The sequence below is a fragment of the Hemicordylus capensis genome, chromosome 2, assembly GCF_027244095.1.
Source record: "Hemicordylus capensis ecotype Gifberg chromosome 2, rHemCap1.1.pri, whole genome shotgun sequence".
In the NCBI taxonomy this organism is placed as follows: Eukaryota; Metazoa; Chordata; class Lepidosauria; order Squamata; family Cordylidae; genus Hemicordylus; species Hemicordylus capensis.
The window spans coordinates 228,062,501-228,204,267 of NC_069658.1; the positions used below are offsets into that span (position 1 = coordinate 228,062,501).

General features: G+C 46.6%; 6 protein-coding genes, 1 long non-coding RNA gene and 1 pseudogene across 15 annotated transcripts in view; 3 read left to right on the plus strand and 5 right to left on the minus strand.

Moving 5' to 3' along the window:
- Nucleotides 1-5,802: 5,802 nt before the first annotated feature.
- LOC128346260 (zinc finger protein 135-like) lies at nt 5,803-24,068 on the plus strand. Of its 3 annotated transcripts, XM_053299350.1 has the most exons (7): nt 5,803-6,026; nt 7,145-7,666; nt 8,225-8,346; nt 9,369-9,891; nt 10,028-10,154; nt 20,905-21,055; nt 21,164-24,068. In XM_053299350.1, the coding sequence occupies exons 1-7, from the start codon at nt 6,000-6,002 to the stop codon at nt 22,932-22,934; spliced, it is 3,243 nt and encodes a 1,080-aa protein (XP_053155325.1). In that variant the 5' UTR covers nt 5,803-5,999; the 3' UTR covers nt 22,935-24,068. The 3 variants fall into 3 exon arrangements, with proteins under 3 accessions (XP_053155325.1, XP_053155322.1, XP_053155324.1); XM_053299347.1 differs by having other exon boundaries at nt 5,804-6,026; nt 20,905-24,068; XM_053299349.1 differs by having other exon boundaries at nt 5,804-6,026; nt 20,908-24,068.
- On the minus strand, nt 11,065-28,864 carry LOC128346261 (uncharacterized). The gene is made up of 3 exons (XR_008316865.1): nt 28,830-28,864; nt 13,862-13,929; nt 11,065-12,193 (listed from the first exon to the last, which is right to left on the minus strand). It is a non-coding gene; the product is annotated as an uncharacterized LOC128346261 (long non-coding RNA).
- A 250-nt stretch (nt 28,865-29,114) lies between these two features.
- On the plus strand, nt 29,115-44,823 carry LOC128347219 (zinc finger protein 135-like). Of its 3 annotated transcripts, none has more exons than XM_053301524.1 (6): nt 29,115-29,238; nt 29,720-30,241; nt 31,937-32,058; nt 34,402-34,924; nt 35,332-35,458; nt 40,603-44,823. In XM_053301524.1, exons 1-6 carry the CDS (start codon nt 29,212-29,214, stop codon nt 42,423-42,425), a joined length of 3,144 nt encoding a protein of 1,047 aa, XP_053157499.1. In that variant the 5' UTR covers nt 29,115-29,211; the 3' UTR covers nt 42,426-44,823. The 3 variants fall into 3 exon arrangements, with proteins under 3 accessions (XP_053157499.1, XP_053157500.1, XP_053157501.1); XM_053301525.1 differs by having other exon boundaries at nt 40,606-44,823; XM_053301526.1 differs by having other exon boundaries at nt 29,121-29,533.
- Nucleotides 44,824-55,589: 10,766 nt separating this feature from the next.
- LOC128341635 (zinc finger protein 883-like) lies at nt 55,590-74,243 on the minus strand. 5 transcript variants are annotated; one of them, XM_053288007.1, is made up of 7 exons: nt 74,068-74,243; nt 69,963-70,481; nt 63,869-64,340; nt 63,136-63,253; nt 62,234-62,316; nt 61,865-61,991; nt 55,590-57,751 (listed from the first exon to the last, which is right to left on the minus strand). In XM_053288007.1, exons 2-7 carry the CDS (start codon nt 70,007-70,009, stop codon nt 56,505-56,507), a joined length of 2,094 nt encoding a protein of 697 aa, XP_053143982.1. In that variant the 5' UTR covers nt 70,010-70,481; nt 74,068-74,243; the 3' UTR covers nt 55,590-56,504. The 5 variants fall into 5 exon arrangements, with proteins under 5 accessions (XP_053143982.1, XP_053143983.1, XP_053143981.1 ...); XM_053288008.1 differs by lacking the exon at nt 74,068-74,243 and having other exon boundaries at nt 55,590-57,748; nt 69,963-71,103; XM_053288006.1 differs by lacking the exon at nt 74,068-74,243 and having other exon boundaries at nt 69,963-71,101.
- Nucleotides 74,244-74,560: 317 nt separating this feature from the next.
- On the plus strand, nt 74,561-82,767 carry LOC128341675 (zinc finger protein 624-like; annotated as a pseudogene).
- A 17,203-nt stretch (nt 82,768-99,970) lies between these two features.
- Nucleotides 99,971-131,517, minus strand: LOC128341677 (zinc finger protein 420-like). Its single transcript, XM_053288084.1, has 7 exons — nt 131,380-131,517; nt 127,179-127,711; nt 126,260-126,383; nt 121,946-122,025; nt 121,653-121,779; nt 119,352-120,685; nt 99,971-101,361 (listed from the first exon to the last, which is right to left on the minus strand). The coding sequence occupies exons 2-7, from the start codon at nt 127,578-127,580 to the stop codon at nt 100,513-100,515; spliced, it is 2,916 nt and encodes a 971-aa protein (XP_053144059.1). The 5' UTR covers nt 127,581-127,711; nt 131,380-131,517; the 3' UTR covers nt 99,971-100,512.
- LOC128341658 (zinc finger protein 202-like) lies at nt 106,503-110,840 on the minus strand. The gene is made up of 4 exons (XM_053288072.1): nt 110,689-110,840; nt 110,007-110,034; nt 108,729-109,150; nt 106,503-106,955 (listed from the first exon to the last, which is right to left on the minus strand). The coding sequence occupies exons 1-4, from the start codon at nt 110,791-110,793 to the stop codon at nt 106,752-106,754; spliced, it is 759 nt and encodes a 252-aa protein (XP_053144047.1). The 5' UTR covers nt 110,794-110,840; the 3' UTR covers nt 106,503-106,751.
- A 5,173-nt stretch (nt 131,518-136,690) lies between the features above and the next one.
- The window catches only part of LOC128343805 (zinc finger and SCAN domain-containing protein 2-like), a 29,035-nt gene continuing 23,958 nt past the window's right edge, over nt 136,691-141,767 (minus strand). The window contains exons 9-10 of the mRNA XM_053293242.1: nt 141,195-141,321; nt 136,691-138,806 (exon numbers count right to left, since the gene is read on the minus strand). Coding sequence (XP_053149217.1) covers nt 137,674-138,806; nt 141,195-141,321 — 1,260 coding nt within the window. The 3' untranslated portion in view covers nt 136,691-137,673. The remainder of the gene's footprint in view (nt 138,807-141,194; nt 141,322-141,767) is intronic.

Below are 141,767 nucleotides of genomic sequence, written 5' to 3' on the forward strand. Positions count from 1 at the left end.
CTGTGGTTCCTTAGGTTTAGGTTAGACTGCCTTCTAGGGATGTGCGAACCAGTTGGAGTTTGAACCAGGGTGGTTCGAAGGTTCAAATTTGAACCGAACCAGCCATCAGGTTCGAGCTGGAGGTTTGAATTTGAACCAAACCAGGGGGTGGTTCGATTCGAACTGGTTCGGACATCCAAAAATTGGTAGGATGGTAGCTGGCACCCAGGGGTACCTGCCACCCAAACCCCAAAGCAATCGGACACTCGTATGATTTTTAATGAGTTTTTGAAAAATATTTATCTTTTTTTCCTCATAGGGTATAATGGGACTCCAACTAGCCCATTATTACTTATGAGTGCCAACAACCACCGAAACCCTGAAGCAATCGGACAGTCCTACGATTTTTTGTGAATATTTGAAATATTTTTAATTATTTTTCTCATAGAGTATAATGGGACCTGAACCAGTCCATATCCCCTATTGTGGAGCACCTAGGGGCACAAAAGCGGGGTGGGTGGTAGACAGACAGGGGTGCCTACCACCCACAAAACCCCAAGGCAATTGGACACTCCTCTGATTATTGGTGAATTGTTAAAGTATTTTTGAATTCCTCATAGAGAATAATTAGGATTGCAGCAAATGTATAGCTTCACGTCGAGGGGAAAGGGGTATGGTAGAGTGGAGTGTGGTGGGTGGTAGTTCCTAGGGTGGGCAAGGAAGCTATCAGAATTATTTGAAAGGAATTGGGCAAAGGGCTGATTTTAAGTGATTTTTGAAGTTTACGCGTCTTTAAGGTTTTTCTCCATAAAGAAGCATGGAGGTGTCAGCAAATGTATAGCTTCATGTCGGGGGCAAAGGGGTGGCCTAGAGCAGAGTGTGATTGGTGGTAGCTTCCTGGCCCCCCTTGGGCACTACCACCCGCCACACTCTGCTCTAGGCCACCCCTTTGCCCCCGACGTGAAGCTATACATTTGCTGACACCTCCATGCTTCTTTATGGAGAAAAACCTTAAAGACGCGTAAAGTGTTTGTCCTTGAGGGTGGGCCTCCGAGACAGGCTGGGGATTCTGCTGGTGTACCGAACACCCCACTGCACTTCAGTCTCCCTACCTGAGCTGGTGGGGGTGGTCTCGGAGGTGGCATTGGGTTCCCCCAGGCTTATTGTTCTGGGGTAGGGGTGAGTCCGAACCGGTCCGGCGGCCATTCTAAGGAATGGCCGAACTGCCGGACCGGTTCGGCCCTGGCTGGTTCGGGTCCGGGTGGGGGGTATGCCTTTAAGGGCGGGAGGGCTTTCTTACCCCTCCCGCCTCTTCGCCCCCTCCAGCGCCCGTATTTAACTGAATAACGGGGCACTGGAAACCAGCCGCCCCCGCCCCCGCTGCCCCCCCGAGCAGATTTACATACAAAAGTACCCATACCCCTGCCGCCGCCGTCGCCCGCCCGCCAGCCAGCCCTCCCTCCCTCCCAGCTGCCCGCCCGCCCGCCCGCCCGAGTCCTTACCCAAAGCTTCAGGAGGAAACGAGAGGAGCTACCGAACAGAGCTCCTCTCGTTAGGAAGACCTCCAGCAGACTGAAGGTGCTTTGCACGCGCGCGCATGCGCGCGCCGCAAAGGACGCCGATCGCCGGAGGCCCGGTCTACCCGCCAGGAAAAGGCCGGGTAGACCGGGCCTCTGGCGATCGGAGGCCCGGTCTACCCGGCCTTTTCCCGGCGGGTAGACCGGGCCTCCGGCGATCGGTGTCCTTTGCGGCGCGCACATGCGCACGCGCAAAGCGCCTTCAGTCTGCTGGAGGCCTTCCTAACGAGAGGAGCTCTGTTCGGTAGCTCCTCTCGTTTCCTCCTGAAGCTTTGGGTAAGGACTCGGGCGGGCGGGCGGGCAGCTGGGAGGGAAGGAGGGCTGGCTGGCGGGCGGGCGACGGCGGCGGCAGGGGTATGGGTACTTTTGTATGTAAATTAGCTCGGGGGGGGCGGCGGGTTTCCAGCGCCCCGTTATTCAGTTAAATACGGGCGCTGGAGGGGGTGAAGAGGCGGGAGGGGTAAGAAAGCCCTCGCGCCCTAAAAGAAAGGGCCCCCCTTCGGTGCCGGTCCGGACCGTGCACATCTCTATTCTGGGGGATTTCAATGTCCACACTGAGGCCCCCCTAGTGGGTGCGGCTCAGGATTTCATGGCCTCCATGACAACCATGGGCCTGTGGGCCTATCTCAATTGGTATCAGTCCCTACCAACGTGGCAGGACATACTCTGGATATGGTTTTTGCCGACGGGGAAATGAATGATCTGGAGGTGGGGGAATTTGAGATTCCCCCCTTGTCATGGACAGATCATCATCTGGTGGGGTTTATTTTGACTGCTCCGTCTGCCCTCTGCAGGGGTGGTGGGCCGATTAGGATGGTCTGCCCCTGGAGGCTTATGGATCCACTTGGATTCCAGATTCCAGACAGCCCTCGAGGAATTTCCAGTGTCCAGAGCTGGTGACCCTGTCGAGGCCCTGGTCGATCTCTGGAATGGAGAGACGGCCCGGGCTGTTGACACAGACGCTCCTAAATGCCCTCTCCGGCTTGGTGGAGCCCAATCTGCTACTTGGTTTTCCTCAGAGCTTAGGGTGATGAAGCAACTCGGGCGACAGCTGGAACAATGCTGGAGGAAGAGTCATGATGAATCCGACCGAACACAGGCTAGAGCCCATTTTAAGGACTATGCTGTGGCGGTGGGGGAGGCAAAGAAATGTTTTTTCTCCGCCTCCATTGCATCTGCTCAGTGCAGACAAACAGAGCAATTTTGTGTGGTAAAAACATTGCTCCACACATCCCCCCAGGTAATGGGGGAGGAATCATCTACAGCTCACTGTGATCAGTTTGCCTATCACTTTGCAGATAAAGTCGCTCGCATCCATGCTGACCTGGACTCCAGAGTTTTGGCAGTTCCAGCAGACGTGCCTTTGGTACCATCTGGTCCCGTTGTGTTGGATTTGTTTCGGTTGGTGCAGCCTGAGGATGTGAACAAGATACTGTGCAGTGTGCGGGCAACATCGTGCGCTCTTGACCCTTGCCCTTCATGGCTAATAAAAGCTGCCAGGGAGGGGACAGGCAGATGGTTGGAAGTGATCATTAATGCTTCATTAAGGGAGGGCAGGATGCCATCGTGCCTCAAGGAGGCGGTGGTAAGACCACTATTTAAAAAGCCCTCTCTTGATCCCTCCAACCTGGACAACTATAGACCTGTGTCTAACCTTTCCTTTTTGGGCAAGGTGATAGAGCGTGTGGTGGCGTCCCAGCTGCTGAGGGTCTTAGATGATACGGATTTTCTGGACCCTTTTCAATCTGGCTTCCGCCCCGGGTATGTGACTGAGACTGCCTTGGTCGCTCCAGTGGATGACATACGCCGGAAACTACACGGGGAGTGCGCTCCTGTTGGTTCTGCTGGACCTCTCGGCGGCGTTCGATACCATCAACCATTGTATCCTTCTGGGCCACCTCGAGTATGGGAATAGGACATACTGCATTGCAGTGGTTCCGGTCCTTTCTTGGGGAGAGGGTACAGAAGGTGGTGCTGGGGGACTACTGCTCGGCCCCGTGGCCGTTGGCCTGTGGAGTCCCCCAAGCTGTTTAACATCTACATGAAGCCGCTGGGAGAGGTCATCCGGGGATTTGGACTGAGTTGTCAGCAATATGCGGATGACACTCAGCTCTACCTCTCCTTGTCATCTGATCCTAGGGAGGCGGTGGATGTCCTGAATCGGGGGCTGGAGGCCGTGATGGGTTGGATGTGGGCTAATAAACTGAAATTGAATCCAGACAAGATGGAGGTACTGTTGGTCAGTAGGAGAGCCAATCGGGATGAGGAGATTTTACCAGTTCTGGATGGGGTTGCACTCCCTTTGAAGGAGCAAGTACACAGCTTGGGGGTACTACTGGACCCAGCTCTGCTTTTGGATGCTCAGGTGGAGGTGGTGGCCAGGGGTGCCTTTGCACGGCTTCGGCTAGTACGCCATCTGCGTCCCTTTCTCGAGAAGGCAGATCTGGCCACAGTAACCCATGCCTTAGTCACATCACGGCTTATTATTGAATATGTAACTTTACCTCTGTCAATCCTAGTCTAGGCACCATGGTAAAACTTCTTCGTGGGGTTTGTCAAGTCTTGCTTTATTATTATTATTATTATTATTAGTAGTAGTAGTAGTAGTAGTATTTATTCATACATTCATTCATTCATTCAATTTCTATACCACCCTTCCAAAAATGGCTCAGGGTGGTTTACACAGAGAAATAATAAATAAATAAGATGGATCCCTGTCCCCAAAGGGCTCACAATCTAAAAAGAAACATAAGATAGACACCAGCAACAGTCACTGGAGGTACTGTGTTGGAGGTGGATAGGGCCAATTACTCACCCCCTGCTAAATAAAGAGAATCACCACGTTAAAAGGTGCCTCTTTGCCTAGTTAGCAGGATAGTAGTAGTGGTGGTGGTGGTAGTAGTTTCCCAACTTTATGATGATGACTTAAAAAAAATTCTTCAGCTTTCACATTTATGTGCAGTTGCTGTTAACCAACAGATTATTATCTACTTGGCAGACGACGACCAATTTCCATACCAAGGAAGAGAAACTTCAAAGTTCAAAGAAACTTTATTGGACTCTGCAGCGTAACAAAATGGCCGTCTTGGGGATAACTCCCAAAGGCAAGACAGACCCGGGGGGGGGGTGTCCGCCCACAGCTTTTACACATACAAAAAGGGGGGGGAAAACATCAAACCACACATGACACAGGTGGGCATACAATAGACCACCAATCCATCATACAGCATCATTCTAAACCTTGAGCATTACAGCAGGACCATTGTAAGGGCCCAAAATGTATCAATATCAAATCTACACAGCATATGATAACCAGCACATCACCCCATAGCGGTAACTGCAAAGACAGCAATGGGGAGTGAAAGCAGTAAATAGCTACTATCAGCCAGCCTAGTGGCCTGACAGAACAAAGAACAGAGTATATACTGTTGTTAACACATCAGAGCCAGCTTGCAGAAGGCACTGACCTGATTCCCACAGCACACAGACAGTCAGGCTAACAGAGATCCAAGACAGACTCACTATGGCTCAGGCTTAACCCTGCCATACACACATAGTCCAGACTCATGGGTATTATTGCCTTGCAGTTCTGGAAAGATGGGGAAATGGAATAGGCGGCATATTTAAAACTGATTAAGTAAATGCTCGCCTTTACTTTTAACAAGCATATTTTTCACTCCTGTTAATATATTGAAAGGCGATTGTTGCCGATTGCTAGAAACACAAGGAGAGGGGAACCTGATGGGTGCCCAATTGTCACCCCCCCCCATTACAAATCACGATTACAAAAAATTGGCCATACATTGATTCACCGAGGCGTGCAACTGTGGCTAAAGTTGTCATCTGTTTCTTAATTTAAGAAAGGCACTGATAAGGATGTTGCTTTTTGAAAATAAAGAGTTGGGGTGATTCGGGGGGGGGGTCCCTCGCTTGCTCTCTCTCCCCGCCGCCCTGCTTCTTCCCATCCCTTCCCGGACGGGTCCTTTCAAGGCCCCCTCCCCACTTTCCTGCATTGCATTTCTCATTGCTGTCCTGGGAGATCCCCCACTCCAGATGCATTTTGCATTCACCAGATCCCTTGGAGGGGAAGATGCTGCAAACGTTTCAGGCGTGAGAAAATCCAAGGGGAGGAGGAAGTGAGTCCTCCAATGACTAATTAAATGCCGACAAGTAGGTGTCGACCCCGCCCCCAATGCTCCTCTAGGAATTGCCAGTCGCTCGCCTTAACCCTTCGACTGACTCTGACCCGGAAGCCCAAGCCCAGCCAAGCCACGATCCCTTCTCCTTTTGCTTCCTGGCAACATTCACTGCAAGGGTTAAATTGCAATCCGGATTCCGAGAGAGGCTCGTGGGAGGGTGGCGGAGGCGGCTAAATTGGGGCGGCCCCTCCCTGCGCAGCCCCCACACCTCCCTCCAAACCTCCCCAACACCCCTCCCCGCAGCATGAGTGGTCTCCTCCAAGATGGCTTGGTGAGTGCAAAGGCAGGGGGCGGGGGGCGGCACGCATAGCGGAGGACGGGCGGGTGGGAGGCGCAGAGGTGGGGAGGGGGCGCTGAAAGGCTCCGGCGGGGGAGTGATGCCCAGGCAGGCAGGGAGGGAGGGAGCGAGGCATCTCTGGGCTGAAGAGACAGCCCCTGTCAGACAGATCCATCCATGCAAGGCTCACCTTTTCCCTTCTCGGTTAGGACGGAACAGTACTAGAGACGTTATGAGCAAAGGATGGATCCAGAGGCTAGCAAGGCTGGAGTGGGCCCAGAGACAAGATGTTAAAATGCCCTCTCCCCCACATGAAGCTCAGCTCCTGAAGTAAAGAAATCTTAAATGAAGCTGAATAGTGGCAACAAAAAACATAGTAAAATTTATATATATATACCCACACACACATATAACATCATCCTAAATTATTTTTTTTAAGGTTTTGCAAATTGTGGACGATGCAAGTCATTTAATGGTACTAGAGAAAGACATGCTGTTCTGGTAGCTCCAGGTCTTAACACTCACATCAGTTTTGGAGTGTGGTTCGAGTGCTGGACTAGGACCGGGGAGACCCGAGTTCAAATCCCCATTCAGCCATGAAACTAGCTGGGTGACTCTGGGCCAGTCACTTCTCTCTCAGCCCAACCTACTTCACAGGGTTGTTGTGAAAGAGAAACTCAAGTATGTAGTACAGCGCTCTGGGCTCCTTGGAGGAAGAGCAGGATATAAATGTAAAGAATAATAATAATAATTAATAATAATACAACTGAAGGAAGCCCAGGCAGGTGCGTGGCTGGGGATGTCAGTCATATGACTTGCCTCTGGGTCCCCCACCCCAAGGTACTGGGCCCCCAGACAACTGTCTCCCCTTGCCCTATTATAATTACGCCCCTAGATGGATCTCTTGTCTCTTCGGTAGGAGAACTCTCTCTCTCACGCACACTCACACACATGACTCTGCTTCACCTCTAAGTTTTGGCTTTGTTCTGTTTTATATGGAGCACCACCCCTCATCACTAGCTGGATATGTAGATAGATAATTGACTTGGGAATTTTGGTCTCTCTTGCTGTGTGTAATGTTTGCATGGACTATGACATGTTCACTTTTGTAGGCTATGGCCCCCACTCCCCCCAATCCAGACATTTCTTGCCTTAAGAAAGAAGAAGAAACGGAAGAAGAGGAAACAGATCATTCGAGTTATGCTGAGGTCTGCTCTCCAAAGATGGAAGAGGAAGACTCAGATATCCCTGAAACAGGAAGATGCCCTGAAGCCTCCCAAAATGAAAGCAGAGAGGGATTCTGTGAAAGAAATGGTCAAAAAATCCTGGGTGTGGACAACACCAACTTAGAAGTATGGCACCAGCGCTTCAGAGAGTTCTGCTACCAGGAAGCCAGAGGTCCCCAAGAGGTTTGCAGCCAAATCCACAACCTTTGCAACAATTGGCTGCAGCCAGAAAGACACACAAAAGCTCAGATCGTGGACCTGGTAGTCCTGGAACAGTTCCTGACTGTCCTGCCCCCAGAGATGGCGAGATGGATCAGAAAACATGGTGCAGAGACCAGTTCTCAGGTCATGGCCCTAGCAGAAGGCTTCTTGAGTCTGGAAGAAGGCAAGAAAGAAGAAGAGCCACAGGTGTGAGAATATTTCATCCAGGGGCAGGGGTGCATATCAGTTCCCTGATTTTTAAATTTCCAGGGAGCAAGGAGAAGTAGAACTGGAAGCACTTTCCTCTCAGCAGAGAGCGGTTTTGTGTTTGCTGCCACCCGAATGGCTGTGGTATCCATAAAACCTGCAGAGAGGCCAGAAATGTCCAGGAAGAGGAGCTTCTGGCTACCCCAGCTTCTCCCCATTCCTACCTCCTTCCCTGGCTGTTTTGGTATCAGGAGGGAGTCTGAGATGCCCTCTTTGAGTCCTCTCCTCATCCCAATGCTGCTCCCAAGCCCGAAATGACTGGAGAGGCAGTGGGGCATAGCATGGGGAACAGTGTGGTGGTCTCTGCCCCCTGCACATCTCCCTTGTTCTTACAGAGTCTGCCTCTTTCCCTTGGCTTCAATCAAAGTTGCCCACCCAAAAGGTCCAAAATGCCACTAAGGAAGTTTTGGGTTGTGTAAGGGAACCCCCTGGCACCTCCTCATTATTGCTTCATTCCATCATCTGTGAAGATGAACTGTTTTCCTCTTCTTCTTTCAGGGTCTGGTGACATCTGAAGGGATGGCTGCATGTTGCACAGAGCAGGAGGGGACCTTGCTGCGTCCAGACCAACGGGCCCTGCACAGGAATGCTGGAGAATTGGGGGAATGTGGCCTCCTTGGGTAACAAAATAGTTCACAGAATTAAAAAATAATAATGGGCTGGTCCAGACAGTACATTCAGACTGACCCTGCCTGGATGTAGTGTTGGGTTGCCTAGGGACAGTTGCTCTCCCTGTGCTCAAAGTAAGGAGGCCACCACTGGCAAAGGTGCCTCTGTAACTAGTGAGCAGGGGTTCTCTTCCCAGTTAGTTTACATCCAGGAGAGCAGAGATCTTGGGAAAGGGCTTATAGCACAAGACGTTTGAAAGGAACACAGGAACAACCAACCACAAATATTTATATACCCCTTTTGAATAAAAGTTCTCAAAGCAGTTTATATATCCTTCAGGGAATTTAATGTGGGGCCTTCTTAATGCAAAGCAGATGCTCTATCACTGACCTACATCCCTCATACTTGAAGGTGGCATGCTTGGGTTTCCCATCCAGGCACTAACCACACCAAGACCAGCATGGTGGCTGTACCATATGCTCTGAGACATGCTCTGGGGCCCATGAACACAAGAACAGCCCTGCTGGATAAGGCCCAAGACCTATCCTGTTTCCAGCATCCTGTTTCCCACAGTGGCCCACCAGATGCCTCTTAAGTAGCCCACAGCCAAGACGTGCAACTGCTCCCCTGCCACTGGAATTTGGAGGCATCTTGCCTCTGAGGCTGGATCTTCTTCCCTACTAATTTTCCCCAATGAAAATTAAAAATAGAAAGATTTTTTAAGCTATTTATTTATCTGATTTATAAACCACCTGATATGCAACATTTCCAGAAAGTTTACAAAATATTCAGAAAATCTAAAGCAACCTACAGTTAAAAATAATAAAAACTGTTTAAAAACAAGGAAATCCATATAGGTAGACCTCCCTAGACAATCTTAATAGGCAGCCCCCAGATGATCGTAATAGGCAGCAGGGTTTGTGATGAAAAAGGCATTCTCTGGCAATGATTTATTTGTTTACTACTACTACTTTGGTCTGTCTTCTCTCCTGGTGCTCTATATTACATATGTGAGGTTCTTAACTTTTTGTAGGATGGGTTCCCCACTCCCTCAGATCCAGGGACTTCTTGCCTTGAAGAAGGGGAAAAGGTTGGCAGAAGAGGAAGGACATTCAAGTGGTGTTGCAGGCTGCTCTCCCAAGATGGAAGAGGAAGACCCAGCTAACCCTGAAGCAGGAAGATACCCTGATGCTGTCCATGCTAAGAGCAGTGAGGGATTCTGGGAAAGAACCATGCGGAAGATGCTGGATGAGGACACCAGCAGCTCAGATCGGAAATGCCAAATACTCAGGCAGTTCTGCTACAGGGAGGCCGAGGGACCCCAAGAGGTTTTCAGCCAACTCTACAATCTTTGCCTTCAGTGGCTGAAGCCAGAAAGCTGCACAAAAACTCAAATTGTGGACTTGGTAGTACTGGAGCAGTTCCTGACTGTCCTGCCCCCGGAGATGGAGAGCTGGGTCAGAGAATGTGGAGCGGAGTCCAGTTCCCAGGCAGTGGCCCTGGCCGAAGGTTTCCTCCTGAGCCAGGCTGGGGACATAAAGCAGGAAGAGCAGGAGGTGAGAGCATTTCATCCTGGTATTTCTATGGGGCAGGACACGTGTGGAATGGATTTGTAAAAATGCTCCCCAGTGCCTCACCTTTTGGGGGATTGTCACGTTGCCTCTGAAGGTGATAATGTTCCTCTCCTTTCAGACTCCGGTGACCTTGGATGAAGTAGCTGTGCCTTTCCCCAAGGAGAAGCAGGCTGTGCTGGACCCAGCCCCAAGAGATCTGCACGCAGAAGCCTTGCTGGCATACTCGGGGACTGAGGTCTCTTTGGGTAAGAGACCTATCTTTTTTCCATGGCAGACCGTGTGTGTGTGTGTGTGTGTAAATGGACTGGCTTGGACAATACTTATGAATGGGCCCCACCCCTTGGGGTGATTTAAAAAACACTAAAATCAAAATAACTGTTAAAATTGAAAACTGTAAAAACAGATCTTAAGCTGAATTTTGGGGGACTTTTGCACTTGTGGGGGGCATGGTTGTCTCAACCTGCCCATATAGGCCCCCTATTTAAGGACCCTGATCTGGAGATCCTGAAGCATCATCTGTGCCCGTTTGGCCTTGAAGCCTCCCTGTTGAGGCCCCGGCCTTATTTGGAGCAGCTTCTGGCTTGGACTTTGCATGCCTGCCTGTCCCCTTGTCGATGCCTTTCACCTGGCAGGCTGTTCCCCTGCTGTATTCCTTGGATGCTTTCCCCCTTCTTGTCGTTTATTTATTTGTTAGTGTTTTACCGTGTGAATGTTTTCCAGCTTTAACAGACTAGTATTCTTGTTAATATTGAAATGTAATCTTTTACTGTTTTAATGGCTTCATATATTTGTAATTGTTTTACATATACTGTAAACCCCTTTGGGTTATTTTAAGGAGAGGTGGTCTATAAATCTGACAATCAATGAATCAGTCACTATTTATCTTTACGTTTATATCCCGCTCTTCCTCCGAGGAGCCCAGAGCAGTGAACATGGTTATGTTTTTCCTCACAATAGCCCTGTGAGGTAAGTTAGACCGAGAGCAAAGTGACTGGTCCAGAGTCATCCCGTGATTTTTGATGTTTGGTTTAGTTTGGTTGTTTATCGTATTTATATACCACCCTGTATAAAATCTCTGGGTGTTTTACAATTAAAACCCAACAACACTTAAAACCTAAAATCATATAAAACTAGTTAAACAACATCAATGCAACTTTAAAATGTTATAAACTAAAATCTGATATAATAGGTATGTTTGCAAAAGTCTCTGAAAAGCAGCCAGAGATGGGGTGGTTCTGATTTCATTTGGGAGTGTGTTCCAGAGCCCTAGGGCAACCCTAGAGAAGGTTCACTTTCTGACTGAATGTAAATTTGAGCTCATCTCCCCAGGCCTAATCCATGACTAACCACTACACCATGCTGGCTCTTATCACGCCTGGTTCTCTACCACGGCTGTGTTTGAAGGAATTCCCAAGAGTCAGTGCAACTACCCAGGGATCCTGGAGTCTGTGATCATCTCTCCCAACAACTTTGTCTTTTCTAAACAGCAGGGAGTGGGGGCATGACACCTTTTAATTTGATATCTGTACTTTCCCCCTCATAAGAGGCCAGTTTATGTCAAAAAAAAATATGGCATGAGGTAGAAAGCTTCAAACACCCTGTTACTATGCCTTAGAAGGATGGTGGTCCATTTTCTCCACAGCTTTGAGAGTGGAGCAAGAACTCTGCCCTCACATGGAGCCTGAACACTAACTGTGTTGCCAGCGTACCTCACAGCACAGTGCAGGTGGAGAGGGACGTGGAAGTGGTTTTTGTTGCTCTCCACTGCCCGCAAAAGCCCTGTTCATTGCCAGAAATATGTCCCTGAGGATCACGGAGCCCTCCCTATGCACCGGGCTGCAAGGCAAGCCAGCAGCACTGCTGGTGTTCTGGCTCAGTATGAGTTCTGGCTCCAAGCTGCCACTGTGGACCAGGGTCCTCCAGTTACCCCAGTGGTCTTCCCAAAGGGGTGAAGGCATAGCCAAGGAGGCACGCTGAAACTCAAAGAGCACAGATACTATCCTGATTTCTCTTAAATTAATGATCGGAGGTTCATAAGAATACATACAAGCAATGAAATATGAAATGCATCAATAAGGCATGGTAAATTAGGCATATAAGGCATAGAGAGCCATACACAAGAGCGTTAGCATGGTATAGGTGTTAGACTGTTGGATTACGACCGGGGAGGCCCAAGTTCAAATCCCCATTCATCATTCCTGTGCAGGGCCCTTTGGTCTGGATGCAGCAGGGTCCCCTCCTGCTCTGTGCAACATGCAGCCATCCCTTCAGATGTCACCAGACCCTGAAAGAAGAAGAAGAAGAAGAAAACAGTTCATCTTCACAGATGATGGAAACTCACTAGGTGCCTCCGGGCCAGTCTCTTGGCATAACCAACCTCATAGGGTTGTTGGGATGAGCAACATAACCATGTACACTGCTCCAGGCTCCTTGGAGGAAGTGCAGGATAGAAATGTATAACTAAATCATAAGAACATAAGATCAGCCCTGCTGGATCAGGCCCAAGAAGGCTCATCTAGTCCAGCATCCTGTTTCACACAGTGGCCCACCAGATACCACTGGAAGCCTACAGCAGGAGTTGAGGGCATGCCCTCTCTCCTGCTGTTACTCCCCTGCTACTGGTACTCAGAGGCATCCTACCTTTGAGGCTGGAGGTAGCCTTTAGCCCTCCAACTAGTAGCTGTTGATACCTCTCCTCCATGAAGTTATCCAAACCCCTCTTAAAGCCATCCAGGTTGTTGGCTGTCACCACATCTCGTGGCAGAGAATTCCACAAGTTGATTATGCATCGTGTGAAAAAAGTACTTCTGTTTGCTGGTCCTAAATTTCCCGGCAATCAATTTCATGAGATGACCCCTGGTTCTAGTGTTATGTGAGAGGGAGAAGAATTTCTCTCTATCTACTTTCTCCACACCATGCATGATTTTATAGACCTCCATCATGTCTCCCTGTAGTTGTCTTTTTTCTAAACTAAAAAGCCCCAAGTGTTGTAGCCTTTCCTCGTAAGAAAGGTGCTCCAGGCCCCTGATCATCTTGGTTGCCCTCTTCTGCACCTTTTCCAGTTTTACAATGTCCTTTTTTAGATGTGGTGACTAGAATTGTATGCAGTACTCCAGGTGTAGCCACACCATAGTCTTGTGTAAAGGCATTATAATATTAGCCGTTTGATCTTCAATCCCCTTCCTAATGATCCCTAGCATGGAATTGGCCTTTTTCACATCTTCCGCACATTGAGTCGACACTTTGAATGAACTGTTCACCGTGACCCCAAGATCCCTCTCCTGGTCAGCTCGTTAGCTACACATCTGCACTTTGCTAGTTATTGCTAAAGCACCCACCTAGTCCTGGCTCCACCTCTGTAGCTGCCTGCAATTGGCAGTGGAGTCTCTCACTATCTGTGGCTCCAAGCATCACCTGCCTTGCCTAGCACCCCCCAAGTCCCAGGAACCACCAGCAGCCACTAGCCCTGTCTTGTTTTTACTAGGGAACCCCATTATTCGCAGAGGTTCCATTCCGTGGGCGGGCGGGGAGGCAGCAGATAGCAAATCCATGGATAATGGAGTATTAAGGCTATAGGAATCGGCAGGAGTAGGTCCCCAGACTGCCTCAAATCACCCTCAATTGCCCCTCCAGACCAGTAAACAGGCCAAATAAAGTGCCCTACCATGTTCCAGAGTAGTCTACAGATGTAAACAGCTCTTAAAATCATAGCGCCCGCCCCCTCCCAGGTTTTAAAGTAAATGAGTAATAAAATGGCTCCAGAACAGACAAATGCAGCCGGAAATGACTTCTGAGGTCATTTCCGGCCACCCCCAACTCACAGATACATGAGTTTAACTCTTTCCCTCCTGGGGTTGGTGCATACACCGAAGTCGGGTGTACATTAACCAACCACGGATACATGAAACCGCGGATGCTAGACTCACAATTAACAAGGTTCTCCTCTGTTTACCTTCTTGCATCCACTTCAGCATCGACTGCTTTGAAAGTTCTGAAGTTTCAAGCAAAAATCAGAGATATCTGGAAATACAGAAAAGTAGGCATGAGATATGGAGACAAGGCTCTTAGCTGCAATTGCCTGTTAGTTGTGGAGCAGAACTTAGTGAAAAGGGAAAAAATAAGAGGAACAATGAAAGGAGAAAACGCTCTAAGACACACTGCTAACAGCCAACGTTTTCAGGAATCTGCCTCCCCACCCCCACCCAACTTTATATCTTCTTCTTCTGACTGGAAACAAATGAGGCCTGGAAGAAGCCAAGTCCACAATTTCCTAGGTTCTCTTATTTCCGGGGAGGCCTACGTTGTCATTACAGTCCTGTACATCTTCTGGAAGGTCTCCCTACCACAGGTCTGCACAACTTCAGCCCTCCAGCTGTTGCTGGACTACAGCTCCCATCATCCCAGCCACCGTAGCCAATAATTGGGGATGATGGGAGCTGTAGTCCAGCAGCAGCCGGAGGGCCGAAGTTGTGCAGATCTGCTGTGTTGGGAGACCATGCTGTCTGTCCAAGACCATGCCTTGGATTAGAAACGCAAGGCCAGCATTTTGGTGATCTTCCCAGCAGATGTGAGAAGGAAGTGTGTCGGATACCTTTTCAGCAGAAAACCGTCTGTTACCGCCCAGATTCTTGGAACACCCAACATCCGGCTTGGTGCTTCTGATATTTAGCATGAGGGTTCCCAAACTTGGGTCCTCAGGTGATGATGTATTACAGCTCCCATCATTCCCAGCAGCAATGGCTTTTGGGGGTGATGGGAGTTGTAGTCCAACAACATCTGCAGAGCCGAGGTTGAGAACCCCTGGTTTAGCAGCTTTTGCCATCCCACTGATGTTCTGAGTGAAGCCTTTTTGCTTGCTTTCTTCTCAGCAGCTTCCAAGGTCCAGTCTTTGGTTTGTGGCTGTGAGATGTGTGGTTCTTTGGGCCTGCAATTCTTCCAAGGGTAACAGGGATAAAACAGTGGCTCAGCTACAACCCTGACCAAATTTAGAGCCCACCACACCTTGACTTCCTTTTTTTTTTTTAAATTTCAAATTTTTATTAACTTTTAACAATAATAGTCATAATAAACACAATTACAAATTGACTTCCCGCGCACCTCTTTTCGTGATAACAACTATAAATTTTACCCTTATTATAATATTAATAAAAAACACAAATTTAAACCTTCCACCACCATTAATCTACCCAACCTGCATTTCAGATTTCAAATCCAGCTGTAAGATCCATAGTAGGAATTCTTTAAATACAACAAAAATAATTTCCAATCTTCTTTAAAACATTCTAAGTTTTAGTCTCTTATCAGTGTTATAAATTTTGCCATCTCCACATATTCCAAAATTTTTATCAACACCACACCTTGACTTCCAGGCAACCTGGAGGTCCCAATAAAAGCCCTGCGAGACCTGATCATGGATGTCCTGCATAACTTGTGAGCACTGTAAGATATTCCCCTCAGGGGATGGAGCTGCTCTGGGAAGAGCATCTAGGTTCCAAGTTCCCTCCCTGGCATCAACGAGTTAGGGCTGAGACAGATTTCTGCCTGCAACCTTGAAGAAGCTGCTGCCAGTCTGGGTAGACAATACCGAGATAGCTATCTATCTACCTATCTATCTGACATATTTCTATACCACCCCAAAACTCACGTCTCTGGGTGGTTTACAACAAGCAAACAAACAAAAAGTTAAAACATTAGTTAAAATAAATAACTAATACTTATGGTCTGACTAAGTATATGGCAGCTTCCTATGTTCCTATAATGTGTAGGTTAGTTCGAACTACATCTCAATCTCCCCTCTGAAAAGGTGGGGGGAGTGGAGCAGAATTGCCTCTGCTGACATCAGAAAATGCAGAAGATGTTGTGAGAGGAGGTGCTGGCCCTCAGCAATGCGGGACCAGGCAGCGTAGGGCTTTAAGTGGAATAGCCAGAACCAAGAATGGAGCAGAGATAGGTGTTGCATGGCAGCCCCAGGCAGAGTGTTTTACAGTCACACCAGATGGGGATCCGTGAAGCACATGAATGAGTGGAGAGGCAAAAACAGAAACGTAGAACCAGCCACTGCCATTCCCCCCTCCCCCACCCCCTGGGGAGGGGGAGGATTGATGACACGTTGCTGCACCTCCCCTCCCAGTAACAGGGTCTTCCACCACTAGCCCCTCAGTCTCTCTCTGGATTAGCATTCAATTTATTCTCCCATGTTGAATCCAGATCTGAGTTCAGAAAGTAGCAAATGGAACTGATGCCTGCTTCACTCAGGTCTCGGGGGGGGGGGAGTTGCAGAGGGGGAATCAGTACATTGATGCTTTGATTGATTAAGTGCCGTCAAGTCAGTGTCGGCTCTTAGTGACCACATAGATGGATTCTCTCCATGATCTATCTTCAACTTGGCCTTCTAGGTCTCTCAGTGGTGCATTCATTGTTGTCGTAATCGAGTCCATCCACCTTGCTGCTGGCCTTCCTCTTCTTCTCTTTCCTTCCCCTTTTCCCAGCATTATAGACTTCGCAAGGGAGGTTGGTTTTCGCATAATGTGTCCAAAGTATGAAAGTTTGAGCCTAGTCATTTGTGCCTCCAGTGAAAATTCTGTATTGATTTGTTCTATGATCCATTTGTTTGTTTTCCTGGCTGTCCATGCCCATCCTCAAAGGTCTTCTCCAGCACCAAAGTTCAAAAGCGTCAATACTTCTTCTATCTTGCTTCTTCATAGCCCAGCTTTCGCATCCATAGAGTGTCACAGGAAAAACCATTGTCTGAATGCTTCTAATCTTTGTAGGTATAGACACGTCATGGCATCTAAATATCCTTTCCAAGGCCTTCATTGCAACCCTACCAAGTGCTAGTCTGCGATGTATTTCTTGACTGCTGGATCCTTTATTGTTGATGGTTGATCCTAAAAGGCAGAAGCTATCTACCACCTCAATTTCTTCATTATCAATTCTGAGGCTGGTTGCTGTATCCATTGTCATTAGTTTAGTCTTCTTTACATTTAGTTGTAGTCCCATTTTTTCACTGTGTTCCTGACTTTCATTACTAGAGCTTGCAGATCATCCGCATTCTCAGTTATCAGAATGCAAATTCTCAGCTAACTTGCGTAGCACAAGTTATTTATGTTTCTTCCTTCAACTTTAAAACCACCATCTTCTTCCAATCTAGCTTCTCTCAGTATATGTTGAACATATAAGTTGAATAAATAAGTAGACAGCCTTGTGTTACTCCTTTGCCTATCTGGAACCAGTCTGTTTCACCATGTTCCGTCTGGATTGTGGGTTCCTGTCCTATAGGTTTCTACTGAGAACAATGAGATGCTCTGGGACACCCATTCTTCTAAGGATATTCCACAACTTGACATGGTCAACGCAATCGAAGGCTTTTCTGTAGTCAAAGCACATATTGACTTCTTATTTATTAACATATTTTTATACTGCCCAAAACTTACGTCTCTGGGCAGTTTATGACAAAATAAAAACAGAAAAAGTAAAACATTAGTTAAAACAAAAAATAAAAAGTTCAAAAGATTACAACAATTTAACAATTTTAAAGTAATATTTTAAAACAGCATTAAAACTATTAAAACAATATTAATTAAAAGCCTGGGTGAACAGATGCATCCTTAAAGATTTTTTAAAAGCTGTCAGAGATGGGGAGGCTTATTTCAGTAGGGAGCATATTCCAAAACCTCGGGGCAGCAGCGGAGAAGGCCTGTCTCTGAGTAGCCACCAGACGAGCCGGTGGCAACTGCAGATGGACCTCTCCTGATGATCTTGATGGGCCATGGGGTTCATGAGGTGGAGTGGCTGTGGTCTATAAGGATAACATCTCCCTTACCAGGGTCCCTGTTAGGGTATCAGACCATATTGAATGTGTGTACTTAAGTTTGGGGATCAGGGATAGATTGGGACTTCTGTTGGTGTACCTATCGCCCCGCTGCCAACGGAAACCCTTACTGAGCTCACGGACTTGGTCGCGGAACTTGCGTTGGAGTCACACAGACTTCTGGTACTGGGGGACTTCAATGTTCATTTCAGGACGAACTTGCCCGGTACAGCTTAAGAGTTCATAGTGGCCATGACAACTATGGGCCTATCCCAAGCGGTCTCTGGTTCGACGCATATTGCAGGTCACACACTTGATTTGGTCTTTTATTCTGATCAGGGTGGTGTTCTGTGGGTGGGGACTCCTGCGATCTCCCCATTGTCATGGACGGACCACCATCAGGTTAAGGTTGGATTTACAACCACTTCCCACCTCCGCAGGAGCGAGGGTCCTATTAGAATGGTCCACCCGAAGAGGTTTTTGGATCCGATAGGATTCCAAGAAGCCTTGGTGGGATTCAGTGTTGGCTTTGCTGGTGATCCTGTTGATGCCCTGGTTGAGAATTGGAACAACTTGCTCGCCAGGGCAGTAGACACGATTGCTCCTAAGCATCCCCTCCGACCCCCTTCAGAATTGGCCCCTTGGTATACGGAAGATCTACGGGGGCTGAAGCAGCAAGGTAGGCGACTGTAGCGCAAGTGGAGAAGAACTCCAATCTGACAGGTTACGACATGGAGCACATCTAAAGATCTATTCTCAGGCAATATGTGCGGCAAAGAAGCAGTTCTTTTCTGCCCATATTGCCTCTGCAAGTTCCCATCCAGCGGACTTGTTCAGGGTTGTGAGGGGACTAGTATCTGACCCCCATCCCTTGAATCAGAATTTGGAATCATCAGTTACCCGCTGCAATGTGTTTCAAGAATTTTTCGCAGATTAAATCTCTCGGATTTGGGCCGACTTACATGGAGACTCCACAATTAATTTGATGTCTGAACTGGAGGTGTCTAACTATTCCTCTTATGTGACTTGACTGGATCAGTTTCAGTTTATGACTCCTGAGGATGTGGACAAGCTGCTTGGGGCGATGAGGCCTACCACTTTTTCTCTTGACCCTTGTCCAACATGGCTTGTTCAGTCTAGCAGGCTTGTTCAATTTAGCTGTTGTATGCGGCGTGGTGGAAATCATAAATGCTTCTCTGAGGGAGGGCAGGATGCCTCCTTGTCTTAAGGAGGCAATTATTAGACCTCTTCTAAAGAAGCCTGCATTAGACCCCTCAGAGTTGAGCAATTATAGGCCTGTTTCCAACCTTCCATGGTTGGGCAAGGTAATTGAGAGGGTGGTAGCCTCTTAGCTCCAGGTGGTCTTGGAGGAAACTGATTATCTAGACCCATTTCAAACTGGTTTTTGGGTGGGCTATGGGATGGACTGCCTTGGTCGGCCTGATGGATGACCTCCAATTGGCAGTTGACAGAGGAAGTGTGACTCTGTTGGTCCTTTTGGATCTATCAGCTGCTTTTGATACTATCAACCATAGTATCCTTCTGGAACGTCTGAGAGTGTTGGGGGTGGGCACTGTTTTACAGTGGTTCCGCTCCTACCTCTCGGACAGATTTCAGATGATGTCGATTGGAGATTGTTGTTCTTCAAAATCTGAGCTTAGGTATGGTGTCCCTCAATGCTCCATACTTTCTCCAATGCTTTTTAACATCTACGTGAAACCGCTGGGAGAGATCATCAGGGGATTTGGAGCTTGATGTTACCAGTATGCTGATGACACCCAGATCTACTTCTCCATGTCAATCTCTTCAGGAGTTGGCATATCCTCCCTAAATGCCTGCCTGGATGCAGTAATGGGCTGGATGAGGGAGAATAAACTGAACCCAGATAAGACGGAGGTACTTCGTGCGGGGCCAGAACTCCAGAGACTATTTTGATCTACCTGTTCCAGATAGGGGTCACACTTCCCCAAAAGAAACAGGTCCGCAGTCTGTGAGTACTCCTGGTTTCTCAGGTTGAGGCGGTGGCCAAGGGTGCTTTCTATCAGCTTCGGCTGATACGCCAGCTGTGTCCGTTTCTCGAGATCAGTGACCTCAAAACAGTGGTACATTTGTTGGTAACCTCCAGACTGGACTTCTGTAATGCGCTCTACGTGGGGCTGCCTTTGTACGTAGTCCGGAAACTTCAGTTGGTTCAGAATGTGGCAGCCAGGTTGGTCTCTGGGTCATCTTGGAGAGACCACATTACTCCTCTGTTGATGGAGCTACACTGGCTGCCAATAGGTTTCCAGGCAAAATACAAAGCCTTAAATGGCTTAGGCCCTGGGTTTTTAAGAGAACATCTTCTTCACTATGTGCCCCACCGCCCACTGAGGTCACTTGAAGAGGTCCGTCTCCAGTTGCCACCAACTCATTTGGTGGCTACACAGAGATGGGCCTTCTCTGCTGCTGCTCCAAGATTGTGAAATGCGCTCCCTACTAAGATATGAGCCTCCCCATCTCTGGCAATTTTTAAGAAACTTCTGAAAACACATCTCTTCAACCAAGCTTTCTCAGCTTTTTAAAACTTGTTTTTTTTGTTTTGGCTATTTAATTGGTGTTTTATGATGTTTTAATTGTTAATTGATTTTAATGGTGTTTTAATGTAAACTGCCCTGAGCCTTTTGGAAGGGCAGTATAAAATGTTTAATAAATGAATGAATGAATGAATGAATGAATGATGAAGAAGATACCCAGGGCCCGAGCCCCGGGTTAAGAGTAAGAGTATTTACTCTTAAATACCCAGGGCCCAAGCCGTTTAGGGCTTTATAGGTTATAACCAACATCTTGTATTTTGCCCAGAAACGTATCAGCAGCCAGTGTAGCTCCTTCAATATGGGAGTAATATGGTCTCTCCAAGATGACCCAGAGACCAACCTGGCTGCCGCATTCTGGACCAACTGTAGTTTCCAGACTACATACAAGGGCAGCCCCACATAGAGTGCATTGCTGAATCCAGTCTGGAGGTTACCAGCAGATGTACCACTGTTTTGTACACACACACCCGCCTGTGAATGCTAGCAGAACCAAAATATGCATTAATTATTAATTAACCATTTGTCCCCCAGGGAAGAAGAGCAAGGAAAGGGTGTGTTTTCCCTGACAGGAAGCTCCATGTTTCCCTCCTCAGGTTTCTCTCTTCATTCCAGCAGGTGGTGGAAGGGAGAGCCAGAAAGAAGATGAAGCACAGACCAAGAAAACGGGAGCAAAGCAGAGGCCGGGGAAGAAACCAGTTCCTTCTGGAGAGGGTGCTCTGCACAAAATTAGAGTCCAACAGGACTCCAGTACAAGTGAGATACAGTATATATGCTCAGGATGTGGAAAGAGCTTTAAGGGCAAGAAACGTCTTGCAAATCATTTGAGAATCCATCCAGAAATGCTATATAACTGCTTGGATTTCACTTTCAGCTGCAACGTTCCTAATAATCTCAGAACCCACACAAGGGAGAAACCATATAAATGCTCAGAATGTGGAAAGTGCTGCACTTCTAAAAAGTTCCTTCTTCTGCATCAAAGAATCCATACAGGGGAGAAACCATTTGATTGTTCAGAGTGTGGAAAGCGCTTCACTTACAAGACAACCTTGGTACGACATTACCAATATCACAAAATAGCATATAAATGCTCTGAGTGTGGAAAGAGCTTTGATCAGAAGAAAAAGCTTATTAAACACCAAGGAATCCACACATGGGAAATGCTGTATAACTGCTCAGAGTTCACTTTCAGCCGCAACGTTCCTAATAATCACAGAACCCACACAAGGGAGAAACCATATAAATGTTCAGAATGTGGAAAGTGCTGCACTTCTAAAAAGTTCCTTCTTCTGCATCAAAGAAGCCATACAGGGGAGAAACCATTTCATTGTTCGGAGTGTGGAAAGAGCTTCAGTTACAAGATAGCCTTGACAAACCATTACCGAAACCACAAAGTCAAAAAGCCATATGAATGCTCTGAGTGTGGAATGAGCTTTAGTCAGATGAAAAAACTTAGTATACATAAAAGAACTCACACAATGGAGAATAAATGCTCAGAGTGTGGAAAGCGCTTCCTTTTCCACCAAAGCCTTACTAATCATCAGAGAATTCACACAGGTGAGAAACCATATATATGCTCAGAGTGTGGAAAGAGCTTCTTTTTTGGCCATAGCTTCCGTTTACATCAAAGAATCCACAGCAAGGAGAAACCATATACCTGCTCAGAGTGTGGAGAGAGGTTCAGTCGGAATACATCCTTTGTGAGACATTGCAGAACCCACAAAGGGAAAATGCTATATGAAAGCTCAGAGTTCACTTCCTGCCATAATGTTATTAATCATCCCAGAAACCACACAAAGGAGAAACCATATGAATGCTTGAAATGTGGAAGGGTCATTAGTTCTAAGAAAAGGTTTCTTGTACATCAAAAACTCCATAATGGGAAGAAAACACATACGTGCTCAGAGTGTGGAAAGGGCTTCAGTCTCAGAATATCTTTGACACAACATTACAGAATCCATAAAGAGAAAATGCCACATAAATGTTCAGAGTGTGGGATGAGCTTCAAATTTTTTAAAAAACTTATTAGACATCAAAAAACTCACTCAGAAGAGAGGCCGTACATATGCACAGAGTGTGGAAAGAGTTTCCGTCTTCAGTACAACCTTACTAATCATCAGATAATCCACACAGAGGAAATGCCATATATATGCCCTGAATGTGGTAAGAGCTTCAGATTCAGGAATGGTCTTACTTCCCATCAAAAAATCCACATAGGAAAGAAACCATATGAATGCTTAGAATGTGGAAAGAGCTTCACTCGGAGTGCAACCTTCACAAGACATAATAGAATCCATATGGAGAAATGCTATATAAATGCTCCAAGTGTGGAAAGAACTTCAGTTTCAATGACAGAACAAGCCTTACTAGTCATCAAAGAACCTACACAAGAGAGAAACCATCTAAATGCTCAGAGTATGGAAATAAGTGCATTTGGAGCCCAGCCCTTAGAAGAGGTTACAGAATATACAGAAGGAAAATGCCATATACAGGGTCAGACTTCAATGATGGTAGAAGCCTTACTAGATATCAAAGAGCCCACACAGGAGAGAATCCAAAGAAATGCTGAGAATGGGGAAAGAGCATCAGTATGCCGCTTAATCCACAGGAACACATTCACACGGAGCCAGTCTTGTGAATTTTAGGAAGGCATGGAGTGTGGAAGAACTTTAGGTGTAGAACAGACTTCGCATGAAAGATACATAAAGCATGAGAGTAGGACTTTTCTTGCCAATTGGCCCCAAATGATAGTGGATGAACTTTTCTTCCAAGTGACGATATGAGTCCCCACCTCCATGGGGATAAATCCATGAGGTAGAGCTGCCATTCCCAAGCAAAAAGTCTTTGAATGCCCGAACTCATTCCATGCTATCTGTTTCTTCAAGTGTTGAGAAGCTCAAGGAGCTGCACAAAGATTTGAGAGTTTGTGTCTTTTTCAATGCCGACTGTAGTGAGCTGCCTTACAGCTCTAATAGAGTTAACAGGAGGTGAACCCCTGACCTTGATTGACAGGCTGGTGACCCTAGGTTTTGACCAATCAGTCAACCAGGTGGGTTGACTGCTGCTGGGAAGAAGAGGGGGAAGAGTGTGTCGAGGAAGAGGAATATGAAGGATGACTATGCTCTCTCGCTCTCTCTCTAGGTGAGTCCTGTAGGAAATCTCTGAGAGTCAGAGATTTGCAGGGAGCTTGGATCTCACCAGGGATTTGGGGAGTCTCCACTGGGCCAAAACCAGTATGTGACTTTCAGAAGTTAGCACAGCAGAAAATATGTTTAGTAAGACTTTGTGTTAGCAGTTATATTGTTTTCTGTGTGGTGTTTCTTGTAACTGAATAACTAAGATTAATTACGTGCCACGTACAAAAAGATCTGGCCATTTTGAATCTTTGTGTTCCCCCAAAGCCTACAGAGCCACTCAAGGCCCCAGTAAGGTTCATCCTTCCAACCATTAGCAGTATGTAGACCTTTTTCCCCAAGCCGGCTCCCTTGCATCCCCCCAAATTTCTGTAGCCTCCTCAGTCTTAGGTCATTGAAGAAACATTTTTAGCCCTTAAAAACCGCTCTAGAAAAAGCAGCTGACCTTCACTGATTCTCCACACATCCTAGTATTTTTGTTGCATGTTGAGCTTTTTAAATTGAATGTGCATTAAAGATATGGCATCTATTAGTTTTGTCAAAGTTCTTACTTTATATATTACTGTACGAATTACTGTATATAATATATAAATATATATTACTGTATGAATTACTAACTCTAATAAATGCATATTTACATTGAAATCAGTCAATCTCTCTGTGGTCACTGACCCAATCAGGTTCTGTTCTCACAAATTGCCAGTTGTGAATAGCCTCCACCCTTAATTTATGTGTTCTATTTTTAAAAAATATTTATAGCCTGCCCCTCCAGTACACTACTGCTCAGGGTAGCTTACAGCATTAATAAAATAGATGCAATATAACATCACCTCGGAGCTGCAGGAGAGAATTTGATATTTTCTGGGCACACTCTGCTGCCATTGAAGACTTGGCTGGCAACATCCATTATAAATCTGCCCTCTCCACCTCCTCGCCTGCCATCTGTCAGGCAGCTCTGTGATCCGTATCAGCTCTAGGAACCCGGGAGATCTATTTTCCACATTTGATGCTGGAACCTCCCTGGATGGAGTGGTCTCTTGCACAGGGCTGAGAGATGGGGCATATCTCCAAGTAACAGTGTCCAAGGGTATTGCAATGTTGCGGGGAAGCCAGATGGAGTGGTGGTTGAACAGCAGAAAAAGGTGGGGTGAAGAGGAAGGAACAAACAAGGGGAGTGAGTCTTGACAGCATCTGAGAGAGGGAGCTTGGAGAATCAGGCGGCCACCTCAACTACCTTATTAAGGAAGAGCATCAAGAGGCAGATTGGCTGTGAGGAGCAGGAGGACGGGCCACCTGTGATGCAGAGCCAACGATGGAGCACCAGAACTCCATCCAACATCGAACAGGACCTTGCAGAAACTGAAGGAACCAAATAAAAGGGACACAAGGGATTCTTTCTCTATTTATTTATGGTGTACTTTGTGGGTGGCTGCAGTGATGTTTATTGAAGACAAGTTTTTTGTCTTTATAAAAGTATTGCTTTGTTTCATCCAGAAGTGTTAGTGTGGGATTCTCCAGCACTTACCCAGTCTCATTAGATGTGGTGACCAGAATTGTACGTAGTACTCCAGGTGTGGCCGCACCATAGTTTTGTATAAGGGCATGATAATATGAGCAGGGGCAGGGCTTGTTGGGGCTGCCGTGGCCCACCCTCCCTCCCAGCTCCTCCATTCCCTCCTACAGTAAATGGCGGTGAGTCGAAGCTTTTCAGTTAATGTATGTGCTGATAAGAAGTCGCTTAGTAGGATACTAGGAGTTTATGACACTTAACAATGGCAGTGTTGTGATCTTCAAAGGCGATGTAATACACAGGACTACCTGTCAGGTTCGTTGTTAATTGCTGGTTGTGCTAAAACTGTTTCAATCTGTATATAACCCCCACCCACCACCCCCTAGCAGCCATTCTTGTGTGCTGCCCTGATCAGTGAAGCGATTCCCAGGGTGCGCTTTTTGCTCTGCAGAGTAAATAAAGCTTTGAAAACGGCCTCTGACTGGTGAGTTCAGTTGGGCTAGAGCACCAGGCTAATTCCCAGTTTTTACGGTATCACTCTCCGTACTGCTCCAAAAATCGGCTGGAGATTAATTACCCGAAAAATAAAATCCTATAAGACAGTAAGCTGGTCAGTTGGGGGCAATAGAATTGGATGGGTACTGTACATACATTTAGATATTTGGGGGTGGTTTTTAGTGCCATGGGCTCTTGGAAGCTGCACACCACCAGCGCCATGCAGTCAGCTCAGAGAAACGCCGCAGCCAGTACTGGCCGGTGTAGGCGCCGCGGGGGGTGGGGCTGGGTGAAAGGTGCTGTTAAGGGTAAATTAACAGGTGCTCACCTTCGCTCTGGCTGCATCTGAATGCTGCTCGGAGCAACAGTGCAGCAGAGGATCGCCTCCGCCACTCACCTGGCCGCCAGTGGGGTTCGGCTCCCTAGAGGCAAAGTGAGTGGCAGAGGTGATCCATCACCACGGGGTGCTCCGAGCAGCATTCAGTGGCAGCTGGAGTGTAGGTAGGCTCCTATTAATTTACCCTGAAAGGTGCCTCCTGCCGCCCCCCTGGCAGTGCCCACACTAGCCACTACTGGAGGAGACTTGGTCTTATGGTAGCAAGCATGACTTGCCCCCTTAACTAAGCAGGGTCAGCCCTGGTTGCATATGTATGGGATACTTGATGTGTGAGCAGATATTCCCCTCAGGGGATGGAGCCGCTCAGGAAAGAGCAGAAGGTTCCAAGTTCCCTCCCTGGCAGCATCTCCAAGATAGGGCTGAAAGAGACTCCTGCCTGCAACCTTGGAAAAGCCGCTGCCAGTTTGTGTAGACAATAGTGAGCTAGATGGACCTATAGTCTGACTCAGTATATGGCAGCTTCCTGTGTTCTTATGTACTGTCCACAGCACAGCCCACTATGCACAGTCCACAGCACAGCACCACTATCTTAATACGGAGCTAGATGGACCGATGGTCTGACTCAGTATATGGCAGCTTCCTATGTACTGTCCAGAGCAATTTTAAGATTTGATTACGGTAATGGTGGAGAACTGGTGCCAGCTATTCTGAAGCTGTTTGAAGCCAAACCTTTGGCCCAGATTTTATACAGGGCACACATGGGAATTTATGTTAAACACAAGGAGATCGGGATGGTTCAAACGAAATTTTTGAGGGCAGTCTTCAGTGCACCTAGATGCGTGCCCCACGGAAGTTTAAGATTAGAGACAGGGACTCTAAGAGTCAAGGCTAGGGCATGGAGATTGATGGATTACTATTGGCTGAAGCTCAATCTGTGCCCTGTGGGCTTGGCTCCTCTGGTCCTGGCTGATAATTATAAATTGGGATGGCAGACAGTGCAGTTTCTCAGAGAGAAACATCCATCCTAGGGACCATCCCTAGTACACCTGTTGCCCTTAGGCCTTGCCCAAGCTAAGAAGGTGCTTGCGCAAAGAATAGAGGATGTGGAACGCCAAAACAATCTCAATACGATCTCTGATTTCAACTGAGTGTACCATGTAAGAATCACTGGTCCCCAGCGAAATATCTATCGGCACTTTTTCTAAGTTACACAAGGCATATCTTAAACACAAGGAGAAACATAAACACTTTAGAGCCAGATATGATGTGCTTCCATCTGCAGTACTTTCTGGCAGGTATAATAAAACACCTCAAGCCAACAGAACCTGTCCATGTGATGGGACCCTTGAGACAGTTGAGCACATTCCCATGTATTGCTCCTTTTATAAAGATTAACGTGCTAGATTAATCACCCCATTGTGACAGAATAGGCCAGGTAGGGTTGAACTTTCTTATACTTGGTTTCTCCTCTCTGACAATTGTGTAGATACTACTTGAAAGATAGCTAATTTTTGTTTGGCAGCCATTAAAATCAGACAACAATTGATCTCTGTTGAAATTTAATTCAATTAAGGTGCTAGAGATTTCATTGTATTTATCCAGACCTATTGTATTGTGCTGCTCTTAGGGGCGTTTTGGTTTTGGTTTTTTGTGCATCTGACCATAACTTTAACTTTATCCTAGTCTAGGCACCATGGTAAAATTTCTAGGTGCTATGGCTCACTGGCACTTGGGGTTTGTCAAGCCTTGCTTTATTAGTAGTATTAGTATTATTTTCCCTACTTTATGATGATGACTTTTTAAAATGTTTAAAATCTGTAATTCTGATTGTGGTTTTAGCTTGGAATTAATTTGGATAATTCTATTAGTCTGATTTTACATTGTATCTATTTTATAAATGTTGTGAGCTGCCCCAAGCAGTAATGTGTTTGTTGGAGGGGTGGGGTATAAATGTTTTAAATAAATAAATAAATATACAGCTTTCATATTTATGTGCAGTTGCCTTGCAGTTCCAGAAGGATGCTCTCATGTGGTTTAACAACCACATATTTCACTCCTGTTAATATATTTAAAGGTGATTGTTGCTGATTGCCAGAAACACAAGGAGATAATAAAATAAAAACACGAGTGCCCGAGTGTCATTTTTCTCTGTTACAAATGACGATTACAAACGAGTTGTTCTACTAAGAACTAATCTGCTTACTTTCCTTTCTCTACAACTGGACTGAATTTGGTTCAAATCGAGGTCCGCAAGTTAGATCTCTTGTGCCTCAAATGTTCACGTCTCCACCATCTTGGACTGGGGTGGATGACATCATCACAAACTACGCCATTGAGGTGTCCCTGTGTGTCACTCACTCCAAATGTACTTAATTTGGGTCAAATCGGTTAGACAGTCCACAAATTAGCCCGCTTGCATCTGTCATCTTGGACTGGGGTAGATCACATCATCACACACCACACCATTTGGGCATCCCTATGTGTCCCTACAGTTGTAGCAAATTTGGTTCAAATTTGTTAGGCGAGTCACAAGTTAGCCCACTTGCACCTCAAAAGTTTACGCATCTGCCATCTTGGATCGGGGTGGATGACATCATCACAAACTACGCCCTTGAGAGGTGTCCCTGTGTGTCCCTACAACTGTACCTGGTTTGGTTCATATTGGTCCAGGCCTTGCGAAATTGATAGGAGGGGAGACACCACACACACACAATGCCGGATGATCTCCTAAGCCTACCGGAAAGTAGGCTTAAAAATGGTCATACATTTAGGCACCCAGGCGTGCAAGTGTGGCTGAAGTTTTGAGCTGTTTCTTAATTTAAGAAAGGCACTGATTAGGATGTTGCTTTTTGAAAATAAAGTGTTGGGCTGATTCGGGGGTCCCTCGCATGCTCTCTCTCCCCGCCGCCCTGCTTCTTCCCAGCCCTTCTCCGAAGGGTCCTTTCAAGGCCCCCTCCCCACTTCCCTGCATTGCACTTCTCTTTGCGGACCTGCGGGCTCCCCCACTCCAGATGCATTTTGCATTCACTAGATCCCTTAGAGTGGAGGATGCTGCAAACCTTACAGCGTGAAAAAAATCCAAGGCTGCTTTCCTACGGCGGGCGGGAGGGAGGGGAGGGGAGGGGAAGGAGTGAGTCCTCCAATGCAGAGTTCTGAACCCCACCCCCACCCCCACCCCTGCTTCTCTAGGAATTGCCAGTCGCATGCATTAACCCTTAGACTGACTCTGACCCGGAAGCCAAGCCAAGCCTTGGACCCCTCTCTCACTGCTTCCTGGCAACATTCACTGCAAGGGTTAAATCGAATCCGGATTCCGAGAGAGGCTTTTGGGAGGAAGGGGAGGGAGGGAGGGACAGAGAGGGAGAGGAGGCTAAACTGGGGCGGCCCCTTCCTGCACACCCCCCACACCTCCCTCAAAAAATTTCCCCAACACCCCTCCCTGCAGCATGAGTGGTCTCCTCCAAGATGGTTTGGTGAGTGCAAAGGCAGGGGGCGGGGAGCGGTACGCATAGTGGAGGACGGGCGGGTAGGAGGTGCAGAGGCAGCCAGGCAGGTGGGGAGGGGGCGCTGAAAGGCTCCGGCGAGGAGAGATGCCCAGGCAGGGAGCGAGGCATCTCTGGACTGAAGTGGGGAGAGAATGTGAGGGACCCCCAGAGACACCCCGTCAGACTGATGCATCCATGCAAGGCTCGTGTCTCCTTGCAAAGCTCATCAGCATGGAGCAGTGCCGGAGACGTCATTAGCAAAGGATGGATCTCTGTCTCTTAGGTAGGGGGAGGGACTCCCTTATATGTGATTCTTTCCCTCTCCACTCCCACCCCTCTCTTTCTCTCTCTCTCTCTCACACATACACACCAGACTCTGCTTCCTCTCTAAGTTTTGGCTTAGTAATTTTGGTCTTCTCTCTTGATGGGCTTAATATTTCCACAGATAAAGACTTGTTCACTTTTGCAGGGTATGGCCCCCACTCCCCCCAATCCAGACATTTCTTGCCTTAAGAAAGAAGAAGAAATGGAAGAAGAGGAAACAGATCATTCGAGTTATGCTGAGGTCTGCTCTCCAAAGATGGAAGAGGAAGACTCAGATATCCCTGAAACAGGAAGATGCCCTGATGCCCTCCAGGCTGGAAGCAGTGAGAGATTCTGGGAAAGAAACGTGCAGAAAATCCTGGGGGAGGACTTCACTAACTCAGATGTAGCGTGCCAGCGCTTCAAGGAATTATGCTACCAGGAGGCCGGGGGTCCCGAAGAGGTTTGCAGCCGAATCCACAACCTTTGCAACAATTGGCTGCAGCCAGAAAGACACACAAAAGCTCAGATTGTGGACCTGGTGGTCCTGGAGCAGTTCCTGACCATCTTGCCCGCAGAGATGGCGAGATGGATCAGAAAACATGGTGCAGGGACCAGTTCTCAGGCCATGGCCCTAACAGAAGGTTTCCTGAGTCAGAAAGAAGGCAAGAAAGAGGAAGAACAACAGGTGCGAGAATATTTCATCCAGGCAGTTTCATCCAGGGGCAGGGGTTCCTATCAGTTCCCTGATTTTTTTCTGGAAATCATCCAGAGAAGGGAGCTCCATAGGCCAGGTCCGGATGTGTGGGATGGAGGCCCCAGGTGAGAACCCTTAAGAACTTAAAATTTCCAAGCAGGGAGAAGAAGTAGAACCAGAATCACTTTCCTCCCAGCAGAAAGCGGTTTTGTGTTTGCTGCCACCCAAATGGCTGTGGTACATAGGAACATAGGAAGCTGCCATATACTGAGTCAGACCATTGGTCTATCTAGCTCAGTATTGTCTTCACAGACTGGTAGCAGCTTTTCCAAGGAATCTCTCTCAGCCCTACAGGTGAAACTCGGAAAATTAGAATATCGTGCAAAAGTCCATTAATTTCAGTAATGCAAATTAAAAGGTGAAACTGATATATGAGACAGACGCATTACATGCAAAGCGAGATAAGTCAAGCCTTAATTTGTTATAATTGTGATGATCATGGCGTACAGCTCATGAAAACCCCAAATCCACAATCTCAGAAAATTAGAATATTACATGGAACCAAGAAGACAAGGATTGAAGAATAGAACAATATCGGACCTCTGAAAAGTATAAGCATGCATATGTATTCAGTACTTGGTTTGGGCCCCTTTTGCAGCAATTACTGCCTCAATGCGGTGTGGCATGGATGCTATCAGCCTGTGGCACTGATGAGGTATTATGGAAGACCAGGATGCTTCATTAGCGACCTTCAGCAATTCTGCATTGTTTGGTCTCATGTCTCTCATCCTTCTCTTGGCAATGCCCCATAGATTCTCTATGGGCTCAGGTCAGGCGAGTTTGCTGGCCAATCAAGCACAGTACACTGTATACTTTTTAGAGGTCCAATATTGTTCTATTCTACAATCCTTGTCTTCTTGGTTCCATGTAATATTCTAATTTTCTGAGATTGTGGATTTGGGGTTTTCACGAGGTGTACGCCATGATCATCACAATTATAACAAATTAAGGCTTGACTTATCTCGCTTTGCATGTAATGCGTCTGTCTCATATATCAGTTTCACCTTTTAATTTGCATTACTGAAATTAATGGACTTTTGCACGATACTCTAATTTTCAGAGTTTCACCTGTATCTTGGAGAAGCCAGGATGGGAACTTGAAATCTTTGGCTCTTTCCAGAGCGGCTCCATCCCCTGAGGGGAATGTCTTACAGTGCTCACACTTCTAGTCTCCCATTTATATGCAACCAGGGCAGACCCTGCTTAGCGAAGGGGACAAGCCATGCTTGCTACCACAAGACCAGCTCTCCTCCAGCAGAGAGGCAGGAAATGTGCTGGAGGAGGAGCTTTTAGCTACCCCAGCTTCTCCCCCTTCCTACCTACCTCCTTCCCTGGCTGTTTGGTATCAGGAGGGACTCTTAGATGCCCTCTTTGAGTCCTCTCCTAATCTCCATGCTGCCCCCAAACCCGGAATCACTGGAGAGGCAGTGGGACATAGCATGGGACTCTCTGCCCCCGCACACCTCTCTAGTTCTTACAGAGTCTGCCTCTTTCCCTTGGCTTCAGTCAAAAGGCCTGAAATGCCTCTGAGGAAGTTTTGGGTTCTGCAAGAGAACTCCCTGGCACCACCTCTTTATTGCTTCATTCCATCATCTATGAAGATGAACTGTTTTCTTCTTCTTTCAGGGCCTGGTGACATCTGAAAAGATGGCTGCATGTTGCACAGAAGAGGAGGGGACTCTGCTGCATCCAGACCAAAGGGCCCTGCACAGGAATGCTGGAGAATCAAGGGAATGTGGCCTCCTTGGGTAACAAAATAGTTCACACAAAAATAATGGGCTTTTTCAGACAGTACATCCAGACTGACCCTGCCTGGATGCAGTGTTGGGTTGGCTAAGGCCAGTTGCTCTCCCTCTGCTCAAAGTAAGGGGGCCACCACTGGGAAAGGTACCTCTGTAACTAGTGAGCAGGGGTTCTCTTCCCAGTTAGTTCACATCCAGGAGAGCAGAGATCTTATACCTCAAGACGTTTGGGAGGAACATAGGAACAACCACCCGCAAATATTCATATACTGCTTTTCAACAAAAGTTCTCAAAGCAGTTTATGTAACTGCCATGGAATTTATTATATTTATTGTCATATTTCTGGTCACCGACATCAGGGAATGGCATTAGTCCCTTAAATGCCTGCCTACAGGCAGTAATGGGCTGGATGGGGGAGAATAAACTGGGGGTTGTAATCTGCAAGACAGGATAGAACCTCTTCTTCTGGATGAGGCTACACTCCCCCAGAAAGAACAGGTTCATAGCTTTGGAGTACTCTTGGACCTGGGTCTCACCCTAGTGCCTCAGGTTGAGGCTGTAGCTAGGAGCGCTTTTTACCAGCTGCAATTGGTCTGACAATTCCACCCGTTCCTTGAAGGGAATGATCTAAAAACAGTGTTGCACTAGCTGATAATCCCCAGGTTGGACTCCTGCAATGCACTCTATGTAGGGCTGCTTTTGTATGTAGTTCAAAAACTTAAGTTAGTTCAAAATGTGGTGGCCAGATTGGTCTCTGAGGTATTCCAAAGAGACCATATTATGCTTGTTCATAAACAGTTGCACTGTTTACCAATATGTTTCCGGTACAAAGTACAAAAGTACAAAGTGCTGGTTATTACTTTTAAAGCCCTGAATGGCTTAGGTCCAGGGTACATAGGAACATAGGAAGCTGCCATATACTGAGTCAGACCATTGGTCTATCTAGCTCAATATTGTCTTCTCCAAGGTTACAGGCAGGTATCTCTCTCAGCCCTATCTTGGAGAAGCCAGGGAGCGAACTTGGAACCTTCTGATGCTCTTCCCAGAGGCTCCATCCCCCGAGGGGAATATTTTACAGTGCTCACACTTCTAGTCTCCCATTCATTTGTAACCAGGGTGGATCCTGCTTAGCTAAGGGGACAAGTCATACTTGCTACCACAAGACTGCAGAAAAAATGGGATGCACACCGAATCAGGAGGAAAAATGAAAAAGAAACCATGCAAAGTATGGAGACAAAGGGGCCATGAAAAAGATGCCAATAATTGCAGAAACAAAAATTGTGCTGCATATAAAGATCCAGAGAGCTATGTGGAGGAAATAAACAAGACACATGTATCCATTTAACAATCCTAAAGATGCTATATTAATAGTCTAGAATAAATAGATAACAATACCAATTCGTAATCTAGAAAAGCTAGATGACAATAGCAATTATCTTGCAGATAGTATCTGCACATGCATATGACCAAAATATTGCATCTCAATGAATAAATCGAAAGTCATAACACAGGGCAAATGTACATGTGCAGATCTTTATATGTAGCACAATTTGTGTTTCTGCAATTATTGGCATCTTTTTCATGGCCCCTTTGTCTCCACACTTTGCACGGTTTCTTTTTCATTTTTCCTCCTGCTACCACAAGACCAGCTCTCCAAGGTAGCTGAGAGAGCACCTTTTTCTACCAGCTCTCCACTGCTCATTGAGATCCTCAGGAGGGGTCTGCCTTCAGGTGCCCCGGTTCATCTGATGGCGACCTGGGATGGGGCCAACTTTGTTGTCGCCCAGAAGTAACAGAAGGCATCCCCCGTGGATATAGGAGGATTGTCTTCCCTGGAGGCCTTCAGGAGAGCCTTAAAGACTCACCTTTTTAGCATGACTTTTAATGATATTTAGTTGGTTCCTGGTTTTAATTGTATATATTTCTGGTTTTAGTGTAAACCACCCTGGGCCACTTAGGATAGGGGAGTATATAAATCAAATAAATAAATAAAACAGTATTTTTGAAAAAATTTAAATGTTAGGGGAAAAGCCTAGTTGAATAAGTATGTCTTCAGAATTTTTCAAGAAGCTACCAGAGACGACTCGGCTCTTATTCTGGCAGGAAGTTCATTCCAAAGCCTCAGGGTGACTATAGATAAGGCCTGACCCTGAGTTGCCAGCAAACAAACCAGTGGCATTGTGGGTAGACCTCCCCAAATGATCAGCAGGGTTCATGACAAAGATTATGATCATCATCATCTTAAAAATGATTGATTGGTTGATTGATTGATTACTACTGCTACTACTTTGGTATTTCTTCTCTCCTGGTGCTCTATATTGCACATGTGAGGATGTTGACTTTTTGCAGGATATGTTCCCCACTCCCTTGGATGCAGGCACTTCTTGCCTTACAGAAGGGGAAAAAGTTGGAAGAAGAGGAAGGACATTCAAGTGGTGTTGCAGGCTGCTCTCCCAAGATGGAAGAGGAAGACCCAGCTAACCCTGAAACAGGAAGATACCCTGATGCTGTCCATGGTAGGAGCAGTGAGGGATTCTGGGAAAGAACCATGCGGAAGATGCTGGATGAGGACACCAGCAGCTCAGATCTGAAGTGCCAAATACTCAGGCAGTTCTGCTACAGGGAGGCCGAGGGACCCCAAGAGGTTTTCAGCCAACTCTACAATCTTTGCCTTCAGTGGCTGAAGCCAGAAAGCCGCACAAAAACTCAAATTGTGGATTTGGTAGTACTGGAGCAGTTCCTGACCGTCCTGCCCCCGGAGATGGAGAGCTGGGTCAGAGAATGTGGAGCAGAGTCCAGTTCCCAGGCAGTGGCCCTGGCCGAAGGTTTCCTCCTGAGCCAGGCTGGGGACATAAAGCAGGAAGAGCAGGAGGTGAGAGCATTTCATCCTGGTATCTCTGTGGGGCAGGAAACGTGTGGAATGGATTTGTAAATATGTTCCCAAATGCCTCACCTTTTAGGGGATTGTCACATTATCTCTGACTGAGACACCCCGCTAACTGAGCAAAGAAGCAGCTTTTTAAAGTGGTGATTCTCTTTATTTGGCAGGGGGAGAGCAACTGGCCCTGTCCAACCCCAGCACAGCATCCCTCCAGTGGCTATTGCTGGTGTCTTGCTTATATTTCTTTTTTAGAATTTGAGCCCTTTGGGGACAGGCAGCCATTTAATTAATTAATTAATTTATGTATGTAAACCGCTTTGGGAACTTTGGTTGAAAAGCGGTATATAAATATTCATCGTATTTGTATTCTGAAGGTGTTACCGTTCCTCTCTTTTCAGACTCCAGTGACCTTGGATGGGGCAGCTGTGCCTTTCCCCGAAGAGAAGCCGGCTGTGCTGGACCCATCCCAAAGAGCTCTGCACACAGAAGTCCTGCTGGCAAAATGGGGGGCTGTGACCTCTTTAGGTAAGACCCTCTCTTTTTTCCATGGGAGATGACCTGTTTTGTCTGTCTGTCTGTCTGTCAATGGGCTGGCTTGGACAATATATCCGGACGGGCCCCACCCCTATGCGAGGAGGGACATGAGCCTGCCCCCCACCCCCAGCATGCCTTAGTACAACTTCCCGTCCTATCTACGAAGCTGCAGAATGGCACGCCAGGAAGTGGGAAGGGGATGCAGGTTCAGAGGTCATGCCTGCCAGGTGTGCTCACTCTTGCGTCCTGACCATTTCCTGACTTGTTACCAGCTTATGGACTATCCGGTGGTCATCTCCATCTCCCCATATAGGCCCCCTATTTAAGAACCCTGCTCTGGAGATCCTGAAGCAGTATCTGTGTCAGTTTGGCCTTAAAGCCTCCATGTTGAGGCCCCGGCCTTATTTGGAGCAGCTTCTGGGTTACATTTAGCATCTTTATATCTATTAAAGAGTTATTCAGTTTGCACCTTTACAATTATATCCCACTCTTTCTCCAAGGAGCCCATCATGGTGTACATGGTCATTTCCCCCTCACAATAACCCTGTGAGGTAAATTGGTTGTAGAAAACACTTAACATTCTTTATGTACGCTACCACGGCGGCCAGAATAATATATGCGCAGAAATGGAAGAGTAATGATCTGCCCTCAAAAGAAGATTGGCTGATAAAAATTTTGGAATATGTGGAGATGGCAAAGCTTACAGTACTGATAACAGACCAAAATTTGGAATGCTTTAAAGAAGATTGGAAACCATTCTTACCGTACCTAAAGAACTATTTTCCTAATATTGATTTTTCAACAGGGTTTGAAATTTAGTAATATTAGCAGGTTGGGTAGATTAAAATCGAGTTTGTAAGGTTTAAGATATATGTTTTGAATTATTATTATAGCAAGGGTTAATTCTATAGTTCGTGATTCACGAGGAGGTGTGAGCGGGAAGTCAATATTTGTTTAATGTGATGTGAATGTTAAGATATTGTTAAAATCGCCCTGAGCCATTTTGGAAGGGCGGTATATAAATCAAATAAATAAATAAAATCAATAAAAATTTAAAATATATATTTTTAAAAACCCTGTGAGGTAAATTAGACTGAGAGCAAAGTGATTAGTCCAGAGTCATCTGGTGAGCTTGGCTTTATTTTATTTGTCCGTTTATCATATTTATATATCGTCCCCCATAAAATCTCCAGGCGGTTTACAATTAAAATGCAACAACCACCTAAAATCATATAAAACAAATTAAAACAACCATCAGTATAGCTTTAAAATGTTATAAACTAAAAGCCTGATCAAATAGGTGTGCTTTCAAATTTGGGAGTGTGTTCCATAACCCTGGGGCAACCCTAGAGAAGGTTCACTTTTTGCCTGAACGCAAAATTGCTCGAGTCTCTCCAGGCCTAATCCAAGTCTAACCACTATACCCTGCTGGCTCTTATCATGCCTGGTTCTCTACCATGGCTGTTTGCCTGTGGCTTCCCTGAGGAAGGAATTCCCAAGAGTTAGTTCAACTACCCGGAGATCCTGGAATCATCATCTCTCCCAACAACTTTGTCTTTTCTAAACAGCAGGGAGTGGGGGCATGACACCTTTTAATTTGATACTTTCATTTTCCCCCTCACAGCAGGCCGATTTCTGTCAAGAAAATGGCATGGGGTGGAAAGGTTCAAACACCCTGTTACTATGCCTTGGAAGGATGGTGGTCTATCTTCCCCACAGCTTTGAGAGTGGAGCAAGAACCCTGCCCTCACATGGAGCCTGAACACTAACTGTGTTGCCAGCTTACCTCACAGCCCAGTCCATGTGGAGTGGGATGGGGAAAAGGTTTTTGTTGCTCTCCACTGCCCAAAAAAGCCCTGTTCACTGCCAGAAATATGTCCCTGAGGATCACGGAGCCCTCCCTATGAACTGGGCTGCAAGGCAAGCCAGCAGCACTGCTGGTGTTCCGGCTCGGTATGAGTTCTGGCTCCAAGCTGCCGCCGTGGACCAGGGTCCTCCAGTTACCCCAGCCGTCTTCCCAAAGGGGTGAAGGCATTGCCAAGGAGGCATGCTTAAACTCAAAGAGCACTGATAATATCCTGGTTTCACTGAAATTAATGATCAGAGGTTCATAAGGATACATACAAGCAATGAAATATGAAATGCATCAATAAGGCATGGTAAGTCAGGCATATAAGACATAGACAGAGAGAGCCATACACAAGAGAGCCAGCAGGTTATAGGGGTAGAATGTTGGACTAGTACCGGGGAGACCAGAGTTCAAATCCCCATTCATCATGAAACTCACTGGGTGCCTCCGGGCCAGTCTCTCGGCATAACCGACCTCATAAGGTTGTTGGGAGTATAAGCATAATGATGTACACTGCTCTGGGCTCCTTAGAAGAAGAGCAGGATACAAATGTATATCCAAATAAAGAAATACACGAACAATTGGGTGTTTTCAGGAAAAACGAAAAACTGAGTTGCAGGGGAAGGATCAATATATTGATGCTGCCTGCAGTCAGTCAGTCAGTCCTTTATTGCGGTCATAGACCAGTACTTCGATAAAACATACATACTTACCAAAAAAACACACACCTCAGCATAATAAAACAGACAGATTGTAACACAATACTGACAGGTTAAAATTAAGACAGTTGTGGTGAACTCCAGATAGATCTTACTGAAAGCCAAAGGGAGCAGAGCACCCTCCATTACAATCATAAAACAGGAATCACAGAAAAAAGAAAGCAGAACATTATTGAAAACCTAAGCGGATGTTGGAAATGATATAACAATACCTTGACATTTTGCTAATTAGGTTGTCATCAAGACTGGACAGTAAATACTTCAAATAGAAGTCATCCAAATGCCCAGGAAAACGTTGCAGCAAAGGGGACACTAGTCTTAAGTGGGCGTCCCTATAGAAATTACAGTATAAAATGGCATGCGCACTTGTCTCCACTTGACCAGACCCGCAAGGGCAAAGTCGAGCAGAGAAAGGGGTACCTTTAAATCTTCCCTCCATAACAGCAGATGGAAGCGCATTAAGACGGGCGAGCGTCAAAGCACGTCTAAATTTGGGAATGGTAATTAGACTTAAATAGCTAGCTAGTTTAATGTTAAACATTTGATCCCCCAGAAAGATATTCTTAGGCAAGGAAGCAACTTCTTCCTGCACTTCCATGTCCATGATATGTTGTTTGATCTCAATCCTGGCTCGATCATATCCCAATTTTATAATCTCATCCTGAGAGAAACCATAGTGATCCAATTTGTCAACAATTTGGGTCTTCCACTTAAATCGGAAACAATCAGTCTTAATAAGGGGGCCAATCCTACACAAGAGAAGACAAATTTTAACCAGAATAATATGATATTCCTCCAATAACAAGTTTCCAATCTAATCATACCCACCTCTAGTCTTAACGCAACATTAGGCACGCATCGGGGGACTAACAATATAGATCTCAGAAATTTAGACTGCAGGGCTTCTAAAGCCATAAAGTTGCTAACAGGTCCTATTTGGGCTCCGTACAGCACTTGAGAGTGGACTTTAGATACGAATAGTTTAACTGCAGCGGGAATATAAGAAGCCCCCCTCGAGAAATGAAAAGATGTAATAAGGTTCGTAGTTAACTGTGCCGTCAACAATGTGGATTGGAGGTGGGCATTGCGTGAACCTGATGAATGAAAAACCACTCCTAGGTATTTGAAGGAGTTGACCTGTGCAATCCTATGACCATTGATGGACCAACAATATTGCCTAGGTAGTTTTGCAAAGACTAGGACTTTAGTTTTTTCATAATTTATCTCAATGTACTCTTGGGAACAAAATTCTGAAAGGAGGCCTAAAACACGTCTCAAACCAATTGGGGTTTGGGACATGATTGCCATATCATCTGCATATAAAAGAATGGATACATGCTTATTTGCTATTTTGGGAGGATGCGTGGAAGGTGTAGATACAAAAGAGACCACCGAGTTAATATATAGATTAAATAATAAGGGAGCTAAAATGCAACCCTGCCTCACGCCCCTGTATGTAGGTATCGCATTCGAAAGTCAGAATTGCCAGATGACCTCTCCTGGTAAGGAGACGCACAGAAGCACTGGAGGCAAGATTGGGCAAGCGGGTTCCTAGAGGGTAGGGGGGATTGCTCCCCACTGAGGACTACCTTCTGCCTTTGGTCTACAGTGCGCAAACATGCTAAGGCACCATGGATCCGGTTAGCCCAACAGGGTCTTCTCTGGGGGTCAGCAGCTCTCCAAGGTCTGGAGGTTGAACCCAGGGCCTTTTGCATGCCAAGCAGGTGCTTCACCCATTGAGATACGGCCCAACCCCTTATTAATCACATTGGTTTCCTGAACAGCTTCCTAGTAGTTCAGAGCAACGTGCATGCCTTAATTTCATTTAGTCAGACAACAACCCTGCCAGGTAGGTTAGGCTCAGAAACTGCAATGAGGCTGAGGTCACCCTGAGACCTTGGTGGCCATGCTGAGAGCTGAACCCAGGTCCCGATGGACCAAGTCTGGAACTCTACATTGTCAGCACCCTTCCAAAGAGGCTATCTAATATTTATTTAAATTTATTCATTCAGTTTCATTCATTCATTCAATTTATATACTGCCCTTTCTAAAGGGCTCAGGGCAGTTTACATTAAAATCATAAACACATAATAAAACAATGAAAAAACATTTAAACCAGATTAAAATTGAAATTAAGACTAGATATAATTAAAAGCTAGGCTAAAACAATGGGTCTTTAAGGCCCTCCTGAAGGACTCCAAGGAAGATAATCCTTTTATAGCCATGGGGGCAGGTTCCACAACCTGGGGGCAACAACTGAGAAGGCCTGATTCATATGATAATCCACACACACACACCTGTGAAGCAGGACCAAAATATGCATTAACTTGCTCAGCTCTTATGCCCTCATCTCTTGCCTGTGAGCTTCTTAGGGGCATCTGGTGGGCCACTGTGTGAAACAGGATGCTGTACTAGATGGGCCTCCTTGGGCCTGATCCCAAAGGCTGTTCTTATGTTCTTAACTTAATAAGTAATTTGTCCCCCAGGAAAGAAGAGCAAGGAATGGGTGTCCTTTCCCTAATTGGAAGCTCCATGTTTCCCTCATCAGGTTTCTCTCTTCATCCCAGCAGGTGGTGGAAGGGAGAGCAAGAAAGAAGATGAAGAGCAAAGCAAGAAAAGTGGAGCAAAGCAGAGACCGGGGAAGAAATCGGTTGCTTCTGAAGAGGGTGCTGTGCAACAGGAATGTAAGAAGGAGAACAAAAGGAGCGTGTTTCCTCCGTGTGCAAAAATTCGAACTGATCAATCAAGCTTTGCCACACATCAGGGAATCCACACAAGTAAAACATGTTATATATGCTCAGATTGTGGAAGGAGCTTTAAGGGCAAGAAAGGTCTTGTAATACATTTGAGAATACATCAGCATGAAATGCCACATAAATGCTCTGAGTGCGGAAAGAGCTTTGATCAGAAGAAAAAACTTATTAAACACCAACGAATCCACACATGGGAAATGCTGTATAAATGCTCAGAGTTCACTTTCAGCCACAAATTTATTAATCATCCCATAAACCACACAAAGGAGAAACCATATAAATGTTTGGAATGTGGAAAGGGCATCAGTTCGAAAAAGTTTCTTATTCTGCATCAAAGAATCCATACGGGGGAGAAACCATATCATTGCTCAGAGTGTGGAAAGAGCTTCAGTTACAGCACAGCCTTGACACAACATTACCGAAATCATAAAGGGAAAAAACCATATGAATGTTCTGAGTGTGGAATGAGCTTCAGTCAGATGACAAAACTTAGTACACATCAAAGAACACACACAAAGGAAATGCCATATAAATGCTCAGACTGTGGAAAGAGCTTCATTTTCTACCAAAGCCTTGCTAATCATCAGAGAATTCACACAGGTGAGAAACCATATACATGCTCAGAGTGTGGACAGAGCTTCAGTTTCAGCCATAGCTTCAATTTACATCAAAGAATCCACCGCGAGGAGAAACCATATACCTGCTCAGAGTGTGGAGAGAGGTTCAGTCGGAATACATCCTTTGCAAGACACTGCAGAACCCACAAAGGGAAAATGCAATATGAAAGCTCAGAGTTCACTTCCTGCCATAACTTTATTAATCACTCCAGAAACCACACAAGGGAGAAACCATATAAATGCTCAGAATGTGGAAAGGCCATTAGTTCTAAGAAATTCCTTCTTCTACATCAAAGACTCCATACTGGAGAGAAACCATATAAATGTTCAGAGTGTGGAAAGGGCTTCAGTTTCAGCACAGCTTTGACACAACATTACAGAATCCATAAAGGGAAAATGCCGCATAAATGTTCAGAGTGTGGGATGAGCTTCAATAACAAGAAAAACCTTATTAGACATCAAAAATCTCACACAGAGGATATGCCATACATATGCACAGTGTGTGGAAAGCGTTTCAGTTTACACCACAACCTTGCTAATCATCAGATAATCCACACAGGGGAAATGCCATATATATGCCCTGAATGTGGTAAGAGCTTCAGATACAGGAAAACTCTTACTTCCCATCAAAGAATCCACATAGGAGAGAAACCATATGAATGCTTAGAATGTGGAAAGAGCTTCACTCGGAGTGCAACCTTCACAAGACATAATAGAATCCATATGGAGAAATGCTATATAAATGCTCCAAGTGTGGAAAGAGCTTCAGTTTCAATGACAGAACAAGCCTTACTAGACATCAAAGAACCTACACAGGAGAGAAACCATCTAAATGCTCAGAGTATGGAAATAAGTGCAGTTGGAGCCCAACCCTTAGAAGAGGTTACAGAATACACAAAAGGAAAATGCCATATACAGGATCAGACTTCAATGATGGTAGAAGCCTTACTAGATATCAAAGAGCCCACACAGGAGAGAATCCATAGAAATGCTGAGAATGGGGAACGATCTTCAGTATGAGGCTTAATCTACAGGACTACATTCACATGGAGCCAGTCTTGTGAATTTTAGGAAGGCATGGAGTGTGGAAGAACTTCAGGTGGCGAACAGACTTCACATGAAAGACATATAAATAATGAGAGCAGGGCTTTTCTGACCAATTGGCCTCTAATGATAGTGAATGAACTTTTCTTCCAAATGACCATGTGAGTCCCCACCTCCATGGGGATAGATCGATGCGGCAGAGCTGCCATTGCCAAACAAGAAGTCTTTGAATGCCTGGACTCATTCATTTCATGTGATAGCTTCATGGTATGGTAATATTTCATGCTCTCTGTTCCTTCAAGTGTTGATAAGCTCAAGGAGCTCTACAAAAGATATGAGAGTTTTTGTCCTTTTGCAATGACAACCTATTTGCATATCTACATCAAGAGTTGCAGGTATACAAATATGACAAATATTTATATTCCACTGTGTAGGAATAGCTGCCTATTCTACCTATACTTTCACCGCTGCCATCAACTAGACTTTTTGTATGGCTGGGTCTACTACAACAGCCCTTACGCTTTTACAAAAAATACCAAAACAAATACTCAGTAGAGTGGAAAGGCTCATAGGCATGGAGACAATTAAACAAGCTTCTAATCTTTATATAACAACAACGCTTACTTGGGGGCGGGGAGTTCAATTAAAACATTAGCATTTTTTAGTTTCTTCATACAGCAAAACCTAGAACACAAAACAAGTACCAAAAGAACATACAGGAGAAGAGAAATGGTTGGGAAAACGCATTAAACTAAGCTATCTAAACTTGTCCCTGAGAGTCCTCTTTGTTACCTTCTCTTGTCAGCAATTTCGCTTGTTCCTTCTAGTCACAGTACAGGCTTTACTGTGAGCCTGGACTCACATCCTGGTCACAGTACAGGCCTGGGGCTCAATCCAGCCTGGTTTTTCTGTGGTTTCCACTCTGGTTGCAGCCACAGCATGGAGTGTCCCAGTGCTGGTTTTGTGATAGCAAGCATGACTTGTCCCCTTAGCTAAGCAGGGTCTGCCCTGGTTGCATTTGAATGGGAGACCACATGTGAGCACTGTAAGATATTCCCCTGAGGGGACAGAGCTACTCTGGGAAGAGCAGAAGGTTCCAAGTTCCCTCTCTGGCTTCTCCAAGATAAGGCTGAGAGAGACTCCTGCTTGCAACCTTGGAGAAGCAGCTGCCAGTCTGTGTAGACAGTACTGAGCTAGATAGACCAAAGGTCTGACTCAGTATATGGCAGTTTCCTATGTCCCTATGTGCTAGCAATTCTTCAGTTCTGGTTCTCCAACTGTGTCTTCAGAGAGACTCTCTTTCTCTCTCTGCCCACCAACTTTCTCCAGGACCCCTCTCCTGCACACTGCTTCCCAGGACTCTCCAGCAGACTGACTCCAAACTCTCTCAACTCTCTCTCTATATATATATGCACAGTTTTACCCAAACAGTTTTTCAAATAATCCAACTAGAACAACACACAGTTCCCTCTATTTTTCAAAAGATCTTTTCCCTGCAAAAACCAAACTGTCAACTGACATTCTAAACGTGAAACTTAAAACAAAAACAAAAACCAGGCATGCACTTGGGACCCTGCTAGCAACACAGAGTCCAGGCAGCATTCTAGCACATATTATTTTGTGCCTCATTCCTTCACAACCGCTTTTCGACAAAAGTTCCCGAAGTGGTTCACATAGATATAAATAAATAAAAATGGTTCCCTGTGTCCAAAGGAAAAGAGAGGAACGGTAACTCCTTCAGAATACAAATACGATGAGTATTTATATACCGCTTTTCAACCAAAGTTCCCAAAGCGGTTTACATACATAAATTAATTAATTAATTAAATGGCTGCCTGTCCCCAAAGGGCTCAAATTCTAAAAAAGAAACATAAGATAGACACCTGCAAAAGCACAGGAGGGAGGCTCTGCTGGGGATGGATAGGGCCAGTTGCTCTCCCCCTGCTAAATAAAGAGAATCACCACTTTTAAAAGGCTCATGTTTGCTCAGTTAGCAGGCAGATGTTCAGACAGCCAAGGCGAGTTCCCCAAAAGCCAGCAGAGTTATTCAGGGCCCCAGTAAGGATCTTCCTTGCAACCATTAGTAGAATGTAGACCTCTTTCCCCAAGCCAGCTCCCTTGTATCTCCCCAAACTGTTTTGTAGCCTCCTCAGTCTTGGGTCATGGAAGAAACATTTTTAGCCATTTAAAAACCTCTCTTGAAAGAGCCACTGACCTTCGCTGACTCTCCACACATCCTCGTATTTTTGTTGCATGCTGAGCTTTTTAAATCTAATGTGCATTAAAGATATGGCATCTGTTGGTTTTGTCAAAGTTCTTACTTTATATTTTACTGTACTAATTACTAACTCTAATAAATGCATATTTACATTGATATCAACAAAACTCTCTGGTCACTGACCCAATCAGGTTCTGGTCTCACAAACTATCAGCCTTGGGAATAGCCTCTGCCCTTCATTTATGTATTTTATTTATTTAAAATATTTAAACCCTGCCCCTCCAGTACACTACAGCTCAGGGCGGCTTACAACATTAGTAAAACAGATGCAGTATGACAATATAACATCACCTCTGAGCTTCAGGGGAGAATTTGATATTTTCTGGGCACTCTCTGCTGGCATTGAAGCACAAAAGACTTGGCTGGCATTGCAGGGGCATAACAAGGCTGGAGTGGGCCCAGAGACAAAATTTTAAAATGGGCCCCTCGCTGATACATACACACTCACTTCACATGTGACTTGCCTCGGGGGGGGGCCTCGAGGCGTGTGGGGCCCCAGGCAGCCACCTCCCCTTGCCTAATGGTAGTTACGCCCCTGGCTGGCAACATCCATTACAAACCCACCCTCCTATCCTCCTCATCTGCCATCTATCAGGCAGCTCTGTGATCCACATCAGCTCAAGGAACCCAGTACATCCATATTCCATATTTGATGATGGAATCCCCCTTGAATGGGTGCTGGTCTCTTGCACAGGGCTGGGAGATGGGGGCATAGCTCCTGGTAACAGTGTCCAAGGGTATTTCAATGTTTCAGGGAAGCCAGAGGGCGTGGTGGTTCCATAGCAAAAGGAGGGGTGTGAAGAGGAATGAACAAGCAAGGGGTTTGTGTATGGACAGCATCTGAGAGAGGGAGCTTGGAGAGTCAGAAGGCCACCTCAACCATCTTATTAAGGAAGAGCATCAAGGGGCAGATTGGCTGTGAGGAGCAGGAGGACAGGCCGCCTGTAATGCGGAGCCAGCGATGGAGCACCAGAACTCCATCCAGCATCAAACAGGACCTTGCAGAAACTGAGGGAACCAAATAAAAGGGACTCTATATATACACAATTGTGGGGTGTAAAGGGACTTTGCGGGTGGCAGGGATGTTTATTGAAGGCAAGTTTTTTGTCTTTATAAAAGTAGTGCTTTATTTCATTGTGACAAAACAGGGGTGACTCTTTGCTTTCCTGGAATCTACCCTCAGTAGAGAGATTGCTCTGATCCCAAATCTAGGAGTACGTCACTCCTTCAAGGTAGGCTGCCACCAGTAGAAGACTGATCTAAAGCCACTGACTAGCCTCAGACAGGGCTTCAACAACCTAGAACTGTCCAACTTGGACTGACAGGCACTGTACAGCCAGAGTCCACACAACCCAGCTCTAGACAACACGATATGCTGAAAACAACGCAGCAGTAGCAAATTACCTTATGAGGCACACCCATTTTTGCAGATGGAAAAGAGTGGACACTGGCCAGGCCTCTGCCCTCTAACTTTAAAGCCATGAGGTAGAGGGTGATTGGCTCCAGAGACTGTGGGTCTCACATCTGTCTGTAGTTCAAAGAGCATGCTAATTTCCTCCCCTCTGGGTGGTGAGATGCAATGTGGTCCTATCTCCTGTGTCAGATAATATTAGGAAATTGGTGAACTACTACTTCAAGATGATGGGAGGTCTGCGTTTGTCACATTCATCCAGAAGTGTTTGTGTGGGATTCTCCAACACTCACTCAGACTCATTAGACAATCAACCCTTGAGAGGAAAGCTGGCTTTATGGTAGCAAGTATGACTTGTCCTCTTAGCTAAGGAGGGTCTGCCCTGGTTGCATATGAATGAGAGACTTGATGTGTGAGCACTGTAAGATATTCCCTTCAGGGGATGGAACCGCTCTGGGAAGAGCATCTAGGTTCCAAGTTCCTTTCCTGGCATCTCCAAGACAGGACTGAGAGAGACTCCTGACTGCAACCTTGGAGAAGCCGCTGCCAGTCTGTGTAGATAGACAATACTGAGCTAGATAGACCAATGGCCTGACTCAGTATATGGCAACTTCCTATGTAACCCATAAGCTTACACCTTCAGCAAAAGACACCATCCATACTCCATATTTTTTCAACCTCCTTCAGCTTCCCAGCACTTTCTCCACAGTGCTCTTAAGAGAAGTGCCCCCAGCACTGAAAAAAGCGCTGTACTATGCAGAGGTCAACACAATGGGAAATGGCTCTTACGCTGAAGATTTATTTTTTGCCAAAGTGCCCCCTGCTTGAAAGGTACTGGAGATCAATAACAAACAAACCCTGTACACTCAGTTTATTTCAGGTGTGTTGCAATTGCAGAGCAATATTCCCTGTAACAGGGGTTTCCAAGTGTTGTTGAGTTGACTACAGTCCCCATAATCTCCGGCTGCAATGTGACGCTCCACACATCCCTTGCAACTCCCTTGCATCGCCCAAACTGAGAGCTGGTCTTGTGGTAGCAAGCATGACTTGTCTTCTTTGCTAAGCAGGGTCAATCCTGGTTGCGTATGAATGGAAGACTACAAGTTGGAGTACTGTAAGGCATTTCCCTTAGGGGATGAAGACACTCCATCCATGGAGACGCTTAGGGGATGGAAGCTTAGGGGATGGAGAGCATTTGTGTACTTCCATGCAGAGGGTTCGGAATAAGGCAGCTTCCTATGTTCTAGCCTCCTCAGTCTTGGCTCATTTAAGAAACGTTTATAGCCATTAAATATGGATGGAAAGAAATTTAAAATTTCTAAAACAGAAATATTTTGGACAGGCAAATAAACCGGGTAAATATCTGGCCTGGAAATTAAGAGTTGAACAGCAAAAGAATTATATAACGAGTCTGAGTACGTGGTATTATTAATTACGTACAGTGGTATTATTAATCAACAGTCAGTAATTAAAAGAGAATTTTATAAATATTATAAGGAGTTTTATCAAAAAAGAAAGGTTGATATAAATAAAGTAGAACAATTCTTACAATTAAGGAATTTACCAAAATTAAACCCTAAACAACGGGAAATATTGAATCTTCCAATTTCCAACGAAGAAGTTAAGGATGCTATCAAGCGAGCAAAGGGGGGGAAATCACCAGGACCAGATGGGCTCTCTATTATATATTACAAAGCTTTTAGTGAAGTACTGTCTCAGCCATTACAATGGACAATGAATGAAATTATGATGAAAGGTTGGTTCCCTGATTTATGGAAGCAGGCAACTATTACATTAATACCAAAACCTGGCCAAGATCAAACTCTGGTTAAAAATTATAGACCAATCTCCTTACTTAATAATGATTATAAATTATTTGCTTCTATACTTGCTAAAAGAATGGAGGGGGTCTTGGTAGAGTTAATTCATGAAGATCAGGCTGGATTTCTACCAAAAAGGCAAATAAAGGACAATGTGCGAACTGTTTTAAATATATTAGAACATTATGAAAAGCATAATGATAAACAACTGGCTATGTTATTTTTGGATGCAGAGAAAGCTTTCGATAACATCTCCTGGCAATTTATGTTGAAAACCCTGGAAATTGTAGTTTGGAGCTAATTATCCCCTGCTAACCGGGCAAAGAGGCACCTTTTACCGTGGTGATTCTCTTTATTTAGCAGGGGGAGAGTAACTGGCCCTATCCACTCCAGCACAGTACCTCTAGTGACTGTTGCTGGTGTCTATCTTGTGTTTTTTTTTTTAGAATGTGAGCCCTTTGGGGACAGGGAGCCATCTTATTTATTTATTATTTCTCTGTGTAAACCGCCCTGAGCCATTTTTGGAAGGGCGGTATAGAAATCGATTTAATAATAATAATTGTTTTATTATTATTATTATTATTATTAAATTATATAAGGGTGATTGGGTCTATATATTCTGAACAAAAAGCAAACATTAAGTTTAATGGAGAATTTACAGATTATTTTAGTATTCAAAAAGATACTAGACAAGGTCACCCCCTGTCTCCATTATTATTTATATTGGTCGTGGAAATTATGTGCAGGATGATAAGGGAAGAGACCAAAATACAAGGATTGTCAATAGGGACACAAAGATACAAACTAAGAGCCTTTGCAGACGATATAGTGGTTTTTTTACAAGATCCTTTAGAGTCAATTGATACATTATTGGAAATATTAGAATCATATGGGAATTTGGCAGGGTTCTATATAAATAAGGATAAGACAAAGGTATTAATTAAAAATATGAACAAAGAATATATTGAAAAAAATGAGATCTCGTTTCAATGTGGGGGGAAAGGTAAAATACCTAGGAGTACGCTTATAACAACTAATGCCTTATTGTTTCAAAATAATTATATTACAATCTGGAAGGAAATAAAGATAGACTTATGTAGATGGAATAGATTGAATCTATCGTTAAGTGGAAGAATTTCTGTTATCAAAATGAATGTTCTTCCTAAAATGCTATATTTCTTCCAGACAATACTAATAATAAATACAATGTCAATTTTTGATCAATGGCATAAAGACATAAAGAACTTTATTTGGCAGGGCAAAAAAACAAGAATAAAATTTAAAAACCTAACGGACGACAGGAAGAGAGGAGAGTTTGCGTTACCGAATTTTAAGTTATATTTTGAAGCAATATGCCTAAACTGGATGAAAGAATGGATTATATTAAAAAATCGAAGACTGTTCGATTTAGAAAGATGAGATATAAGATATGGTTGGCATGCATATCTATTTTATGATAAGGTTAAAGTAAATAAAGACTTCTTAAATCACTATGTTAGAAAAAGCTTATATTTGGTATGGATGAAAAACAAACTTGTGTTAGAAACAAAAATTCTACTTTGGGTATCTCCACTGGAAGGTATATCTAGAAAACAGAAAAATACGTAACAGACATGGGCTACATATCGACAACTGCTTGTTCCCCAAGGTGCAAAATACGAACTTTAAAAACTAGATCTTATGCAGGATTGGAATATTTCGTGCTTTCAGTATCACCAGATTAGCACCTTATTCAAGCAAGATTGCAAAAGGGGTTTTAATCAATCAAAGTCAGAATGTGAACAACAGTTGTGTGACAAGGAGGACAAACTAGTTTCTATGATCTGTTATTATTGGAAGATACAAGAACAGAAATAGTGAAAACTTCAGTGATTAAATGGGCTCAGGATTTTGGTTACAATATAAAGACTTGGAGAAATGGGAAAAACTATGGATAGAAGACATGAAATACACTGCCTATTCTAATTTAAAGGAATATAATCCTAAAATGATGTACAGATGGCATTTAACTCCTAAGAAGTTGGCTTTAATGTACAAGAACATGTCAAACAAATGTTGGAAGTGTAAACAAGAGGAGGGTTCCTATATACATTTATGGTGGACTTGTAATAAGTCTAAAAGCTATTGGGATTTAATATACAATGAGCTTAAGAAAGTGTTTAAATGCCTTTCCCTAAGAGCCCAGAAACAATACTATTAGGTATTGTTAACAGTTCATTGCCTAGAAAATACTGTATCCTCTTTATGTATCTGACAGCAGCAGCAAGATTGACATTTGCATCTCCTTTTTTTTTTTAAACTTTATTCAGTTTTTCACAACATAAGATATACACACGCACACACAAAAAGAAAAAAAAGGAAAACACACACACACACAAACAAGAGGACTTCCATCTCATCATTAGAACAAGTCATAATCACACTTGGCCACCCAGTGCAGTGTAGGCCAGTGGCAACCACACCACCCAGGATAGACAAGATGATTTGGGGGGTGGGGGGTGGAGGCCCTGGACTTGGGCCCCAAAGTCTAGGGGTAAGAGAAGATCCCCACAGTGAGAGCACTAATTACATAGAGTCTTTTTGCCCAACAGCCAGCTGGTTGGTCCACATTCAAATGCAACTTCCAGACCCTCTCATCCGTGATCCACCATGGATGTTATTCATTATTCATTTATTTTATTTAACATATTTGCATACCACCCACTATCAAAGTCTCTAGGTGGTAAGGTTTAGGGGAATTACGAGGAAAGTGGGGGTGCAAACTTACAGTAAATCAAAAGATCTCTCCTTACCGCCAACATTTGGGCTTCATTAGCCCCCTTCTCCTGGGCAAAAATAGCAAAATACAAAGTGCTGGTGTAGCTGAAATCTGGGCTACTAAGCTGATGAGAAAGTGAACCAAAGTTACCGTTTGGGATGAACTGCTGATTTTTGGAATGTGTGAAAAGGAGGGGCTTGGGGGAACAATGAACAATGGGATTACTGTACTCTGAAGAGCCTACATGTGTAGTTGGGACCATGATGTATCTTCTTTAGAAGAACCATGATTGGTCCCTCTAGGGGGGAGGATGCTCAGTTTACAAGAGCCTATGTATAACTAGATATTAACATAAAGATAAGAATGAGTATATATCACCACCATTTTGTGGGGTGCTTCACCCATCACCTACATGAGTTAGGTGAAGGCCTGGCCATGATTCTCACTATGTAATAAAGTGCTTTGAATCTGATGGAAAGGGTGTTGGCCTCTACCTAGAAAGAACCTAGAGTGTAGTATTTCCGCTATACTGGTTATTTACCTTTGAAGCCCTGCATCAGGCTTAGGTCTGCGTTACCTGAGAGAGTGCCTTTGTCTACACTACAACATCCCCACTGCTCATCAAGATCATCAGGAGAGGTCTGCTTTCAGGTGCCACCGGTTCATCTGGTGGCAACCAGGGTCGGGCCTTTGCTATTGCTACCCCTGGGTGGAGAACACGCTCCCCGTGGATATGAGAAAATTGGATTATCTTCCTTGGAGGCCTTCAGGAGAGTCTTAAAGACCCATATTTTTAGCCTGGCTTTTAATGATATCTAGTTTTTATTTTAATCTGGTTTAAATAGTTTTTTAAAAAAATTTAATTGTTCTATGATATGTTTTTGATTTTAATGTAAACTGCCCTGAGCCATTTTAGGGAGGGTGGTATATGAACTGAATGAATGAATGATGAATAAATGGGCATATGATTGCCCGCCACTGGCTCCTTATTCCTGCTGCTGGGAATCAGGGAGGCTCCACCAATCTCAAAGGACTTGCTTTCCTTGCTGGGAACTTTCCAAACACCCAATGCTCCCACCAGTCCCAGTCTGAGGATGGGGCTGTAGCTCAGTGGTAGTGCATCTGCTTTGCATGCAGAAGGTCCCAGGTTCAGTCCCTGGCAGCATCCCTGGGTAGAGCCGGGAGAGACACCTGCCTGAATCCTTGGAGAGCTGCTGCCAGTCAGTGTAGACAATACTGAGCTAGACTCAAGGTCTGACTCTCTATAAGGCAACTTCCTAATCCAAAGCCAATTTTCCGATTCCCATATCACAGGTGGCTAGCCTGGCATGCACTTTACCATACCCTTTACTGTAAGATGCAGTGGACATAGAGAAATGCACAGCTCTCCATCCACATCACACATTCGCCCGCTGGAAGATTTGTGTTTATTACCACAAAAGCAGTACAATATGAAACCAGCAAAGATGCTATCAAAACAGTTTGTTTAAACATTAAGCAATTCATGCAGTACAGAAACCAAGTAAGCACCAGGAGCAGCAACATCACCGCAGCAGAATATTAAGGAGAATATTCATATTGAAAGGAGACTGAAAGAAGATATTTGCCAGACTTCACCATGAGGGACAAAATGAACCTCTCAGTAGGGGTGTGCACAAAACCAATTTGCCTGGTTTGGTTCAAGTCCAACTCGGACTCAAGCCAGACTGGTTATGTTTGGTTTTGTGCCTCTGAACGAGAATCCTAACTCAGCTTGAATTCGAGCCCCTTCAGGTCCTAAAAGGTTTTTAATAAATAAATAAATAAACTTACCACCTGGTCCAGCAGCCTCCGGGGTGCTGCTGTGGCTGTGTGGGTGTGGTTGGCAGGCCTGGCTTTTTTTAAAGCCGAACTTTGGGTTACGGCCCATTTGACCCACGAGTATACCCCTTAGGTTCTGGCAACCTATGGCCCATTTTGGGCTGTTTTGGGGCCGTTGAGGTGGTGGCGGCCATTTTGCAGGCTGCTGCATATATGCCCCGGCCATGTACGTGGCCTGGGTCATGACCCGGTCAAGCATGAAAATGCCCAGGGCGCATGCACGCACTGGCCCATAGAAGACCGGAGAGGAGGCGGGGGGGGAGGGGAAATCTTTGGAGACACCCCTGCAGCCGTAGCAGCACTAACCCAGAGGCTGATGGACCCAGCAGTTTGTGTGTGTGCGCACACACACACACACACGTACGTTTAGAACCCTGAACTGGCCCGGAAGGTTCGGCTCGAGCCAAACTGGGCCCTTGAGCTGGCCTGGTTCGATGGCAAGCCCTTTTGCTGGCCCGATTTGCACATCCCTACCTCTTGGAAGCAGGGGGAGTTCCACAGTCTCAATGCTGCACCCCCAAAAGGCAATGCTGTCCCCACAAATTGTACCTCTGATCGTGGTTAGCCCATTTCTCCTGTGAAGCACAAATACCTTGTTTTGCAAGAACCGCAAAACATGGGAGGGAAACTGCAAGGTGTAAAGAGAATGCCCCCAATTGTCAGGTACATGTCATAAATCTGTAAGCTCAGCTCACCCAACAGGATTTACAACCCCCTTCAGCACCTCCCTCCCTCCCGTGAGTTAACAGAAATTAGCAGCAGAGCTGCACAAAGGAAAACAAAAGGCTCACAAAGAAAATAGTAAATGAATCAAGTCCCCTGAACTGAACTAGGTACCCCCCTCTAACAATAACTGAGTAATAACTGAGAGAAAACAACAGAGCAAGGAATAGAAAAGAACAAAGACACCAGAGCTAGGAATCAACGGAACAAGAACACAGAGCAGGAAGGAACAGAACAAGGGGCAAACTGGAACTTGGAAAAGTTGAGAATGCAAAAAATAGAACACGGTCCGCGGTCAGGGAAAGTTGCTAACAGCATCAGTGGAAAGCACAGACTGCTTGATATATGGCTCAAGAGAACCAGCAGCCAATCAGGCTTCCCTAAGTCAGCACTTCTGCTTCCTTTCTGGTGATCTCCTGTGCCTGCGTGTTTCCCACTGAGCTCTCCTTTTGAGACGTCTTCTCAAAATAGGTGAAATCCCACCCTCCTCCTGATCAGCCTGCTCCTGATCAGTATTCATGTCTGGCAGCTGTCCTGATTCCTCAGCTCCAGAGTCTGGTCTCCCTGCCAAGTCCTGTTGCTGTGCTTCTGAGCCCTCAGTAGCAGGCAAATACTCCCGTTCCTCCTCTGACTCTTCTGAGTCAGAAGTCTGCGCCATGACAGTACACCAAATCAACTGGCAGTATCTGGATCCATCATCCAGAAGGGACTGGGAACCATAATAACATAGGAACATAGGAAGCTGCCATATACTGAGTCAGACCATTGGTTTATCTAGCTCAGTATTATCTTCACAGACTGGCAGCGGCTTCTCCAAGGTTGCAGACAGGAATCTCTCTCAGCTCTATCTTGGGGAAGCCAGGGAGGGAACTTGAAACCTTCTGCTCTTCCCAGAGCAGCTCCATCCCCTGAGGGGAATATCTTGCAGTGTTCACACATCAAGTCTCCCATTCCGATGCAACCAGGGCAGACCCTGCTTAGCTATGGGGACAAGTCATGCTTGCTACCACAAGACCAGCTCTCCTCTCCAACTTAAGTTACTTCCAACCATAAGTTACTTCCCACCAGCATGTGGCAGCATTTCACTGGCCACCCTCCCAAATGGTGAAAGACCTGCAGCATCAGAGCAGAACTCTCAGGTGCCAAGTTCCCTCTCAAAGAGAAGGCCAAGATGATGGTGGGGCACTTTAACTCATCATTGTCTGGGGCCAAGAGAGGATAGGAACATAGGAACATAGGAAGCTGCCATATTCTGAGTCAGACCATTGGTCTATCTAGCTCAGTATTGTCTTCACAGACTGGCAGTGGCTTCTCCAAGGTTGCAGGCAGGAATCTCTTTCAGCCCTATCTTGGAGAAGCCAGGGAAGGAAACCTTCTTCTCTTCCCAGAGAAGAAACCTTCTTCTCTTCTCTTCTTCATCCCCTGAGGGGAATATCTTGCAGTGCTCACACATCAAGTCTCCCATTCATATTCAACCAGGGCAGACCCTGCTTAGCTATGGGGACAAGTCATGCTTGCTACCACAAGACCAGCTCTCCTGGGAGTATCTGGGGAGGAACCCAAGGCCAAGCCAGCAAAGAGATGAAGGATTTAGGGGGAGCAGAGGAAAAGCAAGGAAAAGCAGCCCGTTCTGTACTCGGAGCCAAACTCTTAGCAGGAGCAACTGCCCGCCCTGCCAGTCAGCCACAGCTGCCTGCATTATCTGGGCTGCGGGAAGGAGACAATTCCTTTGTCTGTGGAGACAAAGGAATTAGCTTGCCAGGCATTCCACAGGCCACCTAGAATTCATGGCACAGGGAGTGAATCCTGACCCTCCACCATAGAAAGCAGATGAAGAAGTAGCCAATGGGCTTGAGTTCATTACTGAGTTCACCATAGAAACTCAGTCGGAAGAGCTGCCCGCTATGATTCAGCAGCCATAGGCACTCTCGAAAATGGATCCTGCAGGCAGTAAGCATCTTGGCACAGGCAGCTGGCCTCCACCAACTGATGTCAACTGCCCACACCCACCAACCAACCCACGATCACTTCCCAGTCCTCCAACTGGGGCTTTCAGGGGTGTGGTACGGTTGCTGAACCTTAGCTGCCGTCTCCTCCAACTTTGTTCTGATAGTGAGAACGAGCCTGAAATAATATTGTTTAGCAGGAGTTCTCAGACATGGGGTCCCCAGATGTTGTTCAGGGATGAATCCCATCACCCCTGCCTTCAGCACTTGTGGCTGGGGGTGATGGGAGTTGTAGTCCAAATTGCAACCCAACAGATCCAATAATTCAATAAATGCAAAAAAGGCATCAAAAATAAAATATATTAGCCTGAATCATAGAATCATATAGAAAGTGATAATAATTGATCAAAAAGGTAAAATGATTATTAAATCATAGAATACACTAAATAATATCCAATCAAAAAAAGAACTCTATATAATTCATAATATAGGCCAGAATAACACAAGACAGCAACCCAGTGTTAAAACGGTTTTGAACAGCTTTGTGTCCATGTATAAGTTCATAAATTTTAGACATGTTAATCACATTATTCAGTAACATGCAGTATTCAGCATGCTGAGACTACAGAACACCCTCAATAGAGGGTTTTAAGGAACATACCAAATATAATATCAGGAATTCAGCATCCAAGACAGAGTCCCCTTCAGTGTTCCCTCTAACAGGGATTCCCAGGTGTTGTTCACTACAACTCCCAGCATCTCCAGCTGTAATGGCCTTTGGCTGGGGATTATGGGAGCTGTAGTCAATAACATCTGGGAATCCCTGTTAGGAGGCACACTGGTCCCCTTGCTTTGCAAAATGTGTCTTAGACAGGCATCTGCTCCCATGCATTTAGCAGCATGATAGTTTGGACGAACAGTCCCGCAGAAACAAAATATGTCCATCAACTGAAGCTTCCCCACTACACACACACACACACACACACACACACACACACACACACACACACTCAGCCACTCCAAGGAAAAATTTTCTATATATTGAACGCTTGCAAAATTTGTTTCTGGTGTGAATTTATATCCCACTACTTTACAAAAAGGTCCGAGCAGCTTACAAGTAATGAGGAATAAAGCAATAAACCCACCCATTTCTTCCCATGTTCCTGGAATTTCAGGGACCCACAAAGTAACTCCCTGTGTGAATTATATGGCATGACCTAAAGCATGTGCTTTGAGTTCTTTCAACACTCCAGACATTGCTATGCTTTCTCCCCTGTGTGGATTCTTTGAAGTGAAGCAAGGGGTGAGTCCTGGTTGAAGTTCTTTCCACATTCCAAACATGGATGTTGTTTCTCCCTTGCATGGATTCTTTGATGGGTAGTAAGGTGTGTGCTACGTCTAAAGCTCTTTCCACATACTGGGCATCGATATGGTTTCTCCCCCGTGTGGATTCTTTGATGGCAAGTAAGGCTAGAGCTGTGGCTGAAGCTCTTTCCACACTCTGAACATATATATGGTTTCTCTCCTGTGTGTATTCTTTGATGGCAAATAAGACTAGAATTCTTGTAGAAGCTCTTTCCACACTCTGAGCATTGATATAGCTTCTCTCCTGTGTGCATTCTTTGATGGTAAGTAAGGCTTGTACTGTGGCTGAAGGCCTTTCCACATTCTGAGCATTTATATTTCTCTTCTATGTGGTTTCTTTGATGTGAATTGAGGTCTGAACTCCAGCTAAAACTCTTTCCACATTCCAAACATTTGTATGGTTTCTCCCCTGTGTGGATTCTCTGATGGGAAGAAAGATTCGAGCTGTTGCTGAAGCTCTTTCCACATTCAGAGCAATGATATGGCTTCTCTCCTGTGTGTATTCTTTTATGACTTGCAAGACTAGCACTATCACTGAAGTTCTTTCCACATAGAGAGCACTGATATGGTTTCTCTCCTGTGTGGATTCTTTGATGGGTAGTCAGGTGTGAGCTCCGGCTGAAGCTCTTTCCACACTCTGAACACTGAAATGGTTTCTCCCCCGTGTGGATTCTTAGATGACAAGTAAGACTAAAGCTGTGGCTGAAACCCTTTCCACACTGTGAGCATATATATGGCTGATCTCCAGTGTGGATTCTTGTATGGCACGTAAGGCTTGAGTTGTGGCTGAAGCTCTTTCCACACACTGAGCACTGATATGGTTTCTCCCCTGTGTGGATTCTTTGATGGCAAGTAAGGCCCGAACTCTGGCTAAAACTCTTTCCACACTCAGAACACTTATATCTTTTCTTTCCTGTGTCAGTTATTTGAGATGTACAGAGAGTTGATTTCCCATCTATGGGAAGTTCCCCACACTGAGGAAATGTCTTCCTTTTGCTTCCTGGGCACCACTGTTTTTGAACTGACATTTCATGGAAGTCGGAGCATTCACAAACAAGGGACTTCTTTCCTGGCTCCTGCTTTGCTTCCTTTTTCCTTCTCTCCAGTTCAGCCTCTTTGTCCTGCTCGCCTCTATCACCTGCTGTAAAAGAGAAAGAAATGTAATGAGGGAGAAATGGGGCTTCAAACCAGGGGTCGGGCAGGGGGGACCCACTTACTTGTGTACATTAAAAAATACAAAATACATCATGGGAAGGCAGATCCTGTCATGACTTGAGTTAACTTTGTTAGTCGTCGTGGTCTCCCAGGCAATATGGTACAGTGTATAGAACTTTGAATAGCCTGCATTTATTCAGTCTAAGGTTCATGGTCCAGAGACTTTGGACTTAAGTAATGCCAGTCAGTGTAGCTTATGGATGATGAGGAGAAAGATGGACAAACAGCAAACTCAAAATTTGATTCATTCAATAAGACCTAGTACTGCACTGATTTCCCTCCACAATTCCACCAGAAATGATCCATCAGTGCAACCTCCCCCTTCCCCAACTGAAGGAATCCCCACCAGGAATTCCTTTTTTTCCAGTCGGCGTGGGGGTGGGCAAAGTGAACTTTGAGAACTGGAAGTCCCTCTTCGGATAAAAGGAACAGGCAAGTTCAATAACCCTCAAAAGAAATTGGGATGGATGGTCTTGTGATAGCAAGCATGAACTGTTCCCTTTGCTAAGCAGGGTTCACCCTGGTTTGCATTTGAATGGGAGACCACAGGTGAGTACTGTAAGATATACCCCTTAGCGGATGCGGTCACTCTGGGAAGAGCACCTGCAGGCTCAAAATTCCCTCTCTGGAAGCTCCAAGATAGAGAGAGGCACCTGAGAGAGACTCCTGCAAGACTCCTGCCTGCAACTTTGGAGAAGCCACATCTAGGTAGACAATACTGAGCTAGATGGACCAATGGTCTGACCCGGTATATGGCAGCTTCCTATGTTCCTGTGTACCACAATTGAGAAGGGGAAATTATAATGTGAACAACTTTCTTTGTTGGCCACGCCATAATAATTGCTCCTAAATGTACCTGTCGCAAATCCCATGTGTGGCAGCTCTCGTGAGAGCAGCTGCCTACAAGATAGCAATGGAGACGGGAGACAATGGCGGCGGTGGGCCGGCCTGGCCACCAGTCGGCCGGAGGAGGCGGCAGCGGCAGGCCAGCCTGGCCCTGGTCCGGCCAGAGGGAGGAGGAGGCGGTGGCGGCGGCCTGGCCTGGCCCTGGCCCGGCTGCCTGGAGGAGGTGGTGACAGGCTAGCCTGGCCCTGGCCCAGCCACCGGTTGGCCAGAGGAGGCAGTGGCGGGCTGGCCTGGGCCAGCTGCCCACCAGGAGGAGGCGGCAGGAGGAGGTGGCGGGCCGGCCTGGCCCAGCCACCAGGAGGAGGGGGTGGGTTGGTTTTCCAGACTGTGTGCAAGCCAGAAAGCGTGGGGTGGGGGGCGAGAAATGGGCAGCAGGGGGGAGTGGCTGGTTGGCCGGTCGGCCAGTCGGTCAGAAAGCCAGGCATGCTGACGTGGAGGGGGGAAGACAGTGGCGTTGGGTGGGCTGGCCAGAGGCACAGATGCTCTGCGCCTGGCCCATCTAGTAAACATAAATAAGATTTTAAAATAATATACAATAACATTGTAAAAACCTTTTTAAAAAACCCTTTGAGATGGATTTTTTTTAAAAACCAGGGTGAATAGAAAGGTCTTCATTTGGCGTCTAAGAAAAACAAAGCAATGGTGCCAGGAGGCAGCTATTTCACAAACTGGGTGCCGCCACCAAAAAGGCCCACTCCTTAATAGCCACCTGCCTCACCTGATTTGGTGGAGCACTCAGAGCAGAGCCTGCGAACAAGATCTCAAGGCCCGGTTAGAGGCATATGGGGCAAGGTGCTCTCTCAGGTAACCTGGTCCTAAGCCATTAAGGTATTATATTTAAAGGTTACTTTTAACTGGGCACTTTGAACTGGGCCCAGAAACAGACTGGGAGTCAGTGCAGCTGATGAAGAGATGGTGTGATATGATCAAAATGTCCAGCCCCAGTTAACTATCTAGTGGCCATATTTTGGACCGACTGCAATTTCTGAACCATATTTCAAAAGGCAGCCCCACATACAATGCATTGCAGTAATCTAAACAGGAGGTTCCCAGAGCATGAATAACTGTGGCCAAGGTATTTCCATCCAGGTAAGGTCACAGTCAATGTATCAACTAAAGCTGATAAAAGGAGCTCCCAGTCACAGATGCCAATTGAGCCTCTACTGCCAGACTGTGTACCTCATCCTTCAGGGAGAACGCAATCCCATCTGGAACAGGCTGAAGCTCATTCATCCAGCCAGATGAACCACATCTGATGACAAACAACAGCATTCCATCTTGTCTGGACTGGGTCTCAATTTGTTCATGCAGTCCATTACCACACTGAAGCACTGATTCAGGACACTAACTAGGCCCATTCACATGTTACGTTCAACACTCGTACAACGAGTATACAGTGTACACAGGTACTGAGCTGTACACAGGTACAGGCATTTACATGTTACACTGAACGCAGGTACAGAAGTACACATTCTCTCTGTACCATGCATTTGAAGGGCCTGTATCCAGTATTCCATCCTCTATTCACTTTTCAAATGAACACACAGGCACAGTCATTCACACAAACACAGGTACAAGCATACAGATATCTGTACTCTTGTAAAGCATAATTAATGAATTGGGCTACTATCTTACCTTCATCTGATGAGAGAGCTATTTTATTTTATTTATATACTGCCTGACTCCAGAGGCTCCAGGCAGTTCACAAAAACAAAGACAAACAAAACCAGCTATTAAAACAAGAATTTAAAATCTAACATATTCAGAAATCACAGCAATCAAAAAAATCTAAACAGCAATTGAAAATTTAAAACTCAGAAATGACTAAAAGCCCGGCTTAAAAAAAATGTGTCTTAAGGGCTCTTTTGAAGGCTGGTAAGGATGTCAAACGACGAATGTCTATAGGGAGCGCATTCCACAGCCCAGGAGCAACTACAGAGAAGGCCCGCTCCCTCTCTCGATAATCTTAATGTGTGGTGGGGATCATGCAGGAGGCCCTCCCCCAGGTAACCTGCTTCTAAGCCGTTTAGGGCTTTAAAGGTAATTACCAGCACTGTGTATTTTGCCTGGAAACCTACTAGCAGCCAATGCAATTGCTTTAAAACAGGCGTAATATGGTCTCTCCACCCCGGAGACCAGACCAGCCACTGCATTTTGAACCAACTGAAGTTTCCAACCCACATACAAAGGCAGTCCCATGTAGAGTGCATTGCAGTAGTTAAGCCTAGAGGTTACCAGAGAGTGTGCCACAGTTCTGAGATCATTATCCTCAAGGAACAGACACAGCTGTTGTATCAACTGAAGTTGATAGAAAGCGCTCCTGGCCATAGCCTCAACCTGAGAAACCAGAGTGAGGTCTGGGTTCAGAAGCACTCCCAAGCTATGTACCTGTTCCTTTGGGGGGAGTGCAACCCCATCCAGAACAGGAAGATCTATCACGTCCCTCGAAGCATGACCCTTGGAATATACACACATCTGGAATCTACCAGAGAATCTTCCAGATTGCAACACCATCTGGAATCTACCAGAGAGATAGGAACGGAACCACTGCAAAGCAGTGCCATCTATTCCCAAATCCCCCAAGCGATTCAGAAGGATACCATGGTCGATAGTATTGAAAGCTGCAGAAAGGTCCAAAAGAACCAACAGTGTCACACTCCCTCTGTCCATTCCTTGGTAGAGATCATCCATCAGGCCAACCAACAGCATATAGCTGGACATCAGCTGCATATTGATTATACTTCAATATAATCATCCCCAGAGCGGGGATGAAGCTGCTCTGGGAAGAGCAGGAGGTTTCAAGTTCCCTCCCTGGCGACTCCAAGATAGGGCTGAGAGAGATTCCTGCCTGCAACCTTGGAGAAGCCGCTGCCAGTCTGTGACGACAATACTGAGCTAGATAGACCAATGGTCTGACTCAGTATATGGCAGTTTCCTATGTTTCCTATACTTCAAAACAAATGACCTCTCCCAGCAATTTCTTGTAGAAGTTAAAGAGAATGGAACCCTGTGGAACCCCAATGCACAACTGCCAAGAGGTTGAGCAGAATTCACCAGCATCACCAATAGATTAAAAATATCCACACTTTCTGTTTTCAGCATTGATCTCCTAAGGATAAGGATGGCTCCTTACCCAGAAAGGCCAGATGCTCCCAGTTCTCCAGCATGACTTCCCTCTGGAGATCCCTTTGGTCTCGATCCAGCAGGGCCCACTCCTCTTCCGAGAAGTTCACAGAGACATCCTCAAACATCACCAGGCCCTGAAAAGAAAAAAACACACCAAAATATCTCCACAGGTATTGCAAAACTTCAAAAATATTTAACAAATGAGGTAGGTGGAGGACCTCAAGTTACCCTAGGAGCCTTCAAAGCCCCTCAGAGAGACAGATGCAAATGGAAAGAGGCATATCTTTCAAAGGTAAAGTGTGCTGTCGAGTCGGTGTCGACCCCTGGAGACCATGGAAATACGTACGTGACTTCTCCATCTCCCCAATGATTTTACCTTATTCCATTTCATAGCAACTACTTCTACTCTGCCACAATCTGTGGAAGGCCTGGAACCACTCGCCTCGGTAATTCCAGCATCTGTGAGAGAGAGAGAGAGAGAGAGAGAGAGAGAGAGAGAGAGAGGGGGGAGTGGAGGAATAGTTTATACACATATTCATTCATTCATTTTTATGTATTTGTTTATTATTTAACATATTTATATACCGCCCAAAACGCAAGTCTTTGGGCGGTTTTCAACAACACAGTAAAAACAACAAATAAAAAAGTTAAAATATTTCAACAATTTAAAATTTAAAACAACAATTAAACCTATTAAAAACTATCAAACTATTAAAATTAATAGCTAATTAAAAGTCTGGATGAACAAATGTGTCTTGACTTCCTTTTGAAAAGTTGTTAGAGATGGGGAGGCTCTTATTACAGCAGGGAGCGTGTTCCAAAGCCTGGGGGCAGCAATGGAGAAGGCCCGTCCCCGAGTAGCCAGCAGACAAGCCAGTGGCAACTGCAAACGAACCTCTCCTGATGATCTCAATTATGCCTTTTAGTGGCTCGAGTGAAATCAGGTTGTCTCCAGACTGGTTTTCAGCAAGATTCAAAGTGATGATTTATACTTGTGCTTTAAGAGCATCAGAAGGAGCCCTGCTGGATCAGGCCAAGGGCCCATCTAGTCCAGCATCTTGCTTCACCCAGTGGCCTACCAAGCACATCAGGGAAGCCCGCGAGTGAGGAAAAGAGGACAACCGCTCCCATTCTGTTTGAAAATACTGAAAATGTGGAAGCGGTTAAGGAGAAGCATCTGCCACACGGAGGCTGAAGAGGAAAATGAAAGCAGCCCACACTCATCAGGCATACTCCGCAGAAGGAAACCAAGTGGAATTATAGCCCACAAATCCTTACCTGGCAAGAATGCCACTTCATCACTCTCCTGCACCACCCACTGGACCAGCCTCTGCTCAGGAACAGATGGAGCTGTCTCTGCCTCAGGGAAGTCTGCAGCCATTTCTGATGGCAGACCCTGTACTCAAAACAGCAGTGAGAGTTCCAGAGAGGGAATGGAGAGAGGGACCAAGACAGTCAAAGTCCAAAGACAGCAATCTCTTTGGACTCCAGTCTCCTCCTCTATTTATTTTTTCCTTCCCCAATCCTCCACAATCTCCTTGGCATAGCAGCCATATCAGGCAAGTGCTCAGTTTTCCTGTGATAACTGAACAAAGATACACCTTTGAAAGTGGGCGATTACCATATATTTAGCGGGGGGGGGAGAGAGAGAGCAATGGGCCCTCTCTAACCCAAGCACTGCACTCCTTGAGTGGCTGTTGCTGATGTCCACCTAATGGCCTAGTCCACCCAGTCTTTCAAATCTAGGCTTAATGTGGGTGACTGACATGATTGTGTGAACCCACACTAAGCTGGGACTCTCAGATTCATCTCGAGCCATAATAAACCACCTTGACATGAATTCACATGATCATGCCAATGATGGTAACCCTCGTTAAACCTAGATTCAAATAACTCTTCTTCAGATGATTTCCAGAAAATATTGGGCAACTGTTGGGGACTTTCAGGATCTAGTACTATAACATGTACACTCTGCCCCTTTGAGCTACCAAGATAAAAGAGACATTCTCACCTGTTGCTCTTCTTGCCTCTTGGCCTCCGCATGGCTCAGGAGGAAACCTTCTGCCAGGGCCACTGCCTGGGAACTGGTCTCTGCACCACACTCTCTGACCCAGCTCTCCATCTCTGGGGGCAGGATGCTCAAGAACTGCTCCAGGGTCACCAGGTCCACAATCTGAGCTTTCGTGTGTCTCTCTGGCTTCAGCCACTGATGGCAAAGGCTGTGGAGCCGGCTGCAAACCTCTCGGGGCCCCTTGGCCTGCTGATAGCAGAACTGCCTGAAAATTTGGCACCAAACATCTGAACTGGTACTTCCTATCTCCTTATGTACGATCTTCCGCACGCTTCTTTCCCAGAATCCCTCACTGCTCCCGATCTGGGTAGCATCAGGACATCTTTGAGCTTCAGGGCCAGCCGAGTCTTCCTCTTCCATCTTTGGAGAGCAGCCTGCAAGAGGTTTATGTTTTCTGAGGTTGCCCACCACCCTGCAGAAAAAAGCAGTAGCATTATTTTCTATGCAGCAGATACTGCAAGTGAATTTGAACACTAAGGAAGGGGTTCTCCCTCCGCCATCCCCCTGCAGACACTGGACAACCTTGCAAGAAAAGAAAGCAATAAAAGTGTCCCACACCCACTCAGGTACTTCAAGGAGGTGCTTTCATTTTCATATTGGTTTTGTGAAGGGGTATAGCAAGGTTGGAGTGGGCCCAGAGACAATATTTTAAAATGGGCCCCCCTCACTGAAGCTCAGCTCATGAAGTAAAGAAATCTGAAATGAGGCTGAATAGTGGTAACAAAAAGCATAGTAAAAATTACACACACACACACACACACCCTATGTGCCACAATAGAACATCATCCTAAATTATTTTTTTTAAGGTTTTGTAAATTGTGGACAATGAAAGTCATTTAATGGTACCAGAGAAAGACATGCTGTTCAATTTCGGAGGATGACTACAACTGAAGGAAGCCCGGGTGTGCGCGCGGCTGGGGGAGTCAGTCATGTGACTTGCCTCTGGGCCCCCCCCAAAGCAGTGGGCCCCCAGACAACTGTCTCCCCTATTATAGTTACACACCTGGTTTTGTGCCCCTCCCCCCATTTTGTCAAAACATAAACTCATGCTGATAAACTCAGAATGAGGGGCAGCAAACTCAGTTCTGGGCCTCGACATTCCTTTTGAACAAGAACACCCAACGGAGGCTGGTGACTGGGAGCTGCTCCTCAGCTTTTTCAGCACATGCCTCGTGGATATGTGGATTGCGGGGTGGGGGAGGTTCTGTTCAGAGGGCAGCCATTGCAACCTGGAAACTTGCTGAAGGCCGGAATCCTGCCCCAGTTGGAGCAAACTCTGAAAGAGAGCCAGGAACGGAGAAAAGCGGCAGGAGCAGCATATGTGGGCTCTGCTGCTGAATGAACACTCTAAAAAATGTTCTGTCTAATCGTTGCATTGCTTGTTCTTACAGAGTCTCTGAACATCAAGAAAAGAGCACCTTTGAGGTGCTGGTATTTGGCATTAAAACCAGAGTACGGGGGAAAGGGTTAACCTCCTCAACTCCATAGAATGTGATGCAGCCCTCAGCCTATCCAGCTCCCATTAATTTGGGGCACAAAAGGAACACTTTTGGTCCCTTTCCTGGTTTAAGCCTGTGGAACTATGGAACTCCCTCCCATGGGATACTACTTTTGTTCCCTTTTACTGATATTTAGGCAACAGGCTCAAACTTGATTTCCTCAGAGAGCTGTTGAGTGAATGGTGCCTTTGCTATTCTTCTGCCCTTTTCTATCCTGCTATTACTGTGTTGTGACTTTTAATAATAATTGTTATATCTACATATGTTATATCTACATACAGTGAGAGCCAGCGTGGTGTAGTGGTTAGAGTGCTAGACTAGGACCGGGGAGACCAGAGTTCAAATCCCCATTCAGCCATGAAACTAGCTGGGTGACTCGGGGACAGTCACTTCTCTCTCAGCCTAACCTACTTCACAGGGTTGTTGTGAAAGAGAAACTCGAGTATGTAGTGCACCGCTCTGGGCTCCTTGGAGGAAGAGCGGGATATAAATGTAATAATAATAATAATAATATTTCCAAAAGAGCTGGAAATGTGAAGATCTTTATGAACACATAAGCAGAGCACCTGCAGGCAAGAGGGACCTACAGACACAGGGTATGTCAGCTTCACAAAATCCGGAAGTGGCGGGGAGAAACCTTAAAGGGGCCAAAGGCACCTCCAAACTGCCCCAATATAACTCAATGGAGTGGAACGTTCATGGACTCAGAGGGCAGCTAAGAGACAACCAGGTGGGTAGAGCTAACAGAACTCAGTGTGAGGAGCAGGAGGGCTTGAACAAGAAGAGCAGGAAATTTCTCAGCTTGAAGAATACTCCCACAATCCCTTCTGCTTCTAAGGGGGGAAAGGTGTCAAATTCTCTAATCTTTTTAGTAGCCAGTTGACAGTTTTGAGTTTCTGAGGGAGAAGGGAGTTGACACATTTAAACTCTTGTTGTGGGAATAACATTTACAAGCTGTTTTAATTGTTTTAATAATGGTTTTATGTTTTTACAGTTTAAAGACGCATGTATGTGTATGAACGCTCCTGAGGAATGAAAAACAGGGGGAAAAATAAAATTTGCTTTTGAAGTAACAAGCGATTTAGAGGAGGGACTCCTGTGCTAACTTTTGCTTGTGTTTCACCACGCACAGCCGCACTCAGTAGGCTCAAGTAACATATGCATACTAGGGATATACTCTACCACAACCCACCTCTGCAGGAGTGAAGGACCCATTAGGTTGGTCCGCCCGAGAAGGTGATTGGATCCAATAGGATTCCAAGAAGCCTTGGAAGGGTTTCAAGCTGGCTCTGCTAGTGATTCTGTCGATGCTCTGGTGCAAATATGGAATAATGAACTTACTAGAGCTTACAATCACTCCTAAGTGTTCTCTCCGACCTACTTTAAAGTCAGCCCCGTAGTATTTGGATGAACTGCGGGAGTTGAAGTGGCGAGGTAGACAACTAGAGCACAAGAGGAGAACGACTCTGTGCGAATCCGACAGATTGCAACACAGAGCTCATTTGAGGATCTATGCTCTGGCCATGCGGATGGCAAAGAAGCAGTTCTTCTCTGCCCACATTGCTTCTGCAAATTCATGTCCAGCTGAGTTGTCTAGGGCTGGGGGGGTAGTTCATACCCCCTCCGCCTTGAATTTGGACTTGGAACCATCTGTCACTCGCTGCGATGTTTTAAACAACTTTTTTGCAGATAAAATCTCTTGTATTTGTGCTGAACTAGACTCCACAGTTACTGCAGAGTCTATCGCAGAGGTGCCCAGCAACCCTCTTGTGGGATTGAATGGGATCACTTTCAGTTTGTTACTTCTGAAGATGAGGACAAACTACTTTGGCCTGCTCTCTTGACCCTTGCCCAACTTGGCTTATTTCATCTGGTAGTCATATTATCAGAGAGGGTCTGGTAAATATCATAAATGCTTCTCTGAGGGAGGGCAGGATGTCTCCTTGTCTTAATGAGGCTATTATTAGACCTTATTTGAAGAAACTTGCATTGGATCCCTCAGAGTTAGCTAATTACAGACCCGTCTCTGATCTTCCTTGGGTAGGCAAGGTGATTGAGCAAGTGGTTGCTTCTCAGCTCCAGGCAGTTTTGGATGACACAGGTTATTTAGATCCATTCCAAACTGGCTTTCAGGTGGGCTATGGGATCGAGACTACCTTGGTCAGCCTGATGGATGATCTCCGATTGGCGATCGACAGAGGGAGTATGACTCTGCTGATCCTTTTGGATCTCTTGGCAACTTTCGATACCATCGACCATGGTATCCTACTGGGTCGCTTGAAGGAAGTGGGATTGGATGGCACTGTTTTACAGTGGTTCCTCTCTGGCAGATTCCAGATGGTGTCACTTGGAGACTGTTATTCTGAAAAGTGAGAACTAAAGTGTGGGGTTCCACAAGGCTCTATACTGTCTCCAGTGCTTTAACATCTACATGAAACTGCTGGGGGAGATCATCAGGAGGTTTGGTGCTGGGTATTATCAATATGCTGATGACACCCAGATCTATTTCTCCATACCAACTGCATCAGGAAATGGCATGAACCCACTAAGTGCCTGCCTAGAGGTGATATTGGGCTGGATGAGGGATAACAGGCTTAAATTGAATCCAAACAAGACGGAGGTACTGTCTGTAAAGGGTCGAGATCCAAGAGATGGTTTAGATCTGCCTGTTCTGGATGGGGTTACACTCTCCCTAAAAGATCAGGTTCGAAGTCTGGGAGTGCTCCTGGATCCCAAACTCACCCTGGTTTCTCAGGTTGAGGCTGTAGCTTATAATCAGCTTCAGCTGATACGCCAGATATGTCCATTTCTGGAGACAAATGATCTTAAAACGGTGTTACATACAGTGAGGGAAATAAGTATTTGATCCCCTGCTGATTTTGTCCGTTTGCCCTCTGACACAGAAATGACCAGGCTATAATTGGAATGGTAGGTTTATTGTAGCTGTGAGAGACAGAATAACAACAAACAAACCCTCAAAAGCCCAGTGCCCAAAAGTCAGCGATGGATTTGCATTGTAGTGAGGGAAATAAGTATTCGATCTCCTATCAACCAGCAACTATGAAACTCACTGGGTGACTCTGGGCCAGTCATGTATCTCTCAGCCTAGCCCACCTCGCAGGGTTGTTGTGAGGGTAAAAATAAGTATGTACACAGCTCTGAGCTCCTCAGAGGAAGAGCAGGATATAAATGTAATAAATAAATACATACATACATAAATATCAGCCAGATTACCCCAACATCCCTGTGAGTCAATTCAGGTTTTTCATTGTGGGTTAGCGTATATTTATTTATGTATGTATTCGGTTTCTTTTAGCCTGATTTATATCCGGGGTGGGGGGAGGAGAGATACACTTTTTGGTTTGGGGGGGGGGGGGGCAACTTCAAACTTGCAGTAAAGCCTCCCAGTAATTCTCCGTGAAGCCTGCTGTGCGAAACAGGATGCTGGACTGGACGGGTCTTGGGGGCTCATCTAGCAGGGCTGTTCTTATGTAAAAAAAAAATTACTTTTAAAAATGACGTCCGCCCAGAGGTCTGCAAGTGTGGCTTGTGCAGTCTCAAGATTTAAAGAAAAGCACCACCGAGTCGGATGTTGGAGCTGGAGTGGGAGTGGGGGCTGGAATACGGAGATCTCTCACTTGCTCTCCAAACCCCACCACCACTTTCCTGCCCTGCACGTCCCCGTCCCCCGTTTTGTTCCACCTCAGATGTTTTTTCCACTCACCGGAATCCTTGGATGGGGGCGTGCTGCAAATGGTACAGGCGCCTTTCTTACTAGAAGTGGGGTGGGGAGTGAGTCCTCCAATGCACACCCCTCCCATGCTGCTCTAGGAATGGCCACTCCCTCCCCTTAACCCTGAGATGGTCTCTCCCGAGGAAACCGAGCCAAGGTCCTCGCCCATTCCCTCTCCTGCCGAGTAAGGAACAAAACACCTTTTGCTTAAACCGAATTCGGATTCCAAGAAGAAGGCAAGAGGGTTAATTACGAGCGTTCCTTCCTGTGCAGGAGGAGCGGGTTCTGAAGGGGCCCCAGGTTAGGGAGACTGAGAAGAGAGAGGCTGAGATCAGCACGTTCACTCCCTAGGGCCAACTCCTTGCCTTCGCCTTGTTTCTGACAGCTCATCAGGTCTGCATGCCGTAAAAGGGGATTTTGATTAAGATTAAGCAGTGTGAACTGAAAGCAGAGGGAGTAGCTGGCTGGGGCCTTTGGGAGAAGCAGGTCTTGTGAGAGGATCCCCCAGAAGAAGGCAAAGAGAGGGAAACAGAGAGTGCTCAATAGGGACAGATCTAAGCTCCAGAGGCATATCTAGGGAAAATAGCGCCTAGGGCAAGCACTGAAATTGCACCCCCTGTCCAAGCATCTGACACCCATCTGGCACCAGGAGTCAACACCAACTCAACGGCACACTTTACCTTACTACAAGATATACGAATTGTCCCATATGCTAAGCAGAGCCCGCTTTTGTTTGCATTTGAATGGGAGACTACCTGTGAGCACCACAAGAGGTCCCCCTTAGGGGATGGGGAGAACTCACCTGCAGGCTTGCATGCAGAAGGCTCCAAGTCCCCTCTCTGGCAGCATCTCCTGTCCGAAACCTCGATGAAGCTGCTGCCAGTCTGGGTAGACAATAGTGAGCTGGATGGACCAAGAGTCTGACTTGGAAGAAGGCAGCTTCCTGTGTTCCGATGTCCCCTGTGCTGGGATGAGCCCTGGGGCAGCAGCAGGGGACTGGGAGAAGCTTGGCTCCCTTCCCCAGAGCAGACACGGCAGCTGTGGCAGCTGATCTCCAGCAGGCCTGCTGCTCTGGTGGGCTACGTAGGACAGTGCCCAGGAGGCGGCTGTCAGGGCCTGTGGGCTGCTCCTTCCGCCCAGCAGGCAGCCACTGACTTCAGGGCCCACTGCAGAAGGGCAGGGCAGGGCAGTAGGGCCAGAGAGGCTGCAGAGAGCAGGCAAGGCTCACCTGGCTCCCGGATCTTGCCTGTCCAGGCACTTGTGTCCAGTTCCTGGCTTGGTCTGCCCAGCTGCATTTCCAAGAAGGCCAGGAAGGGGATTTCTGCAAGGAAAGGGGGGCAAAAAGAGTGTGGGGAATCCTTGAAGAAAGGCAGAAGGCAGGCTGTGGGGCGAGGTGAGGAAAGGGCTTACTAAAGGCCACTTCTCAGCCAAATGGGAGTAAAGTTAGCTCCCTAGAGAGAGAGCAAAGAGACACCTTTTTAAAGTGGTGATTCTCTTGTATTTTGTAGTCGGAGAGCAACTGTCCTTATCCAGCCCCAGCACAGCATCCCTCCAGTGACTGTTGCTGGTAACTGCCTTATGTTTCTTTTAAATTGTGAGCCTTTTGGAGACAGGGGACCATTTTATTTATGCATTTTATGTAAACTGCTTTGTGAACTTTGGTTAAAGGTAATGTGCCGTGGAGTCGGTGTCGACTCCTGGCGCCTACAGAGCCCTGTGGTTGTCTTTGGTAGAATACAGGAGGGGTTGAACATTGCCATCTCCCTCGCAGTATGAGATGATGCCTTTCAGCATCTTCCTATATCGCTGCTGCCCGATATAGATGTTTCCCATAGTCTGGCAAACATACCAGTGGGGATTCGAACCGGCAACCTCTGGCTTGATAGCTGAAGAGCGGTATATAAATATTCGTAGTAGTAAAGAGTCTGTGAGATGCTCCTGCCTGCATCTACCCCTGGAGGGGACCCTCCATTCTGCAGGGCCGATCTTGCAACCCCCTCATCCAGCTGCTGGGTTTGTCTCTTCCCCCCCCCCCACCTCCGCTCCAGGCAAAGTGGCTCTGGATATGTCCATTGGCCAGGAAAGCAGCTCTGTGCCAAGAAGCCCATGTGGCATAGTGGTTAGAGTGTTGGACTAGGACCAGGGAGACCCGAACTCAAATCCCTTCTCAGCCATGAAACTCACTGGGTGTTAAGTATCAAAGAAGCAAGCCAGGCCCAGCTTTTAAGAAGCCTGTGTGACAGTGTTTGTTCAGGGCCTACCCATGGAGGCTGTGAAATCCGAGGTCACATCAGATGAGGGGGCCTCAGAGCCAATGCTAAAATTCCCCAAGAATTTCCAAATCTGGGGGGATTTATGCAAGCATGAAGCACAGGTCTTGCACACACATGGTGCTCTTGACCAGGGCAGGGGAGAAGCACGGAAAGAGGGATAATTCTGAACATCTCCATTTCATTTTAAAATGTCCTTCAATCCTCTCTGACTTGAAATGCCAACCAAATGAGAAATGTGCAGACTGAGAATTTCAGCACTAACTCCAAACCAGTCCTCTTAAAGATGACAGCTGTGCCCCGTGGCTATTTTATTTACTTAACTGGAGTCAGTCTGATTTGAGGCCGGTTCACACTTGATGCATCCAAAACTAAGCTACTTTTTGAAGACCTTTTTCCAGGAAAGACCAGGGCCAAGTTCCTCCCCCACCTAGGGCATTTTCAGACAGCAGGCTTTCAAAATTATTTTTATTATTTATTTTTACATTTATATCCCGCTCTTCCTCTAAGGAGCCCAGAGCAGTGTACTACAGTGGGTATAGGAAAGAATCACCCCCTTTGATAGACCTTAAATTCTGGTCCCCTTACATCCTGAAATGAAAACACAAAGAAAATTCCCTTCACCAGCTGTACTTATCCAATGCAACCTATAATATCCAACTGAAAAACATCACAATTACAGTCCAGAAAAAGTGTCAGAAATAAAAAACAAGCAACACCTACCATCCAATGTGACCGAACTTGAACAGTTCGGTATAGAGGAGTGGGCAAATATTGCTCCGTCTAGATGCGCAAGGTTGATAGAGAAGTATCCCAACAGACTCAAGGCTGTTATTAAAGCAAAAGGTGGTTCAACAAAATATTGACATTGTGGGGGGTGATCCTTTTACAATCTCAGTAATTCTTGTTTTTTATTTCTGACACTTTTTCTGGACTGTAATTGTGATGTTTTTCAATTGGATGTTATAGGTTGCATTGGATAAGTACAGCTGGTGAAGGGAATTTTCTTTGTGTTTCCATTTCAGGATGTAAGGGAACCAGAATTTAAGGTCTATCAAAGGGGGTGATTCTTTCCTATACCCACTGTACATACTTGAGTTTCTCCTCACAACAACCCTGTGAAGTAGGTTAGGCTGAGAGAGAAGTGACTGGCCCAGAGACACCCAGCTAGTATCATGGCTGAATGGGGATTTGAACTCAGGTCTCCCTGGTCCTAGTCCAGCACTCTAACCACTTGAAGTTGCCCCCAAAAGTGGATTTTTAACCCCAGATATTTATCCTATATAATAAGATGCTTGGTGTCTGCGTCCGTGTCTTTTTCTGGTGTTCTGGGCATGCGCGGTGCGCGTGTGCAGAACATGGCGAGGGAGACACGGACGCAGGCGCTGGCCGCCATGTTGGCCGGGTGGAGGAGAAGCCGCGGGCCAAGGAGAAGCGGCCACCGCCGATGGCTGATGGAGGGAGGATGCGGCGGGGGAAGCCGGGCGAGGCGACGGCAAAGCCGCCACCTCAGCCAGAGGACGCGGTGCGAGCGAGGCGGCAGCGGAGCCGCAGCCTCGCCCAGAGGAGGCGGTGGGCCCGGCTGAGAGGAGGCGGTGGGGGAGGCCAGGGAAGACGGCAGGCCCGGGGGAAGCCGGAGCCCAGGGGAAGCGAGCCCTGCAGAGGGGCCAGACGAGGCAAGGAGGCGGCAGGGGAAGCCGGGCGAGGCAGCGGCAGAGCCGCTGCCTCAGCCAGTGGACGCAGTGCGGGCGAGGAGGCGGCGGCGGAGCCGCGGCCGAGGCCAGAGGAGGCGGAGTTAGCTGGCCCCAAAGGTCTACTAGCGCCCGTTAATTTAACGGGCTTAAAGTTACTAGTATTTATATAAATATCTATAATTTGGATATTTATAATTTGGATTTTTCATTCCGCGTTAGAGTGTAACCTGATTTATTACACTCTAACGCGGAATGAAAAATCCAAATCCTGTGTAAAGTGCTCCCCGATAGCAATCTGCCCAATATGTGAATGCACATCCTCTATTCTGGAGGTGATGTGAACTAAAGCTGGGCGTGAAAAACCTCCAGTTTGTCAACTTGCATCTCTCTCTGTCACTTTGGTGTGTCAGGGCAGAATCACATGACCAAATCCTTCTTTGAAACAAATTCCCTGTTCTGATGGTCCCATCTCAAGAAACAGGGCAGGGAGGGAGGGGAAAAAAGGCAGCATAGAGTAAGAGAAAATGTACAGAAAAAAGCAAGTCAAGAGATCGAGGAGCTGGAGCACCTTCCTGATGAGGAAAGGCTAAAGATTCATCTCTATTATCAAAGCTAAAAGACAACGAAGGGGGAGTAAAAGAGAGAGTTGTATGTGTCCAAGCCATAGAGCAAGAATGTGGGGTGGTGGTGATCCACTCTCACAACCATGGAAGTGAAGCTGATTAGAAGCTGGTTCTCTGGCACACATCAGTTCTTGTGTTTTTACGGCAGGGGTTCCCAGACAGGGTTCCCCAGATGTGGTTGGACTAAAAGGACCATCATCCCCTGCCTATAATGCCCAAGTCCCATCATGACTGGAGTGTCTGTGTGTGTGTCACTGTCAGGCTAGGTCAGGAGGGCCCTCAGGCAGGACCCCCTCTGCCCATAGGTTGGCCCCACTGACCTCCAGATCCCCCTGAGGCCGGGCTGTGCAGGAGGTGGGGTGCAGCAGCCCTTCCATCGGGGAACTAGCAGCCGAAGAAAACCGTCTCCTTCCCTTCCCTTCAGCTTCCCTCCTCAGAGCAGACTGGAGGAGCCAGAGACCAGCTGCTTGCTTGGGGCCAGGAGTTGTGCCTTCGGCGGCTGCATGCATCACCCCCCCTTCCCCCTGGATCTCTCTCCCTCCTCCTCCTCCTCCTCCTCCTCCTCCTCCTCTTCCTCCTGCTGGCCGGGCTCTGAGGTCCTCAGGCTGCACCACCCTCCACTTGTGCCCCGCCTTCCCTTATCATCACAGTCTCCCACCGGCAGCCTGGCTTCCTGAAGTCCTCGGAGTGCTGCTTCAAGAGCGGCCAGGAAGCGAGGAGCTGCTGCGGTATTTCCATTCCATGCCCAGCCTCTCAGCTTCCTGTGCAATGCATTGTGGGATAGCCACCCACCCACACACACACACACACACACACACACACACACACACCAGGGATTTGGGGATCCTGAGAATAGCCTGAAAGTGTTGCATGAGGAGCAGCTGAGGAGGAGGAAGCGGAAGCGAAGGCGGGGAGGGGTGGTGAAGCGCTTGGAAAGGAGGCAGAGCTTGCAGTAGGCTGCAGAAGCCTACTGGGCATAATAACGAGCAGGACTTTCTTGAGTCTTCAGGGGCATCCTTGAGTCTGAAGCAGGGTGCAAGAGGACGGCGCTGCCTGAAGGATTGCACGTGTTCTTACACGCGCACGCGCGCACACGCACACACCGTGCCAGCCTGAAGGACTCTAGGCTGCTGCATGCTTTGGATAAAGAGCAAGGTAAGGGAGAAAAAGCAGCAGCAGCAGCAGCAGCCCGTGGAAGGGGTGGACGTGGTGGTCTCTCTCTCTCTCCCAGCCACCCAGCAGTCTTTTCTGCTGTCAGAAATGTCCTGGCATGGCTCTGAGGTGTGCAGCATCCACCTGTCCAGGGCATGGAGGTGGGTGGGGAAAGAGAGAGGCCAGGAGGGTTTGCAAGAAGAGAGCCAGCATGGTGTAGTGGTTAGAGTGCTGGACTAGGACCCGGGAGACCTGAGTTCCAATCCCCATTCAGCCATGAGACTTGGTGGGTGACTCTGGGCCAGTCACTTCTCTCTCAGCCTAACCTACGCCACAGGGTTGTTGTGAGGCGAACTCAAGTATGGAGGAAGAGCGGGATATAAAATGTAAAATAATAAATCATTATAACAACTCTTTGCTCCAACCCCAGATTGGCCCCAAAGCTCTCAGCAACCAGTGAGTGTTGAGCTGGGGAAGGGGAAAGTTTCTCCTTGCCATTCATATTGAACTAATGATTCTTTCTTTCCTTTCTACTCCTGTTTGCAAGGAGACCAAAGGGCCAGTTCAGATGATACTTTTCAAGGTGTGTTTAGTATATCGGTAGGGTTTTCCCCCAATTCCCACTTCAGATGAAGAGCCCAATGTGTGTTGAGTATCTTCTTCCAACCACTTCTTTCGAATCCTACTGGACCTTGCTTGCTATCCCAGATGCAGGCCTATCCCTCTCCTCTGTCTCTATGGTTCCCAGGCTTGCTTTGTTGTATCTCCTGCTTCAAACAGGATAGCTATGCTCCTTCCCATAGATATAAGTCCATAAAACCATAGAGTCATGCACAGTGATCAGCTGTGAAGATGCAATTCTTTTCCAAGGCAGAACTGAGAACTTTGGCTCTGTCTTCTATGGAGACTTTATCTGTCTGCTAGCTTGAAGTACACACATTAAATGGGCATATTTGGAGATCTCAGGCTGCACCCCAGGGATGTGTGATAGATATATCCTTGCATTTTGAAAGCATTCCTCCACAATCCAATCTTTTCTCTCTGTGTGTGACTCTAGCCTTTCTTTCCTCTGAGCTTTCTTGCTCCTCCATGCTTTTCAAAAGGAGAGTTTCCCTGCATTTTTGGGGAAAGAATGCTATTTTGTGGGGGTGGGGGGGGGTTAAAATGGTTTTGGTAGTCTGCATGAGTTATGGAACCTACCTGCAAAAACAAAATCAATGTTTCAGTCTTTTGAGGGTTGGTCTGGGAGTTTATGTCAGAGAGTGAGTGAGTCCCAAGCAGCTTGAGACAGAGAGATAATAGTGAGCTGGGGAAAAGGCCTTTGATAGGCAAGGATCCTCACAGTTTCCAAGCCCACAACCCCAGATTTCTGCTGGGAATGAAAAGATAGTTTTGAAGCTGTAAGTGGGGTCCTGGAAGGTGGGGAAGAGGAGGCCAGGGGTGACCCCTGTGCCTGAAGGGACCTTCCTGGTGGTCTGGCTTCCCCCACCCCATCATTGTATTTGAATGGAAGACTACATGTGAGACCCTGCCAAATATTCCCCTTAGGGGTTGGGGCCCTTGCTCAGTAGAAGAGCACCTGCATGCTTGCATACAGAAGGCTCCGAGATCCCTCCCTGGCATCTCCAAGAGAGGGCTGAGAGAGATTCCTGCCTGCAGCCTTGGAGAAGCCGCTGCCAGACTGTGAAGACAATACTGAGCTAGAGAGACCAATGTTCTGACTCAGTTTAAGGCAGCTTCCTATGTGCCTAAGGAGCACAGGCTGGCATAATGCTTTTTCTCCCGCCATTTTACTTCTTACAACAGTCCTGTGAGGTAGGTTAGGAGGAGACAAAGTGATGGGCCCAAGGGCATCCACTGAGCTTCATGACTGAGTGGGAAAGGATTTGAACTTGGGTCTCTCCCATCCCAGTCAACCCACTTCTCACTCTCCTTCTTTATCTGTTAATTGATCTTAGGTTTCTATACAAACAGCTTTAAGAACTTTTAGGGTTCTCTAATCTTAGGTATAATTAGCAAACACAATTTGAAGCCACCTGCATTACTTGAAAGCACCTTCAGCCCATCTCCCCAGTCATTAGAGCTGGAGTGAAATTCCCTAGATGCACCCAGAGAAGCTCCGACATGCTCATCTCGCTTTTTGCTCTGAATCCCCTTGAGCAATTCATTGGGGAACACACACACCTTTGCCCTGGAGGAAACTAGGTCTCTGTTGGTTGCTTTTCAGCTGTTATCTAGAAAAAAGACTAAGCCTGGAAGGGTATTTAATGAAACCCCCACCAAAACTTAGGAAATAAAGGGGGCTGCTTCCATCTTTAGTGTGCAAAAGGGGCTAATAATAATAATAATAAATAATAATAAAAATAATAATAATAGCCATCCCTCAGTGTTCTCTGGTGTGGGAGAGGGAGGCATGGAGAGAAGAAAGAAGGAGCCATGGTGTCTGGTCATACTAATGGACCCTGCGGCTTCCCAAGTAAAATGGAAATCATTCTCCATCACCGACAGGAGCTTGGAAGTAGGTCCAGTAGGAATCCCTTGAACAGCTGTAGCTCAAGCTGATCAATGGCTCTTGGGCCTTTAATAACTATTTCTGTACCATTTTTCTTGGGGCGAGGACAGACAGAAGCAGGCTATGTAGTGCCTTTCAAAGAAAAATCTCCCCAAGCAGTTCACAAAGAAAAAGTAGAGCAGAAGCTTGATAGATTCAGTTCCAAGGGGACATTTGAAAAAGCTCCCCCTGCTAACAGCTGCAAGCCAGGCCACTTGGAAATGCAAGTTCTGACTGGCTTAGATCATGGTGGCTTTGAATAAGCTCCATTTCACCCTCCAGCCTGCCTCGCCCTTCAGCTCTCTTTTCAACGCTCCCCTCATTTTTGAGCCTTTTTCTCTTCTGAAGCCCAAAGTGGCCATATTGCACTTCCTAGGCAAGTCTCCGCTCGCATATAGGATGACCTGGATAGCTTTCTGGTCCCTGTTCCCCATCTGCTCCATGACCCTGACATCTCCTAACAGGTGCTGAGCGCCACTCAGGGTTAAGTCCAGGGTCATCTTCTCCCTATTTGGTTCCATGACCAGCTGTTCTAAGGCACAGTCATTTAGTGTATCTAGAAATCGGGCCTCTTTGACCCGGATGGGAATTTGCCCACTCCAAGGGAGGGTGGTTCAAGACACCCATTTTCACAACTCTGTCTCTCCTGGATGCCTCCCTGATTTCCTCCTTCAGATCATTGTCTAAGAGGGTTTAAAGCTGGTTCTATTTGTGTCTGCAAAGGAGGGAGGTTGGGAAAGGGTCTGATGGAGGAGAGGCCAAACTGGCCAGGTCTGATCCTTCCCCACCTATCGGAACCTTGAGTTCAATGCAATTGGGGTACAGAGAACAGACAAGAAATTGGGGGGCGCTGATGGCACGTGTGGGAGAGAACTGATGGGAGGGTCCGGCTCTCTGGCGAATTCTGTCTCCAGTCCCAATGGATATCTCCGCAGATCACTTGGATGGTTCTTGAGGGGCAGGGTCTTCCCACTTCTCACTGGGGGTGTCATCTGTGAAACCTCTTGCCCATCTTTGGGGTTCTGGCCCATCTAGGGTTGTCAGGTGTCAATCAAGTTGTCCTCTGGTGTTCAGCAGGGTTAACTCTTGCACCCCACTGTTCTGGGACAGGCCCGGAGAGCGGCTAGTGTCATGTGAAGTCTTCTCTGGCCTTGATAGATCAGCAACAAAAAGCCCATATCTCTGTCCTGGCCTTTAGGGCTGGCCTCATTGATGTTGATGGGAGGAGCGAGGGAGGAGCACTCTTCCTTCTAATACTTCTTCCTTCGAATAGAGCTGTCAAAAGGCCTGGAAGATGCAACAATTAGCACCATAACAAGTGTGAATTACTTCCTGCTCATTTCTGTCCAGTACGTCTGGGAAACATCTAGCCAGTAACAAGCTGGCACTTTGCTTGAATCTAAAACATGAGCACAGTTGCTAGAAGCCTTGTAGAGAGGAGGAGGCTTTAACATCTGCTTCCCAGAGACAGTGGCTGCCCAGTGGTGAGAGCCTGTGTGGTTGCTGTCTGCTGTTGTCAGCTTGCCAGCCTGTGTGCCCCCTTATGTGTGGGGCTGTGGCTGCCCTGCAGGTTTGTCTGTGCGGGATCGGGGCCAGAGGGGGTGAGTAAGCAGTTCCTGAGGGTCAGCTGCTCAGATTAGCTGTCTTTCTGGGCTTATAAAAGGACGGCTGGCCTGTGGCATTGGGCCTGCCACCGGTGGGGTCACACTGAAGGGGCAACACTAAAGGGGGTAGCCCCTTTGAGAGAGCCACTTCGGGGGGCGACCAGGGCCAGGGCCTGATGATATTTGTTTGGCTTCTGTAGTTTTCAGATCCTGGGTGTTCCAGATGTGTCTTGTTTTGTCTGGGGATGGGGAGACAGGGGTTGTGTCCACTGACTGTGGATTGGCTATCATGGGGTGGTGGGGAATAGAGGAAGTAAAATTGGCAGGTCAGCGCATCGTTACATGGGAAGGGAAGTCAGAAATCTATGAGCTGTTTTCCCTTCCAGCTGCCCTGCCAGCTCTTTGACCTTGGGGAGCAGTGTGGACCTCCCACAGACCCTTACCTTGCTCCTATGTAGTGCCAGGTCTGTCCAGAATAAGTCGGAAACCATCCATGATCTGATTCTGGATGAAGGGGGCAGACCTGGTATGTATTACAGAGACTTGTTTGGGGGAGGCTGGTGGCCCAGTCTGGTCCCAGCTTCTCCCTCCAGGGTATTCTGTTGAGGAGCAGGTGCGGGAACATGGGCGGGGAGGTGGAGTGGCTGGGGTCTATAAGAATAACCTCTCCCTGACCAGGATCCCTGTGGAAGTGCCTGACCATACTGAATGTGTGTACCTAAGTTTGGGGGCCAGGGATAGACTGGAACTTCTCTTGGTGTACCGATCGCCCCACTGCCCAATGGAGTTCCTTACTGAGCTGACAGACTTGGTCTCAGGTGTCTCCCAGGGTTGTGGTCCTGGGGGACTTCAATGTCCACTTTGGGAGCAATTTGTCTGGAGCGGCTCAGGAGTTCATAGTGGCCATGACATCTATGGGCCTATCCCAAAGGGTCTTGGGACCAACGCAAATTGCAGGTCACTTCCTGCTGAAATAAGAGCCTCCCCATCTCTTACAACTTTTAAAAGGGCAGTCAAGATGCATTTGTTCACCTAGGCTTGTAATTAGATATTATTTTAATTGTTTTAATAGTTTTGACTTTTTAAATTTAAATTGTTGAAATGTGTCAATCTTTCTTGGTTGTGTTTATTGTTTTGTAAACCGCCCAGAGAACTTGTGTTTTGGGCGGTATAAAAATGTATGTTTTATTTTATTTTATTTTATTTTATTATTCAACCGTTAGATAAATAAATGAAGCCAGCCAGTGAAGGTCCTGGTTCTGTAATCTGCAAGGTCACTGAGGCATGTTGCTCAGCTTCCAAAATATTAGCTTGTTCAAACAGCAAGATTCTTGGTTGTTGCCCATAGTCCTTTGGTGGGGGCAACTTATAAGAGAATACAAAATACAAGTATAAACTGGATATTAATAACAGTATTTTATAAGGCATTGCTAAGGAAATGAACAGATTAACAGGTTTAGCTCAGTAGTTTCAGTAAGCAGTTCAGAGCCCATGTTGTTTCTCAAGGAGAAGAGACACATGCAGACAGGATCTGGGCCATTGGCTCGTGACAATAGGGTCTCCTTCAGTTTCCTTTTCTATCCCAGGCTCTAACTAGTTTTCTCTTTTGGGGTACTGCAGGTAAATGTTGGGAGAGGAAGAATTATAGAAACCCAATGGATGGAGCTGCTAAATGAGGAAAAAGGAAAGAAGAGAGACTAAAAACTGGAGAAAACTGGGAGAACAGGAATGAATCCAATGCTTTTCAGCATGTAATCCAGCAAATAATACAGCAAGCAGGAGAAAGAAGCCTGTGTCCTCCATGTAGGAAAAGCTCCTCTACTGAACCCGGCTTGCAATCTTAGAAGGAAATGAATGCAAGGAAGAAACCACATAAATGCCTGGAATGTGGAAAGAGCTTCAGCACAAGTGGAGAATTTACTATACACCACAGAACCCACACTGGGGGGAAACCACATAAATGCTTGGAGTATGGAAAGAGCTTCAGCCAGAGAGCACATCTTATTGTACACCATAAAACCCACACTGGGAAGAAGCCACATAAATGCCTAGAGTGTGGAAAGAGCTTCAGCACAAGTGCACATCTTATTATACACCATAGAACCCACACTGGGGAGAAACCACATAAATGCCGGGAGTGTGGAAAGAGCTTCAGCCAGAGAGCACATCTTATTGTACACCATAGAACCCACACTGGGGAGAAACCTCATAAATGCCTGGAGTGTGGAAAGAGCTTCAACACAAGTGCACATCTTATTGTACACCACAGAACCCACACTGGGGAGAAACCACATAAATGCCTGGAGTGTGGAAAGAGCTTCAGCACAAGTAGAATACTTACTATACACCACAGAACCCACACTGGAGAAAAACCACATAAATGCCTGGAGTGTGGAAAGAGCTTCAGCACGAGTGGAGAACTTACTGTACACCACAGAACCCACACTGGGGAGAAACCACATAAATGCCTGGAGTGTGGAAAGAGCTTCAGCACAAGTTCACATCTTATTGTACACCATAGAACCCACACTGGGGAGAAACCACATAAATGCCTGGAGTGTGGAAAGAGCTTCAGCCAGAGAGCACATCTTATTGTACACCATAGAACCCACACTGGGGAGAAACCACATAAATGCCTGGAGTGTGGCAAGAGCTTCAGCCGGAGAGCACATCTTATTGTACACCATAGATCCCACACTGAGGAGAAACCACATAAATGCCTGGAGTGTGGAAAGAGCTTCATCACAAGTACACATCTTATTATACACCATAGAACCCACACTGGGGAGAAACCACATAAATGCCTGGAGTGTGGAAAGAGCTTCAGCCAGAGAGCACATCTTACTGTACACTGTAGAACCCACACTGGGGAGAAACCACATAAATGCCCAGAGTGTGGAAAGAGCTTCAGCACAAGTGGAGAACTTATTGTACACCACAGAACCCACACTGGGGAGAAACCACAAATGCCTGGAGTGTGGAAAGAGCTTCAGCCAGAGAGCACATCTTACTGTACACCATAGAACCCACATTGGGGAGAAACCACATAAATGCTGGGAGTGTGGACAGAGCTTCAGTACGAGTGGAGAACTTACTGTACACCACAGAACCCACACTGGGGAGAAACTACATAAATGTCTAGAGTGTGGAAAGAGCTTCAGCCGGAGAGCACACCTTATTGTACACCATAGAACCCACACTGGGGAGAAGCCACATAAATGCTGGAAGTGTGGAAAGTGCTTCAGAACGAACGGAGAACTTACTGTACACCACAGAACTCACAATGGGGAGAAACCACATAAATGTTTGGATTGTGGAAAGTGCTTCAGAACAAGCGGATATCTTATTAAACATCACAGAACCCACACTGGTGAGAAAGCACATAAATGCCTGGAGTGTGGAAAGTGCTTCAGCCAGATTGGAAATCTGCAAACACACCACAGAACCCACACTGGGGAGAAACCACATACATGCTTGGAGTGTGGAAAATGCTTCAACCAGAGAGTCGAATTCCTTGGACTCAATTTAGGTTCAAATTGTTGTTTGACATAAAATACTACCCCTCTTTTTTTTTTTCTTATCTGAGGAAACAAATTCTTGTCCTAGAGCCTTGTTGACCAGAAATTTTCCATCTTGCTTTCTAATATGTGTCTCCTGTAAACACACAATGTCCAAATTTTGTTTCTTAAGAAAATGAAAGACTATTTCTTTTTGCTTTTGTGTTTGACCCATTAATGTTCCAAGAAAGAATCCTATGGTCTCTTAATTTGTAATCCATCTGGTCTAATTTGAATTATGTGTTGAGGGAGCTGGATGCTCAGAGGATAAGTTTTTTCTGTATTTCTGCCAGAATTCTTGCGCTTTGAGGAGCTCAGTGAATCTATTCTTCTTACCCTTATAAAAAAAGGAAACTCCCTCCGGTATTTCCCACCTAAAACGTATTCCATTAGCATTCAAGGCATCTGTCAAAAATTTGTAATCCTTACGTTTTCTTAGAATTCTGGCTGGTATTTCTTTCAAAATTTTTATCAGCTTCAGCAGAAGAGGAGCTCTTACTGTACACCATAGAGCCCACACTGGGGAGAAACCACATACGTGCCTGGAATGTGGAAAGAGCTTCAGCACAAGTAGAAAACTTACTATACAACACAGAACCCACACTGGAGAAAAACCACATACATGCTTGGAGTGTGGAAAATGCTTCAGCCAGAGAGCACATCTTACTGCACACCACAGAACCCACTAGGGATGTTCATGAACCAGTCCGGAGGCCATTCTAGAGGTGGTGCTTCAAAGGTGGTGCCTTCAAAGGTGGTGCTGGCTCAAAGGTTCAGCGTTGGTGGTGTGGTGGTTCTTTAAGGGCAGTGCAGTGGAGAGTGCACTTACCCCTTCCTCTGCTTTCCCCCCCTCTGGCGCTCCATTTTTAGCAAAAACACATGGAGCAGTAGTGTTCCTCCCTGCTGCCCCTTTCCTCATTCTTGGCTGGATATGGCCAGAAGTAGCGCATGCGCCCATCACAATGTGCGCTCAGTATGTACATACTATGGGTGCATGCGCAGGGGCTTTTCCTGGCCAAGAACAGGGGAAGGGGCGGCAGGGAGGTATGCTGCCACCCCATGGGTTTTGCTAAAAATGGAGCTCCGGTGGGGGGAAAGCGGAGGGAGGGGTAAGTGCACCCTTCCCCACCCTTAAAGAACCACTGCCCCCAGTGTCAAACTGCATCTCCGCGGGTTCATGCACACCACTAGAACCTACACTGGAGAGAAACCACATAAACAACAGAAGCATGGTGGAACAGTGAGAACCAGTGAAACACTGTTATTCCTGGATATAAACTCTATAGAAAAGGCAGGGAGGGGTGCCTTGGAGGTGGAGTAGCACTGTATGTTAAAGAAGGGATAGAATCTAACAAGCTAGAAAACCTAGTTGGACTGGAGTCCTCCACAGAAACCCATACAAGGCCTGAAAGGGAACGTGCTACTGGGGACGTGCTATTGCCCTCCGGATCAAAACACCGACAGTGACTGGGAGTTGCAGGAGGAAATCAGGGAGGCGTCAAGGAGAGGCAGGGCTGTAATAATGGGTGACTTCAATTACCCACACATAGGTTGGGTAAATTCAGTCAGGTAATGACAAAGAGGTCAAATCAGATACGCTGAATAACTGTGCCCTAGAACAGTTGGTCTTGGAACCAACCAGAGAGAAGGTGACCTTGGACTTAATCCTGAGTGGCAGTGGCACCCAGGACCTGGTGTGTGATGTCAGTATCATCAACCCTTTTTAGGGAACAGTGACCATAGTGTGATCAAATTCAGCATACATGCGGGGAGAGAATCACCAAGGAAGTCTAACACAGACATTTTGAATTTTGGAAGAGGAAACTTCTCCAAAATGAGGAGTATGGTGACAAGAAAGCTGAAAGGGAAAATCAGGAGAGTCACTTTGCTACAGAGTGCTTGGAGTTTACTCAAAATCACAGTACTAGAAGCCCAGTTAGATTGTATACCCAAAAGGAGGAAAGGTACCGCTATGTCCAGGAGGATGCCAGCATGGCTAACATTCTACAACAATGTGCAAAAACATGTATGAAAATGTACTTCATTATCCTTAATGCATGAAAATGTACTTCATTATCATTAATGGATTCTGAATACAGAATCTGGATCCCCTGTGTACCAAACACAGATCACGTGCAAATTAGCCATCCAGAGCATAGGCTAGAAGTTCAAACTCTCCAGCTCACAAGGAAGCCATAAAAAGGAAGAAGACTTCCTTACGAAATTGGAAGGCCTGTCCAAATGAAGAGAACAGAAAGGAACACAAACTCTGACAAAAGAAATGCAAGGTGACAATAAGGGAGACAAAAAGAGAGTTTGAGGAACATTTAGCTAAAAAAGTCAAGGGGAATAACAAAAACTTCTTTAAATGCATCAGAAGCAGGAAACCTGCCAGGGAGGTGGTTGGACCATTAGACAATGACGGAGTGAAAGGGATTATTAAGGAGGATATGGAGGTTGCAGAGAAGCTAAATGAGTTCTTTGCCTCCGTCTTCATGGCAGAGGATACTGAGCATATACCTGTTCCTGAACCAGGCTTTTCGGGGATGGAGGCTAAAGAACTGAGACAGATAGAAGTGACAAGAGATGGTGTTCTAAACTGTCTGGAAAAACTGAAAACTAGCAAATTGCCAGGGCTGGATGGCATCCATCCAAGCATCCTTAAAGAACTCAAATGTGAAATTGCCAACCTCCTTGCAAAAATGTATAACTTATCCCTACAATCAGGCTCTGTACCAGAAGACTAGAAAGTAGCAAATGCAACACCGATTTTCAAAAAGGGGTAATCCAGGAAATTACAGGCTGGTTAGCTTAACGTCTGTTCCAGGCAAATTGATGGAAAACATCCTCAAGGATAAAATTGTAAAGCACATAGAAGAACAGGCCCTGCTGGGGGAGAACCAGCCTGGCTTCTGCAAAGGGAAATCTTTCCTCATGAACCTTTTGGAGTTCTTTGAGAGTGTCAACAAGTGTGTGGATCAAGGTGATCCAGTTGACATAGTATATCTGGACTTCCAAAAAGCTTTTGACAAAGTTCCTCATCAAAGACTCCTGAGGAAACTTAGCAGTCATGGGATAAGGGGACAAGTACATGTGTGGATTGCGAACTGGATGAAAGACAGGAAACAGAAGATAGGTATAAATGGAGAGTTTTCACAATGGAGGGAAGTAAGAATTGGGGTCCCCCAGGGACTGGTGTACTGGGACTGGTGTTTTTTAATTTATTCATAAATGATCTAGAAGCAGGGGTAAGCAGCGAGGTGGCCAAATTTGCAGATGATACCAAACTCTTTCAGGTAGTGAAATCCATAAGTGATTGTGAAGAGCTCCAAAAGGATCTCTCCAAACTGGGTGAGTGGGCGACAAAGTGGCAAATGCGGTTCAAGTGTAAAATGATGCACATTAGGACGAAGAACCCCAACTTCAAGTATATCATCATCATCATCATCATCATCAATTTTATTACGGCCATTGGCCAGCAGAAATAAGAGTAACAAATATACTCAATACAACGATCAATAAAACAATGCTAAATCTAGGGTATCTAGGAGAGCGACTTCTTCGCTATGAGCCCCACCGGCCGCTGAGGTCACTTGAGGAGGTCCGTCTCCAGTTGCCACCAACTCGTTTGGTGGCTACACAGAGACGGGCCTTCTTGGCTGCTGCCCCGAGATTGTGGAATGCGCTCCCTGCTGAGATACGATCCTAACCCTTCTCTGGCAATTTTCAGAAAACACCTGAAAACACATCTCTTCAGCCAGGCTTTCTCAGCTTTTTAAAAATTGTTTTTAAATTGTTCTGATTATTTAATTGTTGTTTTATTATGTTTTTAATTGTTAATCATTGTTTTATGTTTTATAACTTTTATTTTGGTTGTTGACTGATTTTAATGGTGTTTTAATGTAAACCGCACTGAGCCTTTTGGAAGGGCGGTATAAAAGTTTTAATAATAAATAATAAATAAATTAATAAATAATAAAACACAATAAAACAGAATACAATCACTCATAACAAATTACTTAAAAACAATAGACAGCAGTAGCATAGGGGCATTCCTGCTGTCAAAAACCATGTGCTTTTGTTTACAAACAAATGCACATGGCTGGAGGATGACGTCATAGTGACCTCACATGGGCGGGGCGTGCAACTGTCAAAATGTGCTGACGTCACCGGAAATACGTCACCAGAAAGGGCCTGAGGAGACCCCCACGTGGCCGGAAAGGGTCAGAAGTAGGGGTACGCCCTCACCCCGGAAGTTTGGCACCTACCCTGCCACGCCTACCCCAGAATATATCCAGACAGGTCCCGAAGGTAGGCATGTGACCCCTCTACGAACACGCCTAGCCAGCCTGGACCAATAGGAACAGGTTTCAGGCTCCGGAAAGGTCCGAGTGCACAGGAGTGATAGTGGTCGGGTGGCCATTTTGTGTAACTTTATTGGGTGAAATGGACCAGAGGAGACCCCACGTGGCCGGAAAGGGTCAGAAGTAGGGGTACGCCCTCACCCCGGAAGGCTGGCACCCACCCTACCACGCCTACCCCAGAATATGTCCAGACATGTCCCGAAGGTGGGCATGTGACCCCTCTACGAACATGCCTAGCCAGCCTGGACCAATAGGAACAGGTTTCAGGCTCCGGAAAGGCCCGGGTGCTCAGGTGTGATAATGGTTGGGCGGCCATTTTGTGTAACTTTAATGGGTGAAACGGGCGTCAAGTGAGCCCTCTACAAACACGCCTAGCCACCCTGATTCTGTAGGAATAGACCGTTTCTCTCTGAGCCACTTTGTTTTTGCAGACCCACTGTTTGAGCGATCATGGGTTCCCCAGAGAGATCCTTGGAGGATATTGTACAAGAAACAATTGTAAACCCTAGCCCGAGAAAGCGGTATATTAGTACAAGTTCTGATGATGAGAAGTTTCCACCAAAGTCCTCTAATTTCCTTTCTTCTCACAAATACGCACATGCACACATTTTTTAAAAGCAAGACTTCTCTCTCTCTCTCTCTCTCTCTCTCTCTCTCTCTCTCTCTCTCTCTCACACACACACACACACACACACACAAACACACACACAATAAACATTTCTGGGATATATATCCTTTGGTTGCAAAGCTAAGCACACAAGGGTTACCTGGGAGTAAGCCCTCATGGGTTCATTAAGGCTTTGAGTTAAAAACTATATAGAATGGTTGCAATCTGGGCTGCTATGATTTAAATCACTTCACAGAACTTAATTTTAATGATTTAAATCTCAATTTAAAGCACCATTTCCTAGTAAAAGTAAATTTTTGTTGTCTAATATAACCTTAGTACGTATTCAGAGATCATAATGCTGTTTCATTCGGGCAGCCAGACCTTGCATTTCTTTGTTGCACTGTTTGCATTTTTGCACACATGCCTGATTTACCCACATGTACAGAAACTTGATTAAAATACTCCCAAGTGAGGTCTCTTTTAAGCGTGCAACCCTGATAGGTGTTTCCCTTCTAAAATGGAGGATACACTTGGAAAAGGTTTCCTCCATGTTCCTGTTGCTTGTCCAGATCTATTCCAACCTCCCCAGATCTCCTAGGCCTTCTTTATCCCAATTCAGACGCTGTTCTGTGGAGGTGTACACAAGTTGGTGTGAATTACTGTACCTGGGTTCATTTTAAAATTCAAACCAGGATACAGGCCCTTCAAGTGCATGGTACAGATAGGAAGTATAATGCTGTACCTGTGTAACATATAAATGACTGTATGTGTGCACAGTGTGTGTGTGTGTGTGTGTGTGTGTGTGTGTGTGTGTGTGTGAGAGAGAGAGAGAGAGAGAGAGAGAGAGAGAGAGAGAGAGAGAGAGAGAGAGAGAGAAGTCTTGCTTTTAAAAAATGTGTGCATGTGCGTATTTGTGAGAAGAAAGGAAATTAGGGGACTTTGGTGGAAACTTCTCATCATCAGAACTTGTACTAATATACCGCTTTCTCGGGCTAGGGTTTACAATTGTTTCTTGTACAATATCCTCCAAGGATCTCTCTGGGGAACCCATGATCGCTCAAACAGTGGGTCTGCAAAAACAAAGTGGCTCAGAGAGAAACGGTCTATTCCTACAGAATCAGGGTGGCTAGGCGTGTTTGTAGAGGGCTCACTTGACCCCCGTTTCACCCATTGAAGTTACACAAAATGGCTGCCCAACCATTATCACACCTGAGCACCCGGGCCTTTCCGGAGCCTGAAACCTGTTCCTATTGGTCCAGGCTGGCTAGGCATGTTCGTAGAGGGGTCACATGCCCACCTTCGGGACATGTCTGGACATATTCTGGGGTAGGCGTGGTAGGGTGGGTGCCAGCCTTCCGGGGTGAGGGCGTACCCCTACTTCTGACCCTTTCCGGCCACGTGGGGTCTCCTCTGGTCCATTTCACCCAATAAAGTTACACAAAATGGCCACCCGACCACTATCACTCCTGCGTACTCGGACCTTTCCGGAGCCTGAAACCTGTTCCTATTGGTCCAGGCTGGCTAGGCGTGTTCGTAGAGGGGTCACATGCCTACCTTCGGGACCTGTCTGGACATATTCTGGGGTAGGCGTGGCAGGGTAGGTGCCAAACTTCCGGGGTGAGGGCGTACCCCTACTTCTGACCCTTTCCGGCCACGTGGGGGTCTCCTCAGGCCTTTTCCGGTGACGTATTTCCGGTGACGTCAGCACATTTTGACAGTTGCACGCCCCACCACCTGTGACGTGACTGTGACGTCATCCTCCAGCCACGTGCATTTGTTTGTAAACAAAAGCACATGGTTTTTGACAGCAGGTATGCCCCTATACTACTGACAGCTCTCGCAATTAAGCACTTAATAGGGACCTTAACCTAATGGCAATGTAGAAAAATTTAGCCACAATTGTTGTAATCCCGGGGCTTGAATCCACGAGGCAGTAATATGTATAAAAGAGCTCACACCTTCCGGGAAATTTGAGTAACAGAGGGGAAATAAGTTCTTCTCTATCATCCCGAAATAAAGAGCAATATAGCAATACATGTGTGACAGTTTCCAGGAGGCCAACGCCACCAGGGCAGAAAACCGCAACAGGATGATCTTTAGCAAACCTCCATTCCAAAAGAGAAGAGGGCAACACATTAAACCGGGCCCGAGCAAATGAAACCCGAAATTTAGAAAAATGCAGCCTCGTTAAGTAGTTAGCACCTCTATCTCCCCAAGGTGGCAAAATTCCAAAATGTAAAGGGGACCAAAAGGTAAAGGGGAAACTTTAAGTATATGCTGATGGGATCTGAGCTGTCGGTGACTGACCAGGAGAGAGATCTTGGGGTTGTGGTTGACAGCTCGTTGAAAGTGTCTATTCAATGTGCGGAGGCTGTGAAAAAGGCCAATTCCATGCTAGGGATCATTAGGAAGGGGACTGAAAATAAAACTGCTAATATTATAATGCCCTAATACAAAACTATGGTGTAGTCACACCTGGAGTACTGCGTACAATTCTGGTCACCACATCTAAAAAAAGGACATTGTAGAACTGGAATAGGTGCAGAAGAGGGCAACCAAGATGATCAGGGGCCTAGAGCACCTTTCCTATGAGGCAAGGCTACAACACCTGGTGCCTTTTAATTTAGAAAAAAGACTGTGGGGAGACATGATAGAGGTCTATAAAATCATGCCTGGTATGGAGAAAGGGGACAGAGAGAAATTCTTCTCCCTCTCACATAACACTAGAACTAGGGGTCATCCCATGAAATAGATTGCCAGGAAATCTAGGGCCAACAAATGGAAGTACTTTTTCACACAACACATAATGCACTTGTGGAATTCTCTGCCACAAGATGTGGTGACAGTCAACAACCTGGATGGCTTTAAGAGGGGTTTGGATAACGTCATGGAGGAGAGGTCTATCATCGGCTACTAGTTGGAGGGCTTCAGGCCACCTCCAGCCTCAAAGGCAGGATGCCTCTAAGTACCAGTTGCGGGGGAGTAATAGCAGGAGAGAGGGCATACCCTCAACTCGGGCCTGTGGCGTCGAGCGCCATCTGGTGGGCCACTGTGCGAAACAGGATGCTGTACTAGATGAGCCTTGGGCCTGATCCAGCAGGGCTGTTCTTATGTTCTTAAATGCCTGAAGTGTGGAAAGAGCTTCAACCTGAATAAACACCAAAAAACGCACACTTGGGAGAAACCACATAAATGCCTGGCGTGTGGAGAGACTTCAGCACAAGTGGAGCTCTTACTGTATCCCATAGAACCCACATGGAGAAAACCACATGAATGCTTGGAGTGTTCAAAAGAACTTCAGGAGGAAGGCAAGCCTTACTGCACATGAGCAAACTCACAGAGCGTAAAAACCATACACCTGAAACTGCAGAGGAACCTGGGAAACTGCCTCACTGTATGAAATATAAAACCTTGTCCAATTTCTTTTTCTCTTTTGACTTGCTTTGACCCTTGTTACCTTCTGAGGGAATTGAGGCCAAGTGTTCATACTGGTGTGTTTGGTTCTGTGTTAAGAATAAGTGTGCATCATTCGGTCCAACTGATTCATGAATATTAGTGTTTCACAGCATTCCCTTGCTTTTCCTTGCCTAGGAATCCTGTTCTCTATTGGTTGGTGTAGACAATACTGAGCTGGATGGTCCAGTCGTGTGACTGAGTTCCGGAGCTTCATATGTTCGTCTGGAGCACGTCTCACTCAGGAGTTGAGCCCTGCTTTCCATGCCAGAGGTCCCAGCTTCAATCCCTGGCAGCATCCACAGATAGGGCTGGGATAGAGGTTGCCTGGAACCTTGGAGGGTCGCTGCCAGTCAGTGTAGACCAGTGTTGAACAACTTTGTCCTTCCTGCCATTGTTGGCTACATCTTGCACCACCGCTGATGATTGATGACTGTTGCTGAGCATGCTGGGAGTTATAATCCAAAGGGTTCAAGCTGTGCTGCCCTGGGTCAGATAGTACTGAACTAGATGGAGGGTGGCTTAGTCTATATCAGACCTGCTCAACTTGGGCCCCCCCAGCTGTTCTTGGACTACAACTCCCATAATCCACAGCGGCCGATAGCCAGTGATTATGGGAGTTGTAGGCAAACATCTGCAGGAGGGCCAAAGTTGAGCTGACCTGGTCTATATACAGCTTCTTCCAGAGTTCCACACAGCACACACACACGGTGCTTAGGAGCACATTAGGAGAGAAAGCAGAGATAAATGGATAGTTCTAATTGTTGGAGATGAACTTCCAGTGCATCGACCTTTTGCACCAACTGTCCTAATGACCACTAGGGGCATTGGGAGTAGAGACAGTGAGTCAGGGTCTCCCGATCTGTCCCCACTCTATGACCCCTCAACGGATTCTGCAGCACTTCCTGTACTGAGTCACAATTCTTCCTTTCCTCCTAGAGAGCAGATGGAAACATCTCTCTCTCTCTCCTTACCTATCCATTATGTAGTCCTTTAGATTAGATTAGAGCCCCTGGTGGCGCAGTGGTAAAACTGCTGCCCTGTAACCAGAAGGTTACAAGTTCGATCCTGACCAGGGGCTCAAGGTTGACTCAGCCTTCCATCCTTCCGAGGTCGGTAAAATGAGTACCCAGAATGTTGGGGGCAATATGCTAAATCATTGTAAACCGCTTAGAGAGCTCCGGCTATAAAAGCGGTATATAAATGTAAGTGCTATTGCTAGATATAGGACTTTCCTATCTAAGTGTATTTAACCAATAAATATTTAGTGTTTAGTCATACAAGGATCTCCATGTGTTTTCTCTAAATAGCTGCAATATCCAAACCATCCTCTGCTACCTACTCTGTAACTGGAGTGTGTGCTCATTCCTTAGTGCTCTGCTGTTTTACCTATTGTGGGTAAAAATCAACAACCTCTAACACTAATAATCTCTGTTCCATTTCAAAATGGAGACTAAATCACCCTTTCTTTCTTTTTTTGAAATGCCAACAATGTGACAAGAAATTTGCAGGCTGATTATTTCAGCACTATCCCAAAACACCCATTTTGGAAGGGCAGTATATAAATCAAGTAAATAAATATATAAATAAAACCAGCTCACTAAGAAGGGGGCTGCACCTATTTACTATGCTTTTACTTCACTGAGCCCATCTGATGTGATGCAGGATCACACTCACTGCATTGAGAATTAAACATCTTTTGGAGCCCTTCTTGATACACAAGTTCCTTGTTCTGATGGGGACCAGCATGGAGAGCTGGTCTTGATGTAGCAAGCACGACTTGTCCTCTTAACTAAGCAGGGTCCACCCTGGTTGCATTTGAATGGAGCACTGTAAGATATTCCCCTCAGGGGATGGAGCCACTCTGGGAAGAGCAGAAGGTTCCAAGTTCCCTCCCTGGCAGCATCTCCAAGATAGGGCTGAGAGAGATCCCTGCCTGCAACTTTGGAAAAGCTGCTGCCAGTCTGTGCAGACAATACTAAGCTAGAGGGACCAATGGTCTGACTCGGTATATTGCAGTTTCCTATGTTCCTATGATGGTCTCATCTCAAAAAGCGGGGGAGGGTCTGAGTCAGTTTTGTCATGAAATAATTGATGTAAAGAGGAAGGACCAACCTTCATTCAGTCATTCATCCAGACAGACTGGAAGTCTAATGAAACCTGATCAAAAGCCAATTTACACTGCAAGGATCCAACTCAGTAAAGTCATCAAAATCAGAAATTCACCAAGAGTCACTGCATTAAGAATCAGTGCAGATTTCTTTTTTCTAAATCTATCCTAGACAAAACCTGTTGCAAGAGAATTTTTGAAGCCTAGGTTTTCTTGCAGGAAAGAACAAGCAAGCAGCAGTCAAGCTTTCTATTTGGATATCAGCTGAGCTTCCCCCTCGCTCTCCACACAGGCGCTCCCCCACCTCCCTCCCTCTGCTTTCCCAAAGAACTATTACAATGCAAATATCCTGATATCCTGAGTGGACAAAAAGTATTTACCTGGTGTCTAAAAGAACAAAGTGGTGAAGCCAGGTGAAGCTCACTGGGGAGGCTCTTCCATACATGGGGTGCAACCCCTGAAAAGGCCTTCTCCCTAGTCTCCACCCACCTGCCTCACCCCCTCACCGGCTGAAGGCTTGGGGGGGTGAGCGGACTGGGGCTGAAGGCTTGGGGGGGTGAGCGGACTGGGGCTGAAGGCTTGTGGGGGAGAGCGGACTGGGGCTGAAGGCTTGGGGGGAGAGCGGACTGGGGCTGAAGGCTTGGGGGGAGAGCGGACTGGGGCTGAAGGCTTGGGGGGTGAGCGGACTGGGGCTGAAGGCTTGGGGGGTGAGCGGACTGGGGCTGAAGGCTTGGGGGGTGAGCGGACTGGGGCTGAAGGCTGGGGTGAGTGTACTGTGGAGGCAAGCGGTGGGCCGCGGAGCTGGTAGTTGGCCCAGCGGCGGGCCTGCCAGTTGGCGGGCCCAGCCCGCCCGCGGAGGCCAGGTGGCAGTGGGCCCAGTTTGCCCGTGGAAGCCAGGCGGCGGGCCACGGAGGCCAGCTTGCCCATGGAGGCAAGGCACCCGTGGGAGGGCAGGGTGGGAGGGAACCGGGTGGCAAAACTTCCCTGTTCACCGCCTGGGAGGAGGAGCAACGGTGGCAGGGCCCTTTGCGGCCACCCACCACCCGGTAAGGCCTGTGGCAGCAGAGTTAAAGAACTCAGTGCGGGGAGGGGGAGGGCAAGAGAGAGTGGGGGAGGGGGAGGAGGAAGGACAGGAGAGAGTGGGGCAGGAGGAAGGCACGTGGGGGAGAGACAGGGAGAGACAGAGCGAGCGAGGCGTGTGGGGGAGAGACAGGGAGAGACAGAGCGAGCGAGGCACGTGGGGGAGAGACAGAGCGAGCGAGAGAGCTGTGGGAGTACCAGCCAAATTCTCCCAAATTACCCCCAAAAAGAAGTGAACTACCGCACAGATGCTCTGTGCGGGTTCAGCTAGTATTATATTAATTTTTTTTAAAAAAAATTTAACCTGTAGCCCCTTTGGAGGGCTTCCTAAAGTCTGTGGGGGGTGGTTGCAAAGGTTCCCCCTCACCCCGGTGGCCTCTAGGGCCTCACAGGTACCATTTGAGCATGTGCAGTGGCCAATTTTAAAAATAATCTTTTTATTTTTAAAGGCCACTGAAAACAAAATGGCCACCGCGCATGCTCAAATGGCCTCTGCAAGGCCTGGCATGACCTAGGGCCTCACAGAGGCCATTTGAGCATGCACGGTGGCCATTTTGTTATCGGCAGTCATTTTTTTATTTTACAAAATGGCGCCCCCCTTCAAGAGGCACCTGGGGCACGTGCCCTGCCTGCCCCACCTTAGATACGCCCCTGCTAAGCTCTATTCAGACACCATAGGAAGCTACCATATACTGAGTCAGACCATTGGTCCATCTAGTATTGTCTACACAGACTGGCAGCAGCTTCTCCAATGTTGCAGGCAGGAGTCTCTCTCTGACCTATCTTGGAGATGCCAGGGAGGGAACTTGGAACCTCAGATATTCTTCCCAAAGTGGCCCCATCCCGAATGTGGAATATCTTGCAGTGTTCACACATGTAGTCTCCCACTGAAATGCAAACCAGGGTAGACCCTGCTAAACAAAGGGGAGAAGTCAGGCTTGCTACCTCTAGACCAGCTCGCCTTCCATCACGTTGAACACTTGTACAAGTGTCTAGCGTACACAGATACAGTTATTCTCACATTATACTGAACACAGGTACAGCAGTACCCTTCCTATCTGTACTGTGCATTTGAGGGGCTTGTGCACAGATTCACTTTTTACGTGAATGCAGTTACTGTCATTTACAATGACAGTCTTGAGAACTTCAAGACTCTCTTGTTTCTGCAGGCTTTTAATTAGAATTTTAATAATTTTAAAAACTTGTTTTATACATCATGTCTGAATCAGGGGCGTAAATGAATGTGTCAGAAGAACACGGGCCGCCTACTCATGAGGAGCTGTGGCCCAGGGGCTTCTCACATCACCCAGCCAAGGTTAGTTAGTTAGTTATAAGTTTATTCGGTCATTGACCAGCAAACATTTACAATAAACCAGTACATATTTTACAAATAATATAACAAAACTTGGCCATAACAGAAATAATATCAGTGTCCTCATTAATTAAAAGATAATTTAAATAAAATTCATCAGACCGGCCAGACAAATTGTCTAACATAGGAGATAAAAGTCTTAAACGGGGTTCCCTATAAAAATCACAATAAAGAATAACGTGCGAGGTGGATTCTATAACCCCTTTGCCACATGGGCAAAGACGTAAAAATAGCAGAACTCCCTTGAACCTGCCATCCAATACTGCTGTAGGAAGAACATTTAAACGTGCTAAAGTGAGGGCTCGTCTAAATTTAGGGACAAGCACCACATCAAAATATTTAGCTGGTTTAAGATTAATAGCTTGACTCCCTAAGTAGAAACCCTGCTTGAGCCATGCACCTTCTTGTTGAACTTCTATATCCAGCCAAGGTCCCACACACACACTTCTATGTGGGGGCCAGCGCTAGCGCTTCTGTGACACCTCCTGGTTGCCACCTCCTTTCCCTTGACACAATTAGTTTTTAAAATATAAAGCAATGAAGGTTTGGTTTGGACACAGGAGGATAGTGTGTGTGTGTGTGTGTGTGTGTGTGTGCGCGCGCGCGCGCGGGGTGTGTGGTGGTGGTAAATAATACATTTTTATTTCAAAACATTTAGTATTTATTTCAAATGAGCCAGTTCAGAAGGACTTTGAAATAAGATGTTGTTCTTCAGACATCACTAGCAGGGACCATATACACCTCTTAGATGGGCAAGTTCCTCAGTTTCGGTGCTGCCACCAAAAAGTCTTTGCCTCACACCCTGCCCCCTGTATTCCCTGTAAGAGGGATTCCCAGATTGAATACGAATTCCATCATCTCCAGCTGCAGTGGCTTTTGGCTGGCGTTTATGGGAGCTGTAGTCAACATCGGGGAATCTCACTTAACAGAGATCACTGGTCCCCACCAATCACACCTCTGATGACTGCAGTGTTCCCTCTAAGGTGTGCACACGCTCACAAGTTTTTTTGATGTCCACTCAGTTAATTTTAGATCCTGCTCAGGTTGAATCAGGAAGGCTCCACTCTGAATGCACATGCGCACTCAGTCACTGCCTTGATGCTCCCACTCAGAACAAAACTCGTTCCGCACTCAGATGGAGAAAAAAAATAGAGAGAACACTGGATGGTGGTTAGCCTGTTTCTGCTTTACAACGTGAATGTCTTGCTTTGCACCAACCTCAAGGTGTGAGAGAACTGCGAGGTGCAAAGAGGAGAATGCCCCCATTTCTCAGGTACACCAAATCAACTGGCAGTATCCAGATTCATCAGCCAGAAGGGACTGGGAACTAAGATGCCCCTCATTGAGGGCAAAGTCCTTAAGGGACTGAAGTTCCTTCCCAACAAAATGGGGCAGCATTCAACTGGCCACCCTCCCAAAGGGTGAAAGAACTGCAGCATCAGAGCAGAACTCTCAGATGCCAAGTTCTCTCTCAAAGAGAAGGCTGAGATGATGGTGGAGCATTTTAACTTCTCATTGTCGGGAGGCCAAGACAGGATGGGGATAGGCTAGCAGGATGGATCTCAGGATGAAGCCAAATCAGCAGAGAGACAAAGCAGGATTCAGGGGAGCAGAGGCAAAGCAAGGGAAAGCATCCGGTTCTGTGCCCAGACACCAACTCTTGGCAGGAACGACTGCCCACCCTGCCAGCCAGCAACCACGGCCTGCATTATTTGGGCTGTTGGGAGGGTGAAGCTAAAGAAAGTAGCTTGCCAGGCATCTTAGAATTCATTTTTATGCTTGTGTTTTAATTTTATTTTTTAAATCAGATTTGTTTACATATATTTTTAGCTCAATGTTTTAATGTGTCTTTTTTATAACCTTGTTTTTAAATTTTATTGTGAGCCACCTTGGGATTTTCTTAATGAAAGGTGGGGTATAAATTTAATAATAAATAAATTAAAATAAAATAAAGGCACAAGGAGTGATTCCTGGCCCTCCAACACAGAGAGCAGATGAAGAAGCAGCCAAAAGGCTTGTTCTCATGATCAGAACTAAGTTTGTAGAGCTGCCAGCGATGTTTTAGCAAGCATGTGCACTCCCAAGAATTGATCCCATGGGCGGTGAACATTCTGGATGGAGGAGTGGGAAGTGATTATGTGTGAGCAGCGGCGTTGGGAGGCCGCTGCCAGTGGCCCCCTTAGTCACCCACCCTGCGTCTGACATCAGATGCAGGGGGTGGCTCCGTTTTCCAGAAGTTTCCCAGCCTGCCCAGGTGGCGGGGGGGAAACCCCACAATGGTGGCTGGGCCTCTGTGTGTGAGGAGGAAGGCTAGCTGGCTGATGCAAGTAGCCGACATCAGTAATCTTAGATTTGATTTGGCCTGAGGAGGTTGATGCAGGCAACTGACTAGGGGTATGCAGGAATGGTTCGTCCAGAGCCAGTTCACTTGAACCGGTTTGCTTGGAGCCAGTTCAAAGGTTCAATTGCGGATTGAACCGGGTCCGGTTCAGGAGAACTGGTTCCGAACAGGAGCATTTCTAAGGGCAGCAGCACGAAGGGGAAAAGCTGCTTACTTACTTTGACCACTCACCGCCATTCACCTTCCTGGTGTGGCAAGCACCCCCGCCCCCTCTGAGCCACCATCTTGGCAGCGGCTTGCTTCTGGCCTCCATGCAAATGCAGAGACCATTTTGGTGACCTCCGTGCATGCACGGAGGCCCTTTGTGTCACCACGCAAATTCGAACTGAACCTGCCAAGACGGTTCAGTGCACACCCCTACAGCTGACCTTCAGGCAGATCAAATCAATGATTACTGATGTCGGCTGCCCACACCAATCAACTAGCATAGCTTCTCGCACATGGTCACTTCCCAGTCCTCCAACTGGGACTTTAAGGAGCCTGCTGAATCATAGCTGGCTGGCAGCTCCTCCAACTTTGTTCTGATAGTGAGGACAAGTCTGATGCAGGCGCGTAACAATGATAGGGCAAGGGGAGACAGTTGTCTGGGGGCCCCACTGCCTGGAGGGGCACCCCAGGGGCACCTCATGTGACTCCCCATTGCCCCCTGCCCAGCCCCATAGCCTCTCAGCCACTTGCCCTCTTCGCTGTCTCTCCGAAGCAGCAGGCAAGCTGCCAAGAGCTCCTTTTCTCCCGCCTCTCAGCTGATCGGCGGGTGGGCGGGGCTTCCACGGAGGCCTCCGTGTAGGCCGCAGTGAAGCCTGAACTCGAGTAGGGCCCAAGCCAGCCAGGAAGGAGGAGGCAGCCAGAGTGTTCTCTGCAGCAGAAGACCCCTTGCTGCCCTGCTTAACCCAGACAAGCATTTGCCAGGTAGAGTGTGAACTCCTTTTTGTGGTTACCTTTCCCGCCCCCCCCCCCATATATAGGGATCTGCTTGCCATAGGGCTTGGATATGGGGGGGGGGACCGAGAAGTCTCTGAATATTTATTTTGAAACAGCTTGGAAAATTTGCTGACTTAAAAAAAAACTATCTAAAAAGTCCTATAAGTGGCTTGTTTCATGGCAGAAAATAGCAAAAACTTCTGGAACAGTATTTTATTAATTTTATTTATTTATTCATTCATTTATAAATGCACTTATGTTCAAGTTGTTTTGCAACCCAGAAGGTCTGAGTGAGAACTGTGAAGCATGTGTGGTGCTTTTATTTTATTTTTCTTGTGTGTGAACTGCTCCCCAATAACTTGCAGGGACTTCAGGGTAAATCTGGCCAACATGTGAATGCAGCACCTCCATTCCAGAGGAGATGTGTCTTAAAGGGCTTTAAAAGCCTCCTGTGAAAAACCTCCTGCAATCAAACTTGACTGAATTTGTTCAGAATTCTGGGAAAACAAACATAGGTTCACCCTGCATGGTTGAAAGTCTCCTTTGCTAATCTGCAGCGAGGGGCCCATTTTAATAATTCATCTTTCTAGTGTGTTCTAGGCATTAAAAGTAATACAAATGTATAGTACTCAATGTATATCACTATATATTGTGATGTGTGTGTGTGTATTCAGTGAAATGTATTTGCAGGCAGCATACTTATTTTGGAATATCAGACTTAAATCCTTGGGGGCCTGGGGTGTGCGGAGGCCCTGGACTTTGGGGGGGGGGGGCATTTTAAAATCTTGTCTCTGGGCCCACTCCAACCTTGCTACGCCCCTGGTCTGATGTATCATTTATCAGGGGTTCATGCACTTGGATCCCCAGATGCTGTTTGACTAGAATCCCATCATCTCCTGCCTTCAGCTAAGGGTGCGGGGAGTTGTAGTCCAACATCATTTGAGGAGACTCCCTCGATTAAATGAAGATATTTTCATATACAGCTGACAGCATGCTGAGATCACAGAACGCCCTCGACACAGGATTATAAGGAGCACATCAAATATAATACCAGGATCCAAGACAGTTTATTTTTAAAAAATCAGATATAATATCATGATTCAAGACAGAGTCCCGTTGGTCTTCAAAATGTGTCTTAGGCAGGCATCTGTACCCATGCATTTAGCCTTGCAATAGTTTGGACACACATGGAGGCAAAACCTGTCTATCACCTGAAGCTTCCCCGGCACACACACAAAGCCATGCCAAGAGAAGACCCTGACATATATTGAACATTTGTAAAAAAATGTGTCTCCGGTGTGAATCCCCTGTTGGTTATTAATGTTTGAGAAGAAAAGCAATTCTATAACTCTTTGCTTGCTTTCTTATGGGTATGAATCCTTTACTTAAAGGAATTCTATCCTACACCTTCACAAAAAGTAGCAGGCAGCTTACAAAAACCCCCACTAACAATAAAGCAATATATGTATCCAGTTCTTTTCATGTTCCAGGAATTTCAGGGAAATACAGAATATCACCCTGTGTGGTTTTTTTGTTTTTTTTTTAATTCTCTGTGCTCTGGCTAAAGATTTCTGCACACTCCAAATATTTCTATGCTTTCTCCCCAGTGTGGATTTTTTGATGGCAAGTTAGGCCTAAGCGCTGGCTGAAGCATTTCCCACACTCTGAACATTTATATGGTTTCTCTACTGTGTGGCTTCTTTGATGGGTAGTAAGGTGCGAGCTGCGTCTGAAGCTCTTTCCACATTCTGAGCACTGATATGGTCTCTCCCCTGTATGTATTCTTTGATGGGAAGTAAGGCTCGAACTGTGGCTGAAGCACTTTCCACACTCTGAACATATATATGGTTTCTCCCCTGTGTGGATTCTTTTGTGGGAAGCAAGATTTGAACTCCTGCCAAAGCTCTTTCCACAATCTGAGCAATGATATGGTTTCTCTCCTGTATGGATTCTTTGATGCCTAGTAAGACTAGTGCTTTCACTGAAGATCTTTCCACATTCTGAACATTGATATGATTTCTCCACTGTGCGGGTTCTTTGATGGCAAGTAAGTCTACAGTTGTTGCTGAAGCTCTTTCCACACTGTGAGTATGTAGATGGTTCACCTCCTGTGTGGATTCTCTGATGGAAAGCAAGGGTTGAGTTTTGAGTGAAGCTTTTTCCACATTCTAAGCACTGATATGGTTTCTCCCCTGTGTGTATTCTTTGGTGATAAGCAAGGCCTGAGCTCTGCCTGAAGCTCTTTCCACACTGTGAGCATTTATATGGTTTCTCCCCTGTGTGGATTCTTTGATGGGGAGTAAGCTGTGAGCTCTGGCTGAAGCGCTTTCCACACACCAAGCACTGATATGGTTTCTCCCCTGTATGGATTCTTTGATGGCAAATAAGGTCTGACCTCTGGCTGAAGCTCTTTCCACACACAGAGCAATTATATTTTTTCTTTCCTGTGACACTTATCTGATGTGTCCAGAGAGTTGATTTCCCATTTAAGGGAAGTTCCCCACATTGAGGGAACTCCTTCCTTCTGTTTCCCGTGCAAGATTGTTTTTGAATTGGCATTTCATGGAAGCCAGAGTGTTCACAATCAAGGAACTTTCCCCCCAGCTCCTGCTTTGCTTCTGTTTTTCTTCTCTGCAGTTCAGCCTCTTTGTCTTGCTCCCCTCCATCACCTGCTGAGATAAAGAAAGAAACCTGATGATCTCCCTCTTCCCCAACTGAAGAAATCCCCACCAGGAATTCAATTTTTCAAGCCGGGAGGCAAAGTCAGCTTTGAGAACCAAGAGTCCTTCTTTGAAGAAAAGACACAGACACGTTCCTCAACCCACAGAAGAAGGTGAGATGGATTGTACCCCATTTGAGAAGGGGCGGGGGGGGGGTCAAAACTTTTAACACTTTTTACTAATATGGATACTGGGGTATCAACAACCCCTACTGCACTGCATTTTAACTGAAAGATCACAGTGCTAGGGGTCAAAGAGACATGCTGTCATAATACTGTAATCACTCTTTATGTCCACAGATGCTTAGACTAGAACTTTTTCCTTTCATGTCTTGTGGAAAGGCACATAGAGGCTGAACACAGAAGATTTTTTTTTCTAGATTTGTAACCAGGGGTGTAGCTAAAATTGAGCAGATGGGTTCAAAGAACCTGGGGGTCCCCCAGTTCCACCCCTCCCTATTTTCTTCATTATCTCCCTCACTCCAAGGGGCCGCTGGAGAGAGGGGGGAACACCTCTATTTCCTTCTCAGAAGGGGGTACAATCCACCCCAATTCCTTCTGAGAGTTAAGCACACCCAGCAAACATGGAGGAATTCCAAGCTAACCAAACTGAACGACATTCCACTCTCCCGCCCCATAGAAGGACGGACAGTGGATCATGCGCACAGGAAACAGGGTAGGGCAAGGGGAAAGAGGGCTTGAACCAGAAGTAACATCCATATGTTCTCAGAACATGGCTGGTGTTTGCAGACCATGTTTTGAAATCATACTAAGGAGGCAATTGTGGGGAACAATGCAATAGATGCACTTCCTGGTCACATCAGAGGGAAAGGGAGCTTCAACCCAGACAAAAAGGACCCTCTCAGACCCCCTATTTCCTCCAAGGAGCCAGGAGATGGTAGGCTCATTCATATGAACCCAAACAGGGGCAGAGGATACGCCAGCCACAGCAGGAGAGCTGAATGTGCTCCCAGTCCACACATGTGAGAACTCAAAAAGCAGGTAAGGAGGAGGGGGAAGTGATTGTGTGGAAGATAGGACTGAGTAGGATGGCTTTTCATCTACCCTCCGAAAAATGCTGGGGACGGACTGTGGGTAGGGCCATGCCCATCCTACCCAGCTCCCGTCTCCCACACGATCACTCTCCCCTTTCCTACCTTGTTTTTGAGTTCACACAACCTCGGATCGGGATTGTGTTCAGCTCTCCTACCGCAGCTGTACTTTTTCACACAGGGCTTTTAAAGCCCTTGAGCTTGCATCTCCTCCAGAACGGAGGATGACATATTGACATATTGAGCAGATTTACCCCAAAGTCCCCGTGAGAACTTCAAATACAATTTGGGATTTTCACAGGACATTAAGAGTCTAGCCCGATTTATATCTGGGGTTAAAAAAAAATCCACTTTTTGCATAGTTTTTTGGGACAACGTTGAGTTTGCAGTAAAGCCTTGCAGTAAACTCATGGTAAAGCTTGCTGTGTGAACAACAAGAAGTATTTATATACCACTTTTCAACAAAAGTTTCCAAAGCGGTTTACATCCTCTCTAATAAAACGCTTGGTGTCCATCTGTGGACGGACACCAAGCATGCGTTCGTGCCTGCCTGTTCTGGGCATGCGCTCTGCGCATGCCCAGAACAGAGCAGGGAGACACGACCGCCAGCACCCGGCAGCCATCTTGGGTGACCAGAAGCGGCCGCCCCAAGAAGCCGGGTAAGCGGAGGCGGGGGACACTGGCCGAGGCCTGGCCGCACCGCCGAAGCCGGGCGGGGGGAAGAGGCGGCGGGGGAAGCCGGCCGAGGTGGTGGCAGAGCTGCCGCCGAGGCCTGGCGCCGCCGTCGAAGCCGGGCAGGAGGGAGGAAAAAATGCTGCTGCGGCCGAAGCCGCTGACCTACCACCCTCCCTCCCAACTGCCGAGCCCACCTTACCCCGGCCCGTGTCAGTCGGGCGCAGATAGACCTTAAATTCAGAGGCAGAGAGGAGCTCGCAAGCAGAGCTCCTCTCTGTGCAAAGCCTCTTCCCGAAATGGCGTTTTGGGTGCAAAGGACGCCTACTGCGTCCTTTACGTCCATGCTGCCAGTTCCGGCACAGCCTTTGCACAGAGAGGAGCTCTATTTGCAAGCTCCTCTCTGCCTCTGAAATTAAGGATTCCACTGCCTCCTCTCGCCGGGTGGCGCTTCCTCTTGGCGGCTGGCCCGGCCGCCACCGCCTCTCGCTGGGTGGCACTTTCTTCCGGCAGCCGCTGCCGCTTCCTTTCACCGGCCAGCAGCCACTCGCCTTCTTCTCCCCCTCCCCTCACTCACAAAATCTCACGAGAGTTGCCACACATGGGATTAGTCACGGGTATGTCTTAGCAAATTAAAGATAGATAGATAGATAGATAGATAGATAGATAGATAGATAGATAAGATGGCTCCCTGCCCCCAAAGGGCTCACAATCTAAAAAAGAAACCTAGATAGACACCAGCAATAGTAACTGGAAGTATTGTGCTGAGGGTGGATAGGGTCAGTTTCTCTCACTCTGCTAAATAGAATAAATCACCATGTTTAAAAGGTGCCTCTTTGCCCAGTAGCAGGGGTCAGCTTCTTGGCAGCTCCTCTGACCCTGGTTTGGGTTGTCTGAATGAGGCTGGTCTCTGACATCCAATTCCGAAGCCATCAACAATGACTATGAAAACTCTATTAAAAAGGAAGGCTAAAGAGGCGACAGAATCCTGCTAGCTCATTAGCGCAGGATGTGCGAGTTTTACTATTATCCTTAGGGTTTGAGCTATATTGCCTGGTGGGCTCTGGCTGGAAATACATTGTAGGAACAGGGAGAGAACATGGACCAGATATTGCCATCCTGGGTGAAGTCCCTACAGCCAAGCTGCAGACTAATCAATGCATCAATGCCTGTTTTTAGCATAGATCTGTCAAGGGTGGATCCTTACCTAGAAAGGTCAGATGCTCCCAGTTCTCCAGCATGACTTCCCTCTGCAGAGCCCTTTGGTCTGGATCCAACAGGGCCCACTCCTCCTCCGTGAAATGCACGGCCAGCTCCTCACAGGGTAACAGACTCTCAAAAGAAAAAACCACAAAATATGTCATAGGAATATAAGAAGCTGTCTTTTACCGAGTCAGACCCTTGGTCCATCTAGCTCAGAATTGTCTGCACTGACTGGCAGCAGCTCCCCAGGGTTACAGGCAGGAGGCTTTCCCAACGCTATCTTCTGCCAGGGATTGAACCAGGGACTCCTGCATGCAAAGCAAATACATGACCATTGAACCATGGACCCATCTCCTAAGGGGAATATCTTCCTGTAGTCACCCATCCAAGTGCAAACCAAGGCAAGCACTGCTTAGCAAAAGGGACAACAATCTACAAAGAAACCAATAATATAGCTATATAAATACACAGAAAGACAGTACACCTAGATTCTACAATTATGGCACATTTATTATAACTAATATAAACTGTTGTTAAAAACATACATCATTAAGTCATTAAAACTTGGTAGACTTAAAATACAAACTTCCTATGTAGAAGAATTATATAAATACTGGCAGGATATGTCCAAAGTCCAGTCTCATCAATATCCAGAACTGTAATGCAGTTCCAAAATGAGATAACTCATCAATGGGGAGGGGGGGACAATGGGTATATAGCAATATTATTGGATTCTTTGTAGACTGTAGGAACATAGGAAGCTGCCTTATACCGAGTCAGACCATTGGTCCATCTAGCTCAGTACTGTCTACACAGACTGGCAGCGGCTTCTCCAAGGTTGTAGGCAGGACTCTCTCTCAGCCCTGTCTTGGAGATGCCAGGGAGATGCCAGATGCACTTGGAACCTTCTGCACACAAGCATGCAGGTGCTCTTCCCAGAGTGGCTCCATCCCCTAAGGGGGATATCTTACAGTGCTCACACATGTAGTCTCCCATTCAAATGCAAACCAGGGTGGACCCTGCTTAGCAAACGGGACAAGTCATGCTTGCTACCACAAGACCAGCTCTTCTCCCATACGGAAGCTGCCATATACCGAGTCAGACCATTGGTCCATCTAGCTCAGTATTGTCTACACAGACTGGCAGCGGCTTCTCCAAGGTTGCAGGCTGGAGTCTCTCTTGGCCCTCTCTTGGAGATGCTGCCAGGGAGGGAACTTGGAACCTTCTGCATGCAAGCCATTCTTTTGAATCCAGTTACAATGGTTTGTACCTTTTGTATTTAGCAAAGGGGACCATTCATGCTTGTTACTGCAAGACTGGCTCTCCAATTCACAGGTATTGTGAAAGTCCAGAAAGCTACAAGTGAGGTTGCAGGGGGAGGTTCTCCTGCAGGACCTCATAAGAACATAAGAACAGCCCTGCTGGATCAGGCCCAAGAAGGCCCATCTAGTCCAGCATCCTGTTTCACACAGTGGCCCACCAGATGCCGCTGGAAGTCACAGACAGGAGTTGAGGGCGTGCCCTCCCTCCTGCTGTCACTCCCCTGCAACTGGTACTCAGAGGCACCCTGCCCTTGAGGCTGGAGGTGGCCCACAGCCCTCTGACTAGTAGCCATTGATAGACCTCTCCTCCATGAAGTCATCCAAACCCCTCTTAAAGCCATCCAGGTTGTTGGCTGTCACCACGTCCTGTGGCAGAGAATTCCACAAGTGGATCACAAGTGGAACCTCCAGGTTCCCTAGGGGCCTTCAATGCCCATCAGCAAGACAAAATCAAATAGAAAGGGTTCTATTCTTCAGGCCCATTGAGAAATGTAATCTACCAATTTCTCCAATGAGGTTACCTTATTCCACCGCACAGCAACGATTTCCACTTGGCCACAGTAAGGGGAGCACCAGGAACCAGACTCCATGGTCCTTCCACCATCTGTGAGACAGACAACGGAGGTGAGACAACGCAAAATGCTTGTAAAGCATTTCTGTTCCTTCCATGAGATCAAATTGTCTCCAGATCAGTTGTGGACAGAATGGCGGTTTAGACTTATGCTTTATGTCTTAAAATACTGAGAACATAAAAACCTCAGAAGTGCCTCACTGGATCAGACTCAAGGCCCGCATGGACCAGCACCCTGCGGCCTTCCAAATGCAAGAGCAGTAAGAGAGAAGCGCCTGCCACACTGAGGCTTAAGAGGAAAATGAAAGCAGCCCACACTCACCAGGTATACTCAGGAGAAGGTAACCAAAGGGAATTATAGCCCACGAATCCTTACCCAGCAAGGAGGCACCCCTGTCACCCGCCTGTATCACCCGTTGGACCGGTCTCTGCCCAGGATCTGATAGAGCTTCTTCTGCCTCAGGGAAGTTCGTGGCCACTTCAGCTAACAGACCCTGTACCCAAAAGAACAGTGAGGGTTGCAGACAGGGAATGGGAAGAGGGACCGAAAGAGGGAGGGGGTCAAAACCCAAAGACTGCAGTCTCTTTGGATCCGGGTCACCTTCTTAATTTATTTTGCCTTCCATAGTCCTGCACCCATATGTCTTTGGCAGGCGAGTGCATACAGACTTGGTGCTGATCCAATATGGGCATCAAACGGGAACTGAATCTGATCGTTTCAGACTCACTAATAAAACCAGGGAAGGAGGCAGGATGGGGAGGAGCTATTGCAGCCAGTAGCTCTTCTGCATTCCCCGCACTCAGGGAATTATATAAATAATTCTGTCCTTAGGGCATGGCAAGCAGGGCGACCTCCCCAGGCCCCACTCTTTTAACCCTCATTAGAACTGGAAGGACAGGCCTGCCTGCACTCATAGAGCAAAGCTTTCCTGGCTGCAGCAATCAAACTCAATCTGCTGGGAGGAAAGCGACTCTCCTTGTCAGGAGCGCCACAGTGGAACATAGCAACATAGGAAGCTGCCATATACTGAGTCAGACCATAGGTCCATCTAGCTCAGTATTGTCTACACAGACTGGCAGCGGCTTCTCCAAGGTTGTAGGCAGGACTCTCTCTCCGCCCTATCTTGGAGATGATGCCAGGGAGGGAACTTGGAACCTTCTGCACCCAAGCATGCAGGTGCTCTTCCCAAAGCGGCCCTATCCCCTAAGGGGAATATCTTACAGTGCTTACATGAAGTCTCCTATTCAAATGCAAACTAGGGTAGACCCTGCTTAGCAAAGGGGATAATTCATGCTTGCTACCAGTCACCTTAAGTGGCGCAGTGGGGAAATACTTGCCGGTTGCCGGTTTGAATCCCTGCTGGTACTGGATCGTGCAGCTGTGATATAGGAAGATGTTGAACGGCATCATCTCATACTGCGCGGGGGGAGGCAATAGTAAACCCCTCCTGTATTCTACCAAAGCCAACCACAGGGCTCTGTGTGCACCAGGAGTCGAAACTGACTTGATGGCACACTTGATCTTTACCTCAAGACCAGCTCTCCTGGTCATCAAGTGTCACGTCGCCCTCTGCCAGCACCCTCGCCCCACACATTCAGAAGAAGTTCTGGCTTTTAGGCTTTGGTTAGTAATGGCCTGTATGGGAAAAGTGGGGGTGGGCCTTTAACTAAGCCACAGGTGTGGCTTGTTCCCACTCACTTTTCTCGCCCCAGTTACGTCATTCTGCCTCACCTCTCTTGCCACATTCCGCCTCACCTCTCTTGCCACCGTATTAACCGCAGGCGCGTGGGCTGCTTATTTGCTTGGTTCCCCTACCTGCGCGAATGACTCCCTGGGGTCAATAAAGTGGCTGGGGAGGCAAGGTAGCCAGGGAAGAGAGGTGGGTGGGAGCAAGCCACTCCTGTGGGTCATTCCCACCCACCCCGTTCCATGTGTATGGGAGACTATTAGATTTAGACACTATTAGATTTTTCTTCCTTATATTTAGCAGGCCAGAGCAACTGGCCCTGTCCAACCCCAGCACAGCATCCTTCCAGTGGTTGTTGCTGGCATCTGCCTTATGTTTCTTTTTAGATTGTGAGCCCTTTGGGGACAGGGGAACATCTTATTTATGTACTATTTATATATCTGTGTAAACTGCTTTGTGAACTTTGGTTGAAGAGCAATATATAAATATTTGTTGTGGTGGTAGCAGAACTCTTCTTTAGATGACCATTCCACGCACTCTCGGGCCCAGAGAGCCACCAGAATGAACTGTTCTTCTCACCTGCTGTTCTTCCTGCCTCTTGTCCTCTGCCTGGCTCAGGAGGAAACCTTCTGCCAGGGCCACTGCCTGGGAACTGGTCTCTGCTCCACACTCTCTGACCCAGCTCTCCAGCTCTGGGGGCAGGACAGTCAGGAATTGCTCCAGGATCACCAGGTCGAGGATCTGAGCTTTTGTGTTTTTCCCCGGCTTCAGCCACTGGTGGCAAAGGTTGTGGAGTTGGCCGCAAAGCTCTCGGGGGCCCTCGGCCTCCTGGTAGCAGAACCGCCTGAAGCGCTGGCACTGCGCATCTGTGCTGGTGGTGTCCAGCCTCTTCTGCTTTGCCTTTTCCCAGAATTCCCCAGTGCTTCCACCCTCATGACCTCTAACCACTCTGGTGCCAGCTGAGTCTTGCTCTGCCATCTTGGCTCCGTTCCCCAAGTGTTCTTTCAAGAAAGATGGAACAGAGAGAGAGAATAAACTGACAACATTCACCATTAGATGTAAAACCTATTACACAATCCCTCCCCACCACCACCTGCTACAACTTCAGCAACAGCAAATATTGGTGAAAACCTTATACTGAGCCCCCACCAACCATTCCCTCTTGAAACTTTAGGGCTGGATGAAAAGGATCTGGGACTATGCACAAGTCCCCACCACCAACAACCACAATAAACCCAGAATAAAGAAAAATAGACTATGAGGTCATTCACATAATCAAAAACTGCGTTCTACCAGGTTTTAGATATATCTGTGCTCCCAATTTTCCGTTGTGTGGAAGCAAGGTAAGAGGAATACCTGGGTAGAATTGATTGGGTAGAAGCAAGGTAGGAGGGAGATAAGAACATAAGAACAGCCCTGCTGGATCAGGCCCAAGGCTCATCTAGTCCAGCATCCTGTTTCGCACAGTGGCCCACCAGATGCCCACAGGCAGGAGTTGAGGGTGTGCCCTCTCTCCTGCTGTTACTCCCCTGCAACTGGTACTCAGAGCTTTCAGTTCCACACAACTGAAAACTGGGAGCACACACAGCTCCCAAACCTGGGTAGAATAGAGTTTTTGATTGTGTGAATGACCTCTGTGCGTATGAAGGAAGACCCAAGCTATAGTAGAGGTTCCTGACTTTATTGCTAACATTTGATTTTTCACCATGCTTAAGTAAGAGATGCACTCCAAGGATAAACTGAAACATTTTGTCATGGGCCACACTTGTTATAGCTAATCAGTTATCATTTATTTCTTTGTTTTTCATATTTATGCGACAGTAAGGCTGCATATAGAACTTTTTAAAAAATGTATACCTCGCCTCTTCAGCACAACAGGTACGCTCTGAAAATGATATAAAATTAATAGATATTAACTAAAAACAAGCTTCAGTTAAAGCCAAATGCAAAATTACAAGTTAAGAAGTTTAAAAAGTTAAAACCCACACCAGATAAAAATTTTAAAATGCCTCTCTAAAGAGATGGCAACATCAGCCAATGCAGCTGGTCAAGTAGAGAAAAGCAAGGCTGAAATTCCCTCTTCTGGGCATCTCTTAAAGGTACAGGAGACCTCTCCTCTTTTCCATATGGCAGACCTATGTGAAGGTGCTGTGTAGCTATGGAGAAGTGGGATGGACATATTTAAAACAGGTAAATCCATGTTTTTCCTTCCTGTTAAGATGTTTAAGGCAGTAGTTTAGCAAGAAAACATGGGGGAACGTCGTGGGTCAGAGTCAGATGTCATCCCACCACCCCGTAAGAATTTTAAATTTTATCCCAGAGGCCTGAAAGTCTGGCTAGTGTACAATTTCATGATTATTATTTTTTTAAGGTACCGATTTGGGTGTTGCCTTCTGAAATTAAAGAGTTGGGAGAGGGGAAACGGGAGATCCCTCACTTGCTCTGGCCTTGCTCTGCTTCATTCTCCAGCTGGGGTTTTCCAAGCCACCACCCCACCCCACCAACCACAACTGTCCCACCAGAGGCATTTTGCACTCACCAGGTCTCTTGGATAGGATTGTGCTGCAAATACTACAGGCTTCTTTCCTACGAGTGTGGGGGCCAGAGGAGTGAGTCCTTCACTGCACACCCCTCCCCATCCCATGCCTCTCTAGGAATTACCACTCCCTCGCTTTAACCCTTATGAATCTCCCCCCGGAAGCCAAGCCGAAGAACAAAAGACGGGTTTTTACTTCTTGGAGATGTTCACTGCAAGGGTTAAAACGAACCCGGCGCCGAGAGGCATTTGCAGCGGAATGAAGATGATCTGGAGCGGCTTCTTCTTGCTCAGCCTCTCACCCCAATTCTTCTGCAAAGGGTTTCCCATCTGTTCATGCAGCAAGAACTGCCTTCTTCGAGGGGATCTGGTGAATGTAAAGGGAGTGTGGAATGCAGCAGAGGGAAAGTGGAGCTACAAAGACGGAAAGAGCCAGTGTGGTGTAGTGGTTCGAGTGTTGGACTAGGACCCGAGAGCCCCGAGTTCAAATCCCCATTCAGCCATGAAACTCACTGGGTGACTCTGGGCCAGGCGCTTCTCTCTCAGCCTAACCTACCTCACAGGATTGTTGTGAGGATAAACATAACTATGTACACTATGTATGAGCGGGATAGAAATGCAAAAATAAATAAACTAAAATAAAGGTGGGGAAGGGGCTCTGGAAGGGTCCAGGCAGGGAATGGAGGCAGGGGGAATAAGGAGAGACAGAAAGTAGTAGATCCCCACTTCCCTCCTCTCTGCTCAGCCAAGGAGTTCCTGACATGACAGGGACCGACCTAGATGTCCTGTGCTGTCTGGTTCCTACCTGATGAGGACTCGTGTGAGAGAACTTCCTTGCAGTCAGTCCCTAGACCCAACTGGAGCCTTATTTCCATCTTTTAGCCTTGCTGGGAGAAGTTCTTCTGCTGGCTGCAACCTGGGATCGCGCACTCTTGCTTTTACGATATTTTCCAGCCTTGCTGTGTTGTAATATTTTGCGGGCAGAGTCGTGTGTGTTGGCTGGGCAGAACTTACCGGCCCCGTGTGCCCTTCACAAGCAGGGCGTAGTGAGCGGCGTCGAGGCGGCCGCGGTCCCCATGCAGGCGGCCTCTCCACTGGCAGGGTCGCGCGCACCCCCACTCACCTGGCTTCCCCATCAGAAGACGGCCCGATGGAAGGAGGAGGATGGGCGAAGTCAGGGGAATGGGTGGGGGGCGGAGTGGGGGCACCCTCCTTCCCTCGGTGGGACTGAGGAGGATGGGCAGAGCCCAACCAGAGGGGCTGCGCCCAGCCAGCCTCCTCCCGTCCTCCTCGACTGGGCTCCCAGCCGAAAGGAGAGGGCGCGCACGGGCTCCCCATCGGCACTCGGGTGGAGAGGGAACGGCTGAAGGAGGCCTGTTGTTGCCGGTGGCTGTCACCGCTGGCGGGGGGAGATCTGGCCAGGGGAAGAAGCGGATCTCGGCGGCTCCTCCGAGGCTCCTCCTGCAAGCAGGGCAGAGAACCGTCTGCTCTATTACAGCTCCGCGCCTGTTCACAAGTTCTCAGCCTGGTCCGTCCCTCTTGAATACCGACACGGGGAAAAATTATATGCCGCTTTTCAACAAAAGTTCCCAAAGCGGTTTGCATATAATTTTTAAAAAATCACCTCTCAAAATCACCATGAGTATGAGAAGGGAAAGAATCGCTTTGACTACACACTGCGGTCTTTCTGCGAGGCTCCAGGTACACACAGCTGAAGAAAACACGTGTGCAAGAACGCGAACCACCAATGCAACTCCATCTTCTGAGATGGGTCAGGAAGGGGGCAGGTAAGTGTGGCAAATGTTAATGAAAAGAGGTCTTTATGAAAGCCAGAAGCTGTGGGGTGGAGCTGGGATGTAATCTTATAATGGACATGTGGTGAGAGAACAACCCCTCTATTTTCAATGGCATGACTAAGTTTTGAGGAACGCCTACAGAAATTTAGTAGTCCTTAGAGTAACTCCCGAGTTATTGAGTCATTTAGTCAAGCTGTCAGCCACTATCCTCACATTCAAAATGTACTTTTTAAATTAGTACAGAATTTTGGAGGAGTGGAGTTCCTGACTAAAGGCAGCTAGCTTCACATGACCACTGGACAGTGTTCCATCTAAGGCATGTACGCATGCTCACACATTTTTGGGTGAATGCTCAGTTAATTTTAGATCCCACTCAGGTTGAATCTTGAAAGCAAAAAGGAAGTTTGAAAAGAATAAGGGAGGTGAAAAGAGAGTTTGAGGAACATTTAGCTAAAAGTATCAAGGGGAATAACAAAAACATCAGAAGCAGGAAGCCTGCCAGGGAGGCGGTTGGACTGTTAAGACAATGAGGGAGTGAAAGGAATTATTAAGGAGGATATGGAGGTTGCAGAGAAGCTACATGAGTTCTTTGCATCTGCCCTCAAGACAGAGGATACTGCGCGTATACCTGTTCTTGAACTAGGCTTCCCAGGGACCGAGGCTAAAGATCTAAATCAAATATAGGTGACAAGAGATGATATTCTAAACTGTCTGGAGAAATTAAGAACTAGCAAATCGCCAGGGCCAGATGGCAACCATCCAAGAGACCTTAACCTTAAAGGACTCAAATGTAAAATTGCCAACCTCCTTGCAAAAATATCTAACTTATCCTTACAATCAGGCTCTGTACCAGAGGATTGGAAAGTAGCAAATATAACACCAATTTTCAAAAAGAGATCCAGAGGCAATCCGGAAAATTACACGCCGGTTAGTTTAACGTCTATTCCAGGTAAATTGATGGAAAGCATTCTCAAGGATAAAATTGTTAAGCACATAGAAGAACAGGCCCTGCTGGGGGAGAACCAGCGTGACTTCTGAAAAGGTAAATCTTGCCTCACCAACCTTTTGGAGTTCTTTGAGAGTGTCAATAGGTGTGTGGATCAAGGTGATCCAGTTGACATAGTATACCTGGACTTCCAAAAAGCTTTCAGCAAAGTTCCTCATCAAAGACTCTGGGGGGGGGGGAATTAGCAGTGGGATAAGGGGACAAGTACAAGTGTGGATTGGTAACTGGTTGAAGGACAGGAAACAGAGGGCAGGTATAAATGCAGAGCTTTCACAAAAGTGGGGTGCCCAAAAGATCTGTACTCAGACTAGTGCTTTTTAATTTGTTCATAAATGATCTAGAAGTTTGGGTAAGCAGCAAGGTGGCCAAACTTGCAGATGACACCAATTTAGGGTAGTGAAATCCAAAAAAGATTGTAAGGAGCTCCATAAGGATCTCTCCAAACTTTGGGAGTGGACGATAAAATGGCAAATGCAGTTCAGTGTTGGCAAGTGTAAAGTAATGCATATTGGGGCAAAAAAACCCAACTTCACATATACGCTGATGGGATCTGAGCTGTTGGTGACTGACCAGGAGAGGGATCTGGGGGTCATGGCAGAGAGCTCATTGAAAGTGTCGACTCAATGTGTGGCAGCTGTGGAAAAGGCCAATTCCACGCTAGGGATCATTAGGAAGGGAATTGAAAATAAAACTGCTGATATTATTATAAAACTATGGTGTGACCACACCTGGAGTACTGCGTACAATTCTAGTCACCACATCAAAAAAGAGGGCATTGTAGAACTAGGAAAGGTGCAGAAGAGGGCAACCAAAATGATCAGGGGCCTAGAGCACCTTTCTTAAGCAAGGCTACAACACCTGGGGCTTTTTAGTTTAGAAAAAAGACGACTGCAGGGAGACATGATAGAGGTCTATAAAATCATGCATGGTGTAGAGAAAGTGGATAAATTGCTCTCTCTCTTGCATAACTCTAGAACCAGGAGTCATCCCATGAAACTGATTGCCAAGAAATTTAGGACCAAGTCCTTTTTCACATAATGCATAATCAACTTGTGGAATTCTCTGTTATAAGTTGTGATGATAGCCAGCAACCTGGATGGCTTTAAGAGGGGTCTGGATAACTTCATGGAGGAGAGGTCTATCAATGGCTACTAGTCTGAGGGCTATAGGCCACCTCCAGCCTCAGAGGCAGGATGCCTCTGAATACCAGTTGCTGATAGAATACCAGTTACAGGGGAACAACGGCAGGAGAGCAGGCATGCTCATACCTCTTGCCTGTGGACTTCCCAGTGGTATCTGGTGGGCAACTGTGTGAAACAGGATGTTGGAATAGATGGGCCTTGGGCCTGCACACAAATGGAATTTATTTATTTATTTTAGAAAAAACCCTGCCATTGGCATGTCCGTAAGTGGAGAAAATGTCAGGAATACCTTGGGAACTGAGAAAACATACCTCTGACAGGTATGATGTCCAAACCCACCTAAGTCTGGTGCTTGATATTCTCCCAACCTCTATCCAACTTCCATAACCAAGATTGGAAGATGGGTGGAAATGTTGGACGTTGAGCATGGGGACTATCCTTGGGCAGATGCACACATCACACCTGCCAGGAACATGTGCTCTCTGTTCCCAACGTAATTTATCCCTGACATTTCCCCTACTTACAATTTCCTGCTGGTTGGGATAACTTAGGCTGATATGGGGATATGATGGGAAACGAGAGAGCATGATCCTGGTGGGCAGGACGTCCAAAACCATCCAAGTTTGGTTCCCAAGATTTTCTGCTTAACATTCTCCCAACCTCCATAACCAAGATTAGAATTTGAATGAAGAATCTTGGGAGAACACTGGGTGGAATGAATGAATGATCTGTGACTGAAATAAAGATTTGTTCATTGAGTGGAAGTTGTGGGGGCCAGGCTTGGGCAGATTCGGACATCACACCTGCTTGGGGCATGCACTCTCAGTTCCCAACATACCTCTGGCATTTCCCCCACTTACATACTTCTCAGCAGTCGTGTGAAGCCACCTTAAGTTATATTACAAAAATGCCACAAAAACAGACAAAACTGACACATTTGTAAATAAATGGGTTTACTGTATTAACCATTGGAATATAGTATTTATGGTCAAATTTACCCATATTTTAGAATGTGTATGCAGTTAAAGTGGATTAATTATTTGTATGCTCAACACTATTTAATAACAACTCAATATTAAAACATTCTACACATAAAAGAACACAGATTCCTGTTTTTGTTTCACAGGCTAAAAACCTCATGGTGGTTTATGATATTCTAAATTTTTTAGTGTTATTTGATATTTTGCATGGTGCTCTGGGGTTGCTGAAGGGTAGAATATAATTGTAAAAATAAAGAAAAATAGAAAATACCAAAAATATCCCTCAACAGATGGCTGAATTCTGCCAGCAAGGAGGCTTATTATTTTACCAGTTTTATTCTAAACCATGATGGTCAGAGTGTAAGATCCAGCTAATCAGAAATGCATGGGATTGATCATTCTGAATGACAAGCCAGTTCAGAATTCATGGTCTAGTTCCTAATAATTTATTTTTTCTTTATTTCTATAATTGTAAGCCTAGTCTGAGCGTGCCAGCCTACAAACATACCACTCTGAACACACCTGATCTCATCTGATCTTGGCAGCTAAGCAGGGTAGAGCCTGGTTAGTACTTGGATGGGAGAGACAGCATGTGTGCGTGGATGAGGTGATTCTTAGGAGTGGCCCAGGAGCTGTGGCCTGGGCTTTGATCCAGCTGGCCATTTTTGGACAGAGGATATTAACGTGACCGCCATGTCTTTTGGGGCTAGAAAACCAAGAATCTTTGGGCTTGTCCCGCACAGGGCTGTAAAGCAGAGCATAAGCTGCCACATGAGGCTAAAATGGCACGATTTTGAGAAGATTCAGAGGATGTGAGGCAGGTTTGACTCAGGAGGACTCTGGAATAAAATTTAATTATATGACATTCTGAGGTAATTCTGAGAAGAAAACTTCTCAGGAGGAGTCCACAGAACAATTGCTACTAACTGTCATTTAATATATATCATGCTGTGAGGGATTATCTGAGGATTCAGAGGCAGAAAGTTCACCTCAGGAGGAACTTCAGCCCATTCTAAGGCCCACAGTTCATTATTTCAGGAAACTGATCAGCAGATGAGGAGGAGAAGGAGAAGAGCAGCAAAGTTCAGATCTCAGCACCATCCTAAAGGGATTTGGGCAGCTGGGTGTGTGTGTATTAAATGTATATCCCACCTTTCCACTTGTAAGGAACACTCAATGCAGCCTGCAAATATAAGAAACAATTACAAAAATAATAACCCAAAAGTCCAAAAAGCCCCAAAGGCACCAACAAAATCAGCCAGATATATCAGAGCAGTTTAATAATTTATAAAAAATATTTAGGAGAGTAAAACCCACCTTCAAAATAGGAATACCACTATAACAAAGAGAGAAAAACCTCAAAAATGATACCCATTTAGTTTTGTATAAAAACAAAAAACGCTTCAACTCTAGAAACACAACCATAAATGAGCCACCAGACAGGAGAATGCCTGTTTAAATGATAAAGGCTAACCCAATGAGAAAAAGTTACTAAAATTATGCCCACTGAAACAAATTCATTTCAGCAGGACTACTCTGATTAATTTTTCTCATCACGTCGGTCAGGGTTGGGCAAACTTGGCCCTGTAGCTGTTGCTGAACGACAACTCCCATCATTCCCGGCCACAATTTATTATCCAAAATGATGGGAGTTGTCATTCAACAACAGCTAGTTTGTCTGCCTCTGATGCAGTTCAAAATCCTTAGGGCTCAATGAGAACGTATGATGAGAGAACAGGCAAAAGTTACTGGATTCTTTTACAATTATGTCCCACCTTTCTCAATATGAGACAAGGCACGACACTCCACAACCTGAGCACAACTGCTGAGAAAGCCATCTCCCTTGTCCCAAAGGCCTCACCTATCCACACACTCTCTGCCCCTGCCTTCCTTTGGCTCCTCTTTCTCCAACAGCTGCCCCTCAGAGATCCTAGCCAGAGGCACTCTCCTCCTGACCACTCAAGTGGAAGCCAGTGTGAAACTGGTTTCAATCCATCCAAATTCACTGTGGATATTGTAGAGTTCTGCCTCCCAGGAATGGGGAGGGTTCTCTTGGCTTTATAGAGGTGGCGGGGGTGTGTGTGGGGGGAGCTCGCTGCTGCCAGTCTTATGAGGAACACAGATGGGTCATCAGGTCCCTTTGGGCAACATGGGTGGGGCACATTCCTCTCTCTCTGCCTTGGAAACTCCCGCCCTCCATCCATAGGCTGCACACCACCATCTGGCAGTTCCAATCCTGCCACCCCACTTCCTGCCTTCAATCTTTCTTCCCTCTTTTCAGTGTGTGGCTCTGCCCCTTCCCAAAGACACTTGGACCTCACAGGATCCCAGGAGTGGCCTCCTTTGAACAGGAAAGGATGGGGCAGCAGCCAACAGTCACAGCCCCAACTTTTATCCTGACACTTGCTTTGTAACCATTAAGCAGAACTTCATGGAGAAGCAAAGAAGATCTGCTCTATTCTACTTGTTCTTGTAAGGAACAGGAAGGGTTGGGGGCGGTGAGAGTACCGTAGCCACACTGAGGCTGGGGATACAAATCATCCCCCCTCCCAAATAACAGAAGGCAGCTTCATCACTGCTTGGGGGGGAAGCAGAGGCGGGGGGATATCCACTCATCCCACTTCTCTTGGGCAAAAAGGTTTCTAGTATTCTTTCCAGCACTTATTTGACTAGAGACAACAATGGGAGAAAATAGGCCCCTGTGCCCCACAGGATGCAAGTCTCTCTCAAGCCACCAGAAACACTCAAAAGACTGCCTCCCTCTGTTGGATCATAATCAGAGCCGGACACAACTGAGATATAGTTGATTAAGAGGACACCAAACTCTGCAGAGCATTGGGCTGAGAGCCTCAGTCTAAATCAGGCTTCCCCAAACTGCGGCCCTCCAGATGTTGCTGAACTACAACTTCCAGCATACCTGGCCACAAAAAATTGTGTCTAGGGATGCTGGGAGTTGTAGTTCAGCAACATCTGGAGGGCCACAGTTTGGGGAAGCCTGGTCTAAATAAACTCACCAGGACCTGCCAGGTTGCCTTCTAGAGAGTGGGTGGGTACAACAGCGACAGCCGTTGTGTATTTACTGCACCCAAGAAGCTCAGAGTGGAATAAATGGGTTCCCAATGGCATTTTATGCTAACAACCCTGTGAGGCAGATGAAGCCAAGAGACAGCAATTGCCATGTGTCCCTCTTCCGTGCCATTCATGACTGAGGATGACTTTGAATGTGGTTCTCCCCAGTCTAGGTCCAATATTCTAACCACGACGCCACACTCTCAGTGGCTTCCTGACCCCAATCCCCTCTATCTCAGCATGTTGCTGCTGTTTCTAAGTAGCACCCCTGCACCTGACAGAGGAGCCCCTCTATTTATGGGTCAGCCAGCCCCCATGCAAAATCAGAGACTTGCCTTTATTTCCATAGAAATAGAAGCGGCACTATATTCTGCTAATATACTGGCAGACCAGGAGATAAAGAGGCACATTTCACTGAGAAAAAACTATTGGTTCCCAATCCCCTTTCCATCACCATGCCTGAAAAGCAGCCTCGAGCCCAACACTTTACTTGGAACTGCCTTTCAGACATTCCTACCAAAAAATATATGCAGGAGCTTTAAAGCTGTGAAAGGAGAGATAAGTTGCTGCCCCCAACAGGCTCACTCTCTAAGAATTTAAATGAACTCTCTCGTACGTGAACTTTTTTATGTCTGTTTAGGTGACAGCTCCTCCTGAAGCCCATTCCACACACTGAGCATTGATATGGTTTCTCCCCTGTGTGAATTCTTTTATGAGAAGCAAGGCTTGAGCAGTGACTGAAACTCTTTCCACACACTAAGCATTGATATGGTTTCTCTCCTGTGTGGATTCTTTGATGGGAAGTAAGGTTTGTGTTCCGACTGAAGCACTTTCCACAGTCTAAGCATTTAAATGGTTTCTCCCCTGAATGGATTCTTTGATGGAACATAAGGGCTCCCCTCTGGCTGAAGCTCTTTCCACATTCTGAACACCAAAATGGTTTCTCTCCTGTGTGGATTCTCTGATGGGCAGTAAGGCTTGACTTGTCACTGAAGCTCTTTTCACACACTGAACACCGATATGGTTTCTCCCCTGCGTGGATTCCTTTATGTGAAGCAAGTTGTGAACTCCTCCTGAAGTCCATTCCACACACTGAACATTGATATGGTTTCTCTCCTGTGTGGATTCTTTTATGAGAAGCAAGGCTTGAGCTATGTCTGAAGCTCTTTTCACACACTGAACAATGATACCGTTTCTCCCCTGTGTGGATTCTTTGATGGGAAGTAAGATTTGTGTTGCGACTGAAGCACTTTCCACAGTCTAAGCATTTAAATGGTTTCTCCCCTGTGTGGATTCTTTGATGAAACATAAGGTGCCCTCTCTGGCTGAAGCACTTTCCACATTCTGAACACAAATATGGTTTCTCTCCTGTGTGGATTCTCTGATGGGCAGTAAAGCATGACTTATCGCTGAAGCTCTTATCACACACTGAACACCGATATGGTTTCTTTCCTGTGTGGTTTCCTTGATGCAAAGAAAGTTGTGAGCTCCTTCTGAAGCTCTTTCCACACACTGAGCATTGGTATGGTTTCTCTCCTGTGTGGATTTTTTGGTGGGTAGTAAGGTTTGAGTTATGTCTGAAGCTCTTTCCACATACTGAACAATGATATAGTTTCTCTCCTGTGTGGATTCTTTGATGGGAAATAAGGTGTGATCTATATCTGAAGCTCTTTCCACAGTCAAAGCATTTATATGGTTTCTCTCCTTTGTCCATTCTTTGATGGGAAGTAGGCTGTGAGGTCTGGTTGAAACTCTTTCCGGACTCCGAGTATTCATATTTTGCCTCACCTGTATTAATTTGATGTGCACTGAAGCTTGATTTGCTGGTTAAGACCTTTGCATACCGAGGATATTTATTCCTTCTGTTTCCTTTATCATCCATTGTGTGGACTGGAAGTTCATGCACGTCAGAGCACAGAGAAGCAACATGTTTCTTCACCCACTGATGTTCTGTTTTTGTTTTCCTTCTCTGCAGTCCATCCTCTCCTTCACTCTCCCCTCCATCCCCTGCAGGAATAAAGAAAGCCTCCTGATAAGGGAAAAATGCAACTCCAAACGAAACTCAGTTTACTGCTGTTTGAATAAAGCAATACAGGAGGAGTCTTCTTTGGGAGGCATATCCTGCTACATACTAAAAAGCCTGTATCTGAAAGCTGGACTAATGAAGTCCCTGTGCAGAGTTGCAGGCCCAGAAGAAAACCATATAGCTGTGCACAGTGTCTAAGCTGCACTCTTGTGCAAATGGTTCCTGCAACATAACTGGATGAAAAGCTTCCCTGGGAGTGGGTGCAGCACAGGCTGTGCTCCTTGCTGCATAAGCACAAGGATATTTCACTCATGCAACACTAGTCTGGAACAACAGCAAACCATAATGTTAAAGGAAAGAGTTGGGCAATCCTAGTGCAATAAGAGGAGAATGTTGTGAGTCTCTTTTCTAAAAATAAATAAATAAAAATCATCTAGCACTAGCTTTGGCCAGAGAAGTGGTTTTTTTCAAGTTCAGGGGGAGAGGGAGAGATTAGATATGAAGAAGTCCGAGCAATCACTCCAGGAAACCTGTCTGCAGACTTTCCGATTTCTAAGGAAACCCTCCCTTCCAATGAGACAGGGGTTCCCAACCTGTGGTCTGAACTCCCATCATTCCCACCCACAATCAGTTGGGAGTTGTCATTCAGCAACATCTGGAGTACCAAAGGTTGGGAACCCCTGGGTTAGGGACTCCTTTAAAGTCTGAACTAAGAGCAAAGATGAAACCAGATCCCCCACTTACAGGCGAATACCAGATCTGGAGGCGGCAAGGGACAGTCCCCACCACTCCAAGATAATGAGATCACAGAGCTACTGGAGTGTTCTCTTTAGCACTTTACATACGTGACCTTCTACATCCAAGACCAGCCCCAAAGATCTTCAATGACAGCCCTGCAGTTCACTACTCTGGACCCACAACAGAAGCAAAGGGAAGGAGGAGCCTTACCTAGAGAGGCCAGATGCCCGCGGATTTCCTCCATGACTTCTTGGTGCAGAGCCCTTTGGTCCGGATCCAGCAGAGCCCACTCCTCCTCTGCGAAGTGCACAGCCACCTCCTCAAAGGTGAATGGACCCTGACAGAAGGAGGAAACATCATGTTGTCACAGCTCATGTAGCAATCCAGGTGGGCAGCTTGGAAAGCCTAAGCAAGTGAGAGAGGCAGATTCTTCCAGGCCCAGGGAGATGCTCAGGGGCCCCCAGACTGTGCCGCCCTCTTCTCTTGCAGGATGCCTTCCCTACCTGGTCCAGCTGCACGGAGGCTGTGCCCACTCTGCCACAGAGAGAAGGCCTGGGACGAAGAGTCAGTGTGATTTTGCCACCTGTGGAGGAGACCAAAAAGGACACAATAGACCTTGCTCATGGCCTGTCCTCACCTTTAGCAATTTGTTGTGTTAACATTTTTCTACCTTGCCTTTCAATCTAAAACTTCCAGGAGGACTAACACCAAGAGAGCTGGTCTTCTGGTAGCAAGCATGACTTGTCCCCATAGCTAAGCAGGGTCTGCTCTGGTTGCATATGAATGGGAGACTTGATGTGTGAGCACTGCAAGATATTCCCCTCAGAGGATGAAGCCGCTCTGGGAAGAGCAGAAGGTTTCAAGTTCCCTCCTTGGCGTCTCCAAGATAGGGCTGAGAGAGATTCCTGCCTGCAACTTTGGAGAAGCTGCTGCCAGTCTGTGAAGACAATACTGAGCTAGATAGACCAATGGTCTGACTCAGTATATGGCAGTTTCCTATGTTTCCTATCTTAAGAATCTATCAGGACCACATAAACCTTTAATACACATTAAAATACAATGAAATCATAAAGACAGATTCAATCAGGCACCATTAAAAAGCCAACAAGAATAAAAACATCTTCAGTTCCTGCCTAAAGGTGACTGGAGCAGTTGCTTGATGAACCTGGCAGATGTAGCAAGTTCTAAAGATGCATTATTTTAAGAATATTGATCTGCCACTTCCAGCCCAGTGCTGCTCTGGATGACTCACAAAAAGAAGAGATCACAATAAAATGTAAAAGGAAGAGTAAAAAAAGTGAGACACTACAACCGAGAAGGCCCTGCTCATAAGGTGGGAGAACTCAAAAGGGAGCCTCCAAAGAAGATGAAGGTCACCACACGCTCATAAACGCCCAGGTGGTTGTTCACAAACTTAGATTGTTTTGAGCTTTAAAGGGCCAGACCATACTGAAGGGGTAACTTTTAAAGCCTTGAGCAGCCTGGCACCTGTGTAACTCAAAGATCATTTTCTCTCCCCATGAAGATCCCCTGGATAGGCTTTGCTTCACATCCCCCAGTTTAGCATGTTTAGTCTGAGAGGAATAGAGAAAGGAGAGAGTGTGTGAAATACGAGACCCCACAACTGAAAAGGCACTGCTCAGTCAGAAGGTGGGAGGAGAGCCTCCTAAAGAGGATAGTAAAGTCAGTCTGGCTCTTAAGTGGTAGAGGGTCCTTTTAGAGATTTAAAGGCCCAAACCAATACCAGATATGTGGGTTTTCTGGAAAATTTTACAACTGGAAAACTTTGTGGATTTTATTTTATTTTTTAAAGAAAAGCTTCCATGCAATTTTCTCATTTGCATAAGATTTACATTATTTATTTATTATATTTGTATACCGCCCAAAATGTATGTCTCTGGGCAGTTAATTTTCTCTCAGAAATTTTTACTATGCACATTTCCCAGATACTCTAAAGGGAAAGGGATCCAATTTGCCATTTTGTTTAATCTACAGATTTAGTGGGTTTTTTAAAACAAAAAACAAAACACCATATTATCTTCCTACAGTGGCCAGTCCTCAGTCCTTTCAAATGGCAACTTAGAAATTGCCAAGCTAGCCTCATATTTGCACTGGCTTTCATTCATTGTTACTAGCACCTTTTATGAAACAAGGAATGTTAGGAAATGGAAAACTCTCCACAGAAACCTTAAGTATGAGGGAATTTTCCAGATAAATTTCTCTTTTGGAAAATCTTCCACTTCACAGCTCTGACCAGCACTTTGAATGAGAAGAACAGCCTGGGACCTGCATATCTGAAAGCCAGGTATGCATACCTTCCTCCACAGGCACCTCCTCCCCACTCATGAATTTCCCCTGGGAAGGCCTTGCTTCACCTCCTTCCCTCCTCCCACCCCCCAAATTGGTCCTCCTGCTTAGATCTGAGAGGTTCTGGAGATCTCTCAAAGCTCTCACCCTTTGGAAAGTTCTTTCTAGAGAGATGGGAAAATCTCATCCATAAAGAGCTTCTGCCCCAGATGAAAATATTAGGCTTTGCTAAGACATCCACTGTTTCCCAGTTTTTCTGCTTATTGAATTTTACTCTACCAGTCTTTGCATTGGGATATGTTATTTGGAGGGCACAGGAAATGAAGCCATTTTGATTTTGGGGAGGAGACTGGTCTTTTGCAGGAGGTGACTGGTCTTATGGTAGCAAGCATGAATTGTCTCCTTTGCTAAGCAGTCTCCAGCTTGGTTTGCATTTGGACAGGGGCGTAGCAAGGTTGGAATGGGCCCAGAGACAAGATTTTAAAATGGCCCCCCCCCCACTCAAAGTCCAGGGCCTCCGCACACCCCAGGCCCCCAAGGATTTAAGTCTGATATTCCAAAATAAGTATGCTGCCTGGAAATACATTTCACTGAATACACACACGCACGCGTCACAATATATAGTGATATACATTGAGTACTATACATTTGTTTTACTTTTAATGCCTAGAACACACTAGAAAGATGAATGATTAAAATGGCCCCCTCGCTGCAGATTAGCAAAGGAGACTTTCAACCATGCAGGGTGAGCCTATGTTTGTTTTCTCAGAATTCTGAACAAATTCAGTCAAGTTCGATTCCAGGAGGTTTTTCACAGGAGGCTTTTAAAGCCCTTTAACACACCTCTCCTCCTCTGGAATGGAGGTGCTGCATTCACATGTTGGCCAGATTTACTCTGAAGTCCCTGCAAGTTATTGGGGAGCAGTTCACACACAAGAAAAATAAAATAAAAGCACAAGACATGCTTCACAGTTCTCACTCAGACCTTCTGGGTTGCAAAACAACTTGAACATAAGTGCATTTATAAATGAATGAATGAATGAATAAAATAAATATAATACTGTTTCTTCCAGAAGTTTTTGTAATTTTCTGCCATGAAACAAGCCACTTATAGGACTTTTTAGATAGTTTTTTTTTAGCCAGCAAATTTTCCAAGCTGTTTAAAAATAAATATTTCTCAGTCCCCCCCCCCCCATATCCAAGCCCTATGGCAAGCAGATGCCTATATATCCGGGGAGGGGGGGGAAGGTAACCACAAAAAGGAGTTCACACTCTACCTGGCAAATGCTGGGCTGGGCAGGGCAGCAAGGGGTCTGCTGCAGAGAACAGTGGTGGCCACTCTGGCTGCCTCCTCCTTCCTGGCTGGCTTGGGCCCTACTCGAGTTCAGGCTTCACTGCGGCCTACACGGAGGCCTCCGTGGAAGCCCCGCCCACCCGCCGATCAGCTGAGAGGCGGGAGAAAAGGAGCTCTTTGCAGCTTGTCTGCTGCTTCCATTGCAGGCCAGGAGAACAAGCTGGAGAGACGTGAACAGGGCAAGTGGCTGAGGGGCCTTGGGGCTGGGCAGGGGGCAATGGGGAGTCACGTGAGGTGCCTCTGGGGGGTCCCTCCAGGCAGTGGGGCCCCCAGACAACTGTCTCCCCTTGCCCGATCGTTGTTACGCGCCTGCATTTGGATGGGAGACTACATGAAAGTGCCATAAGATATTCCCTTTAGGAGAATGGGGCCATAGCTCAGCAGAAGAGCACCTGTGTGCTTGTATGCAAGAGGTCCCAGGTTCACTCCCTGGCATCTCCAGATTGGGCTGGGAGAAAATCCTGCTTATAACCTTGGAGAGCCACTCCTAGTCAGTGTAGACCAGGTTTCCACAACCTGCGGCCCTCCAGATGTTGCTGAACTACTAACTGAATCATTTATTTGATTCTCTACTGCTGCTCTTTGTACTATGTATTGCTTTTATCTTTTGTTTTAAATTTTTAATCAGATTTGTTTAATATTTTTCACTTAATATTTTGTGTCTTTCTTACCATCTTGTTTTTAAATTTTGCTGTAAACCGCCTTGGGATTGTTTTAATGAAAGGCGGTATATAAATCTAACAATCAATAAAACTACAACTCCCAGCATCCCTAGCCACAATTTATTGTGGCTGTGTATGCTGGGAGTTTTAGTTCAGCAACATCTGGAGGGCCACAGGTTGGGGAAGCCTGGTGTAGACAATTCCGAGGTAGATGAACCAATGGTCTGACTCATTTTAAGGCAGCTTCCTATGTTCCTAAGCTAGGTAATATATTCCCCACAAGTAGATGAAATAATAAAAGTATCTTCCCACACTGAATCTTGGGCATAATTCAAAGTGCTGGGTTGGAGGAAGAGCTGGAAGTGTTGAAGCTAAACTAGGTTAAAAGGTTGGGTTTAAGCTCCCACATCCCCCCCAAGGGGAATGAAAAAACAGCCTATGGATTTCAGGAGGGAGGGAGACCATGTTGAAATACACTCCCGATTCATTCTTACCCAGTGAGGTGGCTCCTCCACCACCTTTTTCCATGATCTTTCGGAACAGCGGCTTCTGTCTGAGGTCCAATGGAGCCTTCTCTGTCTTGCAGAAATTGGTGTGCACTTTTGATAGCCTCTTCCCCTGAAAGACCAGAGGGCAAATGGAGAGAGGGATTCAGAAATGGTTTACCTCTAGGAATACTTTCTCCCTTGTGAACCCACACATACACCAACGCTTTCCTTGGGGAGACTGCTCCATGTTCCCTCACTGTCTAAGGTACTCGGGACAGGGCCTTCTCAGCAGTGGCTCCAAGAGTTTTCCACTAAGGAATCCAGAATAGTGTTCATGGTTATATTTATCCTCACAACAACCCTGTGAGGTAGGTTAGGCTGAGAGATAAGTGACTGGCCCAGAGTCACCCAGTGAGTTTCATGGCTGAATGGGGATTTGAACTCGTATCAGAACTCAGATCTCCCTGGTCCAAGTCCAACACTAACCATTACACTGGCTCTCAATATCGTACAGCAGTAGTCCCAGGGAGGTCACCTGTGCTCCATCTCTCTTGGCTTTCAAGCCCAATACAAAAGCAGGCTTATTTCAGAGGACTTAAAGGGGGTAACAAAGTTTAATTTTCCGGCTAATGATGGCAGTAGGTCTTGTGCTTTGTCTGCTGTACTATTTCTCTTGATTAATCTTACTAATTGTATAGCTATTTTAATACATGATGATCACTACACTATATATTTTTTAATCAAGAGGTGAGAAAATTATTTCAAAATCACCATCAAGGTACGCTATAGATTAAGGTGGGGGATGGTTGCAACCACCCTTCTGGAATGTTTCCCTGTCCAAAGCTGGGCAGCCATTTGCGATTTCTTTGACACCTCATTTGTGTTCTCAGCCCCTTGGAGTTACCAGGATGAAAGGCACTCTCACCTGCTGCTCATTCAGCTTCTTGGCTTCTGCTTGGCTCAGGAGGAAACCTTCTGCCAGGGCCACTGCCTGGGAACTGGTCTCTGCTCCACACTCTCTCACCCAGCTCTCCATCTCCGGGGGCAGGACACTCAGGAACTGCTCCAAGATCACCAAGTCCAGCATCTGAGCTTTTGTGTGTCTCCCTGGCTTCAGCCACTGATGGCAAAGGTTGTGGAGTTGGCCGCAAACCTCTCGGGGGCCCTTGGCCTGCTGGTAGCAGAACTGTCTGAAGCGCTGGCGCTGGCCATCTGGGTTGGTGGTGTCATCTAGCATCTTTTGCTTGGTTATTTCCCGGAATTCCCCAGTGCTCCCACCCTCATGGCTTCTACCTGCTTCAGGGCCAACTGAAACTTTCCCCCCCATCTTTGTTCTGTACTCCAAAGTGGCTTCTGGAAACACCAAAAAATCTCCTTACTTTTCTGGCAGTTTTTCTCTTACAGGAAGGGTTGTTCAGACAGTTGTGTCTATTAAGCTCTGTGAACTCTGTAATACAGCTGAAAAGCAAGTGTTTTACAAGCAGAAGTGAGTGATTCTATTTTATTTTATATTTTATATTTATTTATTAAGAAATAAAAATGACATGTTTACATTAACATCTCTTTTCTTTTCCGAAAATTACATGTAACAATCCAGAATTCTGCTGCCATCCCTTACCAACCCTCCCCCTCACACAGAAAGAGAGAAATAATGAATTAATCAATCTCTGTCCTAAAAAAACCAAATTTTGGTTGTGGATGTTGACCATATGCTATATTATAATTTATAAGAGGTTCCCAAATTAGAGCAAATGATTCATCCGAGTTATTCCATAAATAAGCAGTGATCTATAAATCACTTATAAATAAGCAGTGATCATTTATTCCATAAATGAGCAGTGATCATAGCTTATTCCCATAGCTCCAAAAGGATCTCTCCAAACTGGGGGAGTGGGTGACAAAATGGCAAATGCGGTTCAATGTTAGCAAGTGTAAAGTTATGCACATTGGGACAAAAAACCCCAACTTCAAGTATATGCTGATGGGATCCGAGCTGTTGGTGACGGACCAGGAGAGGGATCTTGGGGTCATGGTGGACAGCTCGTTGAAAGTGACAACTCAATGTGCAGCAGCTGTGAAAAAGGCCAATTCCATGCTAGGGATCATTAGAAAGGGGATTGAAAATAAAACAGCTAACATTATAATGCCCTTATACAAAACTATGGTGCGACCACACTTGGAGTACTGCGTACAATTCTGGTCACCACATCTTTAAAAGGACATTGTTGAACTGGAGAAGGTACAGAAGAGGGCAACCAAGATGATCAGGGGCCTAGAGCACCTTTCTTATGAGGCAAGACTACAACACCTGGGGCTTTTTAGTTTAGAAAAAAGACAACTGCGGGGAGACATGATAGAGGTCTATAAAATCATGCATGGTGTGGAGAAAGTGGAGAGAGAGAGAGATTCTCTTCCCTCTCACACAACACTAGAACCAGGAGTCACTCCATGAAATTGATTGCCAGGAAGTCTAGGACCAACAAACAGAAGTACTTTTTCACACAACGCGTGATCCACTTGTGGAACTCTCTGCCACAGGACGTGGTGACAGCCAACAACCTGGATGACTTCATGGAGGAGAGGTCTATCAATGGCTACTAGTCGGAGGGCTGTGGGCCACCTCCAGCATCAAGGGCAGGGTGCCTCTGAGTACCAGTTGCAGGGGAGTAATGGCAGGAGAGAGGGCACGCCCTCAACTCCTGTCTGTGGCTTCCGGCAGCATCTGGTGGGCCACTGTGCGAAACAGGATGCTGGACTAGATGGGCCTTGGGCCTGATCCAGCAGGGCTGTTCTTATGTTCTTTAATAGCCATTCATCCAAGGTTGGACTACTTGTAATCTCCAATTGGCCACATAAAGAATCCTGGCAGCAGTAATAATGTATAAAGACAACTCCATATGTTTAGTAGGTACAGAAGGTTTAGTCATAATTAACAAACAAAGAAAGATCAAGCAAGTGAGGAAAATTTATCTTTAAATTTCTTGCATCTTAGAATAGATATTCTTCCAGAATTGTCATGCTTTGCTACAAGTCAACCACATATGATAGAATGTCCCCACATGATTCTTACATTTCCAACAATCTCCAGAATAATTACTGTCCATCTCTGCAATCATCGTGGGAGTAAAGTACCAATGAAAATACATTTTTTACCAATTTTCTCTTAAGGTAGTGCTTGCTGTAAATTTGATATTCATTTTCCATTGATGTTCCCATTGTTGAATATCAATTGCCCTGTTTAAATTTTGCATCCATTTAATAATGCAGTCTTTTATTTGTTCTGTTTCCGAGTCATATTTCAACAGCAGCTTGTAAATCAATCCCGATAAATGATCTACATTTTTCGTTATTAGTACTTCAAATTACATTAAATTTCATAAGAACAGCCCTGCTGGATCAGGCCCAAGGCCCATCTAGTCCAGCATCCTGTTTTGCACAGTGGCCCACCAGATGCCGCCGGAAGCCACAGGCAGGAGTTGAGGGCATGCCCTCTCTCCTGCCATTACTCCCCTGCAACTGGTACTCAGAGGCATCCTGCCTTTGCGGCTGGAGGTGGCCCACAGCCCTCTGACTAGTAGCCGTTGATAAACCTTTACTCCATGAAGTTATCCAAACCCTTCTTAAAGCCATCCAGGTTGTGGATGGCTTTAGAAACTTAGAATCTAAGTTTACCACCTTATCTTTGTATTTCTTTCTGCACTATAGAGCTAATTTGTAAGTATTGGAACCATAAAGGTTCCTCAGACCATTCCAAAGTAGGAGTTTGTATAGATTTGAGTTTTGTCCTTCCAATAGTTAAACTTTGCATGTTATATGCCTTCTCTCTCCAGGTATCAAACTTATTCAACTTTTCTTCTTCATGGAAAAAAATGTTTAAAATAGGTGATTTATTTTAAATGTTCAAAATAGGTGATTTACCAAAGGTGATAAATCCAGACTGATCCTTTTCTTGTACTTAAAGAGAACACTTAGCAAGCAGTGTTCCCTCCAAGGCGTACGCTGTGCACACACTCACACATTTTTTTATGTCCACTCAGTTAATTTTAGATTCCACTTAGGTTGAATCAGGAAGGCCGCATTCTGAATGCATGTGTGCGCACACTGCCTTGATACTGCTGCTCAGAACAAAACTCATTCCACACACAGATTTAAAAAATAAATAAATAGAGAGAACACTGTTAGCAAGCTATTTAAAGTGAGCGGTTCTAGATATTAAGTCTGCAGAAGCCAACCCCTTAAATTCTCTTCAGAATCACATTCTGTATTGCAGCTAAAAGGAATTTTACGAACGGACAATTATAAAGATGAATGGTAAAATTAGGGGAGAAACTGGAGAACACAGTCAAGATTCTTCACTTGACAGGTGCTGGGCAAACCTCCACGCAGCACTCTGGCCACCTCATTGTCCCCACCCTCTCCTGTCTCCCTGCCTACCCTTGTGGTCCCTTTCACTACTGCTGGGTCTGCTAATCATTCTGGGCTCACTCAGTTGGGAGAATAGCAGCCTGTCAGCTTGCTTGACCAAAGCAGCTACTGTAAAGAAGCCATTCCCCAACCATTTGGAATTATTGTCCTCCTAGTTTCAAAGTAGTGTGGCCCAGGCTGGTCACACAACTGAAATGGAGGTGTGTTTAAGACACGCAGACCCAATCAAGGGTGCTAACCCATCACAAGGCGCACCGCCTCCCTGCCTTTTCTGCTGCCCCACTCTTTGGGCATCTCCGACTTAGCCCAGAAAGCACTCCCTCCCCACTTTCCTCCCCAGGGGCGGCATTCCCTGCAGTGCAACACAACCCACCTGCCCTCCCACCCAGACACCTGGGGAAACCCGCCTGCCCTCTATGGGGAGGGGCTGCGCAGGAAGGAGGTGTCCCACTCCACCGCCCCCCTCTGTTGCAAATGCCTCCCTCTCTGAATCTGGATTCTCTCCCTCTCGCTTTACCCCTTAGGCTGCTGAGTCCACCCAGAGAATCTACGAAGCCCGACTCCACCCCCGATTTTTTGCATTCAGGGACCACTGTGCTCAAGCCCCGCCTTTGCCTGTTTTCAGGGATGAATCCAGACGGGGGCAAAGAGCCGCTTCCCAGCCTCCCCATCTGCCCCCCGCACATGCACTTTGCACTCACCAAATTCCCAGGTGGGAATAACCCAAATCCCATTTCCGGGAAGAGGAGAGAAATCATCCAGTGCGCAGCCTCGGTCCTTCCCGGTCCTCTCTAGGAGGCGCTCTCGCTCTCATTTTAACCCTTCGCCTGCCTCGTTCGTCTCCCTCTGGACTCCTCCTGCGCTGCGCCCCCGCCCTGCCCAGAAGCGAGAGAACCGCAGGCTTAGCTGGAGAGAGAGACCCAGAAGGCGGGTTTTGGACGCTGCTCCCCCGCCCTCGGACTGCCCTTTCTCTCCCAGCACCTGGCGGGGACGATGGGGGTGGAATTGAGCCGCCCCTCCGCCGCCAGCTGCTACAGCAGCTGCAGGGCAAGGTCATCCCCGGCTCCGCAGGGACCTCCTCCCTCATCCTCTCCACTTGGAGGGGGAGGCAGACCTGAGAGGCTGAGACCAGGGATATCACAGAGGGGCGGGGGCGAAAAGCCTTTCTTTGTAAAAACAGCCCTGCTAGATCAAGCCCAGGCCCATCTAGTCCAGCATCCTGTTTCACCCAGTGGCCCACGAGCTGCCTCTGGGAAGCCCACAGGAAAGAGGTGAAGGCAAGGCATGCCCTCTTGCCTGAATCCAGATTCAGAGGAAGGCATCTGCTTTCAAAACCTCTCGCCTTCCATGTGTTCTGCTTGGTTTGGCCTCTGGTTTTTCCAGTAAAGGTCCTGGTACCACTGGGGGCATGGAAACCTTTCTGCCTTTGGGAGTTCAGCAAGGAAGGACCAGCCTTCTCCCCACCTCCCCCCAAATCCATGCAGCCCCTGAGGCATCACAGTCGTGGAGGCAAAGTCCCTTGATCCCTCTCCTGCCTTTCTTCACTGCCTCCTCCATGCTCTTCTTTTCTGTTTGTCCTGCACACAAGCTTCTGCTTCTTTCTAGCTCGTCTTAATTATTCCTACCAGAATAATGTTGAATCTCACAGAGGACTTGGTTCCACTTCACCACTGAATATCTGCAGCCCCAACCCACTTAGCAATACAGCAGCAGCAGCAACATTCAGGGGCGTACCAAGGCTGGAGTGGGCCCAAAGGCAAAATTTTAAAATGGGCCCCTCGCTGATACACACACACACTTCACAATATATAGTCATGTGACTTGCCTCGGGGGGGGGGGGCCTCGAGGCATGGGGGCCCCCAGGCAGCCGCCTCCCCTTGCCTAATAGTAGTTACGCCCTTGGCAACATTTGAATAACTTGATCAATGAGCAGCTGTGGTGAAGGGAGCAGCATCCTACATTTTTTGTATTATGGCAACAGAATTGTCTCAGCCTAACAGGAAAAGAGATGAGGTGAATGGGAAAGAGGGTGAATGTGTGCTCTCATTTCCCTTATTTGTTTTTACACATTCAGCTTTTCTGTATGCAAATACCCAAAGTCGTGTTCTCAGAATTCTCCATTCAACATGAGCCTCACTGGCTGCAGCCGGCAAAATGGCAGTTTGCCTTGGATGGGGCTGTAGGTGCTGATTCATTGTCCAAAATCCAGCCCCCAGTGCAGCATGGGACCAAAGAGGGGCAGAGGTTTGCCAGGGAGAGGGTATAGGACAATGGGGAAAGTCCCTGGTAGTTCAAAGAGGGTAGAGCAATCTTAACTTTTAGTTTAGAAAGGCTTTTTAGTTTAGAAAAAAAGACGACTGCGGGGAGACATGATAGAGGTCTATAAAATCATGCATGGTATGGAGAAAGTGGAGAGAGAGAGATTCTTTTCCCTCTCACACAACACTAGAACCAGGGGTAACTCCATGAAATTGATTGCCAGGAGGTCTAGGACCAACAAACGGAAGTACTTTTTCACACAACGCGTGATCCACTTGTGGAACTCTCTGCCACGGGTGTGGTGACAGCCAACAACCTGGATGGCTTTAAGAGGGGTTTGAATGACTTCATGGAGGAGAGGTCTATCAATGGCTACTAGTCGGAGGGCTGTGGGCCATCTCCAGCATCAAGGGCAGGGTGCCTTTGAGTACCAGTTGCAGGGGAGTAATGGCAGGAGAGAGGGCACGTCCTCAACTCCTGTCTGTGGCTTCCAGTGGCATCTGGTGGGCCACTGTGTGAAACAGGATGCTGGACTAGATGGGCCTTGGGCCTGATCCAGCAGGGCTGTTCTTATGTTCTTAACTCCCTCACCACAGAATCCCTTTCACTCAAGTCTGAGCCAGGGGTGTTGCTTGAGAACATGTGGTTGTAACCTCACAAGGATTGCGGATAGGATTCTGCTAATAAGCTGCTAGTCTACTGGCCAATAATCATTCAGCGGGTCTGATTCTTCCCTGCTCAAAGTCCAGAGGTCCTTGACCTTCAGCACCTCAAAGGTTATCTGCTGTTGCTGCAGAAACAGAAGCAAGGAAGCAGCTTCATTCTGAGTGCCACTGCCCCCACGACCACCTGGTGACCCTTCTCAGCTGCATCTCTGACTATCCTGGAAGAAGCAAGACCCAGGGGGATCAGACTGTAGAGTTAGTGTCTTATGAATTTTATATTTAATTTTATTTAAATATAAATTTTATCTTTTAAGATAAAATATTTTAATATATATAAATAATATATATTTAAGAATTTTATCACTTTTATCTGTATTTTAATTGCATTTACCTTTTTTTTTTTTTTTTTTTGGTGAGCCACGGTGATCTGTTTCAGACTGAAAACAAGCAACATGTATTTTTAAAAACCAGCTTGGGGGTTCTGCTGGGCCTGGCTTTATTCTTGGAGGGTCAAGTGGCAGCTGCAGCCAGGGGTGCTTTTTGCACAGCTTGGGCTGGTGTGCCACCTTCTGCAGCCCTTCTTGGAGACACCAGATCTGACCATGGCGACCCATGCCTTGGTCACATTAGGGATGTGCATGGAACAGGCAGGGACCAGTTCAAAGGCAGGGGTGGGGCAACTTTAAGGGTAGGGGAGGGTGCTTCCCATTCCCTTTGGCTGGAAGTGCCGGGTGCACGCACACATGCCCAGCACTTCCGGCCAAAGAGGGAACGGGGCGGCAGGGAGGTATGCTGCCGCCCCAACGGAGCCTTTATAAACGGAGCACCGACAGGGGTAAGTGCACCCTCCCCCACCCTTAAAGATGTCTCCCCACACCTTCGAGCCTCCGAACTGCCCGGTGTTCGAACCTGTTTGGAGCCCCATAAAAGGGCCTTCAAACAGGTTCATGCACATCCCTAGATCACATCAAAGTTCAAGGGCTGCAATGGATCTGGGCTGCCCTTCAAAAGTATTCAGAACGTGCAGGTGGTGCAGAATGCAGTGGCCAGACTCATAGGTATAATTGAGGGAGGGAGGGACCAATTTCCCTGGACTGCAGGTCTCCAGAGGTTGCTGCAGGCCCGCCCTCCCACTCTCCTCCCTCCATGCTCTGCCTCTTGGGCAGCCCAGACACCAGGCAGGCAGCCAGCCAAGGTTGCTTAGCAGTGCCACACTGCCATGCCCTCCTACTTTTGTTGGCCTGTTACTGCCACCACCAGCATCGGGCTGCCTGCCTTCATACCCCCTACTGGCCACTACCACCATCACCCTGCCCACCTTAGCTGGCCATGATGCGATCTAGTAATGTCATGGCACTGGCTCATGCCAGAGCAGTAACATCACCAGACCATGATATGGCCTGGCAAAGGGAAGCAGGTGGGCAGCCTAGCAGCAGGTGGGCAGCCTGGTAAGCAGCAGCGGAGTGGTGAGCGGTGCCCATGGCAGCAACTGGAGCCACCCCAATCTCATCCTGGGGCAGCCACCAGGAAGGCGAGAGGTTTTGAAAGCAGATGCCTTCCTCTGGATTTGGATTCAGGCAAGAGGGCATGCCTTGCCTTCACCTCTTTCCTGCGAGCTTCCCAGGGGCATCTGGTGGGCTAGTGTGTGAAACATCATTGCGACATCACGGGCGGTGGCCAGATTACTTCCTGTGTCACTGGTTGTGTGTACAGAACACCAGTCCTGGGAGGCTTGCATTGGACTCCACTTCTTTCCAGTTGCAAAATATTTTTTGTTGTTTATGTGGTATGTGGCTGACTACCCTGGAATCATTGATGAAGAGTGGCATAACTGTACAAAAGTACCCTGAACAGATGGCTGGATTATGCCTGCTAGAAGGCTGTTTATTTTTATAGCTTTATTCTGAGCTGTGGAGGGCAGAGGAGTGTGTTCATGCATAAAAGGTCAGGTCTCAGGAGCAGGCCAGTACCTAGAGTGTTGTGAGCCATATTTCTCAGCCATCTGACCACGCTTGCAAGTAGATATTCATGTTACCTCACTACTTTAAGGGCTAGAAAACCAAAATTGTTTGTGCTTGTCCCTTTGGGGCCTGTAAAGCAGAGGATAGACTGCAAAAATTGTCAAAAATGTGTAATTTGGAAGAGTTTAAGTGGTCGAGAGAGAAAAGGTTTATCTCAGAGGCTTCCATAGAACAATAACAATTATTATTGTTAGTTAACAATCATAATTATGACTGAATTATTTGGTGATTTGGAGGGCCTGGCACAGAAAGTTCACCTCGGGAGGAACATCAGCCTATTTTAAAGACTAGGAATAAGAATGATTTATTATTTCAGAAGAATGAGCTCATGCTTGAGGAGGAGAGGGCAGCAAAGCTCAAATTTCAGCACCATCCTAAAGGGATTTGAACCAAGCAGGATAACTGCAAGAGGCCAAATTGTGGAACGTTTCTAGAAAGACAATCCTAAGTTTTGGACTCAAGAGTCTAGAGCCATTTCCGTGATTGCTTTTCACTGAACATTGTCATATTTGTGCTGTTTTCGAAAAGGAAAATAAAATAAAAACAAATGAAGAACCCAGTTGTCACTTTCCTGCATCTTTCAACACAGCCCCAGGACTCCCCAAACGGACTTTGACCTTACAGGATCCCAGAAGTGGACCCCTTTCAACTAGAATAGGTGGGGCAAGGGCTCACATTCAAAGGCTCACCTTTTATCCAGACTCTTGCATGACTGAACTTCACCAGCTCAGTCTGAACTTCACCAGTAAGCAAAGATGATTTACCCCATTATAATTTCTCTGGCAAGATACAGGAAGTGAGACAGAGAGCATGTGCAGTGAGGGAACATAGGAAGCTGCTATACACTGAGTCAGACCATTGGTCTATCTAGCTCAGTATTGTCTTCACAGACTGGCAGCGGCTTCTCCAAGGTTGCAGGCAGGAATCTCTCTCAGCCCTATCTCGGAGAAGCCAGGGAGGGAACTTGGAACCTTCTGCTCTTCTCAGAGTGGCTCCACCCTTTAAGGGGAATATCTTACAGTGCTCACACATCCCATTCATATGCAACCAGGGTGGACCCTGCTTAGTTAAGGGGACAAGTCATGTTTGCTACCACAAGACCAGCTCATTGAGACTGAAGACAAACAACAGGATCCCACCCACCCCAGATAATTGATGGCAGCTACTTGGGGGGGGGGGGCGGTATCCTCTCACTCTCAAAAAGGCTTAAAGTATTTTTCTCAAAACCTGTTTGACTAGGGGCATTAGTGGGAGAAAATATGCACGTGTCCCCTGCACTTGCAACTCTCTTGAAAACAGCTGTCTCCAGTTGGATCTAGTCAGAGCTGGGCACGCCAGCGCCTGTTGATCCCGGGGCACCAAATTCTGCAGAGGACTGGACTGAAAATCTCTACCCAGATTAACTCATCAGGATTTACTACCTGCTGAGTTGCCATCAGGTGGGTGGGGGCGAGAGAACAAAAGAGGTTGGATTTTATTAATTCTATGTTTATTCTACCAAAGGAACTCAAAGAGGGATAAACAGGGCCCCTGATCTTATGCTCACAACAACCCTGCCAGGCAGCTGAAGCAGCCAGCCCCTGCTTCGAGGTCCCCTTGCTCTAAGGTTCATTGCTCCTCGGGGCTTTGAGCACGGCTCTCCTCAGCTCAGGTCCAATGGGCTGTCCACTACACATGCTGTCAGTGGCTTCGTAATCCAAATCAGCTCCATCTTAGCACATTGCTGCAGCTCTGCTGTAGCCTCCACGCCCTTGTTAGGTGTCTGCTGATCATTACATGGAATAAGGAACTTGTTTTTTTTCTCTCTCCAGAGAAATCTAAGCAGTATTGCATTCAGGTTATGCAGTGGCAGATTGGGAAGGGTAGGTTGATCAAGGGACACCTTCTACTCACAAAGGCCAAAGCACTTCTCAATCCACCCTCTCTCACTATGATTTCAGGGTGGCCACAAAAATGGCCACCCATTTCTGGGTGGCCACAGCTCCCAAGCCAGACGCGGAATACTTTCTCCAGTAGACGTTTTACCTATCTAAATATGGGTGCAGGTGCTTTACAGCTGTGAGACAATAGAGAAGGCACTACCCAAGGGGCTTACAACCTCTGAGCATTTAAATGGTCTCTCCCCAATGTGGGTCCTTTGATGTTCATTTAGGTTTGAGCCGAGGCTGAAGCTCTTTGCACATTCCGAGCACCGATAGAGCTTCTCCCCGGTGGGCGTTGTGTGATGCAAAGTAAGGCTCGAGCTGTCACTGAAGTTCTTTCCACAAGTGGAACATTTATAGGGTTTCTCCCCTGTATGGATTCTTTGATGGCAGGTAAGGTGCGCCCTCTGGTTGAAGCTCTTTTCACATAGGGAGCACTGATATGGTTTCTCCCCAGTGTGGATTCTTTGATGGGAATTAAGGCTCGAGCTCTGGCTGAAGCTCTTTCCACACACCGGGCACGGATATGGTTTCTCCCCTGTATGGATTCTGTGATGGGAAGTAAGATGTGAGCTCTTCCTGAAGCTCTTTCCACACACCGAGCATTTATACGGTTTCTCCCCTGCATGCATTCTGTGATGGAAAGTAAGGCTCGAGCTGTCGCTGAAACTTTTTCCACATTTTGAGCATTTATATGGTTTTTCCCCTGTGTGGACTCTTTGATGGGAAGTAAGGTGTGCACTCTGGCTGAAGCTCTTTCCGCACACTGAACAATGATGCGGTTTTTCCCCTGTGTGGATTCTTTGATGCGAAGTAAGGTGTGAGCTCTTACTGAAACACTTTCCACACACTGAGCATTGATGTGGTTTCTCCCCTGTGTGGGTTCTTTGATGGGAAGTAAGGATTGAGTTCTGGCTAAAGCTCTTTCCACATACTGAGCACTGATATGGCTTTTCCTCTTTGTGGATCCTTTGATGGGAAATAAGGTGTGAGCTGTGGTTGAAGCTCTTTCCACACTCTGGACATTCATACTTTTTTTCACCTGCATGCATTGTTTGATGTGTGCTAAGGCTCGATTTACTGGTTAAGATCTTTTCACACAGAGGAAACTGATTTCTTCGGTTTCCTTCACAATCCATTTTTTCGACTGCAATTTCATGAAAGTCTGAACATTCAGAAGCAGGTTCTTTCTTCACCCACTGGTGTTCTTTCTCTAGTGTCCTTCCTTGCTGTTCACCCTCTTTCTCCTCCCCTCTGTCACCTGCAGGAATAAAAAGAGTCTCTTAATGCAGAAGAAATGGAGCTTCAATCACAAAAGAAACCCAATTTACTGCTACACAAATAAATTATATACATTTTTGGTGGAGTGTGACATTCTGCATTTTTCCAGGATTGTTTGTTTACAGATGTTGTGTATATGTATTTTAAATCTTAATGTTATGGACCTGTGTGTAATATTTTTATAATGCAATGTAAGTATGTGGAGGTAACAGGCTAAAGGAATTTTTATGCGACAGAGAAAGCTTGCTTTATTCTTTGTCTTCTTTGTCATGAACCCTGTCTGCTATTTAAGATCATCTGAAGAAGTCTGGTTATGGCTGCCGCTGGCTCATTTGGTTGCAACTTGGGACCAGGCCTTCTCTGTGGCTGCCCCAGGGCTTTGGAATATGCCCCCCTGTTGAAATAAGAGCATCTCCTTCTCTGTTTGCTTTTAGGAAGCCCCTCAAGACACAACTGTTTTCTCAGGCTATTAACTGAAATTCATTTTAAACTATTTAATGGGGCTATTCACACGATTAGCAAAAATCGGGCTAGGAGAGCCTAGCCCGATTTTTGCTAATCATAAGAACACTGGATTTGGCTGAGAGCCAGGTGGTTCTTGAGCGGCTAACCTGCTCAAGTAGCCCGCCCCTTAGCCTGGGTTTGCGGAACAAGTGCTCCGCAAACCCGGGCTATTGGATCGTGAGTAGCTGTGGTGCGGCTCTGCGCCGCAGCTACTCATGAGGAGACCCCCGGAGGGGAGGCGAAAAGCCAACTCCTGGCTCCGGGGGTCTCACCAGGACATGCTGGAGCTTGCGGGGGCCAATAGGCTCCCGCTCCCCCAAGCCCCCGCCAACTCCGTCACGGAGCTGGCAATCGTGTGGGCAGTCGATCTGGCCACCCAGGGCTCCCTGCCTGATCATCTGCGGGGAGAGCGGGCTTAGCCCGCTCTCCCCGTAGTTTTGGGAAAAGCGGGTCTCACGGATTGTGAGACCCGCCTCAAAGACCCGCCTCAAACCCGTCTGGGATTGTTTTTATTTGCCTTGTGAATTAACTGTTTTAATTCTGCTTTACATTTGTTATGTTTTAACTTTGTACACTGTCTAGAGATGACTATATCAGGCGCTATAGAAATATGATGAATAAATTAAATAAATTTTTGGGACTCCTACAGGCAGATGAGCAAACTCTGTTTGGAATTTAAGAAGAAAACACAGCTAGGCAGAGGGAAAGCAGTATGAGAGTTATTTCTCCAAGAAAGGGAGAAGAGGAAGTTTTATCTGGATGCAAAGGAGGTTCTGTACTCTAAAAGGAAAAACCATATCCTGCTCAACAAGGAAGCAAATCTGAAACCAAACAAAATAACCAAGCCAATCTTCCTAACCCTAATAAGGAAAGTCACATAGAAAGATACTTACCAGCACCACAAAACATTAACATGGCTTTAAGTTTACATTTGATAACTGAAGCCATTATGCTTATATGAACTTGTTCAACATCATCTGAGTAAGCCCAAGTAAAATAAAACCTGTTACTTTAACATTACAAAAGTGTACTTTCTTTTCTCCCTCACCAAAAGTGTTTTAAAAACATATTACAGTGTAGCTTATCATACTGGAGAAATGCAATAAAGAAGAAGTCACACATCTTTCATAACCATATTAGTCTCAGATGCATTAAAAAGTCTGATTGATGGCAGCAGGATTACCCAGAAGTAGAGCAACCAACACATGGGGAAGCAGATCCTATCACATCCTAGAAATGCTCTCTTAATTAACTAATAGGCAGCCTGGGGGCTGGCATGAAATTGATTTTTTAAAATTCCGTTTTAGCAGCTTTTATAATAGGAATCCAGGATTTTAAAACAATACAACAGGAAGGCAAAACTTGAATAATGTTGTATTAGAGAGAGAAAGGAGGAATATTTAATTCTGTTTATGAAAAACAGCTTATCTTACACTAGATTTGGCCAGAGGAATGTTGTATCCACTTCAGGAAGGGAGAAAGGGGTTGAATACATGGGTGTTTAGTAATTACTCCTGCAAACAAGTGTACAGTTTAAGGAACAACCCACTCCTGATGAAGTAGGAACTTGCTTAAAATGTGGACAAAGCACAAAGGTGAATATGAGAAAACAGAACTTGCAGAAATCATTGCAGGACCAGATGCCCCACTTGTGTGACAACACAAGATCCAGAAGAGGCAAAGCAAGCAACAACCCGCACAATTCCCAAGATGATGAGATCGCGGAACTGCTGTACTATTTTCTTTTGAGTTTTGCATACATGGCCTTTTGCATCCCAAAACAAGGAAGAGCCACCAACTTCCTCAATGGCAGCTTCCTAATTCATGGATGCAGACCAACAGTCACAGCAAGGAGGCGGCTTACCTGGAGAGGTCAGACGACCACAGTTTTTCTCCATGACTTCTCTGTGCAGAGCCCTTGGGTCTGAATTCGGCAGAGTCCACTCCTCCTCCGAGAAATTCACAGACACCTCCTCAAAGGTCACTGGACCCTGAAGGGAGGAAGAAACATTTTCTCCTCGCAGATAATCCAAGTCAACAGCAAAGGCGAAGCAGCTGGAGGTTCTCCTGTATGGCCCAAGCTTCCCTACCGGCCTTCATAGCTCTCTTATAGGAGTGTGCATGGAACCATTTTTTGTGGTTCGGTTAGAATTTGGACCAAATTCGAACTGAACTGCCGATCTACCAGGCCCGTCCTTAGGGCGGTGCACATGGGGCCATCACTCCAGGCCCCGCACCTGGACAGGCCCCACAGTGGGAGCCAGCAGAGCAGAAGCGGGGCCGCACGGCACCGAGCGGAACGCCTGCTGCCATCTCTGTTTGCTCCAGGAAGCCTCACACGCCCAGCGCAGCAGCCGCAGCACCATCACGATGTGCTGGGAACTGGGCGGAGGAGGAGACTCGAGCGAGCGGCAAGCAGCCTGCCTCTCCGCTCACT

Excerpts from the sequence above, each read along its gene's own strand:
- LOC128341635 (XM_053288007.1), bottom strand. The coding sequence starts at position 70,009 with ATGCTGCCAGAGAGGGGACTTGGAGCCTTCTGCATGCAAGCCTGCAG. Across the intron at positions 63,254-63,868 it reads AGAGGCAAGAAGAGCAACAG|GGTCTGCCATCAGAAATGGC; the intron begins GTGAGAATGTCT and ends TTTTGAGTACAG. Across the intron at positions 62,317-63,135 it reads TGAAGTGGCATTCTTGCCAG|ATGCTGGAATTACCGAGGCG; the intron begins GTAAGGATTTGT and ends TCTCTCTCACAG.
- LOC128341658 (XM_053288072.1), bottom strand. The coding sequence starts at position 110,793 with ATGGGATGGGGAGGGGTGTGCAGTGAAGGACTCACTCCTCTGGCCCCC. Across the intron at positions 110,035-110,688 it reads AATCCTATCCAAGAGACCTG|AGCGTACCTGTTGTGCTGAA; the intron begins GTGAGTGCAAAA and ends TATCATTTTCAG. Across the intron at positions 106,956-108,728 it reads AGAGGCAGGAAGAACAGCAG|GGTCTGTTAGCTGAAGTGGC; the intron begins GTGAGAAGAACA and ends TTTTGGGTACAG.
- LOC128347219 (XM_053301524.1), top strand. The coding sequence starts at position 29,212 with ATGAGTGGTCTCCTCCAAGATGGTTTG. Across the intron at positions 29,239-29,719 it reads GTCTCCTCCAAGATGGTTTG|GGTATGGCCCCCACTCCCCC; the intron begins GTGAGTGCAAAG and ends TCACTTTTGCAG. Across the intron at positions 35,459-40,602 it reads GGGGGCTGTGACCTCTTTAG|CAGGTGGTGGAAGGGAGAGC; the intron begins GTAAGACCCTCT and ends TCTTCATCCCAG.
- LOC128341677 (XM_053288084.1), bottom strand. The coding sequence starts at position 127,580 with ATGGGGGGGAAAGTTTCAGTTGGCCCTGAAGCAGGTAGAAGCCATGAG. Across the intron at positions 126,384-127,178 it reads AGAAGCTGAATGAGCAGCAG|GGGAAGAGGCTATCAAAAGT; the intron begins GTGAGAGTGCCT and ends CTGGTCTTTCAG. Across the intron at positions 122,026-126,259 it reads TGGAGGAGCCACCTCACTGG|GTGGCAAAATCACACTGACT; the intron begins GTAAGAATGAAT and ends TCTCCTCCACAG.
- LOC128346260 (XM_053299347.1), top strand. The coding sequence starts at position 6,000 with ATGAGTGGTCTCCTCCAAGATGGCTTG. Across the intron at positions 7,667-8,224 it reads AGAAAGAAGAAGAGCCACAG|GGTCTGGTGACATCTGAAGG; the intron begins GTGTGAGAATAT and ends TTCTTCTTTCAG. Across the intron at positions 8,347-9,368 it reads GGGGAATGTGGCCTCCTTGG|GATGGGTTCCCCACTCCCTC; the intron begins GTAACAAAATAG and ends AACTTTTTGTAG.